At 40.8% G+C, this 101,685-nt stretch overlaps 6 protein-coding genes and 2 long non-coding RNA genes across 31 annotated transcripts; 4 read left to right on the top strand and 4 right to left on the bottom strand.

Moving 5' to 3' along the window:
• Positions 1 to 4,650: 4,650 nt before the first annotated feature.
• On the bottom strand, positions 4,651 to 21,843 carry VPS36 (vacuolar protein sorting 36 homolog). Of its 3 annotated transcripts, none has more exons than XR_014942143.1 (14): positions 21,654 to 21,843; positions 20,815 to 20,883; positions 18,895 to 18,965; positions 17,643 to 17,757; positions 16,436 to 16,525; positions 15,344 to 15,430; positions 12,079 to 12,111; positions 11,892 to 11,969; positions 11,397 to 11,531; positions 10,508 to 10,589; positions 9,572 to 9,636; positions 9,032 to 9,116; positions 6,890 to 6,966; positions 4,651 to 6,804 (listed from the first exon to the last, which is right to left on the bottom strand). XR_014942143.1 is itself a non-coding variant. In XM_015851879.3 (14 exons), exons 1-14 carry the CDS (start codon positions 21,747 to 21,749, stop codon positions 6,711 to 6,713), a joined length of 1,161 nt encoding a protein of 386 aa, XP_015707365.1. In that variant the 5' UTR covers positions 21,750 to 21,843; the 3' UTR covers positions 4,651 to 6,710. The 3 variants fall into 3 exon arrangements, 2 of the variants coding, with proteins under 2 accessions (XP_015707365.1, XP_085392371.1); XM_015851879.3 differs by having other exon boundaries at positions 10,508 to 10,573; XM_085536245.1 differs by lacking the exon at positions 21,654 to 21,843 and adding an exon at positions 21,281 to 21,392 and having other exon boundaries at positions 10,508 to 10,573.
• Positions 21,844 to 22,056: 213 nt separating this feature from the next.
• On the top strand, positions 22,057 to 29,842 carry CKAP2 (cytoskeleton associated protein 2). Of its 2 annotated transcripts, none has more exons than XM_015851876.2 (9): positions 22,057 to 22,127; positions 23,077 to 23,164; positions 23,440 to 23,512; positions 24,495 to 25,300; positions 26,053 to 26,242; positions 26,907 to 27,074; positions 27,630 to 27,702; positions 28,460 to 28,841; positions 29,003 to 29,842. In XM_015851876.2, exons 1-9 carry the CDS (start codon positions 22,067 to 22,069, stop codon positions 29,223 to 29,225), a joined length of 2,064 nt encoding a protein of 687 aa, XP_015707362.1. In that variant the 5' UTR covers positions 22,057 to 22,066; the 3' UTR covers positions 29,226 to 29,842. The 2 variants fall into 2 exon arrangements, with proteins under 2 accessions (XP_015707362.1, XP_015707361.1); XM_015851875.2 differs by having other exon boundaries at positions 23,437 to 23,512.
• A 384-nt stretch (positions 29,843 to 30,226) lies between these two features.
• On the top strand, positions 30,227 to 39,844 carry LOC107308188 (serine/threonine-protein kinase Nek3). 4 transcript variants are annotated; one of them, XM_015851878.3, is made up of 15 exons: positions 30,227 to 30,407; positions 30,829 to 30,922; positions 31,632 to 31,729; positions 32,725 to 32,808; positions 33,635 to 33,702; positions 33,820 to 33,906; positions 34,920 to 34,974; positions 35,218 to 35,418; positions 35,761 to 35,830; positions 36,538 to 36,581; positions 37,437 to 37,539; positions 38,412 to 38,558; positions 38,784 to 38,918; positions 39,163 to 39,289; positions 39,684 to 39,844. In XM_015851878.3, the coding sequence occupies exons 1-15, from the start codon at positions 30,291 to 30,293 to the stop codon at positions 39,748 to 39,750; spliced, it is 1,497 nt and encodes a 498-aa protein (XP_015707364.1). In that variant the 5' UTR covers positions 30,227 to 30,290; the 3' UTR covers positions 39,751 to 39,844. The 4 variants fall into 4 exon arrangements, with proteins under 4 accessions (XP_015707364.1, XP_085392368.1, XP_015707363.1 ...); XM_085536242.1 differs by having other exon boundaries at positions 33,817 to 33,906; XM_015851877.3 differs by having other exon boundaries at positions 32,587 to 32,808.
• Positions 39,684 to 58,715, top strand: LOC107308186 (serine/threonine-protein kinase Nek5). 8 transcript variants are annotated; one of them, XM_015851871.3, is made up of 24 exons: positions 39,684 to 39,779; positions 40,214 to 40,390; positions 41,696 to 41,836; positions 42,449 to 42,545; positions 43,388 to 43,485; positions 44,412 to 44,495; positions 44,603 to 44,673; positions 46,048 to 46,134; positions 46,938 to 46,992; positions 48,152 to 48,352; positions 48,451 to 48,523; positions 49,063 to 49,190; positions 51,143 to 51,342; positions 52,156 to 52,222; positions 52,555 to 52,674; positions 52,794 to 52,871; positions 52,967 to 53,071; positions 54,058 to 54,135; positions 54,937 to 55,005; positions 55,123 to 55,246; positions 55,423 to 55,554; positions 56,550 to 56,687; positions 57,425 to 57,512; positions 57,900 to 58,715. In XM_015851871.3, the coding sequence occupies exons 3-24, from the start codon at positions 41,720 to 41,722 to the stop codon at positions 58,156 to 58,158; spliced, it is 2,469 nt and encodes an 822-aa protein (XP_015707357.1). In that variant the 5' UTR covers positions 39,684 to 39,779; positions 40,214 to 40,390; positions 41,696 to 41,719; the 3' UTR covers positions 58,159 to 58,715. The 8 variants fall into 8 exon arrangements, with proteins under 8 accessions (XP_015707357.1, XP_085392362.1, XP_085392365.1 ...); XM_085536236.1 differs by lacking the exon at positions 54,937 to 55,005; XM_085536235.1 differs by lacking the exons at positions 39,684 to 39,779; positions 40,214 to 40,390 and adding an exon at positions 41,181 to 41,312.
• LOC116652767 (uncharacterized) lies at positions 42,272 to 42,739 on the bottom strand. Its single transcript, XR_004305957.2, has 2 exons — positions 42,607 to 42,739; positions 42,272 to 42,452 (listed from the first exon to the last, which is right to left on the bottom strand). It is a non-coding gene; the product is annotated as an uncharacterized LOC116652767 (long non-coding RNA).
• On the bottom strand, positions 54,080 to 55,170 carry LOC116652766 (uncharacterized). Its single transcript, XR_004305956.2, has 3 exons — positions 55,036 to 55,170; positions 54,346 to 54,542; positions 54,080 to 54,215 (listed from the first exon to the last, which is right to left on the bottom strand). It is a non-coding gene; the product is annotated as an uncharacterized LOC116652766 (long non-coding RNA).
• Positions 58,716 to 58,915: 200 nt separating the features above from the next.
• Positions 58,916 to 62,166, bottom strand: ALG11 (ALG11 alpha-1,2-mannosyltransferase). Of its 3 annotated transcripts, none has more exons than XR_014942142.1 (4): positions 62,113 to 62,166; positions 61,690 to 61,923; positions 59,825 to 61,111; positions 58,916 to 59,297 (listed from the first exon to the last, which is right to left on the bottom strand). XR_014942142.1 is itself a non-coding variant. In XM_085536243.1 (4 exons), exons 3-4 carry the CDS (start codon positions 60,859 to 60,861, stop codon positions 59,026 to 59,028), a joined length of 954 nt encoding a protein of 317 aa, XP_085392369.1. In that variant the 5' UTR covers positions 60,862 to 61,111; positions 61,674 to 61,923; positions 62,113 to 62,166; the 3' UTR covers positions 58,916 to 59,025. The 3 variants fall into 3 exon arrangements, 2 of the variants coding, with proteins under 2 accessions (XP_085392369.1, XP_015707366.1); XM_085536243.1 differs by having other exon boundaries at positions 60,180 to 61,111; positions 61,674 to 61,923; XM_015851880.3 differs by having other exon boundaries at positions 60,180 to 61,111.
• A 130-nt stretch (positions 62,167 to 62,296) lies between these two features.
• Positions 62,297 to 101,177, top strand: ATP7B (ATPase copper transporting beta). Of its 9 annotated transcripts, none has more exons than XM_015851867.3 (22): positions 62,297 to 62,487; positions 63,891 to 64,013; positions 77,547 to 78,774; positions 79,873 to 80,109; positions 81,399 to 81,562; positions 82,506 to 82,667; positions 83,606 to 83,682; positions 84,050 to 84,224; positions 84,800 to 85,033; positions 85,229 to 85,320; positions 85,461 to 85,588; positions 87,184 to 87,338; positions 87,533 to 87,667; positions 89,545 to 89,739; positions 90,668 to 90,850; positions 92,304 to 92,502; positions 93,789 to 93,935; positions 95,229 to 95,371; positions 96,305 to 96,508; positions 96,620 to 96,737; positions 97,493 to 97,595; positions 98,786 to 101,177. In XM_015851867.3, the coding sequence occupies exons 2-22, from the start codon at positions 63,939 to 63,941 to the stop codon at positions 99,048 to 99,050; spliced, it is 4,419 nt and encodes a 1,472-aa protein (XP_015707353.1). In that variant the 5' UTR covers positions 62,297 to 62,487; positions 63,891 to 63,938; the 3' UTR covers positions 99,051 to 101,177. The 9 variants fall into 9 exon arrangements, 8 of the variants coding, with proteins under 8 accessions (XP_015707353.1, XP_015707356.1, XP_015707354.1 ...); XM_085536233.1 differs by lacking the exons at positions 62,297 to 62,487; positions 63,891 to 64,013 and adding an exon at positions 72,347 to 72,801 and having other exon boundaries at positions 77,547 to 77,759; positions 78,346 to 78,774; positions 98,786 to 100,954; XM_015851870.3 differs by lacking the exon at positions 63,891 to 64,013 and having other exon boundaries at positions 62,362 to 62,487.
• The last annotated feature ends 508 nt before the right edge of the window (positions 101,178 to 101,685 follow it).

Here is a 101,685-nt window from a genome sequence, read left to right as displayed (position 1 = left end):
CTGGGGAGCCTGGGCTATGTCTCCTTATTTCTTAGAGCCCCCTTTAGATACTGCTTCACAGTCATCTCCCCTTGGCATCACCATTTCCAAAAGGGAGCGCGGTCCAAAAAACAAAGGTAGAAATGCCTCCTTCCTTACCACTCAACTTGCTTTATTTGGAGAGTGGGAAATGAATAACAGAAGGGACAGGACAAAGAGGGAACAAATGAGCACTCATTCAGCCCAGAACTGTAACGCTGGCAACAAAATTAATGTAGATACCAAAGAATACAAACAGAAAGCGACCTTTAATTGCTTATCTGTAGTGCTGGCAGCTGGCATAATAAGCAATTGGGTAAGGCACAGTGATGGCACCTGAGCTCTGAGCTGGTGGGGGCTGTCTGAATTATAGGTGTTAGATGGTGGGCAGCACCAGCAGCCACGGGCTGCTGAGCTGCTTGCGGCTTTCCCTCAGTTCAGCTGAGAAGAAAATGTACTTCTTTTCCTTGGCATAAAAGCAAGATCGTGTATTAGCACATATGGACTGCAGAGCGGCTGAGTGGAGAGCAGCACGGTTGGCTATCACATCTCCTCTCACTGTGTGCAGGGCAGTGATGCAACATGGTGTGTGTGACTTCTGTCTGAGCAAATGGACTGCAAGTCTCCTGTCGTGGATATTAAAATGACCTCAAGCTCTAATAATATCCTAACTGAGGAAGTGAACCACGCAAGCAAGACAAAGGAGAGCTAACTGTAAAACCCCAAAGCGGTGCTTGGCTTAGGTACAAGCAAGTAATCTGACATGAGCAAAGGAGGTCCGAAGCTGTAATGTAAATATTGGATGGTTTAGGGGGAAGCATCAGAAGGCAGGAAGCAGTGAGAAACCGAAGCATATCCCTTTGGAAATTTTAACTCTGATAAACTGATAAAGAACTTTAAAGGCCAGGAGAACCGCGGTCTGCAATGTTGAGAGAGATTTCTCTGGTTTTAATCTATATGTCAATAGGTAACTATCCTACTGCAGGAAAAAAATTGACTTGTTTGGAATGCAGAAGGAATACAGATGTTCAGTAAATACTACTGTTCTGTTTTGAGGGGAGAGCAGATGATAGAGCCATATTCCAGCACTGCAGCCAAATACTTTCTGTTCTAATGCAGGTCCAAGAACATAACATAAGAGCAGCTCAAGCGACAGCAGTTTAAAATCAGGTCTGGAGAAGCTTGTATTCAGCAAATTGGTTTTCCAACCCATCAGTCGGGAAGTTTCAGACCACTGGAAGAATAGCGACGCGTGGGGTTGTATTGATTTGCCTTTGCAACATCAGAGCTGCTCAGGCTGATCCAAACCTGGCAGCCTAATATGGAGTCCAGGCATAGCGAAGGAAAAGCTGACAGTAAAAGAAAAAGGGGAGTACCGCTGCCAATGGCAGCTGACAGAGATTGGTGGTATCTTATATAAAGTGACGTGTTTTGAGAACTAAGGTAGCAGTATTGGGATGTAATTATCTTTGCGTTTTCATTGAAGGGTTGGCTTGACATTTCTACCCAGGAAATTTCTGCAGAATTAGCTCAGCATGCATTAAAAGGATTAAATATTGACTAACTTGTCTCAAAATGTCATTTTAATGGATCATCTTCATGCAAGACGTATTTACCTAAAAATCTAAGCATGGATCAGGCTATGGCAATTTCAGTCTTTTTCTAGAGACCTCAAAGAAGACACAGCATTGTCCCTACTCAAGTTTTCAGGTAATGTGTATTGGGAGAATGATATTGGTGACAGGTATCATAGAAAGGCCTGGGTTGAAAAGGACCACAATGATCATCCAGTTTCAACCCCCTGTTATGCGCAGGGTCACCAACCACCAGACCAGGCTGCCCAGAGCCACATCCAGCCTGTCCTTGAATGCCTGCAGGGATGGGGCATCCACAACCTCCTTGGGCAACCTGTTCCAGTGCATCACCACCCTCTGTGTGAAAAACTTCCTCCTAACATCTAACCACAGCACAGCACAGATGTGCTGCTGGCTGGGAGTACGGAGAATGGGCAAATGTGGAGAAAGACACGTTGCCTCTGCAGTTGGTACTATGGCAAACGGCTTTCTCTTGGCTGAGTTCTGATGTTCACATCTGAAGGTGGTTATCAGATAATCATAGAAGACCTCAGGGGAAACAGAAGAAAGGAAAATGCAGCAGGTAGAAGGGCTCCAAATGATTTCGTTTAAGACAGTTTCATTCCAGGACTCCTGGTATGAAGGGAACACACCCATAATAGAAGATCTATTACATACAAGGCACGGTGGCTGGAAAATAAAGCTAACCAAGCTCTGACTGTGTATACTGCAAACATCTTTTACAACAGGTAATAGGCATTGCAAAAACGTTCCAAGAGTTGTGGTGCTATTTCCCAGAAATGAAGATCTCTTGTTGTTCCTGAAAGAGGAGCTCTAGTTCAAACACCAGTTAACTAAGGGAAGTCCTCCAGCATCTGTCACCCGAGAGGTCAGGCTGGATGGCCACGTTCTCTGCTGGCTTTGTAGCCTATAGATAGAGTCCCAGTGGGGAAAAAAATATCCTTATCTTGGTCCTTCTCACTGTAGCAAAAAGGATAGAAATGCAGAAGGATCACAAGTAGTCATTTGGCAGCAGTTACAGCTCGTTTGGTATTTCTACTGAAGAGACACAGACACGTTGCAGTCTGATTCCAGAGTGCCTTTGGAGCTCTTCCTTCCTCCTGTCAGAGCGCTGCCATAGCTCGCGCACTCCTGGTCAGAGCCGTTAACTAGTCAGCATGTGAGAATCGCAGCCAAGGCTGGGTTTGAAGGTGGTGGGAGTGCTGCTGTTCTCATGGAAGGGGTGGGTCAAACCAGAACATCTTTGCAATCTGAGGACACACCTCGAGCTCTCCGTTGGATTTTAAGTGAGACTCGGGGGAATTATGCCACACACACAACAACCGAGCCTGGCTGAAAGAGCAGCTGTTTCTCATAGACAAATACAGTTATGTTTAAACAAACATTTGAAATGGGGCAATGGGGTCTTCTGAAATAGAGGGCTCTTCACTCTCCTGAAGCTTTTGTTTTTGAATACTTAATACTTTCATTCTAAATCATATAGAAAAACGACTCTCAAGCATGCTGGCTAGGAAAACTACCTGGGAGGTATGACACAGGGGCATCCAACCCAAAAAGTACTTAATTATTTCCTTACAAATAAAGGTGAACATTGCTGACAGCTATGGATGTTGTATCCCCTGAGCACGCATACCTGCAGCTTTCTTGGGAGAATAAAAGGAGAGTTCAAATCTTCCTGGCAGAGGAAGCCCTGAAATGTGACTTTCTTACATTTTATTAGGGTGCCTGAAGCACTGAGAATTAGGATAAAATCAGGATTGCCAGCATAGGAAGAACAACACAATAGTTACATTTGTGATTATAGCTCAAAGGCTGGGGAGGCTGTTCTTACCAAAGATAACAATGACCTCATATCAAATCCACAAATAACTTTTGATCAGCCAATTCCTGCCTTCTCAGAGTATATTTTGAGAGAACTCTCCAGTTCCAAATGAAAGTGTTCCAGGCTTTAAGAGTTGGGGCATAGAATCACAAAATGGCCTGGGTTGAGAAGGACCACAATGATCATCCAGTTTCAACCCCCTGCTATGTGCAGGGTCGCCAGCCACCAGACCAGGCTGCCCAGAGCCACATCCAGCCTGGCCTTGAATGCCTCCAGGGATGGGGCATCCACAGCCTCCTTGGGCAACCTGCGTCACCACACTCTGTGTGAAAAACTTCTTCCTAATATCTAACCTAAACCTCCCCATCTCAGTTTAAGACCATTCCCCCTTGTCCCATCACTATTCACCCTTGTAAACAGCCATTGCCATTCCCCCTCATGTTTATATGCTCCCTTCAAGTATTGGAAGGCCACAATGAGGTCTCTGCAGTGTTCTCTTCTCCAAGCTAAACAAGCCCAGTTCACTCAAACTATAAAACTTCAGTTATAAAAACTAAGCATCAGCGAGTTTAGCAAATCAACACACAACCAGGAGTGATTATTAAAGATATACTTCCTACCCTTCTAAGCGCACATACATACCTACATGTGTTTATACATTTTAGGAAGAAAGGTCTGCACTTCAGCAGCGTGATTCAGATTACATCCGTGCCTCCACTGGCTGAATATAAAGTAATTGTTTCTGAAAACAAAGGCAAAAGAGAAACAGAAAGGATGTACAGATTCCCAAGCAGCCTTCTCTTCCTGTCAGAGGCCTGGAAAGGGCTGTGCTCTCAAATGAAAAACCTAATCAGCGTTTAAGACTGCCGCATAAAGGAACAAGCCTTTTTTGAACTGAGCTCTGTTACAAACCTCTGTTCAAAGGACTGCATAATTGGGCATCCCTGGCAAAATGAGATAATGTTCACGTATCATGATACAAACGTTCTGGGAATGATCAAAACATGAAAGAAAATGAGGTTCATATAGGCATCTTCTATATTAAATTGGTACGATCAGTGAGAAAGGCAGCTCCTATATTCTTCTCTTCTATTACCCTGCATCAATATTGTCAGTAGGCTTTTTGCTATTAGTACCAATGGAAACAGGTTCAGGCAACAAGAACTCAGAACCGTTTACTGTACTGATGGAAGAAATGAAACTCACAGAACAGGCTACTTAAGAAAAGTCTTTTAATTGTTATTAATTTCAGTGGTCATTTTCTTTTGTGTATTTCAATTCCAAACCAGCCATATACGACTTCGCTTCTAGGTTTCTTCCCTACAGAAATAAAACGTGTCAAGGAAAATATCAGGAAAGAAAATCTCAAGAAGGTATCATCCTTCTAAATACATCCTATTGTTATTATTTGATTAAGATGATTAAATGCTCTGTGTTGGGGTCATGGAGACTGGGAGTTTACGCTTGGCATTTCCTTTCTGATTCTGTGCTTTCTGACACAAGATATAACCCCCTATGGGAGAGGTTCGGGTCCATAAACTCCTGGTTTCTCTGGGGCAGGCGTGAGTACCAAGCAAGAGAAATAGCTGTCACAAACCAGCTTTCTGCTTCTTTATTTCTCAATTTCCAGTCTTCCCTTGGACGCACACTGCCTGAGGTGCCTCACACAGATCTCTTCTGTGGGTTGTGGGGAAAATGAAGGAAAGCAGCAGGCCGTAAGGCTCCTGAAGAGATGATACTAGACTGAATAAGAACAGTGTGAAACCATTTTCTTTCAGCTGTGTCAAATCCATTATTTTCAGCACCTTCATGAAACACAAGAAAACTGCTGTAAAGAAAGCACTGCACAAAACTTTGCGAGTGACAAAGACAAGAGGACACGATTCCCTGGATCTAAATGAGCATCTGGCAAATCAAAAGCATTATTACAGTAAGGACGTCCACATTGAGCTCATTATTGGCAGGTTCTTAACCAAGTCTAAGCTGCGGTAACACTGAAATAATCCTGAAGATATTTTCAGGCTGTTAGAAAACCTCTCTTTGTTTAATGTCAATTCCACTGCCACAGCTATAATGCAGCTGCATACATGTTGTCTTTCTCCATAACTTGAATGATTTTGTTCTTTTAATTTATTGAAACCATTCCGTTTAGAAAGCTGAACATTGAAGTGACGTGGATCATAAACATCCTCTTATCGCTATTACCATGACAACACGTTTCAAAGTAAGGTAACAACTCCACTGGAGTTACAAAAGCTGAGGTTACCAAGTTGCATCCAGTCTGAAAACTGGGTGAGGAATACCAAACAAAAAGACACTTTGTGATTATTAAACATTGGGTGATAGACTTCTTCTTCTCTCTGATACTGAAAGCACGTTAATTGTGGTGTATGAGACACGAAGAAGTGCACTGTCTCTCCAAAACAGGGAATGGGCTGATGAAGCTAACTGCTGATCTTTCATTAGAAGTACAAGATGAAAAGCAAACAAAAGTTGAAGAACTGAGTCTGGTGTAGTGCCAGGAGGCTACTACACACTGTGCTGGATAAAGAGAGGACAGAGAACGTGCACCCGAACGCAACACAATGAGACAGGAAGGGAGATGGCAAAGAAAGAGAAGGGAGGAAGTCCGTACTAACAATGGTTCTATCTGAAACAGTAGCATAAGACATGACTAAATAAACACTTGGCTTTCTAGATTCACATAGCATATGTTCATTTCTCCTGCAGCAGGTTCTCTCCATCTCAAGGAAATCAAAGATCTTCTTTAAAACTTCATCCCCTCATTGAGACAAGGTTATTCTGCACTATTTCATTCCTTACTCCTCAGTACACAACAGTCTCTATTCTTATCACAACGGATGCATCTGTCTGCTTTGTTGCTCCAGACATAAATTAAGTGAAATTGGAGTATGCAATAACCTGTGTTCTGGGTGCTGACTCTCATGGCGTGCTGTAAGGATAGTCTCTCCTTTTTCACTCGCGTGCAATCTTCATCTCACTCCTCTTGAAATGTGAAGCGCATCAGATGGAACTTGAAATGTGAGATAGCCAGCTTAAGACAATTAACACGTTTCTGATCTAGCAATTCTTATTTCCTTTTGGTTCCACACAGGATGATGCAGCACTTGAAATACCTGAGAACTGTAAAGCGTTGCAATGTTCATCACTGCTGCAGTTGACTCAAAGTAAAAAATGTCAGTGTCTATTGTTGAAAAGGTTCCGCTCTGTGCTCTCACGTTCGACTGTTACATAGCAAATGTACACAAACTGCATTAGCTTTGTGTTAAAAATAGATTTGGGTAGAATCTCAAGCCTTCCACCGAATCGTCTCTGCAAAGGTGGCCCATCTTTTCAGCAAGAAGCAGCCTAGAGGAAGCAGAAGAGGATTTGTTGCTTACTTGAGGACAAACTGATAACAAAGGTACTATTAAACACGATACTGATTCCTTACCTTTCTTTGGCTAAGAGAACAGACATTCCCACCAGCTTCGCAAACTCATCCGCTGTGAGAGAGCCCTTTTCAGATACCTATCAAAAAATACACACACTAATAAACAAACTAGAACATTAAAGTAGCAACTTGCTCAGGCCTAGCTTTGTGAATTACAGAACTGGTAGCAAATCTCTTGTGAAGAAACCTAATTTGCATTTTAAAAAGGGAGAGAATTTAAGTTGATTTACGATACTGCCACTGACTGTATTAAATCCCCAAACCTTGCTATTCCACCCTACTTTGTGGCCTATGAGTGGGATCACGTTCACACAGCAAAAGATTCAGTCTTGGGCTCAAAGCTTTAGTCCTGTTGTCCCAGTGATGCCAGTTGATACATGCTAAAGTGAAACATTCTCACACAGGTTGGTGGGTGGACATCTGAAATACAAAATTTCATGCCCAGGTTTATTACTGCATTGAATTTCCCATATTAACATATGCTGTATTAGCCTATGAATCAAAAATTCTCCCATTTTTTCAATTCTTCAGATTCAAGCAAACTTGTAAATCCAGGCGCAGTTGTCGTTTCCTGCTTCCTACATTACCAGGTGGAAAAGGGTTCACTCTGCATCGTCCTCAGCAGTCTCTAAGCAGTAGTTTCCCTTTAGCAGAAACTCCAATTAAATTAGGCCTACCTCGAGATTATATGACTAAATTTAGGTAATGGAAGTCAGTTATACAACTGAATATGGCAGATGGGTAATCAATTATTTTTCCTTCCCACTGCTCTCATCAAGAGCGACTTCCTCTTCAACTTCCATGTATTCCCACCTTCACTACTCATTCGAATCATAGAATTACCCAGGTTGGAAAAGACCTCGAAGATCATCAAGTCCAACCACAGCCTAACCATAGTACCCTAACTCTAACAGTCCTCTGCTAAATCACATCCCTGAGCACCACATCCAAACAAACCACAAACAGGGACAGCAACTCAACCACCTCCCTGGGGAGCCTATTCCAGTACTTATCCACATCACTCTCCTGTTTGAAACCCTGACTTGCTTTCACTTTTTCTCAGAAGTTTCATGTCAATGTGTATATTAAGCACAGGGTGCTTTAGGCCAGAGTTCTCATCTGTTCCCTTGCCCTTATGGGCTAGCCTTATTCAAAGCCTCTCCCTTATATTCTTCTATGAAATCAAAGCCCCATTTTATGAAAATAAAATAAAAAGGCACCTCAGTAATAAATCCACCCCAATAATAAATCCACTATCTGTTGCTTTTCACGGTTGACATCATTTCTTAAGCAAAGGCTTTTCTTTTCAAAGAGATAAGCCCTCTTACTGAAGGTAACACATTAATTAGAAAACAAAATAGAAATTAGAAAAAAAAGTAACTAGGTAATTTTTTGGTAAACATAAGAAAAACAGGAAGGACGAAGATATATTGGAAGATGTGTTACCCGATCCATTCTATGGGTCTACGAATCAGCCTTTACGCAGTGTTGTGAAAAAACACAAATTCACATCCCACTAGAAAACGTGCAGGAAAATGCACCAATTTAATGGGATAACAGCACTTTAAACAGTCAAGAGGGAGCCAGATCGGGATCGTCTGCCATACTGAGCAACTCATCTAACGCTTTCCTTCCTCAATGAACCTGGTTTAATTCTCTATGTACCGCTTTCCACGTGAGTGCTCTTCACAGCCAACTCAGCTGTTATAAATACAAAGTGCTAGTTTATGAAGCAAGACAAATCAAACAAGTGCCTGTCTAACATTTAAGGACTATTTTCACTACCTTCACGCACATTGTGTATGGTGACTGAAGCCCACTGTTGGTAAACTGTTTAATATATGCCATGAATTTCATCCTATGGTGCAAAGATTTGGAGGAAGGTTAAAGGTTAACGAATTTTGAAAAGAGATGGAAAAATGCTTTATTCCTTATGGAGAAAGCAATGACCGAGATTACTGCCTGCATCATAATTTGAAGATGAAAGGTGCCATTTAAGTATTATTGTTAGAAGATTTTAGAAGTGGAACCTTTTGTATTTGAAAGCCTCAAAAGGAAATCCTGTACTTCACATTTTTATACCTAATGTGTTTAAATTTCCCCAGCATAATCAGAACACTGAAGGAAATGAAGCTCACTTACTGTCTCTAAAGCAGAAGCAACCATTTCCTCTTCATTGTGAGACTGGAGCTCAATCACCATCACACCGCTGTCAAATATCTGAAGCCTGAAATCAGAAGAGAGAGGGTCAAAGTAACCAAAAACCCCCCACACATCACTGATAGCCACGCTGCTGACACATCCACAATGACAACCGCAGTACAAAATGAAAAAAGGAAAGACTGTAAAATGAACTGCAAATTAAAAGCATCTTAGAAATACAAAGAGATTGGAAAACACAGAGCGCATGCTTGGGCTTAGATAAGCCATTTTCCCAATATGGGAAAAAAATAAGGTTGGAATTGAGAAGAATATAGTATTCCTAGCAGACAAAGTAAAGCGTGGTTACAACTCATATTTAAACGTAGCGTGGATGTTGGTGCATACAGCAGCACCTGGATAATTTTGTTTAAAACAGAAGTTCCACATATAAAATACTAACTATATAAAATAGTCAGCTAAGCACTGACTGTGACTTCTGAGTACCATGTTGTATAAATACATCTGCCGTACATCTCTTACCGTAGTGGTAATTTCAGCGGCTCCAGCATCTTACAAGCATTTACTAAATCTTCTGGCGAGAGCAACTAGGAATAGTAAAACACATTTATTTACAGCATGCATTTCCAGTATCAGCATAGCACCAAAAGAAACAGTTGCTACAGTGACAGATAGAATATACACCAGGCTACTTAATTTTGTTCTTTTTTTCCCCCTTCATATTGTCCCATCTATTGTATACTCCTTCCTGTTCCCTTACTGCTTTGTTTGTTTCTATAATACTCATTCTTACCCTGTTTACTCAGAGAACTGATGCATTTTGGGAAAAAAAACCCTCATTCTTTAGTATTCCCTGGGCTCAGTTTTCTTTCCAGATAAAGGTGAATTTTTCCCTCTATATGGTACTATGTAAAGCAGCATACATTACTATACTATTAAGTATAGAGAATATATAATCATTATGTGGAAGAAGGAGAAAGGAAAAAGGTAAAAATCCCTGATTCTCATAAAGAGTTCACTTCACACTCTTACGTAAAGTGAGCAATTGGTAGGGAATACTTTCACCATTTTTCTTGAGCTACCTTAGCAAGAATGTGCACTTCATACAAAAAAAAAAAAAAAAAAAAAAAAAACCAAACCTAAGAAAAACTAAGCATACTAAAAAAAAAAAAGGGGAATGGATTTAAACTGAGACAGGGGAGGTTTAGGTTAGACATTAGGAGGAAGTTTTTTCACTCAGAGGGTGGTGACGCACTGGAACATGTTGCCCAAGGAGGCTGTAGATGCCCCATCCCTGCAGGCATTCAAGGCCAGGCTGGATGTGGCTTTGGGCAGCCTGGTCTGGTGGTTGGCGACCCTGCACACAGCAGGGAGTTGAAACTGGATGATCATTGTGGTCCTTTTCAACCCAGGCCATTCTATGACTCTATGATGATTCTAGGAAAACCAACTTCTCACCTCTAGTCCTCGTGCACGGTTTACCAGACAGTACACTTCTGTAAGTGACATGATTCCTCCTCTCTCCTGTGTAAGCACAAGACTGGTAAGAGAAATAGTATTAATCTAGTAAACACAGTATCTTAATTTGCATTTGACTTTTTGAACAGCTAAAGCAGAGAAGCTAATCATGGCCTTTAATGAAAAAGCTACCCTGTCAATACCACCACTATTTCTAGAGGTATTTAGAATTTGTAAAACATTAATACCATACCCAACGATTGAGACCTAGTTATATTTTAAAGTGACAGGAAGAAGAAATTTAGATATATTAAGTCTATCAATACATTTTCATTTTCCAGGCAGCATGTCTGATCACAGTAGGTGGCACATTTCTTAAACAAAACATTCCATACACTTCTTAGGAGATACACAGATGCTGAAGTTTCAAATGTGAGTATAGAATTCTGGCAAGAATCCAGAACTCTCTAAGAGCTTCAGATAAATTAAAATATGAGATATTATGTGATGGAGAATAAGTACGTAATACTTAAACAGTTTAATGAAAACATACTTATATATCCAAAGCTTGTACTGTTTTTCTATCTAAACAAAAAAGTAGTATTCTGTGGCAAAGGAATGAATACAGAGCTCTTCAAATAGCAGAATGGCTGCTAATTTGATCTACCGAATATCACCAATAACTCAAGAATCAGAAGCTGAGAAACCATTTCTCCAAAAAATATTCTTACGCTTCACATTTACATTTTCTTTCTTGGAGAGACTTATGTAAGCAGTGAATAAGGGGCTGTGCTGCTCCTTTAGGAGCTTTACAAAGAGGCACAGTAACACACTTTAATCAAAACTCAGCACCACAAAGAAAACCCCATGGCAGAATTAGGTACGTTACCTCTAATGGTGTCTGCAGCATTCCAGCCAGTTGCTTTGCCAGCTGCATGTGGTAATGAGTCCCAGATCCATGTGTTTCCCTAGTAACTGGATTGGCTATGCCCATACTCAGCAGATATGATTTGAACCTAATAGTCTAAACAAATAAAGAAATTAAATGCGTATCAGCTGCTGAATTACTCTTTTAAAGGACTTTCATTTTACTACTACAAGACAGTTTTGGTGAATTAATCCAAAGAACTTACTACCAATAAAGTCAATGACTAGCAAAGTGAATGGCAGACTAACACAAAACAGAAAACTCTCATCATCCACCACACAAAGGCAGTAAAATCAATGCTTTTAAGAAAGGGCCAAAATAAAAGTTAACACCAAACTCTTAAGTCTCTTTAACTAAACACACAAAGTATTCTTTAAAGAACATGTTTTATTAAAAGGATGGCTTGTGCTTTACATGGGGACATTTCTGTTGCTTCTAAAAACAAAATTCATTTACCTCATCCTCCGTGATGTCACCTTGCTTTTCTTTAATCTTATTAGCAATCGACTTGGATAACTCCACCATTTCCTTCGCCTACCAAGAAAGGCCCACAGATAAATCAGTTTGCAGGTCATCAGGGAAAACTTGTTTAAAACTGAGAAAACAAGCATAAATCTACTTGGACAAGTGACACGTGCCATACCTTCTCCATTAGCTTACTTAGGTCCTCAAAAGCCTGAAAAGATAAACAAGACATTTCAGATCAGTACAATTACAGCATTCAACTTCACAGAGACAATGTGATACCTCAGCATACCTATTCAAGCTAATTGTACTCCTTTACATTACTAAGTTATAATGTGATATATTACAGACCACTGACTGCTTTATGAGAATTGTTCCATACACGTATACAAAGAAAAGCCATGCAATCCATAAACAACAAGGAATGAAGGAAGAATCACACAATTGTGCACTTTTTTTAGCATGAATACTAGTTCAATATGGTCTCTGAAGTCCATACAATGGGAAAGAACATTGAGAGGCTAAGACACAGGAAAGATTAAACAGACCAAGTTAAATATGGTCTCCTGAATGTTGGGGGAACATTTCTTGGTGGTAAGAGCTGGTTTTCTTCAACCAAATGAGTTAACGCTCACTCAAGAAGATCTATTGCTTCTGGACAGCAGCAAGCCAGCTGTAATGCTACAAAACATTCTTCCTGACAACGCAGTTTTACTTTATTGAGTGGATGCTTCTAAGTTAGTAAGAAAGACTGTAGTTACTTAAAAATGAGCAAGGAAGATGATACAGACTTTGATTATTATGCTTAAGCAGAGACACCGTGTGTCAGTATCTTTTCACTTCAGCATCTCACACAACAGAATAGTGATGCTCCCATAATTAACACAAAACAGTTAAAAAAAAGAATGTAATAATATTCATGAGACAAACGATCAGATCTATATGAATTGAGATGTAAAAAATTGATTAAAATCTTCTGAAAACTCTAGCTGTTGGACCTAAAAAGCATAATATACGCTAAAGCAGGTAAATGCTTATTTTTCTCTAGTCTGAGGAGCTTTACTGCTGTCACAGAAGTATGCAATAAACTGGACATACAACACAGGAACCATGATTATATGAAGTCTATTAAGCTTAGTAAACTGCTATGGTCTCAAGTACAATAATTCTGCATTTTCAGGCCTAAATAAAAAGATATATTTATTTTGACCACAAGGAAACAAAATGTTAGTAAATATATATTTAAAAGAAATAAATTTGGTAGGGAATACTTTCACATTTTTTCTTGAGCTACCTTAGCAAGGATGTGCACTTCATACAAAAAACAAAACCAAACCTAAGAAAAACTAAGCATACTAAAAAAAGGGGGAATGGTTTTAAACTGAGACAGGGGAGGTTTAGGTTAGATATTAGAAGGAAGTTTTTCACACAGAGGGTGGTGATGCACAGGAACATGTTGCCCAAGGAGGCTGTGGATGCCCCATCCCTGGAGGCATTCAAGGCCAGGCTGGATGTGGCTCTGGGCAGCCTGGGCTGGTGGTTGGTGACCCTGCACATAGCAGGGGGTTGAAACTGGGTGATCATTGTGGTCCTTTTCAGCCCAGGCCATTCTATGGTTCCATGCTGATTCTTGTTTCCTAATCTGCCAAATTCGATTGTTTACAATAAAATTCTCAGTCTTTGGTATAATTTAAGTTCTTCTACTGTACTTGTATGACATCAACAAAATTTTCTGACAAGGCTCTTCCCAGCTTATTTCTCATCAATAAAACCTGCATGAAACCACTGTTCACCAAAAGAACCCTCGCTTTAGCTCAATAAACATTATGTTGTGTGTAACTCCTCCTCTGCCTGACTCACAGAGGGCAGGCCTGGAAACAAAGGGGAATGTGCACACACCTAACAGGAACTTCCTCAGATAAACAAAAGGCTAAAGAACTGGATCCTTATCAGCAGCGAACAGCAGACGCAGGAAGCCTTTTTCTGGAAGCCAGGGCACCATTTTTTAAATTAAGTCATCTATAACATTTAAAGCTGGAGGAAGGCAGGATTTCACAAGTCATGATTTGCCTCCGTTCATGCAACACTTACAAATGGATTTCGATTGCTCTCTGAAAAAGCTACAAACGGAAAAAATAATCAGACAATACCTTTTGAACTACACACACACATATAACCACAAAGCCTTTTGAACTACGCATAGAATTTCATTCACTATGTTCTTCATAAAAAAACATTGTAGCAGTATCTGCAACAGCATGCTGCCCACAAGCTACTATGTAACTATGCATCAGAATATGCAGCATGCTTTTTATTGGGGCACAATGAATCCTGTAACGCTTTGCCATTTTAATCAATCTGTTGTAGATGGTTTATGAGTAGTCCCACATCATTCTGCCCACAGAGGCTGTGGATGCCCCATCCCTGGAGGTGCTCAAGGCCAGGTTGGATGGGGCCCTGGGCAGCATTAAAGGGGGAGGTTGGTGGCCCTGCCTGTGGTGAGGGGGTTGGAGATTCAAGATCCTTGAGGTCCCTTCCAACATGGGCTATTCTGTGATTCTGTGAATCTGTGTATCACTCTCTATTACCTGACAGAACCAGATCTTTTTAGAGGATATTACTCCCAATACATCTGAACAGCCTTCAGTGAAGAAACAAATTGCTTCTGCTGTCCATCAGCATTGACATTTGCAGGTCAACTACTGCACTGTTTCTGGGATAAAGGACAGTATCCATCCTGCCAACACACCTTGCACAGATACCCGTAACTTGCTGAAGCCTAGATAATTATGGCGCTGTAATCATAAATCTAACATATAAAAACTGAGCATTCATGTGATGAAAACATAACTGCACCACAATTACATGCACCTAGATCAGCATATTTCTCTAAATACATATTAGATTTTCTACTGAAACCAAAATTAGCTAAACAAAGAGGAAAATTACACTTGTAGTGCTCTCTTTCTGTAGAAGTCTCTGCATGGAACAGGCTGCCCAGGGAGGTTGTGGATACTTTTGAGGCCCTGGGCAGCCTGATCTAGTAAATGTGTATGTTTGGTGGCCCTGCCAGGCAGGGGGGTTGGAACTACACGATCCTTGAGATCCCTTCCAACCCCGGTCATTCTGTGATTCTATGATTCTGCTTCTCTTGATGAAAAGAGAGTGAACTCAGACTTGTAATTCCATCAAAATAAATCTTATAAACACACAGCAGCAGTTCTGAAGAACAGCCTTCGTGAAAGGAACTGTGTATGTGAAGTACCCTTACAAATATTGAAAAGGCAGTTAAAGAAAACAAATAATTGTAAAATCTACACTCTTAATCAATTCAGATGCCTCAACAAAAGCAATAAACAATCTCAGCTGCCCCTAAAAGAAAGTGTGAATGAACAAAAATAGCTCCTACAGATGGTTGACCTTGAAACTTCAGTAGTATTTACCTCGGAAATGTTTTTGTCAGTCTCTTTTCTTTTTGCCTCTAGTTTCCTTTCGATCCCCACAATTCCTACAGCCCTTATTCTTCCTGCCTGGAAAAGAAAATAAAGCAAGGAATCAAAATAGGAAATGCTCAGTTTTCTCATCCACCTCAACATGAAAAAGCTTGTGTCAGAACACAGAAAGAGTTCCTCCAAATAGCCAATAATATACATACAATGATTCATATATTTCTTTACAGTATTTTTAAAATCAGTGTCAAAAAATAAACATGTATAAAGCGAGTATAAAGCTGCTGTCAGATAGGCAGATAACAGTTATTATATTAAAGCTATTAACATGAATATGCTCAATAGTCTGGTTTAGACTGAATGTTCCACTTTATCCCAATTAAAGCCTCCTGAGTTCATGTGAACATCTACAATACAGAGCAATGCAAATATATGAATGCTTCCAAACACAATTACCTCAAGAAACCTGTGTTCTACATATTCATCTGTACAATATATTCATACACAGTTGCAATATACACACATTTATCAGAGTTTTTAATCTAGAAGTATGCAGACAGATAAAAAAGAGAATCAAACTGACACAGATATCCCCCAGAACAACTGCCCAATTAGAATATAAATATAAATCAGACCCATACAGTTCCCAAACATAGAAAATTTATGCGTTACATATCTGACTTCTGGCCACAAAAAACAGAAAAGAGATCGCCAAAAACCTTCTAGCTTTATCAAGTCTTTCATGCTGAATGAAAGGAGGGAGGTGGTGGAGTCACCGACCCTGGGGGTGTTCAAGGAAAGACTGATGTTGTGTTGAGGGACATGGTTTAGTGGCAGCTATTAGTAATAGGTGAACGGTTGGACTGGATGATCTTTAGGTCTTTTCCAACCTTGTTGATTCTATGATTCTAACGTGTTATTACAGAACTGAGCTCAAGGCAGGGCACACTCAAGGAAGATAGGCCAGAGGCAGATGCAGTATATAGAAACAGCATTCATGGAAACAAAATTACATGAAGGTTCTGAATTCAAACTAAACAAAGCAATATGAGACACACACAAGAATGCCAGAAACGCTGCTCCTACCTGTGGATCCTTGTTAACCTGAATGGTCTGTCCAGAAGGCATGTTCTCCCATCTCCTTTGTGTAATTTCTTCTGAGAATCGCCTAAAAAACTGCAAACATATAGGAGTGACAACAGATGTTTCATAAGATATGCAGAGTATGTCTGGTTATCTTAGCTTCTTGGCCAACAAATCACTATAAGAAGAAGCATGGTGATAACTACACATTCACAGCACAACACTCTTTTCCAATCTCCAAAATGGTAGAGAAGGAACTACTAGTCAAACTACACGACTAGTTCCACTGTAAAATACTTTTTGAGACAATTAAAATGTTCCAAAGCACATCGGAATTAATAATGGCAAGGTTTGCTCAAACGCCTGCTTTTAAAAGGAAGGAAAGCTGATCAATATAATCATTAACAACCTGATAATTGAATAGTATAGAGACAACCATGAAGACTTGTTTAAAGCTAATAACAGAAGGTGGCATTAATTGATTAGCTAATTTTAAGCAACCTGCTCACAAAGAAATGCAAGTGAGCCTGATGAAACATATACATGTGAGATATACAGAAGACACACAGACATCTTATAAAGACACCTCTAATTCAAGATGAAAATCTGATTTTCTGCAGTGAAATGGCCTGGCTTTCTTCTGTTTCTCAGAGTTAAAGTTGCCTGGCTCTCCACATGGGGATTTTATACTGTGACATTTCTTTACATGGGACAATTCCTTTTTTTCCCCCACTTTTTAGCATCTATTGCATTTTGAGATCAGAAGTTGGTAAAGCAAAAGAAAAGAAAGAAAAAGAATGAAGATTTATAAAACACAACGAAACAAAGCTCTAAAGCAATGAGAGAACTGATTAGGATTAAGCTGCTTGATTCAGTGGAGAGGTACAAAGAAACCCCTTTTACTCTATTAACAGTAATAGATTGCAAGGTCATCATTTCTGGAAAATGATTTGTTCCACTTAAAAAATAATACACAAAGAATATGGTATTACTGAGTCTACCAAAAAGAGGAGACATTTTTGGGACTCTATTTAATCAAAGCACAGAACCCTGAATGCTCGCAGTGTTTGCTTTAAAAAAGGATGTACTGAAAAAGCTCCACCTCAAAAGTCAACACAGAAAGATCGTGGAAAATTATCACTATCACAGCAAGAGGAGAAAGGAATGTCCAAAGCTCTGATGTACTGGGATCGCGTGGTACAAAACTTACCTCAATTTGTCCATGCTCTTTGAAAGAAAGTTTTATGTAGGAGTATTTGCTGTTTTGGAATGGGCCAGGCTCTTTGTTTGGAGGAGCAGGATGAAGATGAGCTACTATTTTGGCACTAAGGAAAAGTGAAAGCAGAGAGAAAATACAGCTTTTTTTATTAACTAAAAAGAAAACCAAACCCTCTTCCTATAATCAAAGTTATCTGTCTATTCAAAATCTGCACTAGTGTAATCTCATGTAAGAACTAAAGTACATCAAATAAAACTAATTGTCAAGCGGTACATTTGATTTGGCTTTTGACTTGCCATGATTGCTGTCCAAACACACTAACTCTGTCACAGGAAAACAGAAGATCTCAATATTCTGTTTAATCTGTCTGCTTGTATGTGTCACTTGCAAGCACTGTACCTGAGTTAGTCCAAAATCAACATTCAAAGGTAACGCGCATGGAAATAACAGCCTCAAATGACACTCACCACCAAAACAAACCTTGAGATAGCATTATTTTAGGAATATACTAGGTCACTATCACAGCATGGGGAGCAAGTCTGCCATCCCCAGTTCATTTCACAAATAGGTTTTCTTTCATAGTTCTTTATTTGCCTTCTTCAGTGTAAGGGAACTACCTGATCTCATCTGACAAAAATTAGCTTTCCAATTTAGATTCAGCAACAGTACTGTGGTACTGATGACTAATCAATGAAATCAGCAAGCTGTAACACATATTTTGGTGCTTAAAAGATAATTCAACCATTTGCATCAAACACCACTTTGCCATGACTTGCTTCTGCACTTGGCCTTCAGAAATGCTGGGCTCTATGACTGTCAATGTGGAAACATGGGTTACAAACTGAACCTAACACGGATGGTCAAGTAATCTTGGATTTATCACATGACCCATGTGCAATAACTATCAGTGTGAGAAAACCAAAATGTTTATCATAGGATCATAATAAAATCATGGAATAGTTTGGGTTGGAAGGGACCTCAAAGCCCATCCAGTTCCAACCCCTGCCATGGGCAGTGCCAGCAGCAGCTCAGGCTGCCCAGGGTCTCATCCAACCTGGCCTTGAGTGCCTCAAGGGATGGGGCACCCGCAGCTTCTCTGGGCAGCTGTGCCAGGGCCTCACTGCTCTCTCAATGACAAGTTTCCTCCCAACATATAAGCTAAACCTCCCCTCTTTTAGCTTAAAGCCATTCTCCCTTGTCCTATCACTATCTACCTGCGTGAAAAGCTTTTTAATCACCTTACCTTTTTCCTATCCCAGCTGCTTGCTCTTCAATAAAGACGACTTGAGACAGAGGTATAGAAATGCAGCATTCCTGGGATTATCAATGGAAACATGAAAGAAATTAAAGCCATATCCTGACTATTCATTCCCTTAAACAATTCCTTTTCTTTCCCCATTTCATAAACAGTACAGATTTCTACAAGTGCTGTCAGTGGCACTTCGGATGAAATACAGTGTTAACACCCTCAGTGCTGAACACCCTCTTTCACACCATAGTTTGGTGATCAGTGGTTACTCAGAATGCAGGAGACCTTACAGTCCCTCTTTGAAGCTTTCTCTTCCATCAGCCACAAAGGTGTCCCCAACACCAGGTTACAATGAATACTGTTTCGAGGTCCTCCCGTTAACAAAACTGTTCTTTGCATGGAATGATTAAATACACATTAAACTGGAGCTTGTAAGTATTCATGCATGAACCCCTACTAATGAGTAAATCTCTCACAGGGGAAAAAAAAATCATGGCTTTTACTTCCTGTTTTAGACTATTCTGATTCTTCTCTTACTCCAGATTTTACAGCCAATGTACAGGAGAATTGTATTTGTAAAATGCCAACATAAATGTAGGAAAAAAAAATACTATTAAGAAACAAAGGTATGGAAAACAAGAGAGTCAAATTTCATATAATTGTATAAGATTATACATAATATCTAGATTTTAAAACAATCCATTAATTTAGTTCACAGTTAGAAAGCTATGAATTTACCCTAAGTACAAGGACTTCACGCCTTGCTGGTGAGAGAAGCAAGAGAAAGTGATACCAAAAGAGCAACGAATTAAAAGTTCTGTGAGGATATGAGGGCAACGTGTTCATTTGGATATACTGTTCTACTACTGAGTGTTGAAATTATGCATGATACTGTGATTTATCTGTTTTTTAGCAAATTCTGTGATCTTTGGAGAGTACAAGGAACCTTGTGGTTTAGGTTGCATGGGGAGAAGAAACAAAGGCCATCTGTTTGTTGAGGAGAAAAAAGGGGATCTGAACAGTTGTTAGACTTGCTGAAGCTGTCATATAGTGTTACTCCAGGCAAACTGAAAGCCTGACTGAGAAGATAAGAAGCAATGCATATTGCCTTAATGCATATTGCCTTACAGGAAGATGCTGATGAAGAAGTCAGGGGGGTGAATTACAGAGACAGTTCAACACAGGTAAATTATCTCACTTTGTCTGTGCCAAAAGAAATAAAAGATAATTATAATTACAGAATGGCCTGTGATTTAGACAATCAGCCCCTGACTTAACAGTAACCCCCAGCTGGGACAGGCTCTCTGGATAAAGCATTTTAAAAGCTTCAACTAAAAATAGTTCTGCTGTTCCTGAACAATCCCTACAGAAAAGTATATATACATATTTATAACATATATATATATATATATACACATATATATGTGTGTAAGTTGCATGTAAGTTATATATGGCAACCCTGCTTATGGCAGAGGGTTTGGAACTTGATGATTGAAGTCCCCTCCAACCCAGGCTATTCTATGGCATACATATATAAGCAGAATCAGGTGAAAGAATATTCCTTGAACATAATCTTCTTTGAGCCTGATTTCTGTGAAACAAAACATGGGCTACATGTGTGGGACAAAACAAACACAGGCAAAGCTGTGGTGGTGAGGCACTGGAACAGGTCACCTAGAGATATGGTGGATGCCCTGATTCTGTAGACTCACAAGACAGGGCTGTACCAGGCTCTAGGCAACATGACTAAGCCGTGGATGTCTCTGTTCATTGCAGGTGAGTTGGACTAGATGAGCTTTAAAGGTCTTTTCCATCTCTAAGGATTCCATGATTTCTTTTTCATTTTCAAACTCCATGTTGCTTGATGTGAAATTTACAACTGAGTGACATGCAAGAGCCAAAAGTGGGACTTACATGATTCTTCTGATCCCTCCATATCAATCTGTGTGTGCTCAGCAGTAGAACTCCACTATCAAATCTCACCTAAGCAGGAAAAATAAAAGAGATAAGCAACAAATGTAACCACTCGGTCGCATAAATAAAACATAAAATCACTAAGGTTAAAAAAAAAACAACCAAGATCATCAAATCAAACCGTGAACCCATCACCACAGTACTCAGCTTGGAAACATCACACGTGAGCACGGGGTTGGAATAAGATACAACAAGCCAATAGTTTGAGTTTCATTTGCTGACTAATAAAAAGTACAAGTTCTACAGAGACACAAAGCAACCTATTGAGAAGGTGATGCAGACAGAAGACTTCAGGCCTACCAAAGAGAAGCGTTCCTTCTATCTGTTTTTACTGTTTAAGAAATATTTCACTGATTACTAAGCAATAAGGATTGAGGAAAATCTGTGTTAGCAAATTGTTTCCTACTTGTAGGACTCGAAGGAAGCTTTTATATCTTCTTACAAGGGTATGCAGCCATTCTGATGGAGATAAACAGGGAAACCAAGAGCCTCAGCACAGGCTGCGAACTGAGGAGGCGGAGCCAGCAGCCCTGGAGGTGGATGTGGCACTGAGGGACGCGGTCAGCAGTTGCATTAGGGATGGGCTGTTGATTGAGCAGGCGACCTTACAACTCTTCCAACCTTAATGGTTCTGTGATCCTTAAAGCCAAGCCCTGTCACACCTCGCAGCACCGCCTGCCCGTCCCCCCCTCGGCCCGGAACCCACAGCATCACCCCCCGTTCCCCAGCTCTCCCTCCCGCACTCCGGGCCTGGCCGCGCCGCCAGCCGCTCCCGTCACCTTCTCCTCCCCGTCGTAGAGGCGCACACCGCGCTGCTGGAGCACCAGCGTCTCTCCCAGCTCCAGCAGCCCGCTGGTCCAGGAGAACCGATCCATGGCGGTCCGGGCGGAACTCTCCCTTCCCCAGCAGACACCAGGCCGCAGCCACCGCTCTCGTCCGGCAGGCACCGGGCGAGCAGGGCCCTGCCCCAACCGCTCCAACCACGGCGGCGCGGCGCCCTCCATCGGCAGCCTGAGGAGCGGCCGCCATTTTGTCTCCGCAGCGCCCTCCAGCGGCAGCCTGAGGAGCGGCCGCCATCTTGTCCCCGCGGTGCGGGCGGCGCTATTGGCCCGTTCAATTCCCGCCGGCCAATCAGAGAGGCGGAGCGCGGCGGGGATTTCAAACGGCGCGGCCGCTCCCAGTCCGGCCGGACATGGCGGCGCGGCTCCCCCCGCAGCTCCACAGCAGCCGCAGGTCCGACCCCACGTACCGAGGTAAGGATGGGGTCGGAATGGGTCCGATTTCCTGCCTCCCTGTGTGAGGAAGGAGCTCGAAAGCGATGGAGAAGCTCAGGGGTTGCGTTGCCTGTCAGGAGTTCGTTGGTTGCGTTTTGTGCGGCCTCGTGACAGCTCTCTTGTTCGCTTGCTGTTTAGTTTTTAACTCAATGAAGTGCTTGATTCCTTGCCTTAAAAGATTAATATCGAGGGCTCAAAGGCGATATTCAAGCGATTTCTACTAACTCGACTTCCGTAAGGTGGAAATATCTCCGTGTTGAGGGAATGCAGGGATGGGGGTAACCTGAGAGAGGCCTTTCAGTATCTAAAGGGGACAGGCTCTTTAGCAGGGTCTCCTGTGACGGGACAAGGGGAAATGATTTCAAGGAGGAGATATTCAGATTGTATATAGGTAAGAAGGTGCTTTGTGTGTGTTTCTTTGTTTGCAATAAGGGCAGTGAGGCAGTGGCACAGGTTGTTTAGAGAAATGGTGGATGCCCATCACTAGGGATATCTGAGGCCAAGCTGGACCAGGCTCTGAGCAACCTCATCTAATTGCAGATGGCCCTGTTCATTGCTGGGAAGTTGTATTACATAACCTTTAAGGGTTCCTTCCAACTCAAACATTTCTATGACTTGATGAACAGCTGATTTAGTAGTCAGCGCAGAATAACAGCCATAGTGTAAAGCTATATTCAACTGCCCCTTGTAGCTGGACTTCCTTAAGAAATGAGATGTTTGTGAGCACTGTGTATGTTTGGTGGCCCTGCCAGGCAGAGGGGTTGGAACTTCATGATCCTTGAGGTCCCTTCCAAACCTGGTCATTTTGTGATTAAAGAACTGTTTAGCAGGGTCTTGTTGCTTTCCTAACTATATTTCTTAGAGGCGAAATATGGCGTTACTAGTTTAGCTGAATGTAACAATGTAATGTATTTTTTAAACCCCTTAGAACAGAGAAGACAAAAAGTCGAAGAATATCTATCAAGAAAAAAGACCTTTTCTGGCATGCCCATCCATGACAATGAGGCATCAATCAGGTACTGTTATTTCCTGCTGTCATTTATATTCCTTTTGGAAATGGGCTGTTAGGGAGGTGGGCTACTTTAACTGTACTAGTGACCCTATTCCCTATTGTCGTGTTTGATCTACTTTACTTTTCCTTGTTTTCTGCTTCTTTGGCTACTCCCCTCTTCCCCATTTCTCTGTCCTGGAGGCAGAGTTCATTGTTTCAGTGTGAGTTCAACTTGTAGATTGCTGCCTGCATTGTCTTTTTGTGCTGTGTTTAAGATGATCTTTATTTTTAATACAGTAGCAGAACTAGGAAAGCAACTAGCAATAAACTGCAAGATAAAACAAAGCTGTCAGCATCTCCAAAGCCAGAAATGGTAAGTCCTTGACAGCCAAATACTAATAGCAAATACTAATACTAGCCAAATACTAATGCTAATAATAGCCTAATACTAATGCTGTGACTACAGCGTTCTGCTCACTGAAGTCAGAGTACCTGAAATGTAACTTCCAGAGTATAAGAATTTTGCAGGTGCGAAGGCACATCTAGTTAAGATTTTATTTGATGATTGCTTAATGTCTGGCTTACTTTCAGTCTTCAGAGATGCTATTTAAAATCTTATTGAGATCTCCTGACAGAATAGAGAATTCCTCTAGTGTGCTTGTTTGTCTTTAAACTAACCTACAGCTGAGTGTTGTGATGCTGGTAGACTTAATGTAATCAGAATAGGATGCTGAATATATAGGAACTAGATGCACTTCTCATAACCTCTGAGCTGTGATTATGGTAAGAATGTGAAGGCAAGAGTTTTGGGGAGTAGTAGGGGACAATGTCTTATAAAACAAGGTCTATTTCTATCTACAAGTCATTAATAACAAACGTTCTTTCTATTTTGGTAGCACATCCTAATGGCCTCATTAAAGACTTCTCTCACTACCTCCATTCATTGGTAAAAGGAGGAACTGTGCTGCCATTAAGTGATAGGTTATTCAAGTTGTGATTGGCTTTTGACTGCGTGCAGTCAGAAAGCAGTTCTGTAGATCTCTAATTGGAAAGGAATGAAAAGCTGACAGTGGCTTTTAAAAGGATTTCTTTCTGTAGGGAGAGTCTAATCCTCCCTCCTACTCCCAAGGTTAAACTTAATCGTTATTTGATTCCTAGATATGAGTTCTGGAATAATAGTTGACTAATATTCTACTTGGCGTGTGTATATGTATTCTACTTCTGTACCCACTATCTTTAAATTGGCATTTATTGTTAATTGATTCCCTTAAATATGGAAAAGCCTTTAGAAAACTTAAACAGCCTGCAACGTGAATGTACGTCTAACATCTTCATGGAAATGCTTCTGATTTCAGGAAGATAAGGAGAACGCCAATGAGCTTTCATGGGACCAATCGAGCAGAACATCAGAAGAAAATATCATTTTAAAATCTTCTACGGTCACTCTGGCATCGGAGATGGATCCTGAAGTTTGTGCTTCAGTGAATAAAGGCAATGAAATCAAGTCTGAGCGTGTGTTACTCAGCAAGTCCTTGCAAGTAAAAACGATAAAGGAGAAACAACTGACAGCAGAAAAACACAGTTCAAATGTCAGCCTACCAAGGAAACCGGTGCTTGGTACGTATCGTGGCAGAGTCATCCAATCCAAGATCAACTCCTTCCGAAAAGCACCAAAGAGTGAGGGGGAGAAGAGTTCTGTGTCAGATGAGAAGCTTCTTACTTCTGCCACCAAACCAGCAGTGAAATCTTTGTCCAGAGGCAGCTGCAATGTAGTTCTGAAGACTGTCAAAGTCACAAATTATCCTAATTCTGCGAAACCTAATTGTGTCCTGCCACTACAGAGCAAACAGTCTGCCAAGCCTGCTATTAACTCTCAGTCCAGCCTCAATAAACAGCCATCGACATCTGCTGTAGTACCAAGAAAATTAACAGTCCAAAAAACGATTGGGAAGAGGGGACCTCAGCAACCAAGGGGTGCTTCTATGAATTCTGACCATGGAACACTAGGAGTCAAGAAATGTGAGGACCTTTGTAAAGATGGAAAACCAGAAGCTCCAGCAAAACGATTTTCTGTTTTTCCCAGTGGCAAAGTAGGACAGGATTATAAAGCTAACAACATCAAGAAATCTCTTTTTCCAAGAGAATCGGCAGAGGAGAGAAGGTAATTGAGCAAGTCACTGTGCCGTAGCTTGATCTTGTGAGGCATCTATATATTCTTTCTGTGAATATCTTACTTGATGTAGTCCCTTCTGTAGAAGAACTGGATTGTTTGAAATAGATTAAAACTGTGGGTTCAATAGTGAGAAATCAGGATTCAGCCTAGTTGCAAAGCTCTTCAGGCTTGTGCCTGTGCACTTATAAACATAAACATTGTTTGCCCTCATTTTTTATCAGGCTGGGTGACGTGAGAGTTTTAAGCATTGCAGTTACTCCTGTAAATGAACTGCGTGTGAATGCTGGTGCTTTACAAAACAAAGACATGTTTATGGACTGAATCATAGAATTACCTGGGTTGGAAAAGACCTTGAAGATCATCAAGTCCAACCGCAGCCTAACCAGAACCCGAACTCTAACAACCCTACACTAAATCATATCCCTGAGCACCACATCCAAACGGCTCTTAAACACATCCAGGGATGGCGATTCAACCACCTCCCTGGGGAGACTATTCCAGTACTTAACTACCCTTTCTGTAAAGAAGTCTTCCTAATATCCAACCTAAGCTTGCCCTGGCGCAACTTGAGACCAAGAAGAATTGGCAGCTGAGCTGTGTGCCTATTAGGCCTAGAAGGAGAGGACTATGTGGATAGTCTTCACAGAATGTGTTTGTGCCTTACTACGATTAATGTCAGTTGATTGTAAAATAAACCATAAAGTCTGATTCATTACAGCTAATAATGTTCTTCCATACAGAGTTCGCCTGGCTGAATGGAGGGCGTCTAGAGGAAAAGTGATGAAGAGGCCACCTACATCTGTGCTTTTGGGAACACAGCCTAAGAATGAAGAACAAGAACTTGCTTATACTGGTGGTTCCTTAAATCACGAATTAAATAGTGAAAAAGTCAACAAGACTCTCACAGAATGTCTGCAGTTAGCTGAGCAGGTACTTAGTCTCTTGCCTACAATTTCTACTCATAGAGCCCTACAGCATGGGAGTATTGTGGGTGTAGTGGACCTGTGAATCAGATGCAAGGGGTTAATTGCTCCTGAAGTTAAGCGATATCATTGGCTTTTGCTGACAGATGGAGAAGTTAGTTGTTGCTCAACCTTACTAATCACAGAATCACAGAATGACCCGGGTTGGAAGGGACCTCAAGGATCATGTAGTTCCAACCCGCCCTGCCTGGCAGGGCCACCAAACATACACCTTTACACAGAACTTTACTTGCAGAACTACACAGTATAATTAGGCGATAATGGTAAAATCATAAAGTAGAAGAGCTATTAAGTAGCCATCTAAAACGTGTTTGCATTTGTGGAAACGTGCCTGGATTTCTGGAAGCATTTATAAAGTAATTCCATGTCTATCTATGGGCCATGCAGTTTTGTACGTAAGAGGAATAGCATAATTGGTTTTCATTTGGAAGAACAGGTGAATGGGAATGAGCTCACCTCATAGTTCAGTCCTGCAAATATTTGCTATCTCCAACTTCCAGGGCTACAAAACAACAACAACAAGCACTTGGCTTTTGGGGTCAGAAATAGCTGAAATGTGGTGCTGCAGGATGTTCACTGCACTTGAACTGTTTTTTTTGCTTCAACTTTAGGGATGTCAAGGTAACAAAGCACGTGCCATGTTGGAAGAACTGATAGGGAGTATTCCTGGGGCTAAAAAGCTTGCGAAATATTGGATCTGCTGGATGCGTCTTGAACAGATGGGCCCCCCTGAGAAGCTTGTGGCTGGCTATGAGGAGGCTATTTTGGCAGGAGCAATGGTGAGCAACTTGTCTTGAAGCTTGAGATTAAAAAGCATGTGAGTGTGGTGTGTGTATTTAAAAGGAACAACTAAAAAATGCAGCTGCTTGTGATTTTAATACACACTTCTGTGACAGAAGGGCCATTGGACTTGTTTAAGAACTTGGACTTAGTTTGCTCTGTAATTGCTGTAAATACCTTTCTGCTATCAAGAAGTAAGGTTTAGACTCATCGTAGCACCATATGATGTTCTGCCATGAAGAAATAAAGGATTAAAGCTTCTAGTATTAGTAGAAATCCAAATAGAACCCAGTTTTACAGTACTGATGGAGTCAATTCCTTTGCTTTAATACCAGCAGGGTTTTAGGTCATCAAATACAGCTCTAGTGCACTAAATACAGAAAATGCAAGTTTCATACTTCAGACTTTGTCTGAAAAGCATCAAATAAAGGATTAAGAGCATGTGCGCTGTATGTTATGAACCACTTTCCCTATAACTTTATACTAAATAAGTTGAAATCAAATATGATTATGGAATTGTTTTTCTAAAACCAAGTTTGAAATCTTTTTTCTAGCCTAGAGATGAACTGCGGCGCATGCTAATAGATGCTATCAGAAACACTGAGAACTTGGTTAAGTCTGAGGATGGTAAGTACGAGTGTTTCATGTTAGTTCAATGTCTGGCTTAACAAGCAGCACAGATTGTTTAAAACATTTGTGCCTATATTAAATTATTTCATGTAGATTTCTCTTGATTGGTACTTAATTTGAAAACAACTTTGTCTAAAGTAACACTTTAGTAACAAGTTAGTGGAGAAACTCTTGTGTTCAAACTATTTAAACTCTTGAGTCAATGCAGTCCAGCTTTTTTAGCCTGAGATTCAAATGGCTAACAGTTCTTTTTATTTACTAAGTCAGTTGCCTCTTTAACATGTAAGCTGCTTCAACAGCAGATGTTCAGTGTTGGTTGGAAATACTCCAGTTTTTGAAGCAAGGTAGCCATATAAATTCCTGTTTGATATAACAGCCCAGTAAGTATTTGATCTCAGAAACTGACTGAAATATTCTATTCAGAGTTGCTGCACTTGGGAAGGAAGGGAATGATTTCTCAGGATGTACTCAGCCTGAGTTTTCTTGAAGGTGACTAAACTGATTGTATCATGAATGGTGTGGTGAGCAGAACTAGGGAAGTCATCCTGCCCCTGTACTTGGCATTGGTGAGGCCTCACCTTGAATACTGTGTTCAGTTTTGGGCAACTTGGTAACTTAAATTGTTGTGGCTCAGATTCAGTTTTGTAGCTTTCATTCTTGTGCCAAACTAAGATTTCAGAGATTCCTAAAAACATAAACTACTCTGTAATTGTAACTAATCGCAGCTGTACTTTCTTTCCTTTTTCATTCTTAGGGGGAGCTGTGATGGAAACTCATTTAAGTGAGGTAGTGGAAATCAGCAAAGAACTCAATTCATCTGTTGAGCAGGTTCATGAGGCCTTCAAGGATCTTAATGTGGATGATCAGAAAGCAGAGAATGATGACAAGAAGGAAGAGACTGGCAATGAAATGGTCAAAAAAGAACCAGATCTAGTCTTTAAACCAGAAGAGATCTTGCCAAAGAAGAATAAAAAGCACAAAAATAGAGAACGTAGAAAGAAAGGGAAATGTGAAAGAAAAGAGCAGAGTGAAGATAAGGTAAAAGATACAGCTCAAACAGTTAACTCTCCTGAGAAGAATAATGACACAGGTTCTTTAATGAGTTGCAATCCATCTACCAACCCCTGTTTGGAAAGGTAAGACAAGTTAACTAACTTTAACTGGATGGATGGGGAAACTTGTCCAGTTTTCTTTGGATATGGGAGTTGAATGGGAATAGTGATAGTTCTGCTTCTGTTTGGTTCTGGAAGGGTAGCTTACCTGTTCCCATGTTAAGTAATTTGTTTTTTTTCCCAAGTGTGAAGATGCACTATGGAGGAGATGATTCTGACCTGAAGATGATAACCCCTTTGCGGTACTCTCTACGCATTCGGGAGAAGATGTACAAGTATTCAGATACTCCTAGAGATTCTCATGTCTCTTCATCTGAGCAGCTGCAGGAATTGGAATCGAAAGCAACTGCACTTATCCATGAACAGAATGACAAACTGGAAGAAGCAAGCGCTGAAGTAGAGGAGTAAAGAGTAGCATTAACACTACATGAGGGGGGAGAAATTGGATCTTTAAGAAAGCTTGAATGTCTTATTCTTCTAATGTATTTTTAGCAGCCTTAGGACAGAAACTATCTATACCTTGTGTGGATAGCCTAGGATGAAATCTGATTTTATTATGCTTTTTTTATACTTGTATCTTCCTGTGGTTTCAAACTCTTGTGGTATATCTAATGGGCTGTTTAGTATTTAACGATATCAGTGTCTTCGTGTTAAATCTGATTGATACTATATACTTAAAGATTAGGCTTAATGCACTTCATGTAACAGCTCAGTGATTGTATTGTTAATATTTACTGTTTTTCTGTTACAATTCCTGTAAATTCTTCAGAATTGCATATTCTAATTCTTTGCTTACAGATCAAAAGTTACTTAGGTGTTCCAATAGGGAAATATCTACTACAGAAACCAGATAGTGAGGTATACGACTAGTTTTAAATGGCAATATCTGTATTTTTATGGGGTATTTAAACAAAACTGAGTACAATCCCTTTAGTTAGCTGATCATGAATAATCTCCCTAACCCACTTTGTCTGTTTCCATTAGTTTGTAATACAGTAGGCTTATTAAATAACAAATCAGCTGAACTGTATTTGTGTCTTATTTACAGCTTTGGGGTTGGAAACTAATTGCAGCTCATGGCTACAGCCTTGGGACTGTATTTCTGAGTGTTATTTTGGCTTATTCTAATTGTGTCTGCTTCTGAAGTGGCTTTAACTCCACTTATTTTTTTAATATTTAAGGTCTTTTTTCCAGTGTTTAATCTTATGACACTAAATGTAATGAAAGCACATAGTGACTTGGATTACAGGGCTCAGGCCTTGGCTTTTGTGCAACATGGAGCAGCAAAATCCCCTCAGCGAAGCCCTTTGTTAACCGGCCCTTGCAATGAGGCCCCGCCCGCCGCCATGGCTGTGCCCTCCCTCACTGCCACAGAGGCCGGGGCGGTTGCCTCCTTCCTTTCCCGCCCCGAAGTGGGTTGTTCTGTGTTTGTGGAGGCGGCCTCGGGGCCTCGGCTATCGCGGTTTGTAAAGAATGGAAGCGTACGAAGTAGTGAAAGTATTGGGAGAGGGATCCTTCGGGAGAGCTCTCCTTGTTCGGCACAAAGCCAGCGACCAGAAGTATGCCATGAAGGAGATTAGGCTTCCTGTGGTAAGTGATGCATGTGCATCTCCTCCCCTTCCACTTATTTTTATATATATAAACAAATATATACAAAAAATCTCAAAATGAGAGGCTCTGGCTTTCTTGAGGTCAAAGCATGTTAATACTTGGGCACTTGGTTTTATACTGAGTTCATGCAGCGCAGCTGTCAGCTGTTCCAAAGGTATTGTGTGCTGATTTGTTGTTGTATAGTTCTGTGCTGTTAAAATAGAAAATCATTAACTGAACCAGCAATATATCCAGGAAGAAGTCTACAAATAGTAATAAACCTTACATTAAATAAGATTTCTAAAGGACTTCTTAAATTAATTTTATTCTGTTATTCTAAAGTGTCATGTGTGAACGTGTGTCATGGGTATGTATGAAGATGTGTTAGAGTGACCTTTATATGATGTACTTACATTTTCAGTCCTCATCTGGTGTAGAGAACTCTAGGAAGGAAGCTATTCTTTTGGCTAAAATGAAGCATCCAAATATTGTTGCCTATAAAGAATCATTTGAAGGTAAATATACAAATTTAAAATATCTGTTATTTAGAATCATAGACTAACAAAGGTTGGGAAAGATCTCCAAGATCATCCAATCTAACTGTCTGCCTATCACCAATATTTCCCACTAAACCATGTTTCTCAGCACATCTAAATGTTTCTTAAACACCTCCAGGGACAGTGACTCCACCACCTCCCTGGGCAGCCCATTCCAACACCTGACCACACCTTCAGAGAAGACATTTTACCTAACATCCCACCTGAACCTCCCCTGCTGCAACTTGAGGCCATTGCTTCTAGTTGTATCGCTGGTTATGTGGGAGAAGAGGCTGACTTTCACCTAGCGACATCCTCCTTTCAGGATGTTATGGAGAGCAGTGAGGTCTCCCCTGAGCATCTTCTTCTCCAGACTGAACAGTCCTGGTTCCCCAGCTACTCCCCATTAGAATTGTGCTCCAGGCCCCTCAGCATCTCTGTTACTTGTCAACATGTTCCAGGGCCTCAATATCATTTCTAGTAATGAGGAGCCCAAAACTGAACACAATAAAGGTGTGTTTTGTTTTGTTTTGTTTTTCAAGTTTAATTGTAAAGTGTAATTTAAAATTGCGTACTCCTATGGCAGGAAAATCATATTTTTAGTGTGCAGTTGGAACTTTATAGTAACACTAACATATCTATTCTGTTCATTAAATTACTAATTATTTATGAATTGCCTGAAATCTAGCTGATGGACACCTGTATATAGTGATGGAGTATTGTGATGATGGAGATCTAATGCAAAAGATTAAACACCAGAGAGGAAAGTTGTTCCCTGAAGACACGGTAAGAAAATATGAATTTTTGAAACAAGGACCTTGGAGTCCTTCTTCACGTAAACTGAAGTACATCAAGAAGTATGTTGTGTCACATAAAATAATTAATAGATATACATATGCCTTAAACTGCATTAAATGGAACAAGATGATAGTAGAATCATTACAGTTGGGAAAGATCACTAAGGTCATCTATTCCAACCATCAACTCATCAACCCATCAAGGGAATAGAAGCATTTCTTGCTTCTTTTGTAATTTCCAGCAGAACAAGTACTGGACTGTAGAAGGAATGAGAAATAAATTGCTGTCTGTATCTGAGAAATGTGTGAACAGTGTGAAGAACACAGACTTGAATGCATAAATGCATGCACTTAAGTAAGAATATAATACAGACCAGTCAATTAAGAGGTACTGCAAATGAAAAGAAAATGAAGTACTGTGCTGAGATAATAGAGATTAGCCATGAGACTAAATAAATTATTATGCAGCAGTTGGACATTTGAAGCAAATGTGATGCATGAACTCCTTTTGTTGTGGAAACTATGAAATTATTTAGGGGAAAGATCAAAGTTCTGTTGTTGTGATTTAAAAGCCGCATCCTGCCACTTATAAGCATCATCTTTGTTAAAACAAAAAGACCAGAATCCTCAGCTCATGTCGTACTTAGACTGTCTAAACATCTCTATGACCATTACTTTGTACATCTAAAATAATACAGTTCATTTGAGAGATGGTGTATTATCTCAGTGCAAGTATTTTTTATCTGCTTATTTGCTATGGAATTGTAATTAGCACACATGTAAAATGACCTGTACTGCCCCCCTGGCTTCATGATTGTTATGTGTTAATGGTTTTTTTTTTTCTAGACACAGCGTTCTTTCTGCCATGTTAAAATATATATACTTGTGTTTGAAAGAATTCAGCCTTTTGTGGAAACTGGAAGCCACTGTGCTGGAGTTACTTATGACTCTCAGGTGTTGGAAGTGCACTTCCTTTTTTTTCAGATCCTTTGCTGGTTTGTGCAGATGTGCCTGGGTGTGAAGCACATTCACGATAAGCGTGTATTGCACAGAGATATCAAATCTAAGGTGAACAGAGCAAATTGGTTTGTTTTTTTTTGTCACATACAACTCTTCTGCATGCAGATGTTCCATTCTGCCTCCTGCTACTCCTACATGCTGTCTTTCACTTGCATGGAACCTCATGGTCTTACACATCATCTTAATATTATTATGCCCTTCATAGCCACACTGGTTATAGCACCAAGTGCTTGTGGCAGACTGAAGATAATTTAGAACAATAGTAGAAGCGTGAGGAAAGGTGGATTGATTAAACAGTTTGTAAATATCTTGCCTCTACTTTTTACTTTCTTACTATTTCTTAGCAGAAAGATAGAAACTCAGAAGTGTACTGTGTAATCAACAACTATATAATCAACAAGTGTACAGAGAAGATAGGCTGGCCTTTAGGGAGTGTATAGGAGGAAAGATTATGTTGGAAAAGAGTAATTGGAAATAAATGGAAAATGCCCTCTGGTGTTGTAAGCTTGAAAGAAAACTCCAAGAGAAGTGATCTCCAGAGAGAGATCCTTCCCCAGTGGCAGTCAGCCTTTAAATGGGGTCTAGGAGAGGTGCAGCCAGACTCCTCCCCTTCTGGTCACACAGCTGCATTGCCTTCACCTGTGCTCCCAGGGCCAACTCATTGCTCACCACAGGTGGTCAGTCAGAGGTTCAGGCTGTGATTCATCAGTTCCCATACTTAGCTTATTTTTCCTAGAAGCATTAGGTTAAGCAAGTAAAAGGAAATACAGAATGTCAGAAGTGACCATCAATGTCTTGTTTTGTATGTACAAACTGCAGAAGCGTTTCCTAAAAATTATTAAGTGTATTAATCTGTTCTTCTTTTGAAATGCAGAACGTCTTTCTCACTCAAAATGGAAAAGTAAAACTGGGAGATTTTGGATCTGCACGACTTCTTGCACAGTATGTGGATATTTCCACTGATCTCAGTGGCGCTGAGATTTATTTTACGATACCTAAGTAGTACAAAGTGTCTCGAAGCATTACACTTCATGTGGATTTTCTCTGTCATTTCAATAGCCCAGTGTCATATGCCTGCACATATGTGGGAACTCCTTACTACGTACCTCCTGAAATATGGGAAAACATGCCATACAACAACAAAAGGTACTCATGTTTTCAGTGATCACAGATAATGATTGACTGACTGACTTGTTATTCTTATCTGACTTTGTAGTTGAACTTGTTTGATTTCAGGAAAGCCCTGAATTGAGAAAGAGGTAATTTCTGGGGCGGGGGGTCTTAGGTGCAAATGCCTGACTTCCTCTTTGTTTAGGTAACTGAAAGTATAGCATCTTCAATCTTAGAAGCTCAAAAACTGACCTCTGTGTTCATTTGTAAGAGTAAATAAGGCTTGTTTTATTTTTTTAAGCTCTTCTTGCCCGTCTTAATGTAGGGATGATGGCTACAGAACTGATGACTCTTAGATTTATTGAACCCAGTTATTCTAATCCTTATGGGGGAACTTCTGTGAGCAACCTGATAGAATGGCATTCACAGCTTCCTCACAGACTTGATATTACTGAGCTGTTTTGTATCCCCTCTCCTAGTTCTGTTCTGCGACCCTACTTGTACCTGAATCTGATTTGCAAAGTGGCTCATTTTCACAGCAGAGAGAAGACATTATAGCACTTAAGATTTTTCTGCTTCTCTCACAAGAGCAGTGTCAAGTTGCATCTTTTGCAGGTGTCAGTTCTTGCTTTCTGTGAAGAAATTGTGATGTTTTCACTGTAGGAGAATGTTCATTGGCCGGGACTAGGGTTCCAGTTCTCAGAGTTAGGGTTGTGCAGCTTAAGACCATGGAGCACAAAGGTGTTGCAGTGCAGAAGGAGATAAATATTGTTGTAGCAAATTGCTTAGAAGACATTCTGGGAATAAAAAGCTGAGTACAATTGTATGACATCCACATTACTTACCTCAAGGTGGGTTAAAATCAACAAGATCATTTCCACTGGAGAGGCTAAGCACATCATATTGACTTTTAGACTTACTTACATTGATTTTAGTTTATTCAATTCAGTTATGTACACATAGTAGATTTCACTTTTACTGGGCTATTTTATTTGCTGTTAAACTGTAATTTCTGTCTCAGCTTCTCTTATCTTTCTCTATGCCTACAGTGATATATGGTCTCTGGGGTGCATCCTGTATGAGCTGTGCACTCTTAGACATCCGGTAAGTTATGGCTGTTCTGACATTAGAACAGTTTTGAAACTGCTTAAAATTAAATCAGCAGTTAGCTGAACTTTGATGCATTCATAGAGAATTACATTTTTGGCCAAAGTGTTTGCTATACTATAGAGAATCTACATAGATGCATGGCACTATTATTATATAATAAAGTTGCTCTTCTATGACATCGATTTATTTAATACTTTACACACTGTGTGCTCTGATGTTCATTTATTTTTAATGCAGTTTCAAGCCAATAGCTGGAAACATCTAATCCTTAAGATATGCAAAGGATCCTACAGTCCACTGCCATCTCACTATTCCTATGAACTCCATTACTTAATAAAACAGATTTTTAAGAGGAATCCAAAGAATCGTCCATCAGCGACTACTATTCTTGCAAGAGGTTGCTTAGCCAAACTTATCGAAAATGGTTTCCCTTCTGAGGTACAGTGTAGTCTTTTTCTCTGGATTTGAGCAGTAATATCTACGTGTCAGACACTAAATAAATTTCTTTTGTTATTTGGTAGGATATTACAGTATGAAATGTAGTGTTGTGTAGGTCCTACGTTAAAAGCTATAAATGTGTTTGTAGACATCCCAGAAAAATGAGTTTTCTGAAGGGTTTTAAGAAGAAAAGTTGAGTATTTGGCATCGTGCTGCCTAAAATAAGGCATTGTTATCTGCAACAATACTTTCGTGCAGTGTCTCTTTCTAACAAATGCCATATACAGTAGCTTGAGAAAGATTAAAATCTTATAGTTCGAGCATTTGTACACACAATTCCAGGTGACAGAAGAATTCAAGCAAGAATTAAAGGAAATGAGGAAATGCAAAGGCACTACAACAAGACCAAAAGGTCAGTGATGTTTTTCTTGATAAGGAATAATTGAAGTGACTAGGAATTGTAGGATCTTAAATACAGCTGTAAAATGTTCAGATTGTGTGCTTGAATCAATTTTTAATTGTTTCAAAGTTTGATATTCCAGAACTTGTAATACAGTAATACACTGTTGGAGTATTTTCCATACATTCCACCATGAAGCTTCATGTTAGAAGGCTTGTAATTGGGCACAGCTGAGTGCTATACACTATTACCTTCCCTCTGTCAGAAATACAGCGCAGTGCTGCAGTAAAAGATTTTAAGTCTTAGACTTGTGCTGGGATTAAGCTTGTTCATCTTCAAATGAGCAAAACTTTTTGCTGTTGTACTTATTTTAAATGTGACTGGGCTTTCTTTCTCAGAACACAGTGAAACAAGCTATTTTTGTTGTTTGGATTTTATCTAATGCATAAATTCAACTACACTGCATGCATTTAATGACACTCAAATTCATACACAACTGCAGCCCAAGCAGTTGTATTTTACTGCAGAAAGGTTCAGAGGATTTTAACATTGAGGGACTTAGTGCTGAGAATGAGATATACAGACTCACACAGGAGTGTAAAGTAATTTTCATCATCATTTCAACATCAGTGGTAATGATGTCATGCTTCTCAAGTACCACTTCACCACAGACGTTTGCCAAAGGCATTAACTCCTGGATCTGTTCCTTAATGTATCAGGTAGCGTTGCAGCTGGTGGAGGCTCAAAGAAGGAAGAAAGTAAGGTAGGTGTTCAGATATAAATAAACTACTTACATTTTGACAGTTCTGTATGAGAAAAAATTATCATTCTGGTAATGCTAAACTATAGGCCAGTCTTCTATGCCTGCTATCACCTGCACTCAAACTGCAGAGTTCAACTGCAGTTTCAGACCTTTGTAACATTTTGATGTTTGCCGCATTTAGTTCAATTCCAAAGCGGGTTTCATTATAGTTATGTTAATAATAATCTCACTTTTCTGAGTTCTAAGATACTGCATAAAATTATGCATTTTCTTTGCTTTAGGGACAGCCTCCTGTAGAAACAACCTGGTTTGGATGTCGTTCTCACTAGGTTTTAGCACCAATGTGAAATCATAAGTGAGGAGCATTAAGCAACAAGTGACCAAGAAATCACTTCTGAGTAGACTGTAGCACAGCCTGTCCCAGCCATATTGAGTATATTTTTTCAAAGCATGTTGCCAGTAGGGCTCAGTTTTTTTCTTTTAATAGACCTGTCAATCTGGAAAGATTAATATTTGGGTCCGACTTGTTCTCTCAGGGAATAGGACTCGTGTCTTTATATCGTGACTGTTTGCAAATGTAAAACAAATCAGAAATTCACAAATGGCATCAAGTAACTACATTCATACTTAGCCTCAAAAACAGTGATTGTCAAGAAAAGAACATGGAGCGTGAATAGTAGTGTAAAAATAGATGCAGTGCAATTGCTGTGGCTTTCATGGTGTCTGTAGTTTAGTTTTCTGATCCTTAGGCCAGCCATCTTGTAAAACTGTAATACTTAACACCATGTTAATATTACTGCTTTGTTTCTTTGTATAGCGAAGATAATGTTTAACACGGTCCTTGTTCTTTTAAAGCCAAGCAAAGGTGAAAGTAGCAGGTATAGCAAGTTGAAAAGTGAGAATACTACTAAAGGTTTGGATGAATGCGCAAGAGAACAAAGGAAAAGTGATGAGGAGGGTAAGTTGTACAGTTATAAGAATTAGGAATGTCCTTCTAACCTAGTGATTTTAAATGATGTTGATCCGGATCTTTAAACAGGTGGAGCCTCAAGCCTGCATCTTCCATATAGGGAACCCCGGTGGCGCAGTGGTTAAAGACACCGCCTTGCACCACTGGGGCCCGGAGTTCAAATCCCCCCTGTGGCGCAAGTGGTAGAAGTGCAGCTCTGCTACACAGAGGCTCGAATTCCGGGGGCTGGACTCGATGATCTCTAAGGTCCCTTCCAACCCGCACGAAACTATGAAACTATGAAACTATGAAACCTATAATCAGGAGGGGAGTAAACTCTTGGAAAGGGCTGATAATAGCAGGACAAGGGGAAAATGGTTTTAAGTTGAAAGAAAGAAGATTTAGGTTGGATGTTAGGGGGAAGTTCTTCACTAGGAGAGTGGTTAGGCCCTGGAACAGGCTGCCCAGGGAGGTTGTGGATGCCCCGTCCTTGGAGGTGTTCAAGACCAGGTTGGATGGGGCCCTGGGCAACCTGATCTAGTAAATGTGTATGTTTGGTGGCCCTGCCAGGCAGGGGGGTTGGAACTACATGATCCTTGAGGTCCCTTCCAACCTGGGCCATTCTGTGTGATTCTGTGATAAATCCATGCCACTGTCTGTTGCTTCCTAATTGTATTGATTTGGCCAAAGTATTTAGAAAGGATTGTTTGAAGACATTTGATATAGAATAAATGGACTCAATGGAGTTATTCTGCACCCTTTTTCTAAGTTGAGAATTGTGCTCATAGAATCAAATATGAAATGCTGAACACTTAGTGCTATTTTGAATGGACAGTAAACAGCGAGATATCTGCTGTTATCTTTTGTTGTTGTAATTACAGCAGAAACTCTGGAAGCCCTCTCAGGAGTTACTGATTTGACACATCTCCACAGGAGACAATGGGAGAAGAGAACATTCAGTACCATAGTGGATGTCCTGGAAAATGCTCCCTTGCTTTCTTCCAGTTTTACATCTGAAGAGAATAAAAGTAAGATTTAATCACATGTGTTTTAATTGAAATGGTATCAGCGCTTCTTCACAGATGTTAAAAACCTAAACTTCACAGGTAATTTTTAAGGTGATGTAAAAATCATTTACAAACGTTCTATTAACAAGCACTTAAGAAATAATTGCAATTAAGAAATAATTGCAGTTGATGTTGCTAATTCAATTTCATCTGAGTAATAGTATTTAATAATGATTTTATACCTAGATGGCTCTGTTACAAACTACAGTGAAAATAAGCCACGTAAGCAGTGGACTAAGGAAACTCCTCGGACCCTGATGAACATCCTCAGTAATGCAGATGTCAGCTTAGCGTTTAAAACATACACAATTTATAAACCAGGTAAACTCCTATGTTTATTAATAGGCCCTGTGTATAGAGATTGAACAGCCTGTTCCGTGCCCACCCCCCTCTGTGGCAGAGCCTTTTCATTATATCCAACCTGAAGTTACTTGTTTATCTCTACATAAAATAGATAAGAGCTTGTACTCGAATCTGCAAAGATCTAGGTGCAAACTAGAAAATTGTATGTACATTATTAATAATTTCATTCTAAAACTTACGATTTTGGCTTATGCTTTCAAAGCTTCTGAAAATATATTCAGAGGTCCACTTTGTGATGAAACCGAAGCATCTGATGAACTAGATGGGGAACATGAAGATATTGACACGGATTTGGAGAGACTCGAGCCTAGATCTGATGAAGACGATACGTATGTCCATATCGCATCCTTGTATTTTTGTTTTGTTTCATTAAAGCAATTAAAAAATATTATATAGCACTTGGAGATGACCTACTCAGGTAGGGATGTACTGCTGCAGTCCATCTGCAAGGCCTTCATATCAACACACATACAGTGTCTTGTTGTGTGAGTTTGATCTCATCAGTGATGAAGATCTGATGAAACTTTGGGTAAATCCCCTACCGATTCCTTAAGCACAGAAATATAACAGGAAATAAGTCTCTGGTGTTGATGTTTTTAACAGAATTTCTCATAGCGATCGTAATTTTAGAAAAAGAAAGAGAAAAAAATACAAAGAAGATAAAGGTTTTATGAAGTTATATTATTTTGCTTTGCGAAATAACATTCTGTAATCTATTTTTAGGGACTTTGAGGAAGATGACCCAGACTGGGTGTCAGAACTGGAAACGGTATTGAAACACGCTGACTGAAAACATGGAGTTCTTCTACAGTAACGAAAGTCAGTCTTGCCACTATCTGTAATTCAGTTATTAAAAGTTTATTAATAAAATCACCTCGGTCACATTTGGAATATAAGAATTTTCTGTATCACAAACCTGAGGAGGAATTGCACAGCTTTGCCCAGGGAGGTGGTGGAGTCACCGTCCCTGGGGTGCTCAGGAGCCGTGTGGATGTGGCACTGAGGGATGTAGTGGGGTGGGTGGGCTTAGAGGTCTTCTCCATTATTGCACAGCAGGAATTGCCTGGAATATTGTCTGGAATAATAGGTCTTGTCTGGAGGGCATGTTCTGGACAGCATGTAGCTTTACAAACTGAAGCTTAGTTCACACACTGTTGATCGTATGATAATACCTTAGGGTGAGTTTATTGCCTTAATTACCTCCACGACCAGAATTTTATGTACGCCATATGCTCTTTCCTATTTTGATATAGAAACAAACTAACGCTGTGAAAGCGTTACCGGTATTGTCAGCTCGAGTTGGAACTCGAAGCCGCTCCGAGGGCACAGCCCGCGGCTCCAGGCCTACCTGGAAGTCTCCTCCTCCTCTACTCCCTCCTCCTCCTCCTCCTCCTGGCCGCGGGGCTCCGGAGCCGGCTGGGCGCACGCAGGTACCGGGTCCACTGTTCGGGCCGAGCCGGGCAGCTGGGGGAGGCCCGGGGCAGGGGGACCCGGTCGGCGCGGCCCATCGCCATGACGACACGGTGCCACAGAGAACGGGAGGGAGCGGTGGGGGAACCATGCCCGCTGGTGCTGCCGTCAGTGCCTGCCTGGGGCCTCAGCCCGCAGAGGGGTGGCCCTGGGGGGAGTGGGAGGCATTGCGAGTGGGTGTGAGGGCCCCACAGGCCGAGGGAGCTGCCTGCTATTCCTGACAGGGACAACATGGTTGTATGTGCAAATCTCCCATGGTAACTCTTAGTCCAACTAATAAATACAACTTCAAGGCATGTGTGCCTGTTAGCTGTCCAAGTTTGCTTGCACATGGGTTGCAAATGCCTTTGGCCGTCACTGCCAGGGGTGTAAACTAAATCAACAAGCAGTCTGTTTATTTTGCCCATTGAAGAACAAGTTGCAGTATTGGTTACCTCTAAACAGTGTCAAACTCCCAAATCATCAGTATGTCGTACTTTATGCTGCCTTTTCTTTCTTTCTTTTAAAGTCTTGCCTCTTAATGTCTAGTCTAAATCTGTTCTCTGCATACTGTGTTCAGTTTTGGACCACTCAATGCAAGAAAGATATTGAGGCCATGGAGCATGTCCAGAGAAGAGCAATGAAGCTATGAAGGGTCTGAAAAGCAAGTCTTGTGGGGAGTAGCTGAGGGAACTGGGATTGTTGAGTCTGGATGAAAAGAGGCTCTGGGGAGACCTTATTGCTCTCTACAGCTGCCTACAAAGAGGTTGTGGTGAGGTGGGAGTCAGTCTGTTTTCCTGTGTAACTAGCAATATGCCTCAAGTTGCACCAGCAAAGTTTCAGGTTGGATATTTGAAAGAACTTCTCAGAAAGAGTGGTGATGCATTGAAGCAAACTGCCCAGGTAGGTGGTGGAATCACCATCCCTTTAGGTGTTCATGAAACATGTGGATATGGCACTGAGGGACACTGGGCACGGCGGGGATGGACAGATGTTTGGACCAGATGATCTTAGTGGTCTTTTTCCAGCCTTAATGATCCTATGATTCTGTGTTTCAAGCTTTCCTTTATTTGGTGCTTATTGAAAGTACAGGCCCACACTAACTTTCAGGCTTCCAGGAAGCTAATGGTTCGAGGAAGCATCAGCAGTAGTAATAAAAATATAACAGAAACATGCAGAAAGTTCCAGTATTGCAAGACAGCCTCTATTTTGGCAGTCCAAACTCAGATGTTACAGCAGTGACTACATGCAATAGTAACTTTGGTGTTCATTTATTTTGTTTCTAGCTGCTGCTTTAAAACGGAGCCTTCATGGATAGATATGAAATCCTTAAAAAAATTGGAGAAGGATCTTTCGGCAAAATATTCTTGGCAAAAGCAAAAGCGGATGATGAGCAATGTGTTATCAAAGAGATCGATTTAACTAAGGTAAAACAACCAAACCTGGATGATGACTATAGTTATTTACCAGATTGTGATGACTGCATTCTGCTGGCCTATGTACTTGGGTGAAGTCTTACCACGTTTGTAGTTCTTGATAGGGGTAGAGTTGAACTTTTTGGACTCTGTACTCTTTGACTGCCATTTTAGTGATATTAAAGGTAGAATAAATCCATATTTTGGCATTAACACTTTGTTTTTCACTGGTTTTTTTTTTTGTTTTTTTTTTCAAATCTGTACCTACTCAGCATTGTACTACCTGATTTAACTTTTATAGCGGATGATTCAGCTGCAATGAAATATTGCTAATGAATTAACAAGGCACAATTTTGTGATGCATTTCTATAAACCTTTCCATTTCCTTTCTTTTTTTCTTTCACATCCATGTTTTCAAACACAATTAATTTACAACAGAGTCTTTCCAGTTCTCATTTATTGTGTGTGGCCGTTTGATTCGTCACGTCTAACTCAAAATGTCCATTCTGTAGTTGCCATCCACAGTCTGTCTGTATTGGTAGGAATAGTTTGACACCAACATAACTACTTTTGGAAACAGTTAAGTAAATCACTGCTAGCGTATGGTTTCTTCATTCTTTGTAGATGCCTGTGAAAGAAAAAGAAGCCTCTCAGAAAGAAGTCATTCTTCTGGCCAAGATGAAGCATGCAAATATAGTAGCCTTCTATGCTTCTTTGCAAGGTTTACTTCTAACGTTTCTGTTTTATTTGTGACCGTAGGAGTGAAAGGCAGCAAAGCCTACCTTGTTCTTACTGACTGATGTGAAGCGTGGCCCCAACACTGTATTTATCAGTAGGGACCACTCCCAGCTGCTAAAAATGATCACAAGGTGTCAGGTTTGGTCACCGCTTTCTTTCTTCACTGAGTGGGTGGGACATAAGGATCAAATGTAAGATCCTGGGATCTCTGTGTTGCTTCAGCCGAACTTTAGTCTTGACCTTCAGGAGAGGTCCAGGGTTCTGTCAGGCTTTCCTGGGAGCTTCAATAGAAGAAGAGAGCTCTTGAGTGTGGCAGGATATATTGTCCCATGGGCCTTTGACTTGAACCACATTCTGAAGTATCCCTGGACTTGAAGAAAAGTTTTGGCTTAGAATTTGGGACTGAAAGAGAGAGCAGAGTGGCTTTCAGACAGAGGTTGATGCTGGCCTGTAAAGAAAAGTGAAGGCTGGTGTCTATAGGGAGCATGCAGTTAATGTATGTTTCAGGTGATACTGACTGCATACTTAATTATTATTGGGAAATTAAGAATATCTGTAAGAAGATCTGGTTTCTTTCTATCAGTGTGGTCTCTTGAGGTCTATCTCATGTATTTAATATATTGGTGAATCTCCATTGAAATAGATGTTTGTTTCTTTCTTACTTTTGCATCAAGTGGCACTGGAGGGATCAGTGTTTTATCAGTTACTCTTTGAAATGGAAGAGTAGGTAGAGGATTAACTCTCTTAATAGACTGTATAAAATGTGAATAGTTTATTGCTGCATTAATGAGCAATAAAGGAAAAAATATATACTTTTCCTTTCAGAAGAGAACAAGCTGTATATTGTGATGGAATACTGCGATGGTGGAGATTTAATGAAGAGGATAATTATGCAGCATGGAGTGCTGTTTGAGGAGGACCAGGTGAAACAAGTTAACTTAGAGCAAAGGACATATCTTAAATGTTGTTTGAATTGTCCAGTCCTAGCAATTGTTTCATAAGACATATCTAACCTGTTAGCAGAAATTTACTCTAAATTTTATGACATTACTTCTTGCTTAAGCTGGAAAAGAGGAACTCCCTAGTGTAGTATTTATCTATTTATTGTATCAGCTCTGCTCAGGGAATCACCTGTGAAACAAGAAGCATTCCTAGATAAAAGATGATAAAAACTGAATTAAAGTCTTCCATGACCTTCAGTTTTCCTGAAGAGAGAAACATGTAAGCAAGTCTTACTTTTGCTTCTGAATTAAATCCAGTGGCTCTTATTCAATTAAACCCATGTATATCTGAAGTTAGATATATACTTAAGAACTATATGGGGTTAAGGATAAACCTGGGTGATTACTTAATAACCAAGACCATTCATAGCTCTGTTTTCTAACCACATTTCAGACCCGCTCCCTCTGTTCCTTTTTCTTCTGACCACATTTGGTACAATTACAAGTATTATAAATACATGGTATGGCATCCACTGCTGAGTATTAGGAAGACACTGCCCAATTCTGCCTTAGTTGCTATTGCTAACTCATTTCTTAATAAAGATCCAGTCTTCTTACTCTCCTTTGACATGATTATTCAGTCCATGCTTAAGTGATAGTCTTATCACAGTCAATGAAAACTTGACTGTGTTAAAGAAAGTGGGAGCAGGTATTTATATATGTCTCTTGATAGCACTGAAAAAGGAAAAGAAAAGTCTATGACATTAATTTTAGTCCTTTGAAAATATTATTTCTTACTATTTTATATCATCTGTTCTCTTTGTATTTTAAATTTTTTTGTTATCTTTGTTGCATATATTTCATCCACACAAATTTACAGATATCTATCCTTTTATCTTTTACTGCAGATTTTGAGTTGGTTTGTACAGATCTCCTTGGGTTTGAAGCATATCCATGACAGAAAGATTTTACACAGAGATATAAAATCGCAGGTAGTAAAAGTGAGATGGGACAAGGAATGATTTTATCTTATGAAAAATACGCTCAAGAAGCTCTGCTAGGTTTCATTTTTGCATATCAGTTTCTTCTTCTTTTTCAGAACATTTTTCTTAGTAGTAATGGGAAGGTAGCAAAGCTTGGAGACTTTGGCATAGCAAGACAGTTGAACGAGTAAGTACCTCTTACACTTTGTATGTGGTGAATGTTTAGAACGCAAACTGGATGTGAAAATTGTCTGTGTACTGTGCTTGGTTTAGAATATGAAGTCTGTCACTATATGGGAAACCATTATCCTGAAATGTGTCATACTGCTTGAAACCACAGCTCCTTATAACTCTCGTTATAGGCTGTTTCTCACCCTATGCTACATGGAGTGGAGAAGCCTCAGTCTTTCTCTATTCCTTGTGGAACTGACATAATGATCTAGTAAAGGCGTATGTTTGGTGGCCCTGCTAGGCAGGGGGGTTGGAACTACATGATCCTTGAGGTCCCTTCCAACCTGGATCATTCTGTGATTCTGTAATGATATTCTGGATGAACTTATTTTGATAGTATCTTAATCTAAGCCTCCTCATCTCCAGGGATATACCATGCCATTATTTTAGCTGAAGTTTCCGCCAGCACTAATACCTTTGTGGTGTGTCCCTTTTTGAAGCACATACCCACTGGCAAAACCTCAACTCTCCACATGCAAAATAGTAGTGCAGAAAATGCCTACCTTCAGAAGTGTTCTGAGGGTACCGGCCTTGAGGATTGGTTCTACACAGTGGATAGAAAGTAAACTCCAGAACTGGAGTACTGAATAGGCATCAAGGACTATAGGGATGAAAATATTTGGGGCTCTATAGCAGTTTTTCTCATATAACAAGTGAATTAAAATTCTCAGCCTCTTTTCTCCCCCTCATCTGTGATACACAAAGGCATTTTCATCTCCATTCTCCACTTTCAACCACCAGATAGTGTCCAATATTTTACTTTCAGTTCAGTGTCCTTGCCACCTCTGGCACTCAGAACTCATATTCTCTCTAAAGAGTGTCACTTCCAACTTTTATTGACACCTAGTATATATATACAGTGAGAGGAATCACACTTCATGAGTACCTTCTGACTTTCCCAATGACTCTTGATGACCCCCACAGATTAGATATCTAAAAGCAAGTGAAATGAATCCAAGTGGTGTTATTTGGCTAAATACCTGCATGACAAGTCAGCAGCAAAGATGGAAACAGAATTCACTTACTTCTGCTTTAGTTTCTGAACAACACTTCCTCCTTCCTCTGTATCTTACTTGCATGACTGACTACCACTTAAAATACTCTTACTTGAATGAGTATGTCAGAGACTTCTTATACTTTGTTGTGTGGTTGATGGCTTTCTGAATTCTATGCTAATGATAACAGTTCCTTAAAAATGTTGATTACAATGCTGATAAAAAGGGGGGGAGGGGAAAGACAAGCAACTATTAGATGCTCCATGGAGCCTGACTCAATTGCTTGCAGACTTTTTTTCAGTGTATAAGCCTTTTTGTTTATTGTGTTTTATTAGCACTGCAGAGTTTGCCTATACGTGTGTAGGGACCCCCTATTATCTGTCACCGGAGATCTGTGAAAATCGACCATATAACAATAAAACGTAAGTCTGTTTTCTTCATATGCTTTGTGCATGGGGGTGTGCAGCCACAAGATAACTTATTTTCATCATATTGTGGTTTAAATTAGTGTTTCTGCAGGACACCAGGAATTTCACGTGTCAGCTAAGAGATAGCTTTGCTCTTCAGTCTTGCTAGGAATATTAAGCAGACATAGTTTATATCGTGTGCCTTTTCCAATGATAAAGGGTAGTACCTGGTTAGATACCATAGAAACATTGGTGCTATAATTAAAAAAACAAATTTAAGGTTTATATTTTCAAGGCATCTTAAGAAGAAGCAAAAGGTGCACCAGTACTAATGTCTGACGGAATAATGCTAGTAAGTATTGGGCCCAGATAATCTTTCTAGAGAGGTTTGCTGCCTGCTGGGGGCCTGCATTCAGAACATCAAGAAGAGGACCTCAGGTATGATAAAGCCAGCTGACTGCTATCCCTCCCTGGTCACTCAAGCTGGGTTGCATGAGACTGCAACCAGGATATTAAAAAAATATAAAAACAAATCTTTACATCCCTTGGGAAGATGTTGAAGGGATTGGGAATGCAGGTAGTATTCTCCTCAGTCCTCCCAGTTGAAGACTGGGATCTGAGCGGGAGAAGGAGAATGGATCTATGCTCATGTTGCCAACTCTATGTTGGCAAAGGTGATGATTTTCAGGTCCCTTCCAACCCAAGCTGTTGTTTTTTATTATACAATTTAATAAATTTGAGAGCTGAAAAGAAATACTGATTACATGTAAATAAATATTATTGGCTTTTCCTGGAACTTTAATTCTTTTTCTTCACAGAGATGTGTGGTCTCTTGGCTGTGTGCTTTATGAGCTATGTGCACTGAAACATCCTGTAAGTACCTTATAATTAGATGAGTATCATATTATTAAAAAGAAAGTAGACAGCCGAGAAAACTTGTAGTATTAACAGTATTAATAAACTACTAGAATTCATATTAAGGCATGACAGTGTTTAATTTTTTGTATTGTGTCTATTTTGTGCATATGGAAAAACAGTATATTGCAATTGAGTCAGCTGAGTAATCATAGAGTCATAGACTTACCCTGGTTGGAAAAGACCTTGAAGATCATCAAGTCCAACCACAGCCTAACCATAGTACCCTAACTCTAACAACCCTCTGCTAAATCATATCCCTGAGCACCACATCCAAACGGCTCTTAAACACATCCAGGGATGGCGATTCAACCACCTCCCTGGCAGCCTATTCCAGTACTTAACTACCCTTTCTGTAAAGAAGTGTTTCCTAATATCCAACCTAAACTTGGTAATGAAAAATCAGGTTGTATCTTGGTTTCTAAGAACACAGAACACAGAGGGTAAGTTGTGTGAACTGAGGCTTTGAAGTTGAATGCTGTGAAGACAGTATGTGTGCAGGTCTGTGCTTAACAGCTTTTGGCAAAATCACTTTTGTATATTTCTGGAAAAATTGTGTCTGTGTTTCTGTATAACAGAAGAATTTGAAAAACCTCTTCCAGACACCAAATCTCTCACACCTCCTGAGTCATGCAGCCGAAACAAGGAAAACATAACCAGAAAATACATCAAGAAAGTGGCTATGTTAATTTTTCTTCAGCAAACTATAGGTGATGAGAAATGATTTCTGAAGAGACTGCATAGGACGGAGCTTCTGTCAGCAAGTGCCTTTTGTCATGTTGAGATATCGGCAATGGGGCAACAGAGAATAGCCTCAAATTTCACCAGAAGTTCAGGTTGGGTGTTAGGGAGAAGTTCCTCTTTGAAAGAGTGGTCAGGCACTGAAATGGGCTGCCCAGGGTGGTGCTTGTGTCATCGTCCCTGGAGATGTTCAAGAAACATGTAGCTGTGATGTTAAGGAATGTGGTTTAATGGGCAGCACTGGCAGTAGGTGGATGGTTGGACTAGATGATCTTAGAGGTCTTTTCCAACCGTTATGATTCAGTGAATCTGTCTAATTCATCACTTCCAACCAGCAGCACTTACTGTCACTTTTTTATGTCTTTCACTGATTAAGTTTGAAGGCAATAGTTTGCACCAGCTGGTGCTGAAGATCTGCAGAGGATATTTTCACCCAGTGTCTCCCAACTATTCATATGATCTGAGGATGTTGATTTCCCAGTTGTTTAAAACATCTCCGAGAGATCGACCATCTATCAATTCTATATTAAGGAAGCCCTTCTTGAGGAAGCTTGTTCTCAAACATTTGCCCCCTGAAGTGAGTACCTTGTACTGCTGCTTGCCAAGAGGAAAATGTGTATTATAGCAGTATAAAGCAGTTCTGTCAGATACTGATATTGCTTACTATTAACACAGGAAGAACTCAGTCACACTGTGTTACATAGGAGAAAGCCTTCAGGAGCACTTCCTGAAACAAACCTGGCGCCAGGTAATGATAATGTTATTTAACATTGGTTCTACACTTGTGTTTGTTAGTTATGATATAGTTGATGGTGATAATATTCACCAGCAGTCTCTTTGCACATTTGGATATGACAGTTTCAGCCAAATCTGAAAATAATACAAGGAGATAACTGAAATAACAGAAACATTCACCCTAGGCAGTGCATCACTATCCTACCTGTTCAGGAAAAGAGACCACAGAACATTTGCACCACTCAGCTAGAAAAGCTGCCATGTGGTTCTGGTTTACAGAGGTCTCCCTTTTATTTAGTGTACTACTTTGCAAAACTGAGTAGTAAACTCTACGTGAGTGTGACAAATCAGAATGTTTTAAAACATGTCATTCTAAGAATGAAAGGCAAAGTACTGTGAGGTATGATGAAATATGATTCTATGATGGAAGGATGTAAGGAGTGTTTATTAATTCAGCCTGTCAGTGTTGGGTTTATACACCCTACTATGGTTTGCCACTGCATTATGTATAAAGGAAAGGAAGTAACCTTTTAATATTTTATTTTTAAAAAGCTTGTAAGCTGCAAAGAAGGAGAGTCCAGGACCAAATTCTACCAGAACCTGGAATGGTGGTACCTGTCACAACACAGGAATTATTTCAAAGAAATGAATGGAAACCTTCAAGAGGGCAACAGCTTCAGGTACTTTGCATCCACGTTCTCATAACATTTAATTATCTTAGAAGATAAGCTCCTGTTAGAAGAGGTCCTTTAGAGGTCCAATTAAATTCAACCTAATGCCTGCACCCATCATCCAAAAGATGTTAAGCTCTATCAGGCCCATTATTGACTCCTGGGGTACCTTGCTGGCTAGTGGCATCCAGCTATGGAGCATGATCAGCTCTGAGTTCAGCCAGTTTTCAATCTACCTCACTACTCCTCCAGTCCGTTCTTGATCAGCATCTCTTTGAAGATGTTCTGGGAGGCAGTACCAAAAGCTATTCTAAAGTCAAGGTAGGCAATAGCCACTACTCTCCTTTTGTTTACCAAGCCAGTCATTTCATTGAAGATGGTTATAAGGTCAGTCAAGTGTGTCCTTCCCTTTGTAAATTCATACTGACTACTCCTGATCATCTTCTTATCTTTTATTGTGTCTGCAAATGATTTCCAGGATAAGTTGATGCGTCACCTTGACAGGCATCAAGGTGGGGCTGCCTGGCCTGAGTTCCCTTTCTTCCTGCTTTTTTTCACTATAGGAATGATGTCTGCTTTCCTTCAGTCCTCAGACACCTCTCACGTATGGTCTCATCTATGTTCAGTTTGCTTATATGTTCTCTAGTCTGATCCTCTTCCACCAAGGGTATGTCTCCCTTGCTCCAAACTCTCTCCCTGGTCAGAAGGCCCTGGGATTCCTTAAAGCCGTGCTGAAGTCTGAGACAAAGAAGGGATTCAGTACTTCAGCCCTTTTTGTGTCCCTTGTCACCAGGCATCTGCTTCACTGTTCACAGCTCCCAGTCTTCTTATTTAGATGGTCTGATTTGATTTTCCTCTTGCGTTAGATTGCCATACTTGTGGACACCATACTCTAAAATGTCGTACAATGAGGCACAATTTGTGCACTTTCAGAAGTTACCTCATTCTTAGGAATATTATTGGCAGTGGAAAATTTTTCTTATATAGACATGAATCTACACTGTGCACTAATCTGCACTATGCTGAGGGGAGAGGTGCAGAACAGGGAGGAACAGATAACGCATTTACTGGCTGAGTAGGGGACCCTGAGATGCTTTTTGATTTTCAGCATTTTTCTCATACACCATGTGATGGTTGTTAGTCTCCCGCTGTGGAAAAGTTCACTGATGTCTTGTTACACTTCTTTTATATCGTGCAGCAGCATGTGACCTTTCTCTTTGTTGCTCTTATGAGATGGAAAAGGCAGTCTTGTTGCAAATTAGAGATACAGGGATGTTGCATCACAGTAAGGACTTTGAGAAATGAGAAGCTAACTCCCACAGGCAGATAATCAAAGAGATGCTGACATGAGCAGCACAGTGCTCCCCAGACAGCATTAGTCTGTGTGTGTACTGCCCCAAACTATGTCCCATGTTCCCGCTGCTGTCACATGTCAACATAAGACTCCTGGAATTATCTCAGTGCTCTGGACTCAGAACAGTGGTGTGGCTCAAGGGCAACAAAATTGCAGAGCACAAAGCCTTGACTCACACAACAACATGGGCTGCTGTCTGATCATGGAGCAGGGAAAAGAGGACAGTAAGATTACATACAGAATCACAGAATGACCCAGGTTGGAAGGGACCTCAAGGATCATGAAGTTCCAACCCCTTTGCCTGGCAGGGCCATCAAACTTCCAGATTTACTAAATCAGGTTGCCCAAGGCCCCATCCAACCTGGCCTTGAACACCTCCAAGGACAGGGCATCCACAACCACAACAATCCCTGGGCAGCAATACCTGCATACACCCTGTATGTAACAAGTTAGGATGTTTGTGAAATGATTTTGAGAACTTACACTAACTATACTGTAAACAGGCTGTATTAAAATGCAACTTAGAATGGGGAGGATAGGAAATAGTTCAAACTAGTATTGGTAGAAATGAAAACAGTTAAATTAACATCCTTTATTATATTTTCAGCCACACAGTTCCAGAGTTAAGATGGCAGAAAGGCCAGATAATGTGAGAGCACATGGCCGTTATGGTCATTACTATGATAAACTCGACAATTTGCAAAGGAAAATTAATGCATGTTATGACCTTTCTTACATCAGCCAAAGAGCAGAGGAATACTATAAACTAAAAGGACAAATTGCACCTCCACTCCCCCCACCTGAATGGTAAACCTTTCTCACTATTTACTAGTAGTGTCCCTCATTATTTTGAGTAATCAGCCTTCTTCTTTAGGTAGCACTTTCATTATGGCTTATGTAATCATTCCTTCTCTGCTTGGTCTTTGATAATTTTTGCATAAGCTAATTGTACAACATTGTAACTCCTGCTCTTCTCAATCCACAAGTTCCTATTGAATGTATTGCCCTGATATTTGAAATGTCATTATCAAAATGCCTCCCACGTTTCACTGGGTGAAGAGTAAAGCACAACCTTTCTGTAGACCTTCTGACCATATCAAAGATAAACTTTGTCTCTTCTTCCCATCAGAAACAAAAAGATCTAACGAGCAAAATCCTTTCTGTACTTGAAGGGACAGAGTGGGAGACAAGCCATGCAAATGTTGTTTTTTATACAGAGCCTATATTTTGGTTTTAGATGCAAAGTCCTGCTCTTCAGCAGTCTGTGGATTTCAAAGCCTTTCTTTTATAAAGCAGAGGTGGAAACCTTTTCTTTTGAGAATGCCTGTCCATTCCATGATTGACCGCTTATTTTGAAGATCAGGAAAAATGACTTTATTTGCACTAACATTTTCACATGCCATTTATGAAGGTGAAGAGATACTTCAGAAGGCTAATATAACTAAAATAATAAGAAATAGTACTGCCCAAAGAACTTACATTTTCTTTTTGCTATTATACATATTTTATCCATACATATACATTCATGTTGTACAAACAGAGCTGGCAGAGTATTGTTTGTGCAAAAGATAAAATCTGTGAAATAAAATGCAAGCTATGAACATTACTTTCTTCTCTCAGGCCTTCAGAATACCTTCAAAGGCGCTTTGAAGCCCAGCAGTACAAGATTAAAGTGGAAAAACAGCTGGTGAGTAAATACTGAATCACAGAATAAAATCTGCGAGAAAATCTGAATGAAAATCCTAAAGATGTACTGATGTCTTTCCAGCAGACTGTAACAGTGACAGGTAGGAAGTTCTGCTCTAGCAATGTTGTTGATCTGCTCTATGATGGTCATCTTGAGGTTTAATTTTTAATATAAAACTGAAACAGTGAAAAATTCTATTATGACTCTTACTTCCAAAAACACACACTTGCCTTACTGCACACCTCAGTAAAAGAGGGAAAGTGAACTGAGTGAGCACTGAAGGAAGGATTCTAAGTGAAAAATCATTTGCTATGGGATTTGTGCCTCCACAGGGACTGCGGCCATCCTCTGCTGACCCATATCATGACCAAATGCAGATGCAAAAAATAAATGAGGAGCATTTCAAAATGCATCAGCAGGACGTGTCTAGAAGGAATGAGATGAAAGAACAGGTAAAGAAGATATTTTTCTTAGTTGCCTAAAGGCGTTTTCTTACACTCTTCAACAATGGTATTCTTTATATTGCTGTTTTGCTGTGCCTTTCTAATAAATGTGCATTCTAACTTAATAGGAGTACCTAAAACAATTACAGAAAATTCGTGAAGAATACCACAGCAATATGAGAGAATTCAGAGCAAGAGTACACCAGGTAACAAAGCTCAAACATACATGCAGTCATATTTCCTTTTCCTATTTTAATGTAATTCACTTAATTATTAATCAAAATATAAACATATTCCATAGGAGAATCAAAAAATACCAGATAAAACCTTTCTGGTGAGTCAAGGGAAAGCTGAAGACCAGTCTGAAAACATAGATACAGCTGGAATAAGAGGAGAATCACTTGAGGTATGAGTATATGAGGTATAGTCTGTGCAGGACTTTTATTCGTGTTCTTTCATTCACTCTCTGGGACAGTTACAAAAAAATGTAAAGCCTAAATCTTAACTGATGTTTGTATCGCATATGAAAATACCCCTTGGTTCTCTTCATGAACAGCCCGGAAAGCTTATTTGGATGAGTTCTAATTTGGGTTCTAATTTTTTTTCCCCCACTTAATTATGCAAAGCTACTTTTACCTCATTTCTTTTTGTGGACTCTTCTCTTTCCTTTCTGAGTGGAGGAAAGAGGAAGCCACTCACAGTGTAAATCTTCATTAGAATTCTGTACAGAAGATGTGTTAAATAAGAGCTCAAAGTAGAACATGAGTACACTTGTAAGGACTTTCTCGCTTGGAGAGTAAGTTACAATCCAGTTTTATGTGGATTTCTTACCTGAACAGAAATTTGGGAGTGGTGAAAGTAAGAAGCGGAGCCAAATATTTCCATTTACAGGAAATCACCACTTCTTTCTCATCAAATACTACCAAAACAGCCACTGGAATGGAGCTTCAGAATTGGGATGTGATGAAAACCAGATGAAGTTTCCAGACCACATGTAGTTCCGCAGCAGTAATTTCATTAGTGAAACATAGGAAGGCATGAACTTGTCATATCAGAGCACAAACTGATGGCTAATGAGACATGTTCTAACACAGGATATAGGAATATGCAAAGGGATAATAAAATAGCATTTAGGTATTACCAGAAAACAAGATAACAGGAAAACTGACTAGACTTTGTACAGGTACAGGTTCCAGTTATAATATTGATTTTCATCATATCCAAAGTCTGCCAGGAAGAAATTAGGCAATGAATGGAATGTCCTTACAGATAAATATACAAAGAAATCGGTGACTAGATTTATTTACTAAAACAAGTCTTTTTGCAGAAGGTAATATACATATTCTGCTTCCAAATTATTACTTTACAGTTGCTGTTTTTCTCTCCTTCCAGGACACAGAAGAAAACTTTAAACAGGTCAGACTCCAGGACGGGCAACGCCAAAAAAATCTAATGAAATACAGCAGAAAGGTATCTGTACTTACTGTTTGTTTTGCCATTTTATTCTTAAAGCTGTATGAGTCAAATGATTCTGTTATGCCGTGGTAGCTCTGGAAACCAAGGTATTTGAGAATCAGTTAAGAGAACCATTCGCTAAGTTTCTGTGACAAGATAGAACGACTAAGAAACGAATGGCCGAGCTTTTCAGCTCTTTTGAGGGAGACCCCATTTAAATCTTACCAGGTAGAAATCAGTCCCCGTTTGCTCATCTTTATATCAAGCTGCTTGTCTGGCCACAAGTTGTATCAGAAGAGGTTTAGACTTGACATACAAAGGAACTTTTCTTCTCAGAGAGTGGTCAGGCACTGGAATGGCTGCCCAGGGAGGTGGTGGAGTCTCCATCCCTGGCAGTGTTCAAGAAGCATCTGGATAGGGAGCTAGGAGATCTGGGTTAGGGGTTTTCTGTAGGTATGGTAAAGGGAGGACGGTTGGACTAGATGATCTTATAGGTCCTTTCCAACCTTGTGATTCTATGATTCTCAGAACCAACTCAGTGTATTACAAGTATTTGAATTAAATGATTATTTAAGACAGCTTTTTCTTTAAATCAGTGATATTCTGTCCTTCTGTACTGAACACGGTCATTTGGAAATATCCATAAACTGCTCTTTAGAACAATCTGTTTGGTCTTATTCAGTCCTGTTAAGCAGAAGAAAAATGCTGCTAAACAGAAGTGATTTTTAACAGAAGAATTGTTTTCAAGTTTGTAGTTCTGTATAAACCATGTAACTTTAATTGTGTATTTTAATGAAGTGTCTGAATTTTCTTTAGGGAGGAGTAAAATTTGAAATTAATTTAGATAAGTGCGTTCCTGAGGAAAACAGCATTCAAGAAGCAGAGGTAGGGTTCAGTTATACTCATAGCACTTACATTTGTAATCTGGAACGATGTCAGTAGCTCCATTATCTAAGGTTCAGTGTTTTCATTACCATCATTCTCTCCCTTGGCTTTTTCCAGGTTCAGGATAAACTCAGTGAGTTCTTAACTTTTGTGGATGGTGAGAATCTGGAAGACAAATTGTTGGAAGTTTATGAAGGTCCTGTGGACAATTCTTTGGGAGAACCATCTGGATACCAAGCAGGTATTTCATAGGGAAATTCAATACTATGAGCTAGGTAAGTTCAGTAACTGCAAGCTATAACAAGTTTACCTGATGTTTCACTCTCACTTTAATATTTTATACCATTATGGATGTTACATTCCCTCTGAAATCTATTTAAAAATGAAGCAACTTCTTCCTCTTTTTCTTCTCTCTAGTGTCCAGTGATGCAGGTGATACAGAGAAAAAAAGAAAGCATTGGCAAGCTGGAACACCCCAGACACTACTGCATTTTTTAGCCAATGCTGATACTTCATCTGTATGTACTACGATAGCTGAAAATGAACACTGTAAGAAAGTTTCATGTTTTCCAGTGAGTTAAAATGAGGAGCTACTGAAATTCAGCCAGACTATTTACTTAAATACCTCTGCAAACTATTCCATAGCAGAACATTCACATGATCCAACAGGCTTTTAATTGGTAGGACTTTGTATTAGTTGAGATTATATGATGTGTTAAACCACAGAATGGAAGAATTGCTTTCCCCTCTGATATTGCAATCATCTTTTGCTGCTCATAAATAGAAAGAGCACAGTTTTAGGAATAATCACTCTGTGACCTGAGTAATTCGCTGCCAGTCTTCAGTGAATCCACAGAGCTTTCTTAGGCCTTGAGCTGATAATACAACAGAACTCTGTCAGTCTGTGGCCAAAGTCATCCAAGAGTGTGGTGGTGTTCTGGTTTCACATGCCACAAACTCATGTTAATACACATCACAAGCGCATCCTTGTGCAACCTACACAGATGTCATTGTGGTGGTGTTCCTTTTCTGAAGAGGTGATTTGCTTGCTTTCTTGCAGTACCAGTGCATATATTCCCAGGCAGAAAGGTAACTCCAGTGACTGGTTGCTGTAAACAAAGGACTCTTCTAGCATTCTTGCAGTCTCCTAATGCCCCAGATACATGGAAACAACCTGAAGAGTTTGCATGGATAGTCAAGACAAAGCAGAATGTTGTTAGGATGCCACTTCTTGTTCATTGTGCCTTAGGTGATGGGCACAGGGAACGAGAAACAGGAACTTCTTGGAAGCTTTTTCAGCTCCAAAACAACAAGTCTGAGAACAAGGACTGCTCAGCAAAGCTCTATTTGTCTATTCCAGGCCAAGTATGCTTATTACTTCAACATCAATACTGGTTTTAAGAACATTTTAGTGACAAACAGTCCAGACAGTCCCGTGTTGCACAAAAGGAAGAAATCAGTGTCAAAATCAGTTTAATTATAGCAAAAGGCAGTGACAAGCCACAGGCATGATTTAGTGACCTGAGAACCTTCCTATTCCTCAGCTGACCGTGTTATTCTGCCTGAAGACATCACAGAAAACAGGAAGCAGTGGAAACAAACAGCTCCAGGGACGCTCCTGAACATCTTAGCAGAAGCAGAGCTCTGTAATGATTCCTTCATCCAGCCTGAAGAGGAAATAGGTAGGATGCCTGTTACTGTAAATTACACAAGGTTTTCTTCAGTGTGTTACTAAACCACTGGCAGAGGGTTTTTGATAAGAAGCAGGAGGTTCAGAACATTTAGAAGCAGTTGACAAATGAGGAAAACATAGGCAGCCTCTGCCAGCAGCACTGGCTCTGTCCTGTAGCAGTGCAAGGCCTCTTTCAGGATGTAGATGTTTTCAGTAGCAGGGAAAACCTGCTTACCAGCTATCCCTTCATATATAATTCTTCATTCACTTGGGCAGATGAGGTTAAGGTACAACCGCCAACAAGACGGGAGATAGCACAAACCTGGATATAGGGGAATTGGATATAACCCCTGCAACTGTTTCAGTTTTCCACTGAAAATGGAGGCTGTTGTATTTGGCACTTAACCTCCTAGCGTCGGATCTACATTCTTATTTACCCTTCATAGTCCTTTAGTTACAGCCTGCAAACGTGCTAGATTCCACTGAGCCAAAGTTATAAACTGCTGACTAAAACATGTGATCAAGAATCATAGAATCACACGGTTGGAAAGGACCTACAAGATCATCCAACTGTCCTCCCATTACTGTAGCCACCACAACTGAAGTCAGTTAAACACAGTACTTGCAGTGCTGTAATTCAATAAATATATAAATAAAACAAAGCATTTAATTATTTGCTATTATTTTAGAAGCAAATTTATAATTAGCTAATATGGAAATAAAAAAAATTAACCTTGTTGCCTTCAGAAGAAAGCAAGGAAGACGATTCAGAAATGTGTTCCTGTGTTGCTGTGGATGAAGGCAGACTTGAGCCAAGATCAGATGATGAGGACACGTAAGTCAAGCACATCAGAGATCAAATTCATACAATGAAGTGTTCATGAGATGGCGGGATGTATTGCCTGGAGCTCTTTTTCTCGGTTCTTTTAAATACATAACTGAAGAAAACTTGTTTTACAGTCTGCTAATGGAACTTTCAACTCTGTAATTTATTTTCAAATACCAACACTGAGGTTATAAATGTTAGCCTAAGTATTAACATGGCTCGTTCCCACTTAGATAGCAAAAAATCTCACAAAAAGAGGTGAAGAAACAAGTTATGTTTCCTGTGTAGCTTGTATATTCTTTACAAAGCACTGTAAAAAACCTCAAAGGCACTGAAACCAGAAATACTTGTAACAAAACTCACTTAAAGGATAACATTTTCTTGCTTAATTTACAGAAATTTTGAAGACTCTGAAGATGAGCTGAGCCACAAGCTGGAAGCAGCCTTGGAAGAAGTGGTAACGTCTTCAGCAGAGAGATGCATGGAGTCTGCTGCGCTTTTAAAACATGAAGATCCAAGTCGTGAAGAAAGTACATGCTTAACTAGCAAACTACTTGAGACATCTAATGATGATTTAGAAAGTAACCGCGGGTCACTTACTTTAGATACCAATAATGAAAACAGCAAGCAGCAGCTACCTGAGGCACAAGGATGACTTCTGACTCAAAGCAAAATTGTCCTGGAAATGCCAACTACATCAGTAAAAAATAAACAAAAAACAGGTAGCTGACAATAAATTCCAGGTAAATCGATTGCTTTTTAACAGCGTTAATGTTTTTGGACATTTTGTAAAGGAAAAAAAAATAACAGGCTACTTTTTAGATTACTACGTGTTGAAAAATCCCAATCCAGAATGTAATGCACTTTTCTTGATTAATCTAAGCTAAGGTTCACTCAGTTCTCAGTGTCATATATATTTAGAGTTGTGAGGTTGGTATTTGTGTACTATCTAATTATGGCCTCTAATTTAGACCCTCCTGTTTCCTAGGAACAGGAAACCTTCCTGTAGAACAGAGCTAGAGAAATACCACCTAATACTGTAAAGGACACGAGGGAAGAGCTAATGTAAGAACTGACAATTATGACACTAAAAAAGCAAGCTAGCAAATTCTGTATTAGAGGAACTGCTGTAGGTGATGAATTCACCAAGACTATATGAGAAACAGCTGCTTATGTTTTTCTTCATTAAAAATAACTGAATTTTTCTTTTAATGTTGTTGAAATAATTAACTTGACCAATGGAAGAAACACATATATGTGTATATGTATGTGTGTGTATATATGTGTATATATATATATATGACATAAAACAGTGTTCTAGGAAGGATTCTGCACATTAGGAATTTAGAATTTGCATCAGAAATATGAGAGCATTTCTTTCCCAGTAAACTATCTCTATTACATAAAATGTATTCTGACGGAAAAAAGAAAGATCTCTTTATTGAATGGGAGCAAGGGACCATAAATTACATGTATTTACAGGTGACGTGGGGTCAAACTCAAAGTTTTATTCACATTACATTTATTTAAATAAGGGCTCCACGGATAAGAGGAATGTCTCTTCAAAATGCTGGTCAGAAAACCTGCACACAGACTGGCGAGCACTTTCTCTGATCTCTAACCTTTTCTCAGGAGACATAGAAAAGATGTAAGCCATCGTCTCCACATAACTGTCCTCATTCTCTGCTAGGAAGCCTGTAATACGTCCTTCATAGGGTACCACAATATCCAGTTTAGGGCCTCCTGAATTGTGAGCCAGGATAACAGTGCCAGCTGCCATACATTCAACCACTCCTGTAAAAGACAGAAAACACGATATGAATGTGTGCAGTACATACTTTGGCTTTCAATAGTTCACCAGAAATTTAAAACCACAATAAAATTCACCTGGGATTATGAATTAGTGTAGACTAGAGTTTTAGACAAGTGCAAAAAATACAGAGTAAATGGCCTCATAAGCTCTGGTTCTAATACAGTCTGATGATGTTAATTTGGTTACTTTATAGCCAAGCTTAGTATCCCGCTGTTTGCCTTCAGACTTACCATAGTGTAGATATATGGCACAGGCAAACTTACATTCCCTTTCAGGGAAGACAGGCAGACCCTACTAATTCCAATAAACTGTGCCTAATACCTTAATTCTGCATGACAGCACACTGCAAACTATGTCTCGGCTCCTCTTTGAGATTCAGTTTCACACCACAGTGACTGATTTTAGGACTTGTGTTAGCACAGGCGTCTAATGGAGTGAGATGGCCTAGGGAGCCTAGTGGCATTCACGTGGCGTTTTATTAATAAAAGACAGTCTCTGAGAAACTCACCTCTGAAGTAGCATCTAGAGACCTCTGACACATATTAAGCCACCAATGTCAGGCAGGACATCCTAGACAGATGGCACTTGCCGTCTAAGTGACTATAGAGGATGCCCATAATGCAGTCTGTGATGTCTAATATCGCTATATTCAGCAATCCAGCTTGCACTACTGTAGCACCTGGACATCTGTCATCTGAACTCGTCTTGAAGGTTTTAGCTCTGTTAGATCACCATTACCAAGAACAGGACTGGGGCACCTGCTTGGCATGCAGACCTCTGAGGCTTAAACGCAAAGTGAAGCCCTCCCCATCTGTGTTCTGATCACTGCGACAAGCAGCTGAAACCTGAGAAGAGATACTGACCAATGCCAAAGTGCTCATTCCACATCGTATGCAGGCCAATGGTGGCCTCGGCCAGGTGTTTCTTTAACTCCTCAAAGGGAATGTTTATTCTGAACATCACATTGTTACTAATTCCAAGCTCTTCACAAAGACATTTAAGGTTATTCACGCGGTCTTCATCTTGCTGGTTCCGACAGCCTCCAATTAAGATAAGCTTCAATGAGAGCTGCTGCCTCAGTCTCTTCTCTTTCAGCAATTTAGCAAAGGCTCGGATTTGCAAAGGATGATCTTTTTCAGGCCTGAATTGGCTGATGGAAACAATAGAATACTCAGTATTCTTTTTTTCCTCTTCCAGCGGGATATCCAAGAAGGTCTGAACATCACATGGTGGATACACAACGCTAGTGCAAGACCCAGCTCTCCAGAGAGAAAGGATGTGATTTAGTGTCCAGGAAGAATTGACCATAACCACATCACTGCAGGAACCCACCAATCCGTACATGAAGGCGAACAAGTAGTAGTAGACAAGTTTAAATTTGCTGAAGAGAGAGCTGTTCGTAATGAAGGCTGCATTGTTAAACCTGGTATCCTGATTTCGAACTACAGAAAGCATGTCGGTGCTGATGGTGGGATAATGGACGTAGCATCCAACACGACAACCTCCTAAATATTTAAAGAGGGGGAGTGTGAAAGCATAACCCATCGAGTCAATGTAAATATCTGGAACACACTTTAGAAGAGCTTCCCAACCAAGAAACACAGAGCCTAAACTTTGTCCCAGCAAAGTGAAGTGGGGATAAAGAGAAGCTTCCACAAGATAGCGCTTTTCCAGAAATACAAACTTCACAGGATGAATTAACTTAATGTTGAATCTTCTGAAAGCACCTTCTACTATGTCTTCTTCAGTGGCATCTCTATCTCCAGTGTAAACAACACACGTTATATTTTTATACCTGGAAGAGAAGAGAATTTCACTCATCCTCATCACATTTTCCAGCATGAAACTCAAATATTATCCACTCATCATTTACCAAAACATATGTTCGAAACCCAGTGTCTGGCCTACCTTGGAACAACTTACTTCATATAATTAACTATCAACTAAATAGTTGATCAATTAGTTGATTAATAATCAACTATATTGATTATATGAACTCTTTCCCTTTGGACCAAGAATCTTATTTAAAGAAAAGGACCTCAGTATTGATCAAGAGACACAGGAATGCCTTGCAGCACATTACATGTCCATCCAGTGCGCAGCATGAGTAAAATGCACCTCCAGGGAGGTGGTTGAATCGCCATCCCTGGTTGTGTTTAAGAGCCGTTTGGATGTGGTGCTCAGGGATATGATTTAGCAGAGGGTTGTTAGAGTTAGGGTTCTGGTTAGGCTGCGGTTGGACTTGATGATCTTCAAGGTCTTTTCCAACCTGAGTAATTCTAGGACATCTACTTCAATGTGCAAAATGTCATCATTTGCATATATGATATCATGAGAAACAGAGTGCAGTACAGTACCATCTGACGTGCTTACTTCTTCTGGAGCGTCCTTATGGCACACCACAAGACTCTCTCCCCTCCACCACCTGCATTGCAATAGGGATGGAAAAACGCGACCAGCAGCGGCCGCCTCCCATCCCTTCCTGCTGGGCTCTGCTGCTTTCTCCTTCCTTGTATCCACAGCCGAATTGCCCACAGCAGGACGGCCAGGCAGGCGCACAGCACTCCGCTCAGAATCAACGCAGGGATCAGCAGCGAGCACAGCAACCTGAAACGAGGAGGAAATTATAACACAGAACAGCACAGGGCGCACAGAGGCTCCTAAAGGATGTTCAGGGCCCTCCTTCAGCCCAGCTCCTGCCCGTCCCGCCTTCCGAAGCGCTACAGTTTCCCCCCCATCTCCTGGGGCTGGGCAGGACCGTGTGGAGCTTGGCCGCCCCCAGCCCTCCGCCCGTACCTGAGCAGCCCGCACAGGCACAGCCCGCCCGCCGCCATCTTGAACTCCGCCTCTACCAGCAGGAAGAGCCCGTTGCTTGGGGGGCGGGACCAATGTGTCATTGCCTCTCTCTCATTGGCTCTCGCCGGAGATGGACGGCGGGGAGGGCAAATGGGCAGGGATAGGAATGGGCGGGAGGAAGGAGTGGGCGTGGCTAGACCTGAGGGAGCGCGGTGGGGTGGGTGCGCCGTCATCGGATTGAATGTCGGTGGGCTGTCTGCTCATTGCTCCCCTGCTTTTATTTCCTCCCCCATTCTGTCTTCTGAGGAAATCATGCACTGACTTGTGATCTTTCAGCATGATTGAGGCCAGAGCAGTCTCATATCGTAGCCCTTGGTGAGTTCAGAGGTTGGTGGGGTGCTTGTGAAGGTTATCCTGGGTCTTAGCATGAGATGGTGTTGGGTCCTTTATAGTTCGGCCATTGCTAAACACGAAACAGAGTGACAAAGTCTCTGTAGCACTGAGAGCAGGAGGAGAGTAATGACTGTGGATTGGTAAATGGGTGAGGCCAGGCTCTCCTCAGTGGTGTGTAGCAATAGGATCACAGAATCACAGAATTATCAAGGTTGGAAAAGACCTAGAAGATTATCTAGTCCAACCATCACCAATACTTCCCAGCCAAATCATATGCCTCAACACAACATCGAAACGTTTCTTGAACACTCCCATGGTCGGTGACTCCACCACCCCCTGGGCAGTGCATTCCAATGCCTGACTACCCTTTCCAAGAAGTAATACTTCCTAATGTCCAGCCTGAATCTCCCCTGGCACAGCTTAAAACCATTCCCTCTAGTTCTATCACTGATTACACGAGAGAAGAGGCCAACCCCCAGCTCACTACAACCTCCCTTCAGGAAGTTATAGAGAGCTATAAGGTAACTCTCATGCATCTGTAGAAGAAGATACTCTACGTAGGCGTCTAAGATATTGCCAGTAACTTCAGCAGAGCAGTGCTGAGCTCTCTGTCATGTTCCTACTCCATCGGTGAGAATGCTATTAAGAGTCCAGACTGGAGAAATTCATGTGGCCAGCGTGCCAAAGCAATTAAATGAGCCGTGTCATGAAGTTGGCTTCGTTCTCACCTTCACAGAGATGTGCCAAGTTTTTCATCTTTTGCTGCCTCTGCAAGCACTTTTGTCTGCCTTTAATTGCTTTCCTTATTAAGGTCCTCGCTCTGAAGGGAGATGTATGCAAACAAGTGAGCAGTATTCAAAACAAGTGACAGAATCCACTCACAATATGTTCTCCTCAAGTGTGCAAGGCTTTTGGGGGCAGTTTTTAAGTACGTTTTTCTAACTCTCATCCTTGCTGAGGGCTCCACATACAAGAAAGTTGGTAAAATAAGACTACTGGTCTTAGCAGGACATGGGGAAATGGTTTTAAGTTAAAAGAAAGAAGATTTAGGTTGGATGTTAGGGGGAAGTTCTTCACTAGGAGAGTGGTTAGGCCCTGGAACAGGCTGCCCAGGGAGGTTGTGGATGCCCCGTCCTTGGAGGTGTTCAAGGCCAGGTTGGATGGGGCCCTGGGCAACCTGATCTAGTAAAGGTGTATGTTTGGTGGCCCTGCCAGGCAGGGGGGTTGGAACTACATGATCCTTGAGGTCCCTTCCAACCCGGGTCATTCTGTGATTCTATGTGATTCTGTGATACTGCCAAGTAACAAACATAAAGAAATGGGATTAACACTGTGTAAGGATATTCCTATGACAGTCATGTGGTCCTTTATGCTTTCTTATACAGCCGGCTGCTTTCTTTCTGGAGCACACACTGTGTAGCACTGAGTTGCTCATGGTGGCTGCCCTGGCTGGCAAAATGCCTGGGACCATTTTTAGCAGAAGGAATCTTAGATCGTTCATGTACACAGTAAGTTTTTCCCTTTTGCACGTTTCTTGTGTCAGGCTGTTATATGCTATTGTACATTTGTTCTATTTGCATAGTAGGCAGAAATAAAGTTGTACCAGATGAGTTCTAAAGATTTGTGAAGCAAAAAAACCCACAAGTATTAGAAATAAATTACAACACATCTCCAGGACAAAACACTGTGGGGGTGTTTTTGCTGATATGTTATACTATGTGTATATGTGTGTGATATGTTATACTATCTGTATATGTGTGTGTTCGGGACAGGACTAGGGGTAATGGGATGAAAGTACAGCATAGGAAGTTCCGCACGAATGTGCGTAAGAACTTCTTTACAGTGAGGGTGACGGAGCACTGGAACAGGCTGCCCAGGGTGGTGGTGGAGTCTCCTTCTCTGGAGATATTCAAGACCCTCCTGGACGCCTACCTGTGTGATGTGGTGTAGGGAACCTGCTTTGGCAGGGGGGTTGGACTCGATGATCTCTAGAGGTCCCTTCCAACCCTACAATTCTGTGATTCTGTGATTCTGTGTGTTAAATCCAAGCAATTCTAAATATGCATATTTATAACTGTCAGCTTTACTTATCAGCTCGGTGCTCCGGCACACGGATGTTTGCATTATGTATCTGTGAGCAAAACTTGGCTCGTTGTTTTTTGGCTGAAGCAATGTGCAATTGCAGAAGCAATTCAGTATTAAGTAGCTTGGATCTACACTGAGCTTTTGCAGTAGTGCCTATAACATATATTTATCTTATCACAGGCAGCTCACCCCAGTGAAACGCGTGTTTTTTTATTAACAGATTATTTTACGTGAGTTGTTCCTGGTGTTGTTCAACAGCTACATAGGAAAATGAATCAGTTCCCCTGCTGGAGTTTAACTTCTCATGGACTCTCTGTCAGTTCTCCTTAACAGTCCACAGCAGGAGAGGTAGTTGACATCTTCAGGGCAGATGAAAGAAGTGTGCAGGCAGAAATGGGACTGTCGCTGTTGTAGCCCTCCTGGTAACGTTACTAACTTTGCAAAATAACATGGAGACTCACTTCAGGTCTCAGCTTTTTAGCTGGTACTTTGTGATTCTTGAGGGGAATGTGCACCTTTTCTGAGTAGTAACGGCAGACCTGAACTGCTCTTTCTTTTACTTCTCCTTTATCACAGAATCACAGAATTGTAGGGGTTGGAAGGGACCTCTAGAGATCATCGAGTCCAACCCCCCTGCCAAAGCAGGTTCCCTACACCACGTCACACAGGAAGGCGTCCAGGCGGGTCTTGAATATCTCCAGAGAAGGAGACTCCACCACCTCCCTGGGCAGCCTGTTCCAGTGATATTTTATGCAGATCCTTGTGGCTGTATGGCTGTATGCAGCTAATCAGAATGTGAAAGAGATGGTGAAAGACCATCTTTATCACAGCAGTGACCTAACACCTGTTTAAACCAATTATGAAACTGCTTAAGAAAATGCAAAACTCTGCTGAGTCTATTATTTTATTTCCAGAAATAGGCACCCAGATTGTCAGACCTCAAAGGATTCACCGGCTGAGAAAGAAAAGCCTGCTCTAACTTGTACGGGATGTGTTTGTGCTCTGTATTGGCGTGTTTCTTTGCTGGTTCTAGGAGGCAAAGGGCAGTGCTATTTGGATGCGAACCTGTGAATCCAGGTCAAGGCAGGATTTGCATTCATTGCTCATGGCTTGTTGGCACTGGTCAGGAAAGAGAAAAAAGCTAGAGTCTGTCTGCAAAGCAGGACAGAAGAGAGAGAGTTACTATTGCTGGAGGAGGCTGGCTAGTCCAGACATGCAAGATGCAGGCACTGTGCCTCGCCTCCTTCTCTGACCTTCCATACTGGGAATAAAGAAAGCTTGAAAGGTCTGAAGTTTTCCCATGGCGTAGATTCAGAGATTCTCCATTAGGGGCTGAACTAAGGCTGCTTAAAAGTAGGTCCTTGAGTCACTACCTTTCCTTTCACCAAGCAGAAATATGCATCAGTTTTGACTACGAGTGTCCTTGGAAGAAACATCCTTTTTCTGTAGCACAGAACTGTTCCTAAGTGGCAGGTCTTCCTGCAATAGATGAACACTACCTTTGCAGACAGTTTTGGTTTTGATGAGCCAGTTTCTATACCACAGAAAGCAACCTGCGGGATGCTGTGTGCATTTCAAAGCAGAACTGTAACTGCTTTCTTCAGTCCAGGTGTTCAGCGTTTCAGATAGAAATTCCTATAACCATTTCTGTTGCCATTTACTTTGGATATTTTTTGAAGCTTATCTTCGTGCTGAACGGATTGCTTAAAAACAGCAGCACTTTCCTTGTTGTATTACATTCATCCGTGTCACTTTATCTCTGACATTTCCACCTGAATCCTCCTTGCTGCTTGTCATATTTGTTCTGTGATGTAGTATGGAATCATTATCAGATATTCCAACAGAAACAAAATAACAGCAAATGAACCTTTTTTCTTTTTCCTCTGCTCAGTGTCAAGAAGTCTCTGCAGTGAGGTGGTTTTGCTCTGTCCAGAAAAGCAATATGTAAAGACAAAGAGATTTTGGAAAGGGTCCAGAGGAGGGCCACGAAGATGATCAGGGGGCTGGAGCACCTCCCCTATGAGGACAGGCTGAGGGAGTTGGGCTTGTTCAGCCTGGAGAAGAGAAGGTTGCGGGGTGACCTCATTGCAGCCTTTCAATACCTGAAGGGAACCTATACCCAGGAGGGGAGTAAACTCTTCGAAAGGGCTGATAATAGCAGGACACGGGGAAATGGTTTTAAGTTGAAAGAGGGAAGATTTAGGTTGGATGTTAGGGGGAAGTTCTTTACTAGGAGAGTGGTTAGGCCCTGGAACAGGCTGCCCAGGGAGGTTGTGGATGCCCCGTCCTTGGAGGTGTTCAAGGCCAGGTTGGACAGGGCCCTGGGCAACCTGATCTAGTAAAGGTGTATGTTTGGTGGCCCTGCCAGGCAGGGGGGTTGGAAATACATGATCCTTGAGGTCCCTTCCAACCCAGGTCATTCTGTGATTCTGTGATTCAGTATTTTCCTGATCGCCCTGAAGTGTGCTTTGTTCCTTGACACAAAGCTGAGATCTCTCTGCCTGTGATTCTTGACTGAGAGCTGACAGGCAGTTCGTGCCCAATATTAAACCTGGACAGCGCCGTGCTGTTCCTAGCCCTGAAGAGCAAATAATTAACAGGGTTTTTGTACAAAAGTACTGTAAATAGTTTAGCTAAACAGCAGCTTGTGTGTGTTACAGTTTGGACCTCTGACTACTGGGAACTGCAGTGTTCCTGACCCTGTGCACCTGTGATGTCCTCATCAGAGGTTTCCTTCTTCACTTGTTGCCTACCATGGTAAAGGGAACCAGCCAAAGAGCCGTCACATTTCTTACCTCAGAATCAGGAAGAAAAACCTTTCTTAGAGCAGAGATGGAGTGTGGGAGCTCCCCATGCCTGTGCCAGAAGGGCTGGGCTTGTGGCTGTGCTCTGGGCTCACAGAGGGCTCTTGGGGTCACCCAGCAGCAATATCCATGATCACCCTCACACAGTCTGTCCTCACTGCAAGGGTAAGGCAACAGGGAGGGACTAAACACTCTCATGTTTGTCTACCCAGTAATGGCAATCAGTCCTGAGGGAGTCAGGGAGAAGAAAAGTACCCCATAGGTGATGGAGAAAGCAGTGAGCCTGCTCTGCAGGCTGAGCTTTGTCTGGAACACCAGGAAAGCTGTTAGAGCTCTTCACAGAGGTCTGGATGTGTGAGGGGCCTGGGTGCTGGGCTGAGACCAGATGGTATTATGCTTTCTTACAGTTGGGAATTGCTGGAAATGCCATTTTCTGCCAGTATAAGACAGGCAGAAACAATAGTTAAGAGAAAGTGAGCTTGGATTTGCCTCACATATGTAGGCTGTCCTAACAGAGGCAATGCATTTGTATTGTATATATGGTGTTTATAATGCAAACACCAGACACTGTTTGTCTTTCTCTTGAAGTGAAGGTGATTATGCTGAATAGAAATGGAACGGGATGAAATAAACTCCTATACAAAGGCCAAGCAGTTTGACTTGAGACTAAACACTGGCTGTAGGACCAGAAATACAGGCTTAAATCCAGGTTACCTTCTCTCTCTCTCTCTTTTCTTCATTCTTCACAACTATGATGTGCTTTGTGTTATTTACATTGTGCCAGGTGACTCATCTAAATGAAATCTCTCTCTGACGCCATCAAACATGACCACAAAAATGATGAGGCAGTTGCTGGAAGGGAACTAATAGTAATTCTGAAGTATGGACTTTACAGTCTGAGGCAGATTCATAGCATGTGAATAGCTGGGTGGCATTGAAAACATATACTTACATTCCTGATCTGTTTAAGAAAAAATTTAATTGCAGGTTTAGCAGGGCACTACGCTTGCCTGAGACAAGCTAAATAGCAGCTTACTTAAAAACAAAACAAAATGGTCAGTCTTCCCATTTACTTAATCAGAAGTTCGAGGATTCTCCAGTCAAAAGAAGTGAAAATCCTGGTTGGAAAGCAGCGCTGCCTGACAATTTCTGCCCTGCCCCTGGATGAATGTTACTGCAGATCTGGACTTGAATTAGCCTATACAGATTGTGATTGTTCTTTGCACTTAAACTCTGACCCCAAAGGTGTGTCTTTTCCGGGGGTTATACGATCAGCTTAGTAGTTTCTAGGCCCTTGAAAACAAATTCCTGCAGTATAAATACAGATAACAGGAATTATTGTACTGAAATCAACACTGCTAAAAGCAGAGTACCAAGTCCACACAGTTTGCTGTTGTGAAGAAGCCGTGGAATCAGAAAATGAGCCTGCGTTCCTGAGCCCCGTTACCGAAGAGATTCTCCTCTGACTTCTGCTGGTTGAGAGCAAACAAACTGTTTTTAAATATTTAGAGAAGATTGAAGCTGCTACCTGAAAAACTGGAGCCAAAGTCTGAACTGATTTGAAATGAGGTCGTCAACTCTTAAGCAATTTTATTCATGGCAGGTACGGATTTGATTCTTTGAGTTTCAGAGTTCTGTAAGGCTTTGTTTTATTTCTCGTGGTGTAAGAAATGCTATTACATACAATCACACTTCCTTGTCTGCTGAGGGATATATATACCGTTCAGGCTACAGAAACACTTGGGGATCTGCTGGCTGCCAGCTTGCTTTCAACATTGTACCCAAGGAGGCATCCATCTGGTTTCATTGCTCAAAACTGGGAGCAAATGCTGGTAAAGAGGGAAAACAGACCAGTTTATTCCCACTTAAGTGATATAAAGGTCTTTTGTGTTTGTTTTTTTTTTCTCTCCTGTAGTAAGTATGGCAGTTAGTTTAGAAAACTCAGGGACATGGTTAGTATCAGGAATGTGAGCAAGCTTCCAGCGGTTGCTTAGTATGACCGAACTGTTGTTTGTGATGTTACAATGAGCTTTGCAGTAACTTATTTTCTTCTTCTTTCCCTTCAAGCTCCAATCTATGCTGTCAAAACCAAAGTTATTCTAGTCCTGCTTGGATAGGGCAAATTTTCAATGATTTTAGCTGGCTGTATCATGAAGACAGTTTGAAAAGAGCCCTAAGTACAGTCAGATGTGAAATTGATTTGTTTTCAGCCTGACGTCACTGTATGGGTGTGTTTTATTGTGGTGGATTGGAATGATATCCCTTGAGGAAAACAGAAAAACTAAAAACTTTACATTTAAGTGGTTTTCGTAGTGATATCCATAGTGTGTAAAAGCTAAAGTCCACCCCTGTGCTGACGATGGGAAGGTGTTCAAACCGGTTCCTCTCGTCTGTTGGGCAGATTAAGGCAATGTGACTCCCTTGCCTCCAGGCCACTGATTCTTTCTTTGAACCCAAGCTTCTCATCTTGCTGGCATTGTTAAGAATACTTTAAGATGCTTTCCTACTTCAAGGAGCCAGAGGGATTAGGCACAGGACAAATCGACTTATAAAGCTGAGGATGAATGTACACAGGAAGAAGCATTTGCATGAAGACCAGTAGTTTTTATGTGTTTAACACATTCTCTGATAGTAGCAGGTCATATAAAGAGGGAAGTTTATGTTTTTATGAACTCTTGAAGCTTTAAGTCAAAGGGATTTCGTTTTCTTTGAATGCTTTGATTTTTCTATCATGTAAACAAAAGCATCTCTCCCAGCACTGGTAAAGAGCTGTGAAAACAGCAGAGGTATTTTGTACCTGCCATCTAAATCCCACGCTACCACACCTGAGTGATGCTTCCTGGTAAAGCTGCCCAGCTGTGCAAAACCCAGCCTGGAAGCAGGGCGTGCTGCTGTTGGAAGGTGAGACAGGCAACAGTGTCTTTCCACCCTCCCTCCTGGCCACTGAGAGAATTGTGGAGGGGTTGGGATCCAGCAGGACCTCTGTTAAGGTAAACTGGAATATTTGCTTGTTTGTTTTACAAGATCCTTGGATGTTTCTGCTTTGGGAATGGTATTGTTTATCCAAGAACTGGTGCAGGTAACTCAGCTGCACAGATTTTATTCTCCACTGCTCTTTATCTCTGCTTGAGTCCTCGGCTTAATAGATATTTGACATCCTATTACATTAGACTTGTTGAGATACATCTTATATCCTTTTCACATGAAGAATGATAGAATTTTGTTTTTTTTCACCCATCAAAATAGTTCTTCACAATGTGGGTAGATACCTTGTAAGCTAAAGGTTTTCAAAACACTATCTTCAGTCTCTACTTCTGTGTCAGCATTCAGCACTGTGCTGAAGCCAAAGGAATTTTGGGGACACTCAGTAAGAACTTGTTTGTGCTGCTTCTAGAAACAAGCAGATTTTTACTTCAGAATTGCTCAGAATCTGGGGGAGAAAGGTGTGGGTGAGAGGAACTGGGGAGAAGGATTAATTTCTATTCCTTCAACCAAAGCTGAGCTTTGATGGGGTGGACCTGAAAGGAGGAGAAAAAAAACACCAAATAACACTGTGCTTTTACAGTGTGCTTCACTGCATGATATTTTATCTGTACCAGTTACTTGTAGAAACAAGCCAGGAAGAGTTTGGGATATTTTGAATAATAAAGATACTATCAAAGGTGCATGAACAAAGTACTTCCTTACAGCTGCCCCAAAACTGGAATTTCTGTTCCCTAAGACATTCTAGAACTTGAAATTTCCATTGTGTAGCATTATTACTCAGAGCTGAATGTCTGAGCATCTTTGATTCGGGGTCAGAGAATTGATTTGTTTTAGAAAGAAGAAAAATAGGTTTTCAACTTCCATTTTTATCTGTAGTATGGAGACATAGCTCTAGTATGCAAAGACAAAGTTATGAATCACATAAATCCAACAATTTGACTTTCTATTTCTTGTTTCCAAACCAGTTCAGGTCAGTAATCATGGCAGAGAGGTGAGGGATGTGAGGGATATGGCCTCAAGTTACGCCAGGGCAAGTTTGGGTTGGATATTAGGAAGAACTTCTTTACAGAGAGGGTAGTTAGATACTGGAATAGGCTCCCCAGGCAGGTGGTTGAGTCGCCATCCCTGGTTGTGTTTAAGAGCCATTTGGATGTGGTGCTCAGGGATATGATTTAGTGTAGTGTTTTTAGACTTAGGGTACTGGTTAGGCTGCGGTTGGACTTGATGATCTTCAAGGTCTTTTCCAATCTGGGTAATTCTATGATTCTATGATAGAATTCTGTGTGAAGGTAAAAGTGGAAAGAATCTGACCTTCTCCAGCGCTATGTGTGTACCCTCAGGTTTCCTGAGATGTTGGCCCTGTCTGCTAATCTCTGCACAAGAGTAAATTTGATGATGTTTTCCAATCTGAGGACTTCTGATTAAATGTAAATGAATTATTATAAGTCTTGCCTCTGCAGTGAGATCACTGCTTACTCAGGGAGGGTGTGAATCGATGATAGATTGACGATAGTGTTTAAATTCCCTTCATGGCCATTCTTTAGGCAGCTGTTTAGTGGTTAAGCTTGGTGATGGCAAAGAGGTACAGTTTAAAAAGTGAAAGTATTGCACTCAGTCTTCTTTTCCTTTCTGAAATGAAGGACTGTTCTAAATGAATGAAAGACCTTCAGTCTAGGGATCTTACTGAACAACATAATCACGAGCATGGTTAAAATGTGAGCGGGGACCATATCTTCCCCTAGAAATCCCTGGAGAAAGGAAGGAGAAAAGCAACATTGCTCTTTGTAGGAGCTGTGGGTATGCCTGACTGAGTTAATTATGCACCGGCTTGCTGCGCACAGGTCATGTTTGAGTAGCTTGTGAAAGGCTGAGCTGGCCACAATGCCGTGTGCAAAGATTAGCGGCACTGAATGCAGTTTGGTAAGCACAAGGGATGCCAATTGGTGGGAAGCATTGAAACTGGCAGCGAGAGGAGGTAGCCGAGTGCAGCGAGCAGTGTACACAAAGATCACAGGTTACATCTGGGATTTCGTTATGCATGCCTAATGAGCACACTGATGAGAACTCCCCAGGCCGTTGTAAAAGTAGCTGAAAAAAGAGCTGCTGATAAGGCACTGAATAGCTTCACTCCTAAAGCTTTCCTTTGGCGTGGGGATATTTAAAGCCAGCAAAGATAATGGAGAGAAAATTGGACAATAAAACGCGAAGGGAGCTGTCCTGCCTCGCTACTTTAAACAACAAAAACATAACGCTGGTGTCCATTCGAAAGCGGCAGGCAGCTCACGATGTGCCTGAACTACTGATTATTGAAGGGTCCAAAGCAGGGTCTCCGCTAGAAGCAAGCAGTAACTTGCAGAAAGAAGAGAAAGTTTTGCAGCGTAACTCCATGGGAATGCCAGAAGGCAACGCAACTGGAAGGCAGGTTGGTGAGCTGTGTTGTGTGTTGGGAGGGAAATGGAGAATTTAAAGCTAAATGTGCTGGACGTGGATTGTATATTGATGTGTTAAACCTTCTGTATATGAATCGCTTCAGTCCTCAGCATGACTCCATGTCCTCTAACAAGCATTACACTGCCAAGGCCTCTTTGAGGTCTCTGAAATTCAAAAGCAAATGGCAATGAGGTATGTTATATCATTAGCTAATGAGCATTTTCTTTCGGCTCCACCTCTAATAGTATAGGGTGGTGGTTTTTAGTAAGGAAACAAACAAGTGCTTCTCCTTCTCAACTGCGATTGCTTGAATAGTTTGTTATGTGCTTGTGCTGGGTCATTCTCTGGAATCGCAGAAATTGCAGAAACATTAAGACATCATAATTTTAAGTAAGTCATTTATTTATAACTACCAGGTGGATGTTAACAAAACTTCATGGCAATATATCTGTGGCAATGTTTTGTTTAGTTTTTAATTCAGAGTTGCAGTTTTAGAGGTTGATCTTTCTAGGTATCTTCTCCATGAACATCAATGCTGATAAAGACATTACGAAGTTTATTGTTAAAAAAAAAAAAAAAAGATTTTGCTTTTTAAAAGGTAACATTACAAGTAACAATAATTTGGATTAGTTGTATGTTTAAGGGTAACAAAATCTAAGAACAAGTATTGTGTTTTTGGAAGCAGCGTATACTTAGAATGGCTTAAATAGAGTCAGACTGGAAAGAAACGACAACAAAGACAGACTGGCTGTACCTGAAGGCATTGTCTGTCTCTAGTGCTAACAAGGTGAATGGTCAAGCTGTGCTGAGATTTGTTAAAAAGGATGGGAACTGAATTTCTGCCTCCTGCCACCCAGAGATGATGCTTCTGTAGGCATGAAACTATAGACTCTGGACCTTTGATGTTCCTGAGGCTGTTTTGCCCTCATTTTGTTGTTCACTGGCAGTCTCTAACAAACTGGGAAAACATCTGAAGTATTTAAAAAGCGTGTGGCTTTCCAATAGTGTGCTACTGCCTGCCTGAATCCAATGCTGTGAATCAGCAGGTTGTGAAAGAGGAGAGTGGGAAAGGTGAAAAAACAGCGCAGATAAGGCCGCATTTCCTTGGCAGCTGTGTGCTTCAAGTTAAGAGGGCAAGAGCTGATTTCAGCCTGAGGATGCGTGGGGAGAAGAGCCGCTCAAAACCTTCAGATACGCCAGGTGAGAGGCTGAGATCTGGTGTTTGTGGGCAAGCAGACAGGGAGAGGCAGAAAGGAATTTGCTGAAAAGGCCAAGCCCCATGTCCCTGCCTGCTGACTGCCTGGTGTTGTGAGGAGAAACTTAGCTCTTTAATTTCAGGATATGAAAATTGGTGTCCCAGGCACAAGAGGGGCAACTGAGACAAGGATTTGTGTGGCATAAGATGGTACAGACTGGATGTGAGGAATAAGGAGCAGTGTGGCCACAATACGGAGATGGATGTTGGGGTAGGAGGGCAGCTCCAGCCCTGGGAAGGAACCATAGGGGGGGGATCTTGGTTTGGACGATGCTCAGGGAGTTAAAAGGTTGGTTGTTCTATTCCTTCAGACCCCCAGTTTTAGTTAAATGATGAACAAAATATTTTCACCTATTCTTCAAAAAGTTGGAACAGCTCTCTATGCAAAGTGTCAAGTGATGCTCAAGTTTTGGTGTTTCCCTGACTAACAGTGCATTGAGACACTGGAATCAGTAGTTGCTTGTATGTTTTTCAAAAGACTGGATGGCAGAAAATACCCCTCAGTCTTTTGGTAAATTGAATTTGAATTGCTTTTATGTCACTAGCTGCCTAGAAAAATGGAAGTGGTTAGTGAACGTGGGGCAGAGAACAAAGCAATGAAGGACACAAAACCTGTGATATTGTCTGTTTTCTGTCTACAAGTTGCTTCCAGAAGCACAGTGGACAGGAGCAGGTGAGGAGATGCTTGTGTCACTCTGCTCTCATGCTGTTTCATCAGAAAATGCAAAACACTAATGCCTTTGTCATCTGAGCCAAAGTAAATGCACACAGTGAACTGTAGCGCGTTAGACCTTCTGCTTTGCTGGGTATTTGTGAAGATAAATGTTTCCCACCACAACCAAGGTCTCTTCTAGGCTCTGAGATAGGATATCTCGGAGAGATAGGTATGAGAAGACAAAGAACAATACTGAAATAAGCTTCTCAGGGCAGACATTAAAATAAATGAGTGTTTAAACACCATTTAAATATGGTGTACGAGAGACGGTTTCCTTTAAAAATGGGCCTTTTCCCATATGTTGGGCCATGTGTAGACCAGGAGCTGGACTCGATGATCCTTATGTGTCCCTTCCAACTTGGGACATTCTATAATTCTATGATTCTATTATATTATTACCTTAAACTGGGAAGGCACGAAGAAGAGTTGTATTAAGTTTTGTGGGGAAGTATTGGTGGTAGGTGATGGTTGGGCTAGAAGACCTTGGAGGTATTTCCCAACCTTGGTAGGTCTATGATTTATGTTGAGAATTTCATTATCTTTTGGGAAGGAAGCGCAAAGAGAGGGCAATGTATTCTAGACACTGCTTGGTGTGGAAGAGTAAGGGGGATAAAGGAGATATAGGGGCTAATATCCGTGTAACTCTTCCCCAGCATCCGTGCAGCAGTCACAGGCAGGGAGGGGGCAGGCTGCAGAGTGTAGGCTTGCCCCATGATAGCGAGGGGCTGCACTGTAATGCTGCATAGCTGAAGGTATTTGCTGCAGCTCTGGGCTTGTCTGAGCACCTGCGGCATTGTGGTGGTTGTGCCGTGCATACAGTGAGCCCAGGTACTGCTGCATGGTTTTGCAGCAGAGTGTTGGTTGTTAGTGGACTGGTGGCATTAAACCAGGAGTCCTAATGGACACCAAGCTGAATGTGAGCCAGCAGCGTGCTCTTGTTGCTAATGGTATTTTTGGCTGCATTAGGCAAAGAACTGCCAGCAGGTTAACAGAGGTGATCCTTTTCTGCTCAGCTCTGGTGAGGCCCCACCTGAAGTAATGGGTCCAGTTCTCTCCAGTTCTTCGCTAGGAGAGTGGTTAGGCCCTGGAACAGGCTGCCCAGGGAGGTTGTGGATGCCCCGTCCTTGGAGGTGTTCAAGGCCAGGTTGGACGGGGCCCTGGGCAATCTGATGTAGTAAATGTGTATGTTTGGTGGCCCTGCCAGGCAGGGGGGTTGGAACTACATGATCCTTGAGGTCCCTTCCAACCTGAGTCATTCTGTGATTCTGTGATTCTGGGCCCTCTTGTACTGCCTGCCTTCACCATGCTGTGGTTCTGTAAATCAAGCTTGCACCACTTTTGGGAGTCAAGCCTGAAGACAAAATTGCTTTCAGTTTTTATTTACAGTCCTCCATAATTGTCCATGGCAAGGACCTGGGGAACTGATTTTCAGTACAGAAGGTGGTGGGCACTTCAGGAAGCCCATTTCTGCCTTCAGCTTAAGGTGAGATTCAGAGGAACATTGCATGTAAGAGAAGTGATGGCTCCTGTCTGTTTATGAGCAGTTGCTTTTTGCAGGAAGTAAGTGCCTGCCGTTCTAATAAATACAGCACGGAGAAGACAAATTTTTTGCGTTCATTTTTTTTTTCCATTTTGGTCGTGACCCAGACATCATTATTCACAAGCTGTCTAAGCATGAAACAAAATCAAGTTAATGGGTTTGGAATACTGCATCAAATGAACTGGGTGCAGTCTAGTGTTAATAAGCAGCCTAAGTAATTCTCACTGTGCTGTACCAAGGAGGCAGTTTTCTTCTCTTTAGCAGAAATGAGATTAATATTGTTGAGCCTGATCTGGTGACTCCTCCTCCTGTCCCTTCACTGCTGTAATCCCCAGCATCAGGTGCTACAGTAAGGGATAGAGGGCCTATGGCTTCCCAGGCAAGTTAATAGATTTGTCATAGCAGCTTCCATCTAGATTTTTAGAAAAAAAAGTTACTTTAAGTAACATTAATGAAACCTGATGTTTTTTCCTTGAAACCCATCAATGTTGAGCTTGTCCCTCCCCTCCTGTGCCTTCCTCATGACTTGATGTCAGCAATGTCCTTTGATGGCAGAGTTATGCTCTGATTACCTCATCTGTGAGAGATGTTGCCTTTGTAATTTTCATTAATGTTTCATTTTTCAGTTGAATTGAGTGTACTGAACCGTAGAATTGCTGTATTGCAGACCATGATCTGACTGATGGATTGTCTACTTTGGGCTAATCTACTTCAGTATTAGCTATCACATCCTCAGAATTGGGATTCGATCAAACCCATGAGTTCTTGTAGCTCAGTATCAGGTGCCACTTTATTAGGACATCTCAAAAAGACAATCCAAACCCTTGTGCACATGTGTATAGCTCTGCAGGTAGCATGCAGCTGGTCCTGCCTGGTTTCAGGGTCTCGGGGAATTACTGAATCTGTTTTCTCTGGGCCTTTTATTTTGTTTTCATAGTGAGTGGGGCAAACTGAGCTACCTGCTCATGTTTGTGGAGGGATGTTCAGTGTGGTCCCTCCCATGAGTCTCTGTGCAGGTGGCAGTCTGCTAGGAAGAGCAGAGCTCAGGCTGCATGGTGAGAGTGCTTCAGTTATAGATAAACTGTGTTGGGACTGCTGAGAACATTTTGCTACCAGCTAACTGGTAATGTATTCCAAGTGTAAATCAACGTTGTGAAACATTTCAATGGAATATTGCTGCTTATAGCAATAAGGAGGCACACGTTTTATTTTTCTTTTGCTCTTCAGGTTTTGTCCAACGCTGACTCTCCTCCGAGCTGTGCGCTGGAATCTGAAATGAAACAGAACTTTGCTTTTGACAACATGGGCTACGAGGAGAACTGTGAAGCCATGCCCTCATCGTCTTCCCAGGAGCGCACTGTGGTGGTCAATGTTGTAGGAATGACTTGCCAATCTTGTGTGCAGTCGGTAGAAGGACGAATTTCCAAAGTTAAGGGTGTTGTGAGTATTAAAGTCTCCCTTGAACTGAATAATGCTCTAGTAAAATATCTACAGTCAGAAATAAGCCCTGAACAGATTTGCCAAGAAATAGAGGATATGGGCTTTGATGCTAACATAGCAGAAGAGAGGTTGACACCAGTGTCTGTAAATTTGCCGTGCTCGAGAGAGGCAGTAATAAAGCTTCGGATAGAAGGCATGACGTGCCAGTCCTGCGTCACCAGCATTGAAGGAAAGATTAAGAAGCTTCACGGTGTGGCAAAAATCAAGGTGTCACTCAGTAACCAGGAAGCAGTTATTGCTTACCATCCGTATATCATTCAGCCTGAGGAACTTAGGAGCCATATCAGTAACCTGGGGTACGACTGCACCATTAAGAGTAAATCGGCACCTTTGAAGCTTGGTGTGCTTGATGTCAGGAGCCTGCAGAGTGCAGACCCCAAAGAGACACCTGCATCTCTCGAGGGTGAGGGTTTGCATCCATTGGTTGCCAACAAGAGCAGCACAGCTACAGTGACTGTACATATAGAAGGCATGCACTGCAAATCTTGTGTCAGAAACATTGAAGGAAATATATCCTCTCTTCCAGGCATACAAAGTATTGAAGTCTCCTTGGAGCATAAATGGGCTGTCGTGCAATATAGCCCAAATTTAATAACCTTGCCTGCTTTGCAGCAAGCTATTGAATCCCTTCCACCTGGAAACTTTAAAGTTTACCTCCCTAATAGTTCAGAAGCAAATAATCAAGCATCTTCGTCTCCTGCTTTGGTATGTGATCTCTTCAGAGAGCCACTGAAAGACACAGTGTGCACAGCTGTTATTAGGATTGATGGCATGACCTGCAATTCCTGTGTACAGTCCATAGAAGGAACAATATCTCAGAGACAAGGCGTGCAGCATGTAGCAGTTTCTTTAGCTGACAAGACTGGGACCATACATTATGATCCAGCTAACACAAATGGAGAGGAACTGAGAGCTGCCATAGAAGAAATGGGGTTTGATGCATCTTTGCTGACAGGTAACACTGTTTTGTCTTCTGTGGGTAGCATGTCAAAAGGCTTGGAAGTTGGTACAGTGTCTTTTAAGTGGCAGATGCCCTTACCACCACAGTAGGTTTCCTCCTATGGGCTCCTCCAGCCTCTTACAGGATGCTGTGAGATCTGTCAAATTGACTGTTTTAATTTAAATTCCATAATACTAAAACATACAAACTTAAGCATGTTTCATTTAAAACTAATTTTTTTTCCTGGCTAAAGTCCCTTCTTAGTGTCTGAATCTTTTGTTCTTTATTTCTTGAGAATTTTTGCTAGGGACCTAAGCCTTGCTGTCAACAAGGTGAATGCCAAGACACGCGCGGTCTTTGGCAGCCAACGCTACTTTTACATGTTAAGCTGCAGCACAGTTTGTGGAATTTGTACACGTGCTCAGTGTTGAAGGAGTTGCTATGGTGCATAATCTCCTCTCAAGCAAATTTCAAAAGCAGCAGTATTTATTTGCTCCAGGTCAGAACAAATTTCCTTTAAGATACGGATGTGGTATACCTGGAATGCACTGGTTTAAACCCCAAATACCCGATTGGTTTTTCTCACAGACTTAGAGGTCTGAGTGCTGCAAATCTTTCCACTACTCATTTTACAGTACTTGCATAACGACTGTGCCATAAAGAGAAACCTGTTGAGAAGCTTTTCCTTTCCCTTTTAGGGACCAGGCGCTATGAGCTGTATAGAAGGTAACAAAGACAAGATGAATATGAGGCTGACCTGTACTCTGTGCTGGATAAAGACCCTCTAGATGCCAGTGTATCTTTATTGAGCAGAGGTAGCTGTCAGATTAAGGCAGCTGTCTGATCTAGACACAGATTGGAGGGAGTCACTTGCCATCTGAAAGTGGCAATGAGATATGTAGTTAGGTGGTGATATAAGTAGTGCAGGTGAGCGTGTGTTGTTATTTGCATAGTAACAATCTGTAATTTTCTTCCACCAAGAAACCAAGATTACCATATCATCTTTCAAACAAATAAAAGACTTTGCGTGATCAGTGTAACCTGCTTGTAGTTTTGCATCATCGTATTGCCCTGTAAGTAGTAATTGTTCAGTTTATTGTGCATTTATTCAAGATACTGGTGCAGGAGATCACAAGCAGTGGCCTGATGCCAGCAATGCTGCAGCACAGCCTCGAGCTCCAGAGCCTCCTCGCCAGAGCTGTGTCTCCGATGCACTTCCAGACAGCCCGCACCTTGATGAGCCAAACCAGCCCAGTGGAGCAACAGCCAAGAAGTGCTTTTTACAAATCACTGGCATGACCTGTGCATCGTGTGTGTCTACCATTGAAAGAAATCTGCAGAAAGAAGACGGTAATAAATTCAACATTCCAATAATGAGTTCTGAGGGACTGCTGGTTGGAAAAGGTGTTCTGTATTTGTCAGTGGAAGGGGCCATGGTAGAATATCTTGAGGTTAAATAGACTTAAACTTCTTTTTAGGGCTAATATAACTACATCACTGTTTGTGTAGTGAGTCTACACGATGGACGTAATTGTTTTGTAATAGTAAGTGCTTGGAATATGATCAACATTTCAAATTAGAATGAGAGGTAATGGCCTTAAATTGCACCAGGAGAGATTCAGGTTAGATATCAGGAAAAATGTTGTCAGAAAGAGCAGTGAGGCCCTGGCAGAGGCTGCCCAGGGAGGTGGTAGAGTCACCATCCCTGGACATATTCAAGAACTGTATGAATGTGGCACTGAGGGACATGGTTAGTGGGTATGGTGGGGATGGTTTGATGGTTGAACTAGATTATCTTAATGGTCTACTCCAACCTTAATTATTCCCTGTCTCAAATATATAATAATAAGGCTCAGGACAAGAACAGAAAAGTTGTTCTTATTTTGTTCTCAGGGCCTTGTGTCTTTACAGAGCAATCCATCACTTTCAAAGCTGTTGAGAGCTCTGATAATTGTGGTATGAAGCTTATTCTCCAGCATATGTTTGCACAAGCATGTATAAATAAATGTGTGGCTCCAATCCCTGGGTAATTATATTAGTTTAGGCACAGCAAGTCCTGCCAGGTTAGAAGTCTGCAGACTGGCCATATAGAGCATGAGCAGTCAAGCATCAACACTGCTTTAAAGCACATCAGCTCATCTTAAGTGGGTTTTGCTTATTGATTCCTGTGTCTGCGGTCTCCCAATGCATGGTCTCCATGTGCTGATACAAGTCAATTGATTCGATTGTCAATTTATATTAAAAAAAAATAATAATAAAAAAGAAAGCCCAGTGTCCTGTGGGATTTAGTTAGAGCTTGGCAAACTTAAGAAAGCCAGGGTAGAGCTTGGAGTTAGAAGTGCAGAAATTGCTCATGAACTTCCTTTCTGTCTCTGACCATAGCCTCCATGTTGCAGCTTCTCTTGTTGCTATAGGTGTATAGGTGTATAGGTATAGGAACTTTGGTATGGCTGCATCTCAGTAAAAACTTTGCTGCTCTGACCAGGGAACAACACTAGGAGGAGGCAGAAAAGAGATCACTAGACATAAAATGGCACTAAACTGCTACAGTTTCCACTGAAAATCACATGTGATATTTTATTTTTCTTCCTCACAAACTAAACTGCATTATCTAACATTCTTTATTATTGCTGCTGCAGGTATTGTTTCAGTGTTGGTAGCACTGATGGCAGGTAAAGCAGAGATAAAATACAAGCCAGAGTTCATACAGCCTCTTGAAATAGCACAGTTGATTCAGAATTTGGGTTTTGAAGCCACTGTCATAGAAGATCATTCAGAAACAGAAGGAAATGTGGAGCTTCTTGTAAGTAACGTGTATTTCAAATTGCGTGTTGGTTTTGGATATGGTGGGCTCAGAAGAAGCATTTTCTTGCAAGAGCTTTTGTTTAAGGAGACATGGCCTCAACAGATCAGTTCTGTCTGGTGACACTCATTTTGCTTAATTGCTAGAAAGAGAAAATCATTTTCTCTTAGAAGAACCTGACAAAAGCACTGAAACAAAAAGCAATAGTTATGTGTATGGAATAGACTTCTGTTAGCACGGGGAAATGAAATGGGAAATGATACATCATTGAGCATCTGATGAGAAGGTTATGGGCTTTGTATAGAGGTCTGAGAACACTGGGTGAAATTATTAAATAGTTCATAGCAGGACAGATTCTTTGAAAGTCTGTTTTTCTTCTCTTATGTTTATATACAGTAAGACAGAACACAACAGCCTGCACTTATGCAAACAGATCAGAAAGTGGGAATGTGCCATGCTGAAGCCACCAGGAGATTTGAGTTAGGATGATGATGTTGAACATGCTCACATGTGTATTGACTTTGGCAGTGTTAATAGAGCTGCTGATAGAACTATACAAACTACTCTTGCAGTAAATGCAACGTGCTAGTGCTGCTGTACAAATAAGCTGCAGTGAATAGAACTGTTTGTTGCAGAATTTTACAAGCAGATAGTTATATTTGTTTCCTGTAAGACAACTCTATAAACTTCCTGCTCAGGCCTTGGGTCAGTGCCTGCAGAGTTTGAACAGTCTCTGGTATGTTTGTAACAATACCTCAAATTCTTTAACAAATATTGGGTGAACATTTGGTTCATTAAAAGTGATGACAACAACAAAAAACTTCCTTAAACACTGAAACCTGCATTGTGAGTGCAAAAGCTAAAATGACTGACGTACTTGTCCTTCTTAGCACCATTGGTGAAAAGAGATTGCTAACTGTACCTAAAACTGTGTTTATTTCAGATTACAGGGATGACTTGTGCTTCCTGTGTTCACAACATTGAATCCAAACTTATGAGGATGAATGGCATATTCTACGCCTCAGTTGCACTTGCTACTTGCAAAGCTCACATCCAGTTTGATCCTGAAATTACAGGACCTCGAGATATTATAAAAATAATCGAGGTAGGTTTTAGAACATTTTTTTTTAATAAAGAACAAGAAGGAGGTGTCCCTGCCTTTAGCAGGAGGGTTGGAACTAGGTGATTCTAAGGGTCCCTTCCAACCCAAACCACTCTATGATTCGTCTATGAAATTAAGAAGAAAGTAAAGCATCTGATGTTTGGATAGGGAAGAGTCCTTTGACTATTTTGCTCAGCACTGCGAAGCTGATGTGGCAGCAGTGATCAACATATAAGCAGTAGACTGTTCAGGCTGCTGGAGCAATTCTTTGAGGTATATCTTGCCACAGCAACATCTCATAATGCAGCTATTAAGATTAATTTCTGGGGGGAGGAGTGTTTGGGCTGCAGTAGGTCACAAAAGGGTCAGTCATAACTGGATTCTTACAAATATATATATATATACATATATATATATATGTATATAGCTTTTCCCTGCAGTCAGCTTCATAAGTTTAAACTGGTTCTGGTAACCTCAATTTTCAACTCCAGATGCATCTACTCAACTGTGGTGTTAAGGAGATGCTAGCAATGTTTACTAGCCCAGTAGCTTGTATGCATTTTTACCCTCCTTTGTGATGTTTTCTATTTGTCATACTTATTCCATTGGGGATTAAAGGGTGTAAAATTGCTGTGAGGAAGAGGGCAGCAGCATACTAGCTGTCAGTGGGAGCTGCCTTTGCCTAGGAAGCCAGAACATTTACTGAATTATGACTGTATTGGTGTATAGATAACACGAGTACTTTACAGTCCACATTGTGAGTACTATCTGATATATCTTCCTGCTGAGGATCTGAAAATAAATAAGATGGCATTTATTAAATATGGAGCAGTGTCCTTTTCTGACATTTCTTCTAAAACAAGTGTCACTTAAGTATGTTACAAGTAATATAGTTAGTCTAATCAGAAGTAACTCATCTTCCCTCCTCTTTTAATAAAAAGGAAATTGGCTTTCATGCTTCTGTGTCTAGAAGAGTTCCAAATACGCATAACTTGGATCATAAAAGGGAGATACAGCAGTAAGTACTTCTCTTCCTCTCTCACTAATGAATGTATGTAGATCATCTCTTTTAACGCATGCCCCCTCACTTTCCCCAGTTAATTTAGCTTCTTCTTGTGTAAAACATATTTCATTTTATGATTTGCTATTTGGTTCAAATACTTTTACTGCTTTTGTTAGTTTGGGTTTTTAACTCATAAATGACTATACATTTAAATATGCAGGAGACAGTAAAACTGTCCTGATGTTTTGGTTATTTCCCAGTTATCCTGAAGATGTGTGTTAGAATAGCACTAATATCCCTAGCTCTGTATTGTCAGCACGGTGTTTGGCCTGGGTACTGCAGGATGTGCCATGACTGGGAATTTACAGCTTCTACTTTTCAGGTGGAGGAAGTCTTTCTTGTGCAGCCTTGTGTTTGGTATTCCTGTCTTAATCCTAATGATTTATATGCTAATACCTGGCGGCGAACACCACGGGGCTATGGTGCTGGAGCAGAATCTCATTCCTGGATTATCTATTTTAAATCTTCTCTTCTTTGTCCTGTGCACTTTTGTTCAGGTATGTTCAGAGTGTTTCTAGGAGGTTTGCTTTTTGTTCGTCTCCTATTTATGTAGTCTGATCTGATAAATATAGGAGACCTGAGGAAAGGTTTAGTGAATTATACCTACCCTCTTGTCTGTGATACCTCCATAGAATGAAATGACACTTCTTTGCAAAATATCAGTTCTTAATTGCTCACTGCACTTACTCCTGCCACTGTTGTGCTAGTAGCATTTCCAATAATGAAAGGTAATATTAAAACAAATAAATACTTGATCTGGTGCAAACTGGTTAGATAACTATAGGTAAATCCCTTCAACTTCCTTGCTTTGTTTACTTTGCATTTCTAGGAAAAGGACAGGATCTGCCAGGATTTAGCTGGCAGTTGTATAGAGAGCAAGTTAGAGCAAGTGAGAAGATAACATGGGATTCAACCTCCAATAGACCTCCCCACTAAAGTGATATTGAAATAAATCTCAGATGGGACAACCATCCCTTCTGTTATCTACTGCATGTTCTATTGGTGATATTATATATCCCTTGCTTTCACTGCTCTGATTATAATACGTGCCTGTCTACTCTTACACCAACAGTTTCTCGGTGGATGGTATTTTTATGTACAAGCTTACAAGTCACTGAAGCACAAGGCAGCCAACATGGACGTGCTTATCGTACTGGCCACAACGATTGCTTATGTGTATTCATGTGTGATCCTGTTGGTGGCAATAATTGAAAAGGCAGAGAAAAGCCCTGTCACTTTCTTTGACACTCCTCCAATGTTGTTTGTATTCATTGCCCTTGGGAGATGGCTTGAACATATAGCAAAGGTAACTCATCTTCATGTGAAATATCTTGTATTTGTAATGAGAATGGAATAAAACTGTTCATACCAATTCAAGTCAAATGTTTCAGATGTGTGAAGTAGCCTACACTATGGTCATTTAGAGTTCATGGGTCGCATTAAGCAGACATCAGCATTTATGTGTCTCAGTATATCTCAAACATCTCTTTCTATTTTTCAGAGTAAAACCTCAGAAGCTCTTGCTAAACTTATATCTCTCCAAGCCACGGAAGCCACTGTGGTGACTCTAGGACCTGACCACTCTATCATCAGGTATTTTCATTTCATGAAGCAAAACACTCAGCCTACTTGGATGCACAGCCTGGCCTTGAAGCAGTTACAGTAAAACTGTTATTATGACTTTGAAGTCCATGACATAAATGGTCTGTCTGTTCTACTTTCATCTTTTGCAGAGAGGAGCAGGTACCTGTTGAACTGGTTCAAAGGGGTGATATTGTAAAGGTTGTTCCAGGTGGGAAGTTCCCAGTGGATGGGAAGGTCATTGAAGGCAATTCTATGGCAGATGAGTCTCTCATTACTGGTAACTTCGCTTACACTTGCACAAATACATGAAACCTTCTATAACTTTTTCTCACGTGGAAAGAGAACAGAACAAAGCAAAATGTGATGTTTTGAATAACCTCTCATCTTAAAGAACTCTTTTCCTGGCCTTTGTGAGCTTGAATCCAAATCCCGTGTCTGCATATACCCTAAAAAACTGAAGACTCTCAGCTCAATTTGGTCTCTTTTACTAACGTAGTGATGGGATGTGCACTAGGGTTGTTATTTGAGAGGTATGGTGGGAGTTTCTGATGGAATATATTTCTAGAGAAGGTATATTTTCAGTAGAGACTTCTAAAGGAAATATTGCTGAGATGTTGAAGTCATATGCATAGATATTAGACAAGGCTTCCAACAGGGGCAGCCAAGGAAGCAAGGAGAGCAAAAGAAAGCCTCATGACTTGGTGCTCATTAAGAGTCATAGAACTTCTTCAGTTTCTGAGATTTTCATTTCATTTTGTAAACATAATGATTTATTTGTTTGTGTAATTCTTATAAATAAGTTGAAGGATCTAAAAACTTGACATTGTGATCAGCTTGCCTGGTTTGGTCATGTGTTTACTTTGCCTGGGGACACCCTTAATTTTAGGAGAGTCAATTGTTATCACTAACCTTGAGACCAGAAAATAGTGGTTTTGTAGAGATTCTTGAAGCAACAGTGTGAGGAAACTTCTACTTTTTCCTTTGTTATTTATCTAACAAAAGGCCAGGACAAGTTGCAGCTCAGATATGCGGAGTAAAATGGCAAAGAGGGATTTCCATAATGCAAATGTTAGGGCTCTTTTGTTCCGGAGTGCAGATTATGATTTCCTCCCACCTCCAGCCTCTGTGGCTCATGGTGAATACCACACCAGGCAGCGTAGTGTTTTTTCCAAGCAGCAGTCTGTATTTGTTAAAGGACTGATCAACTTAATTGTGTTCTTAGATTAGATTGATTACTGTCTAGTTAGTCAAAGAAAGCCTTGCCCAACATCCTTCAGCAGTGAAGTAATGGGAAATTGTCAACCACCAGACCAGGCTGCCCAGAGCCACATCCAGCCTGGCCTTTAATGCCTTCAGGGATGGGGCATCCACAACCTCCTTGGGCAACCTGTTCCAGTGCGTCACCACACTGTATGTGAAAAACTTCCTCCTAATATCTAACCTAAACTTCCCATCTTAGTTTTAAACTATTCCCCCCTTGTCCAATCACTATCAACCCATGTGAACAGTGGTTATCCCTCCTTTCAAACACTGAAAGGCCACAATGAGGTTTCTCCAGAACTTTCTCTTCTCCAAGCTGAACAAGCCCAGTTCCTTCAACCTTTCTTCATAGGAGAGGTGCTCCAGCCCTCTGAAATTTTTCTGCTAAGACTTTTGCTGCAAAAAATAGACCTAGAAAAAGGATTACAGAAGTACGGCACCACTTATACATGCCTTCAGAAGACACATACACAAGATGTAATTTCACACCATTATTGCTTAGCGTGCTGATTGTGCTAGATACAGTGAGCTGTTTGCTAATGTACTGTGTTTGCTGTCATTAGGAGTATTTGCACTGATCTCATGCATTCATTTTTTGGTGTTTCTTTCCAGGGGAAGCTATGCCTGTTACTAAAAAGCCTGGAAGCACAGTGATTGCTGGCTCTATAAATGCACATGGCTCAGTTCTTGTTAATGCAACTCATGTTGGTAATGATACCACCCTAGCACAGATCGTGAAATTGGTGGAAGAAGCTCAAATGTCAAAGGTAAAAGTAAGAGGAAAGAAAACCTTATTCATTGATTTTGATTAAATAAGAAAAATGATTCTGTATTTTGATATATTTATGCAACCAGTGAACTGTGTTTTTTTCCACACTTCAGAAAATAATTATTTTCATTATTTCTGCATATTCGTGTGTTTTGATCATCAACATGCAAATATCTGTTTTTGTTTTTATAGGCACCAATCCAGCAACTGGCAGATAAGTTTAGTGGATATTTTGTTCCATTTATCATCATAATTTCTACAGTGACTTTGGTAGCATGGATCACAATCGGCTTTATAAATTTTGATATTATTCAGAAGTATTTTCCTGTAAGTAATTTGATGAAGAGCTGGATTTTCCTGTTAAGACGTCTCCCACTGTAGGGTTTGGTGTTGTACAAAAGTGTTTGCCAGGTCACAGTGTGGTACTTTTCAACACAAAGGGGATGATTACACTAATTAAAATATATTTGCTGGTGTAAATATACTTTTGCATTAGCCCTCATTGCTGGATGGGGTTCTTACAAACTGAAATGATAATTCTTCTGAATTCAGCATGACTTGTAGCTGCACTGCAAGGAGCTGAACCATTCCTATCATACTTCAAATTCTTTTAACATCCTGTTCCTTGGCTGATAGTGGGTTTGACTTTAGAAGGAAAATGAGTTTCTCTTATCTTTAGGATGTGTATTTGCTGTGCTCAGCAACTGTGGGTATCTGTGCACCTGGAAATAGAATTATTCTTTATTAGATGAGGAAGCCAGTGCAGGGAATTTACATTGTCATCTGAGAGCAGAGTCATTCTGTCACACCATTAGTGTGAGGGTAATTCTGATGTATCCTCCATGAATGATGAGTGCGCTTGGATGTTGTACAAAAACTGTTTTAGTTCATGATATGAACAGAGATTCAAGAATGCTTACTTGCTGCTTTCCTGAAGTACAGGTCCCTGTGGAGCAGAACTCTGCGTCTTCAGTCTTATAAAAATCCTTTTGTCCATGATGATGGTGACAGTGTTTGCACTCTGAAGGCAGAATTTGCTCTCAAATCAGTACTCCTAAGTTGGTGTCTCTGTGGGAACATGGTTCTGGCCTGAACATAAGGCAGTTATTGCAGCCTCTCCATGCTGCTAAGCTGTGTTTAAATGAATTTTATCATAGAGTGGCCTGGGTTGAAAAGGACTACATCTAGTCTGAACCTCCCTGCTATGTGCAGGGTCGCCAACCACCAGACCAGGCTGCCCAGAGCCACATCCAGCCTGGCCTTGAATGCCTCCAGGATGGGGCATCCACAGGCTCCTTGGGCAACCTGTGCCAGTGCGTCACCACCCTGAGTGAAAAAATTTCCTCCTAATATCTAACCTAAACCTCCCCTGTCTCAGTTTAAGACCATTCCCCCTTTTCCTATCACTGTATACCCCTGTAAACAGTTATTCTCCCTTCTGTTTATATGCTTTGTCCAAGTATTGGAAGGCCACAATAAGGGCTCTCCAGAACTTTCTCTTCTCCAAGCTAAACAAGCCCAGTTCTCTCAACCTTTCTTCACAGGATATGTTCTCCAGCCCTCTGATCATCTTTGTGTCCTTCCTCTGGACTCATTCTAAGAGCTCCATGTCTTTCTTGGGCTGGGGTCCCCAGCCCTGGATGCAGTACTCCAGATGGGCCCTCACAAGAGCTGAGTAGAGGGGGACAGTCACCTCCCTCTCCCTGCTGGCCACTCATTTTTTTAATACAGCCCAGAACACAGTTGGCCTTCTGGGCAGCAAACACACACTGCTTGCTCATGTTCAGCTTCTCATCCACCAGGACCCCCACGTCCTTCTCCACAGGGCTGCTCTCAGGGAGATCTTCCCCCAGTTTGTATAAACACCTGGGATTGCCTAGGCCTAAGTGCAACATCTTGTACTTTATTATTTATTATGTTTCATTTGCATTTTAGGTAGGGTGTATTTCTTAAATAGGTGAAGGTGTCTAACTGAAATTCCTGAAGCATATGTGTTTGAGTGGCAAGAAAGCCACAAGACACTGCCATAAACAATTCATAACATTGGCCTTCCTCTACCATTACACTAGCAATAATAAATTGCTTTCCTATACTTGAGGTTTTCTGGTAAATGTATTTTTTGAGATGACTATGAGTGATTGTGCATGTGTTATCGTCTATCAGCAAATATCTTTTTTTCCTCCCCCTTCTCCCTCTTCTTGCAGAATCAGAACAAGCACCTTTCAAAAGCTGAACTAATACTGAGGTTTGCGTTTCAAACCTCAATCACTGTGCTGAGCATTGCATGCCCCTGTTCTTTAGGCTTGGCTACCCCAACAGCTGTGATGGTGGGCACAGGAGTTGCTGCACAGAATGGTATTCTCATCAAAGGTGGAAAACCCCTGGAAATGGCACACAAGGTTAGTAGTTCATTCTATACCTTTGTAGCTTTCCCAGCTGTTGCCACATCAAATATAATGTCTCAGGAAATCCCTCTGATAAAGAGAAAGACTGCAGACTTTTTTTTTTTTCCTGTTGGCAACTGTTCATAATGGCAAGGAAGATGACTTTGACCTTCTTTCTCCACAGTCCAAAGTAGGCTGCAAAGTGTTGAGAGCCAGCAGTTTCTGCAATCTGTTGCCTTTGAGGCTGTTAATGTTCTGCATGACCTTGTAATGTCTCTGGCATTCATGCTCTCCCAGGAAGCCTGATAACCCAACATTTTTCTTCTTTTTTTGAGTGCTGCTGTGAAATATATGTTGTTCCCAATCAGTGGTTTGAAATGTAGGATGCAGGAGAAAAATGGTATGGTTTGAATTTGTTTTAGTCCAGGGAGGGGAAGGTAGGTGGGTGGCAGAAAAAGCCCTTCAAAGGTGGAAAACAGATGATAAGAAGAAAAGGTGAAAGAAAGACCTGGCATGCCCACAGCCTCTGAAAAGAAGATGAGTTTACACCATGCTGTGGGAGACTGGGTTAGACATAAGCAGAATAAGGAGGAGTAAAAATGATAATTAGAATAAATTAACCAGTCTGACAGTAATTCTCATTCATTCAAACGTGCTTACACTCACACAAAGCAGAGTGCAAGTGCTGTGATGTTGGGATCCTGATATGAGTGCAGCATGATATTGTATCTTTGGCTGTATGAGGAATGAATAAAAAAGAATAAGGAGATCTACTGCACAGACAGTCCATGGTTCAGGAGTTCCTGGCTTTTGTATGTTATTCATCTTGGTTTGGTTGCTGTCAACTAATTATTGATGTCTTGCCTGCATCTGTTTGCTCAAAGCATGCAAGCATCCCTATGATAGCATATCTGAGGCAGTAACTCTGGTTTATTTCTTGCAGATCAAAACTGTGATGTTTGATAAAACGGGGACCATTACTTGTGGGGTTCCTAAAGTCATGAGGGTTCTTCTGCTGGAAGACACAGCTGTGCTCTGTCTGAAGAAGGTACTGGCAGTGGTTGGCACTGCAGAAGCCAGCAGTGAGCATCCTTTGGGAGTGGCAGTCACTAAATACTGCAAAGAGGTATAAATACCTAAATAAATGACCTACTGTTTCGCTTCAGGTCTGAAAGGATCTGTGTGAATGCAGCAATGCTATGTGAAATGAACAAATGCCAGAAGGAGAGGCCTATCTAAAAAGTAACTGGCTGAGGCATATAGATTTGGTTTTGTGGCCATACTATGGAGTCCATAAGCAAGTTATTAATAAGTTTTTGCAGCCAATGAGAAAGGAAGGATTGTGGAATATATGCAGGAGGAACATGTACATTTAGAAAAGCATTGTGAAGTGAAAGTGAATGGTGACACTTCACACATTACCTGATTGTGGTAGTCACTGCTATTAGTCACTTGCTTATCTGAATAGATTAGGCAAAAAGCTGTGGAACAAACATGAATATCAAGCTGTGATATTTGTGAATTTCACAAATTAATATAATAGATTCCTCATTCCTCCACAAATTCTACAAATCCTCAGAAATCCTTCGTATATTGTTTGTGTTCTTCAAATATTTCAGGAAGAATGAAAGCATAATTAGAAACAATGTAAGAAGCCTATTCTAAAGAACTCCTTTCTACTAAGGTGGGTCACTGGGCTACTTGCTGTTAGCTGATGAATCACAAACTTATTAATGCTAGATCTTTCAGTGATGAAATTTAGAAATTAACACATAAATTTAGAAAGAAAAAGTGAGTGTGTGCAATGATTCATTGGCCCCTCATATCTTACATTTCCTGTTTTTCAAATTTATCTTAGTTTCCCTGATATTTCTGTAGTTATTGTATGCTTGAGTTATTACTGACTATACAGGAGCTCTCTGAAAGGTACAGATAGTTCTGATTACCACAGATAACCCAGAATAAATGGTTCACCAATGAATATAGTGTTTTTTTCCCCATTCTTTTTGCAATTTCTATGACTGTAGTTACCCCTTTTGAAGCTACTCACTGACTTTTCTTTCACCCTCCACACAAACCCCATTTTACTTAGTATCATCCAGCCAGATCACTCTGAGGATAAGATGCAGTTTCACACTGTGTGTGAATGTATGTATTTATATATATATAAAGAGCTGGTCTCACACAGTCACTTGTCTGTGTGGCTAATTAAAAGTTGCATCTTTCCAGAGCTGTATGGCTTACTTTTGTAGTATTTCTTTTTATTTCCTAGTCTTGGCCAAAGTAGTAAACCACCATTGCACATCCTTTGAATCTCCATGAAAAATCATCCTTTTTGGTTTGCTTGTACTAGGGCTGAGACTGAGATGTGATCTCTGTTGCTGTTTGCTTCAGAAGTATAATCCCCAGCACATCTAAAACATCTTTATCTCTCCACTGCTGAGGCTCCATTCTTCTTTCCAGTCTATCAGTCATTGTAAAGACATAATTGTAAAGATCTCTTTTTGATGGCAGTTATCTAACATTTGTACCATGCATTGTCAGCCCAAACTGATGATGAACTGTGGTTGTCTCTGCAGGAGCTTGGCACTGAGAGCCTTGGATACTGCACCAACTTCCAGGCAGTCCCAGGCTGTGGCATCAGCTGCAAAGTAGGTGGTGTTGAGGCTGTCCTGGGCATGGCTGAGGAAGGTGTTGATAAGTTGGACACTAACAAGAGTGGGGACAGCAGTGCTCCTCTGGGAGATAACGCACTGATTGCACTCTCTGAATCAAATGGTACGTCTGCCCCCAAAGTAACTGCTAGCCGTAGTCCAAGGGCTCATGAATCCATAGTGCCAGCACAGTAAAGAAATCCTACCAGACTAGGAATAGCAGAAGTGTGGTCTTATGAGAGACAGAGACAAAGAATATGGGGGACAAAAAGATGTCTTAATGCCAATTGAAAATCTCTTTTCTCCTACATTCACTTGCTCTGGAATTCAGTAACCTAATTAAGGATTAGATGCTACAGTGACTGATACTCCAAAAGTCGACAGAATACATAAGCAATAAGGCACACCCAGCAAGGTCCCTTTTGGACAAAAGAATGGTCCATCAGAGAGCACAGTTTGCCAGTTAAACATTATCTTCCTCCATAAAGAAGTTACCTTCAGCATATGTTATCTTATTGCTCAATTTTTTTCATCCCACATTTTAGTTTCGTATTAACTTGGACCTTTTGATTTCTATTCAAATATCTCTCAAGACAATTAAAAGAAATTATTCAGCAGTGAAGCAGGTTATATCTGCAAACCAAATTTCAGTGCCTGATGCTTTTGATTTAGCCAGTGCATTTATTTTTGTTTCACGCTCTGTGAAGGTACTTGTTCTTTTGTATTGTTATGAGGGAATGAATACGTATTTAAAGTCCTCCTTAGGAAGCTCATCAGTTCTTTTCAGCAGACTGTATCTCTTGACCTTTTTGAGGAAGCTTTTAGAAGAATTGAAATAAGAATTTTAATCATCAGAACTGTGCCATTTGTGAGTGGTGTTAATGTAATATTTTCTCACCTGCTTCAGAGGGCTTTGTGAAGTTGCATTGAATTCTTAATGAAGTGGTCTATGTACCGTTTCATTGTTTGTTAGAACAAAATGACGTTTTTCTTAGAAGTGTGGCCTTTATATTTGAAAGAAGTAATTATTTGTGTGAACAATGCAGCACACTGCACTTTCTGTGAAAAACAATGCAAACTCAAATACGCAAATATATGCAAATACTTTCAATTCGTTTATGAAGCGGCTCTGCATATAAACAGTGAGTCTTGAAGGAGAAAAGTTTTATGAGGCTGTCATCAATTAGTGGCTGTGCATATGTGTTTGGTCATGGAAAGAGCACTTCAAATGAGCCTCAAGATAAAGTGTTTTGGGTGTGACCTTTGCTAGTCAAAGACACACACACATAAATAAGAAAACCTCTGCAAATACATTTGTGTAACTAATGCTGCCTGAAACTGTCATTTCAAACACCTCTGATGTGTCTACTGTTTTTAAGTTTCCTATTATTCTTTTGTTCATACACAAAGGTTCATCGTCTTCCCATATATACTCAGTATTGATTGGAAATCGTGAGTGGATGCGACGGAATGGCTTGCATATTGCAAATGATGTCAATGATGCCATGACAGACCATGAAACAAAAGGACAGACAGCCATATTAGTGGCTATAGATGGTAACTACTGTGACTTAGTAAATATCAGTTGATTGTACAGTCAAAAGGATGAACACAAACTGAAACAACTCGTGGTTTAGTGTCAAGAAAGTACATATTGTTTAATACAGAACTGTTTGTGAAAAATACCAAAGTGTAAAGTATCAGATGTTCTTAAAAGAAGGTGTTTAATCTCAGAGCAGTGTTTGTAAGACCTTGCTGAGTAGTTTTTAATTTAAATGTTAATTTCCAAATATTTGCTTCCTAAAGGTGTGGTGTGCAGCATGTGCAACTGTGCAACTGTGTCCCGTACTGTCTTTGTATTGTTTAAGGCTTACAGGCTGACCTGCTGCATCTCTGATTTCAAAATATTTCATTAATAAACATGACAAGTCATTAGATCATTCAAGTATAAGAGAGACACCAGATTAGACTAAATGAGTTTTGCCTGAGGGTTTCTATTCTGTACACAGAAAGGAAACCTAGATGAAGCCTTAATAAGAGAAACTGCTGTAATGGTGATAAATTGCCATTGGTTCTGTGATCTTGATATGGGACCTCTGATTCAATTAGTGAAAAAAAAAATCTTGATGTGCCCATGGAGTAATTTTCAGAGGCATCTGCATATCTCAACCAGGGCTCCATTAATGTCCAGAAAAATCAAGTGCTCCTAACGTGGAAATCAAGGTCCTGATGTATATTCTGTGTTCCTAGCATTGCCAATGATGGTGACCAGAGTAACAGACGACGAAAACCTTCTTAAATCATTACTTCTGAAATATAACATGCAATGATAAAAACAATGTGAGATTCTTGTAATTCATTTGGATGCACCTTTCAGACAATATGCATTGGGTGCAGAACTCCTATGCAAAAGTAATTAATTGTAATAGAGATCCAACCCTGAATGATTAAAGGGATATAAAAGCAAATATTCTAACTGCTGGAGGAGTGGTTTAAACATCTGACAATTATGAAATCTTTCCTTGGCCCACAGTCATGTTCGCCTATAACAAAAAAAAACTATCAGTCAGGCATGATTATAAGCTACTGTGCTCCCCTTCTGCTTGGTTCCTAAGTATAAAAGGAGTTTTGTTCTTAGATCTGAAACAGGTAAATTAGAAAAGAATGTGTGAGTGTGTGTAAGAAAGGGGCTAGAGATAAGAAAGTTTAAGTCAACAGTTCAGGCTTGTGAAAGCCAATATTACCCAGAAATAGTTACTTTACCATACTGTGACAGAGAGAGAGTCCTGTTCTCTTGCTACCACTTTGCTGCCCACAGCTCTTTTTAACTGAACACATTTCTTTGTGAAGGCGCCTTGTGTGGAATGATCGCAATTGCAGACACGGTCAAGCAGGAGGCAGCCCTTGCTGTGCACACGCTGAAAAACATGGGAATAGATGTGGTGCTGATAACGGGAGACAACAGGAAAACTGCAAAAGCCATTGCTACTCAGGTACCTTCTTGCATTTTACAAAAGGTGTGATGGCTTTCTAAAATTCTGCTTATTTCAGTGAATTAGGACTAGGAACTCACAGTTTCCATGGATACATTTAGGAAAGACTAACTTTTCTTAAACTAGATTGAAAATCCAGTGAAGTTTTTAGTGAGAACTACTGGTGATTGGTGGATGATTGGATGGATGATCTTGTAGGTCTTTTCCAACCTTGGTGATTCTATGATTCTAAGTTGTATGGCATAGTAAAGGCCAATGACTGCATTAAGATCCCACTGAAGACAAACATTCAGCGCCTCTTGAGGTGTGTTGAGTTTCATGCAGTAATTACTCCATTGCTGGGCTGAAGCCTTCTAGCTCCATTCACTGAAGGGCACTCGAGTTTCCTTCATGAAGAAGGGATCTGCCTTTAATGTCCAGTCTGGTTCCAAGTACAGGAAGTGGGGATTTGCCATTAAATTTAAAGATAATGTAGTAAGAAAAATAATTCTTATTTTTAAGAAGCATAGCAATCTAAAACAAGTTGAGTGCATGAGTGCACAAACTGTAAACAACATTCCAAACTTCAAAGCCAAATTCTAACTCTACCTCCTAACATTTATACCCTCTCCATACCCATGTCCCACTTCCTTTTTACACTGGTCTACTCTTCATCTACTGTGTGCCTCTGTGTTGCGTTCCTCACATATACAAAGAGCTAACTCAGCCAGCAACATGGTATACATATTCTCCTATGGTATGAGGCCTGTTTTTTTCACAATGTGACTTAATTCTTTCATTTACCCTTACGCCAAAGGCACGTTGCTCTTCAGCTTTGTGTTGCTTGCAATTTATTTGAGTGATCTTCCTTTGTTTGCCCTTCTCTCAGAACAGCAGATGGCTTTTCCTTTCAGCATATCACCAATAAAAATGTGTTTCTTTCTTCTTACATAGGTTGGGATCAAAAAAGTCTTTGCTGAGGTTCTTCCTTCTCACAAAGTCGCAAAGGTCCAAGAACTCCAAAATGGGAGGAGAAAGGTTGCAATGGTTGGTGACGGAGTCAATGATTCCCCTGCACTAGCCAGGGCCGACATTGGAATAGCAATTGGAACGGGCACTGATGTTGCCATTGAAGCAGCAGATGTTGTTCTTATCCGAGTGAGCACAACAATTTTGACCTGCTTTCTATCACTTTTTATTGCTCTTCCTTTCAGTTCAGTATTCTAAAGACTGCACGTGGAATACTTTCAGTGCTCTTCTGTCTTACAGAATGACTTGCTGGATGTAGTTGCCAGTATTCACTTATCGAAGAGAACAGTGCGGAGAATACGAATAAATCTGATTCTCGCCTTAATTTATAATCTGCTTGGAATACCAATAGCAGCAGGTGGGTGGTTGTCAGAGCTCAACTTGTGGAAGGCAGCAGCATGGTTGAGCTCTGTGGTGCCTCTGACAGGATTTCCTGCTCAAGCAACTGAAGAGAGGTTCCTGGAGCATTTAAAACTCAGCAGAATGAGAACGAAACATATATGTATATAGATGTTTATGCTGGTAGAAGAAAACTTTGTGTCCCAAATTTTAAGGTCTTAGGAGTAAATACTTATATCTTAAAATGAAAATCATGATTTTATTTTACAAAACAGTATTTTGGGATTCATTTTAGTATATTTAAACGTAGCTCTAATCAGGAAGATCATCTGACTTCTGGGTGCTCCCTATTCTATTCATCCCAAATTTTGCATTTTGTCTCATACTATTTGGTTTCTCTGCTTCTATCAGACATCTCACGACATCAAATTCCTACTTAAAATTAACTTCAAACAGCCCCCTATTTTTTTTTTTTTACTTTTTTAAAGTAACTTCGCCCTCATTTAACTGGATTATTATTATTATTATTGTCCTTCTATTACTTTTGCATTATTTTGTACATGCAGAATACCTGGGAGGGTCACACAGTCTTGCCTTGTGGCTGCAATCTTGTAGCTGAATCTGTGCAAAATCCATCCCTTGCAACTGAAGGGACATACTTAACATGTTCAACAATAAGTAAGAAAATACACGTTGATCTATTTGTGATTATAGTGGTCTCAAGAAATCATGATGATCTGTATGCTGGCTGATGTCTGTATGTTCTTTTGCTAGGTGTGTTTATGCCCGCTGGTCTTGTGCTTCAGCCTTGGATGGGATCAGCTGCCATGGCAGCTTCCTCTGTGTCTGTTGTGCTGTCTTCCCTGCAGCTAAAATGGCAAGTTATCATACACTAAGTAATGAGGAAACACAGACAGCTCTGCTGCTGGGATTTAAGTGAGACATTAGTTTGGGCTTTATATACTTAAAAGTACCTGAAGTCCTTTTGCATGGTGGTGTCTAATTCTTGTCTGCAAAAGAGGTGGATGTCACTGTCATTAACACACTTGGTGTAAGACTGCTTAGCATTCTTTAGCTAGAGCTAAAATAGTGACTGGATGCCACATGGGCATCTGTGTTGGAGATCTAGTTCAGTAACACTTGAGCTATTAGCTTTTCATAGTACGTTTTTGGGTGCAGCTGCAGTGGGCCTATTTTTAAGAGCATTGTGAACAAACCTGTTTTATAAGATCTGGCTTTTTGCAGTCTCTGGAAATACTCCAAACCTTCAGATATTTCTCCTGTAGCTGGGAGTCTTCTGTGGTGCTTAGTGTGAACTAATGTGGGAAATCTGTTATTGCATCACGATCCTGACCATGCAAATGCTCAGTGTGACTGTGAAAACAACATGTGCTTATGCATGTTTGCAGGATCAGTCCTACCACTTCAGCATTTTCTTCTCAAAAATGTTCTCATTATGTTTTTCCAAAGTTTGAAAAACTCCTGCATGTGAAGAGATACCTTTACTCTTCAGTTCTTTCCATCTGGCATTGATAATACTGAATACTAAACACTGACACCACTGAGGTTAGGTGCTGAGAAGCATCCCAATATTTAGCTTCAGGCCCCTGGAAGCCATATTTCAGTACACTCTGTGGGACAGTTTTCTTTTTTAAACCTTCACTCTAAAAACTCAAAAATGTATATATGTGAAGAAGGTCATACACACTTGTAATCGTTGGGCTATTGCTGACCAACAATTACATATGATATGTGGTATGATATGATATGTGAAGTTAGAAGTGGGTTTTTTGGCCATAAAGTCCACTCCCCTGTGGTTGTCTGCTACGAATATTTTCATAATTCAGTAAATGCTCAATTTTTTTCTTAAAAAGAAAAAAAAGAGAGTTCCATTCTTTTACTATTTGAACTGCCTCTGTGCCACATGACCAGTGCATTAAGCCATTAATATCATTTCTAAACTGCAGGTAGCAATCAGATTATCAAAAGTTTCTGTCTGATCTACTGTAATGCTGGTCACTTTCACACACTGACTTCTTGGTACAAACTGTCTTTTCTCTTTCTCAGTTATAAGAAGCCAGACACAGAAAGTTATGAAGCTCAAGCTCAAGGCCGCATGAAGCCACTAACTCCTTCCCAAATCAGTGTTCATATTGGAATGGATGATAGGAGGAGGGATTCATCCAGATCGGCTCCTTGGGATCAAATTAGTCAAGTGTCTCTCTCTTCCTTGACTTCAGACAAGCTGCCAAGACATAATGGGCTTTTTGAGGAGGAAGGGGACAAGTGGTCACTGCTGATGAATGGAGGAGATGAAGAACAGTACATCTGAAGTGTTGCGTTCTTATTACAGCAGGAAATGTTTCACTTCACCAAGGAAAACAGGGACCAAGTTATGTCATCAAGAGCTGCAAGGTTATAAGTGAAATTATTCCTTTGGCTCACAAAACAATTGCAGTACAGTTTCATATTGTACGGATTGTGGAGTTTTTTCAGGTCACCAGTTATTCCTACTCACTGAAAGAATCTGTGACTCTATTGTGCTCATTTGCACGCAGCAATTAGTGAAATAATTTAAAACAGTAATTTTCAGAGTCTAATAGAGTTTCTGTCTTCTGGACTGTTTGCTGGGCACCAAATTTCATACTTCACGTTCTTTCTAAGTTTATTCTTTCAGGAGCACATAAAGCAAAAAATATGCTCATAGCCTCCAAATACTACGCCTATGTGAAAATATCCACTGCATAAGGAGCTCTGTGGTTGGAACCACACAGAATCCTAACTAGTCATGTCATTGTGGGTGCACTTTATACTTAGGATTCATGTGCATCTTCTTGGACCAAAAAAGCTTCAGTGTTTCACTGACTACATCTCTCAGAAAAGTCTCTTTCAAAGACTTTCACTTTCTTTCAACTATCAAACTCTTTTGATGCACATTTTCACAGCTGAACTTGTTCTGTGATTCCCACTGATCTCTTAGGCTTTCTCTTTTGCTCCATACAAGCTCTTTTTTCTCCCCTTTCTCCACACAAGACATCTTCTATGACTTATTACTATGTTTACAGATACTCCTTTTAGGGACAGTTTCCTTTAAGTCACTAGGAATTTTCCATTCTTAGGGAAACCCACAAAGGATGAGCAATTAGTGGTCTAAGTTAGTACATAATTTTCCTGTGGATATCTTGTATGATCCCTTAAAGTCCTGGATGGTTGGTAGTCAGCAGTCTCTTCCCTCTGACCAAGGGAAGAATTTCTGTCAGTGTGAATGAAGCTGGCAGTTACTGTGGAGTGACTGAAAGCAGATCGACGTCTGCAGATGGTGTGACTCCAGCATGGCTGGATGGAGTGAGTTTGTTATAAATCAGCTTATAACCAGCTTACTGGTTGCTTAAAGTGCAGCCTTGACATTAGAAGGGAATGGTTGAAAAGTGGCCTTAAAATGTGGGATTTCTACTTGCCATGGTGTAAGTAACTCTTCCTGATGATGGAAGGGTATGAGGATTTGCAATAGCTTGAATTTTAAGGTAAATGGATTCCCATGTTTTCAATTGGTTTCAAGTTCCTTTTTTGCTCTAGTTTAATAAGAAATCAAGGTGCTGAGCAACCCACCTTTCACTTCAGTGTCTGTACCAAAGCTGGTGGTAGCTTTATCTCTCTGAATGTTGAATTCAACCCTTAATACCATTTAGAGTCAGGACAATAGGAACCAACTGCTGAAGTGCACTTGAACCTGGTCCCATAGTGCTGAACTGTGGGACTCTGAAGTAAACACACCAGAGTTTTGTGTTCTGATTTGGGAAGTGAAAGAACGGGAATTACTGCACTAAGCAGTATGAGATAACGTTCACTGATTCAATTATAGAATGGTTTCAAATAGGGATTCGAGTTCTGCCCCTCCTAATACTTAGTTGTTGTTTTCTACAAGGCAGAAAAGGGACCGTGCCTAAAGCACCAGGCAGATCTTCCTGTTCTCACTTCCTTTTAGTATTACATTTCAGCTGTCACGAGAAAACACCAACAGCATTGTCTAAAATACAATTACTCATGCTTTAAAACTGTACAATCTCCTTATACATGCAGAGGTGACTTTCACAGCTCACACACTTCTCAGAGGTGCCATAAATGCCTTAATGTGGCCTTCAGGGGAAGCTGGTCTACTGTTTCACTATTTTATGTTTTCTTACCAGTGCTTACAGTAAAAAATATGGTGTTTTGTTGTTTTTTAAACAAACAAAACTTGTGTGCCTTGGCTTCTTATTTTTTGAAGGGTACAGGAAAAAAACAACACTCTACCAAACAACCACATATAAGCAGTAATTGATGGATAGTAGGATGCAGACGCAAAATGTCATTGCCAACAAGCAGTTTCGTTTGCATGGCATGCTGTGCAAACGTCTCTGTTCTTGATTTAGCATACTTGGCTCCGACAAAAATAAAACCAGGATATTCAGCCCATTGATCTGTTCTGGTGGATCACATCTTTGTGTAGTTGGAAGCTGCAAAGACTTCTTTGTTAGATTTCAGCAGAAGTGAGAATTACTTGGTTCTATTGTTGACTTGATCTTTGCTTTTTGAAACTCTGGACCAGTCTGCTCGTGTTAAAGATCACAGTGTGCATATCCAACAGTACAGTGCATGTGGGGTAAGAAAAGAAATGTTATGGATGATTAATGTGACTGTTTTGTGATCTGGTTCAGGCAGAGTAAGCAGGGAAGAAGGACAGTGTTGTACTGTGCAGGCAGGTGAGGCTGGAAGCATTTTGAAGGATAGAATTAGGATTCCAAACCATCTTGAGATATTGGACAAAGGAATTGGAGGTCAGCTGGGCAGAAAAATGCCAGGTAGGTGGTTTATATTTGTTTGATGACCTGTTCTAACAACACTGTGGTGCTGCACAGCAGAACACATACATGGTGGTGCATAAACACTGTTATCTACATGATGTAAAATCAGGACGTAAGTACCGG

The sequence above is a fragment of the Coturnix japonica genome, chromosome 1 (assembly GCF_054131305.1).
Source record: "Coturnix japonica strain WE chromosome 1, WE-NBRP24, whole genome shotgun sequence".
In the NCBI taxonomy this organism is placed as follows: Eukaryota; Metazoa; Chordata; class Aves; order Galliformes; family Phasianidae; genus Coturnix; species Coturnix japonica.
This window is presented reverse-complemented; position numbering and strand designations above follow the sequence as displayed.

What these genes read in the sequence shown, in the direction of transcription:
- CKAP2 (XM_015851875.2), top strand. Translation starts at nt 22,067, where the DNA reads ATGGCGGCGCGGCTCCCCCCGCAGCTCCACAGCAGCCGCAGGTCCGAC. An exon ending in GACAATGAGGCATCAATCAG is followed by an intron (nt 23,165 to 23,436) that starts GTACTGTTATTT and finishes TTTTTAATACAG; the next exon opens with TAGCAGAACTAGGAAAGCAA. An exon ending in ACCAACCCCTGTTTGGAAAG is followed by an intron (nt 28,842 to 29,002) that starts GTAAGACAAGTT and finishes TTTTTTCCCAAG; the next exon opens with TGTGAAGATGCACTATGGAG.
- ALG11 (XM_015851880.3), bottom strand. Translation starts at nt 62,150, where the DNA reads ATGGCGGCGGGCGGGCTGTGCCTGTGCGGGCTGCTCAG. An exon ending in TGCCTGTGCGGGCTGCTCAG is followed by an intron (nt 61,924 to 62,112) that starts GTACGGGCGGAG and finishes TCCTCGTTTCAG; the next exon opens with GTTGCTGTGCTCGCTGCTGA. An exon ending in ATAAGGACGCTCCAGAAGAA is followed by an intron (nt 61,112 to 61,689) that starts GTAAGCACGTCA and finishes CTTCTCTTCCAG; the next exon opens with GTATAAAAATATAACGTGTG.
- VPS36 (XM_015851879.3), bottom strand. Translation starts at nt 21,749, where the DNA reads ATGGATCGGTTCTCCTGGACCAGCGGGCTGCTGGAGCTGGGAGAGACG. An exon ending in AAGAGCATGGACAAATTGAG is followed by an intron (nt 16,526 to 17,642) that starts GTAAGTTTTGTA and finishes ATATGTTTGCAG; the next exon opens with TTTTTTAGGCGATTCTCAGA. An exon ending in TGCTGCAGACACCATTAGAG is followed by an intron (nt 10,574 to 11,396) that starts GTAACGTACCTA and finishes GTGCTTACACAG; the next exon opens with GAGAGAGGAGGAATCATGTC.
- LOC107308186 (XM_015851871.3), top strand. Translation starts at nt 41,720, where the DNA reads ATGGATAGATATGAAATCCTTAAAAAAATTGGAGAAGGATCTTTCGGC. An exon ending in TGCTGTTTGAGGAGGACCAG is followed by an intron (nt 43,486 to 44,411) that starts GTGAAACAAGTT and finishes CTTTTACTGCAG; the next exon opens with ATTTTGAGTTGGTTTGTACA. An exon ending in TGAAACAAACCTGGCGCCAG is followed by an intron (nt 48,524 to 49,062) that starts GTAATGATAATG and finishes ATTTTTAAAAAG; the next exon opens with CTTGTAAGCTGCAAAGAAGG.
- ATP7B (XM_015851865.3), top strand. Translation starts at nt 72,556, where the DNA reads ATGGAGAGAAAATTGGACAATAAAACGCGAAGGGAGCTGTCCTGCCTC. An exon ending in GCAACGCAACTGGAAGGCAG is followed by an intron (nt 72,802 to 77,546) that starts GTTGGTGAGCTG and finishes TTTGCTCTTCAG; the next exon opens with GTTTTGTCCAACGCTGACTC. An exon ending in TTATTCAGAAGTATTTTCCT is followed by an intron (nt 87,668 to 89,544) that starts GTAAGTAATTTG and finishes CTCTTCTTGCAG; the next exon opens with AATCAGAACAAGCACCTTTC.
- LOC107308188 (XM_085536241.1), top strand. Translation starts at nt 30,291, where the DNA reads ATGGAAGCGTACGAAGTAGTGAAAGTATTGGGAGAGGGATCCTTCGGG. An exon ending in ACAGAGATATCAAATCTAAG is followed by an intron (nt 32,809 to 33,634) that starts GTGAACAGAGCA and finishes TTTGAAATGCAG; the next exon opens with AACGTCTTTCTCACTCAAAA. An exon ending in TACATCTGAAGAGAATAAAA is followed by an intron (nt 38,559 to 38,783) that starts GTAAGATTTAAT and finishes TTTTATACCTAG; the next exon opens with ATGGCTCTGTTACAAACTAC.